Source organism: Talpa occidentalis, unplaced genomic scaffold (genome assembly GCF_014898055.3).
Source record: "Talpa occidentalis isolate TD23 unplaced genomic scaffold, MPIMG_talOcc4v2.1 talOcc4.13, whole genome shotgun sequence".
Taxonomy (NCBI): Eukaryota; Metazoa; Chordata; class Mammalia; order Eulipotyphla; family Talpidae; genus Talpa; species Talpa occidentalis.
The window spans coordinates 58,993,075-59,114,970 of record NW_023601322.1 but is presented as its reverse complement, the minus strand read 5'-3'; the positions used below and the strand labels follow the sequence as shown (position 1 = coordinate 59,114,970).

Sequence of the window (121,896 nt, the reverse complement as noted above, 5' to 3'; positions counted from 1 at the left end):
ATTGCTGCAAAGCTGCTCTAACTTTATTTGTAAGCACTTTCAGTGTCAGGAAGCCCTGTGCTCCCAAAGGGCTGAAACATTGGTGAAGTTACATAAAGCAAACTATATTCAAATTGCTTATTATCTACATAGTTCTCATTGTTCAGGTGATTTATTTTCTCAATCTGGAAACTATTTGGATTCCTTCAATTGGAAGAGGACATAATTTTTCCTTCTCAGATGAAGGGGGATGTATCCATTTAGCAGCAGGGATTTCTGGCATGAATTGGTCCTTCTAGATGTAACTTGGGTGACTGATAGCTCAGTATCTGCTGCCCCTTTAGGAGATAGGCAATCCGGAGAGCAGGACTACATCCTTCCCTGCAGGGTGTCCTGCCTCATTAACCCATTAGCCAGGAATCCTGATGACTACACACAGCTCAGGAGGGAGCCCAGCCAGTCACAGGAATGGCCCCTTCCAAGTTGCCATCAGTGGTGTGAGAACTGGAGGCCTGCTTTGAGATCCATCTCTGTCACTTATGCCCCATGCAAACTTGACCAAGCCCCATCTGACCCCCAGTGTCCCTGACTGTGAAACAAGATCACTGGCTTAGATAAACTCAGAGGTCCTTTATGCTCTCAAAAAACTGGTATCAGAGGAAGATGGTGCTGGGGAAAAGGTTACACATGGGGAGTCTTGTGTCTGGCTTTTTGGCCCTGCTCCACCACTTACCAGCTGGGTGTCTGGGTAGGTTTCGTAATGTCTCTTAGTCTCCTCCTTGTGCCATCGGTGGGGCTAGAAGCAGGTTCTACTCATAGGATTGCTGTGAGGATGATAGCAGACGGTGCACAGTGCCCGGGACATTGTAGGCCCTAACATCATGCCTGCTGAGGGACACTCTGGCCATTAAGTGTTAATCAACATCAAGTGTAATCCTCACGCACGGCCTCACCTGGTGCCGCTGTAGCTCTGAGAAGATGGCAAGGACTGATGAGGGAGGCTGAGGATTAGCCAGAGTGGGACCTGCCCAGGGACTCAGAAATAGTGGCAGGAGCAGGCCCGGTTGCACCAATGCTGGCATGTTCCTGGGTGGGATTTTTTTTCTCCTTTTCTCTGCCACTTAACCACTGCACGTGATGTGCTTCCAGGCAGGCCTCTGCTTAAAAGCCTACCGTTCTGAGACTGCCTGTTTTAGGACGGACAGGGAGTCCTGGGAGTTCAGAAATGAGGGGCTCAGACACAGCCCCCTGCTGGTACCGTGATCTGCAGATATGAGCATGTGGGCCAGGAGCTGTGAGTGGTCCACGGTGGAAGGCAGGGCATGAGTGCCATGGGCACTGTGTTCTCCATGATCTTGGGCATCTGTTCCTGGAGGGAAGCCAAGGAACTGTCCCATGAACTTGGTGCAGGCTGTGCCCTTGCTGCTGTTCCTTCAGGGTCCTCATTTATATACAAAGGGAGCTTAGACTAAATCCATGGTTTACGAACTGTGGAGATGACGTAATCCTTCTCTTTGAAGCAGTTTTTTAATCATATATTGGCTTCTGCATAGCATTCCATTCAGGAAGAAGAGAAGTTCTAGCATGAACATCCACACATGGGAGAACAGGGGACAGAGGAACAAGTTCCAGACCCTCTAAGCAAATATATAAATCCAGTATGCAGGACGATGATCCTGCTTCCCCAAGGTCACGAGCAAAGATAAAGAGGGAGCACTGCTGTAGATTCAGGAGGCTTAAACACACAGCTAAAAGTGTGAAACTTGTTTGCATCTGATTCAGGCAAACCAACTATGAGACATGTTTGTCACATGTGACAATGATGTGGTTATTTCTTTAAAGATGTGAAATGGAAGAGCAAAATGATATGTCTGAATGTGCTTTTAAATGCTTCAGCTAAGAAAAAAGTGAAAAAATGTAAAAGGATGGATAAAGCAAATGAGGTAAGATCTTGATATTGTAATCTGGGCAGTGGGTAGTTGGGGATTCCTGATAGAATTTTCTACTTTTGAGAATGATGGAAAATTTTTTTATAATAAAACATTAAAACAACAAAAATGATTCTGAACAAGCCGATGAAGCTGGCATTGATTAAATGTTTATTTGATGTCTATGGAAGTTAGAATGTTGATTTTAGCTCAATAAAAAGTTCTTGAGGCTACAAGTTCGAAGCCACTAGGTAAGAGGCAAGCTCCCTTCTCCTGTAGCTTTTCATTCTATAACTCATTTGCTTCTGAAGAAGTGTGTGGTTCTCCACTGGCTTAGGTATCTCTTCCCATGAAGGCTGGTGCTATTCTGCTCAGTGAGCTCCATCCAGGCTACTGGATGCAGCAGGACTTGGATGCAGGAGCGCCCCCTACTGGACCAGGGCTCCCACCAGACTGGTTCCCGGAGGTTACTGCAGTGGAACAGGAACGAACACGCTAAGTAAGAGGTGTCTGTCCAACCGGCAGTGGACCAAGAATTGCAAACTCAGGGGCTTTCAGAGGCCAACAGATAACCAAACGTGTAGAAGGCAAGTCAAGTGAAGGAGAATGAAAAAGTAAGAAGATTTCTTTACACTAAGAAAAATAGCACAATCAGATGATAAACAGCAACCAACAGTTGACACCAATGTCTGAGAGACAACAGAGAGTGGTAGAGACTGTGGCAAACTGGAGAGGGCCTTAATTCTTCTAAAGGGAGAAGTTGCCACTCAACTCCAACTATTTGTAATGCACATTTGCAGGCTGGTGTGGTGGGACCTTGATTTTTTTTAAAAAGAAATGCTGGAAATATAGATTTTTTTAAATCTGAAATATTGCGATATTGTGCATTTAAAAAGAAAAAAACAAAACAGGCCTCCCTGGTGGTGCAGGGGGTTGAACACAGCACTGTGGGGCGGTTCGCAGCCTCCGCAGCACGGGTTCAATACCCTGGCCGGCCGGGGTGAGGCCCACATGGTGCAGCAGACCTCTCCTGACTCGCTCGCTGCTCCCCTCAGTAGTGTTGTTTTGGTCAGTCTGCCTGTTCTCCTGTTCTGTTCCCTGCTCTGTCTCTGGTGAATCCTCTCACATATCTCTCCCCCCGACCCCACATCTCTGGCCTGTGCCCCAGCTCTTGTATGCAAAAATAAATAAATCTTGGGCCTCCCTGGTGGCGCACGAGGTTAAGGCGAAACCTGTGAAGCAGTCCACAGCCTCTGCAGCATGGATTTGATCCCTGGCCAGCCGAGGGGCAGCCCACATGGCACAGCAGACCTCTCCTAACTCACCCGCTGCTCCCCTCAGCAGTGTATTTCAGTCAGTCTGCCTGTTCTGTTCCCCGCTCTGTCTCTGGTGAATCCTCTCACCCCCACACCTCTGGCCTGTCCCCCAGCTCTTGTATGCATAAATAAATAAATATTTAAAAATAAATAAATAAATCTTGCCCATTTAAAAAAAAAGAGAGAACAAATGAAATTTAGCTGTAGGCCTTAAATTTACAGAGACCTGCCACTAGCCCCAATGACAGTTTGAGTAAATTAGAAAAAGATGCTTCTTCCTCGGGACATTTTCCAGAAAATTGTAACAATGAGTGACACAATCTACGATGACTATAATATATGGGGTACCTCCTAGAATTGCACAAAGCACAACTTGCAAAACCATAAATGGTGGCCCCACATCTGCAGCTGCCAGCTGAGAATCACCCCCTGTGCTGCAAGAGCAGAGCGGAATTGGAGGCCTGGCTGTGTGTGTGTTAAGAACCATGTGGAGGGGGCTGGTGTGCAGAGGACAGTTAGGGTGGAGCAGGGACTGTGAAGGAACCAGAGCCGCACAAGCAGCAAAAAAAAATTGTTTGGGAGAGACGGTGCATGCTGTCAATGGAGAAGAAGATGAAACAAACCAAAAAATCCTACTGATTCCTGAAGGCGGGACTATGGTCACTTGGTGGAGGTTTAACAAGGAAAACTATTCAGTTCAAACAAAGACTTTCCAATATAATGGGACTGTTAGGGGGAAAGGATGTCCTGAGCTGATTCCATACAGGCTTTGTGGACTCCACCCCCACCCCAGGCCAAAGCCATCAAGACACTGGAAATGACAAATCCCATCATCACCAAAGGGAGGGTTGCTGGGACCTGAGGGCGGAGTTAAGCTGCCAGGTTTTGGTATAAAACCAGACACATGGACCTTAGGGGGCTCTTGGCTTCACGGCTCTTGGCTCTCCGCCAGCTCTCAGCCTGCCATTGGGATTCCAGGTCGGCGGAACGGGTAGGACGCATGTAAGACTTTATCTCCCTCTTTTCTCCCTAAGTTGTACATTTCCTCATTTCCCCTTCCCTTGTAAATAAACCTTTTATTAACCTTTCGTGTGTGCCTGCAGTGGAGTATTCATAAGTCCCTTTTAAGCGCGCGGGTGAGGACCCACAGCCAGGAACCCGTTTTCTATCAGGGCTGCCCCGTAACAGGCTGAGCGCGGCTGTCATGTAAGGAAGTGAGCCTGTTATAGGACAGGGAGAGGGGCAGCCCAAGCCCCGCAAACGCCCTCTGTTACTGGTGGTATGAGAGCAAACTCACGTGCTCATATAATACGGAGACTCATTGTGGTATAGGTAGGATGCAAACATCAGACACAAGTCTGGAATTTTGGCCTCTATTAATTCCTTCCAAGCAGTAAGGACTTGGCCATGACATGTCACTTCTGTGAGCCCCAGCACCCCCATAAGTAGAACTGGAGTGATAACTGAGTGATAACGGGTGATCATGGGGAAGACTGAATGAGACCACCTGTGCAGCCCTGAGGCCAAGCCAGGCACTCAGCAGGGGCGGATAGGGGCTTCCCCACTCCCCTTCTGTAGACCTTGCTTGGCTGCCTGCTGTTTCTGCTTTTCCTCCTCCAGCGTCTTCATCCTCTCGTCATACTCGTCTGCCAGCGCCTTCCACTCCTTGCGGTTGTTGGTGATCCCGTCCAGCATGGGAGTGATCTCCTCATGGAAGCGGGAGAATTCCTGGAAGAGAGAATGCTGGAGCCAGGGCCAAGGCCCAGGGTCTGGGCTCAAGGGGAGGTCGGGTGGGAATGAGCTGCCTTGGGCACACGCAGGCTCAGCTTCCGGTCCCGCAGAGCTGGCTGATGCTGTCAAGCCTGTCAGCAAGGGCCCATCCCCCTCCTGCTTAAAATCCTGCTGTGGCTCCCTTTCAAGATGAAATGCAAACTCCTTCATTTGGCTTTCAAATCGCTCCTGAGCCCTCCTCCTTCACCCTTTGAACCCTGGACTTGCAGTTCCTGGAGGGTGTCTTCCCTCTATGGGAAGAATACACACTCTTTCTTCCCTTTGTTGGAAACGTCTAGCTTCCCCTCTTTGCCCTGCAGCCTCCACGAAAATGTCACTTCCTCGGTAAGTCAAGTTCCCTATCAGAAGCTCTGAAGCCAGAAGCCCCTAGCCCACGTGTCTCTCCACAGTAAAGACTCCCCAGTGCCTGCCTCCCCCAGGGGCTGTGAACTTGGAGAGGCAGGGGCCTATCTTCTTGGTCGCTGGGTGGCCTGGACTAGCAAGGGTCTGGGCCCAGGGAGGCTGAGTGAAATGAAGATATTATGGAGAGGATTTTTAAGGTCTCTTAACTTGGGGGGAAAAAAACAATGCCTTTGTTTTATATTCATGAAACTATCTCCTTTGATCTGCAGAAATTCCTACGAGGTAAGAAAACAAGATTCATTACTCTGAGATTTTTAGGTGAAGAAACCGAGATGCAGGGCCTCCCTGGTGGCATAAGGGGTTAAGACACAACCTAGGAAGCTATTTGCACTACCCACATGGGGCAGCAGACCTCTCCTGCCTCACCTGCTGCTCCCCTCAGCAGTGTATTTCAGTCAATCCACCTGTTCTGTTCCCCACTCTGTCTCTGGTGAATCCTCTCACCCCACCCCCACACCTCTGGCCTGTACCCCAGTACTTGTATTCATAAATAAGTAAATCTTAAAAAAAAACCAACAAAACACCGAGATGCAAATAATGGAATGGATTTGCCTGAGGTAAGAAGGACCTGGCTTCCCACCCAGGCCCTGCTGCTGGCTGTGTGACCTTGGGCAGGCCCCCCCAGAGTTGGTGTCAGCCTAGCAGTGAGGGCATATGACCCTGCCACACTGGGTTGTTGTGAGCCAAGTTGGGTGCTTAGCCACAGTCTTGTTCAGTATAACTTCTTATGATAGTGGGGACCAGTGGCCCCTGCCCTGTGGCTCCAGGGACCCCCGCTAGTCCGTATCTTACTGAGACACACTTGTCCCTCTGGGAGCCTTGCTCTCCTTCCCAGCAGGAGGCTTCAGCTGGCACTGCAGAGAGAGCGCCAGGCCAGGGCTCAGAAGCCACACTCAATCCTGTCTCATGACCGATGCCAGGTACCCTGGCCCTGTCTTTTCTCATCCCTCATCTCTGCTCACATGTATCATGGCCAAAATCAAAAGAACAAATCCATGGATGGATTGGGGAGTGGTGGGGTTCTAACTTTAAGCAAGAGCTTGAAGAGAAATTTCAGATTCTCTTTTGAGTGGGGTTGGGATACTAGAGCATGTTTGTACCCATCACGGAAGCTAGGAGGCAAAAGTCTTCATACTTTCTTCCCTGTTGAAACCACGCTTTGCTGTTTGTCCGCAGCTGTTTACTGAGCAATGTGGGGGTGAGACCCTCCAGGCCCTGCCCTGCGTGTGCAATCACCCCAGACACTGTATGGCCGTCTGGGCAGCAGTAGCCATTGGTGACGAGAAGAGCTTTGTAAAGTTGAAGTGACCCACAGGTCACTTCCAGGGGTCTCATTCCTGATGTCATCGAAGTCAGCTTGTTGGGCCTGAGGAAGCAAAGGGCCTACCTTGTACACGAAGGTGCAGACGAAGTCTATGAAACCGACCTGAAGCTTGGGGAGCTCATCTGCCTTGTTTCTGTCCATCATGGGCTGCATGGGGGAAGAGGAAGTTCACTGCTCTGGGCTCTCTCCACGCCCCCCCTCCCACCCCCGGTGTGTGTGACAAAGGGAGACCCACTGTACCTGGGAAACACTGTCACTTTAAAAAAAAAAAAAAAAAGATAACCTGAAACTCATCACAGGTCCAAACCTGACTAGCAGCTTGCAGGAAATACTGGCAGAGAAGGAGATGTTAAATGACACCACCTCGAGGGGCAATTAACCAAATCCACAACAAAATACCTACCACCTTCAACAAATAAGTGGCATGGGGATTAAAAAGAGAGGAGGAGGAGGAGACTGCCACAGATTGACAGAGCTACAGTAACTGTAATAGACCTTGTGGCTCCTGGTTTTCTGAAGGTGGGGGGCCCTCAGCTGAGCAGCAGCAGCAGCAGCAGCAGCAGCGGGGACTGCGCCATGGTAACCGACTTTAGCAGCCGAGCCTGGCATAGCCCTGCTTGGGTTTAGGAAAAAAGAAAAAAGAAACCCGTGACAGTTTTGGAAACACACGGATCAGGTTTGAACCTGGCCAGCCATCCAGATACAGCAAGGTTCACCTGCCCGTCTCCAGTGTGAGAAGGCGCGGGGCAGGTTGGACGCACTACTGGCATTTAGGTTTTGAATCCTGAGCTGGTTTTGAAAATGGATCAAAAAGAACAAAAGAAAAGGAAAAAGAAATGGATCAAACAGATCTGAGCTCCCACTGATTGGAGAGGAGTTGCTCGGGAAGGCTTGGAGCCAGCTTGAGAAGAGAGCCTGGCTCCTTTTGGGAAGGCTTCCGTCGAGAAGGTTTGACTCAGTTTAGAAGAAGCTTCAGAAGGAGACTTGACTTCCGCTTCAGGAGGAGACAGACTTAAGCTGTAGGGACACTGCGGGGGGGCGACCTCAGTACACCTGTGACTGTCCCACTGCTTACCCATGCGCCCCAGCTCCAGGTTCTTATCTGAGGCCATCTTGCCTGAGCAGCTTTGGGTTTGAACTACTGGACAATGGGAACACTATCAGGGGTAGGACAGTGGCCATGGATGGCCTTAAGAACATTTTCCTTTCCTCCAATCTCCCTTTGTATAAAAACCCTGTTGTTGAACCTTGAGATTGAGCCAGATCTGGCAATTGTGAGCACATGGATGAAGAACCCCCAAACTGTATACCCCACCTTTACACACTTTCATAACCAAAGGAACCTGGGTCCTTGATTGGATCCTGATTTGAACAAATCAACTGACTTATTTTTATTACTCAATCAGGGAAAATAAACTGAGATTGGGAATTAGAGGTAAAGAATTATTGGTAATTTTGTGAGTGTGACAATGGCATTGTGGTTGTGTATGTTTTGAGTTACTAGCTCTTAGACATACTAGTGTATTTATGGGAGAAATGATGTTGGGGACTTTCTAATACTTCAGCTACCAACACTGAAAAATGCATGGCTGAGGGAGAAGGGGTTAATAAAACAAGGGTGCAAGACTATATATTTTGAACCTGGCTGTGTGGCACATGGCGTACATTAAGTATTATCTATGGTGGAAGCTTAGAGTAGAAAATTTAGGATGGAAGTTTCACAAGGCCAGAAACTAGAGGCGGGCATAGAAATAATTAACGAGTTATTAACCTGGCTAGGAAAGACCTGTGGGCACAGAGTGGAGCTGGGGACATGAAGAATTGTTGGCTGTTAAAAAGAAACACCAGTCCTTACAGATTAACCCAACCAGACCTTAGAAGTGATAGATTCCACAACAGATGAAATTCCACAAAGGAATGAACTCTCCAAAAGGACACTATTTACAAACAACTCCAGCCCTGGCCAAATGCAGACTGTGTCCCAACACTGCCCACCTGAGTCTCTGCAGCTGGCACTTTTTCCTTTGTCTTTTTCCTAATAAACCTGCAGGCTTTGCCTTTTTGTGTTTATGCAAGTGCCTTTGCTGTAGTAAACTCACCTCGTGTTGCTGAATGGGAAACTGCAGAAACTTTTCTCAGAGGAAACCCAAGGACCCCACTCATATACTGGACCCTAGCATCTGAACCCCATCATCTACACTTAAAAGTGTCAAAAAAAGAAAAAAGATACAAATCTGCAGGCCCTTGCTGTTCAAGTTAGACTTGCTTGCCCTTCACAGTCCTCCACTCTTCCTTGGCCCCTGCCTACACCCCATCTTTGCAAACTCAAGTTTAACCCATCCATATATCCATGATTCTGCTCCAGAAAGTTCTCTCCCTTTTACGCCTCTGGCCTAGCCCCACCTTGGCTTGGGGAATTGGTGACCTCTCTTAAGTAGTGTCATGTGGGGAACTGGCTGAGTGTTGAATGTCAACATCAATAGGTTTTCCACTTGCGCACTCTGTGCTCTAGGAACAAGGCCAGGAGAGATGGCCTTCTAGGCTATGGAAACTAAAGGGAAATCAATGCCATTTTTCAATCCACTTAGCTAAGTGAGCTAAGGACACGTATATGAAAGCAGGGCCTCAAACTTTAGGAGGACTTATATTCAGGAAAGGCACATGTTGCTGGGTTTCTGCTTAGGTATGTTTAGGTTGGGGCCTGTGAATTTGTTCTCATATGTTCTCAAGTAATAAGGCTGAGAGTGGTCCAGAGACCACACTTTGAGAACCACAGGAAAAGGTCAGCTCTGTGTCAGGTCACACATATCTGTTGGGGGCACAGCTCTCCATCAGGCTGAGATAGCACATGCCCACATCAGGCCCATGTCTTCTCACTACTCACAATGGGGTTCTGTTGTAGCACCGTGCGCTCCAGGTCACCTTGCTCCCAGAATTCAGCAGCAACCAGCTGAGCCACCTGCAACAGGCAACCCCCATCCCCCCAGAGTCAAGTCCTAGTCCACAATCTTCCTACCCACCTTGGGTTCCAGCTCAGCAAAAACTTAACCTCCCTCTACCCCATTTGTTGTCATGGTGTGGGAGGCCCTAAAGAGGGGTCCCTGTCTTGGCAGAGGATGGAGCAAAGGCGAGCTGACTCTGAACTGGGAGAACCCCAGTCATGTCAGCATCTGTCACCAAGATCAGGACCCCCTCCAGTGTCACCAGGGGCGTTCGCTTACCTTGCTCTGCACCTCCCAGGGCTTGGTGATGGCTGAGAGATCACAGGCAGTCATCATCATGGCCCTGTGGACAAGGACACTGTCATGGTGCAGAGTCACTGACTGTGGCTTAACTCCACCTCTCTCCCTTCTCAGCACCCTGTGGCACGGAGGGTTCACTTCCCACTGCATCTGGAGGTCAGGCTTTGAAGTGAGACAGAGACTGAAATCCTTCCAGGAGGTTGATATTGGACAATTGAAACTGAAGTGTCGGTTTCCTTGTTTGTGTAATAACAGGTCTTCCCTCACAGTGTGGGTGCAAATTAAATGAGATAGTGGTGTAAATATCTTCGCATGGCCCGAGAAGATGCACAAGAAATATTGGTGATTATTATGAACATGTTCTGGATTTTTATTATGTGCCACATACTGCTCTAGACATTTGATTATAATTTATAAACATTAATTTCACTTCAGTCTCATCATGTCTGCAGAGTTCTTTTCTTCTGTCTAGAGTAGAATAATGTTTGTCAACCTTCCCATCCTCTCACTCCACTACCAAAAAGCCTTTTAGGCAACTTTCTATAGTCAGCCCACCAGGAAATTCTATACCACAGACATGCTGCTGATCTGTTTGGAAGGTCACAGGCCATTGTAATATCCAAGATGTCTCACTTCCCCCCCAAGAATGGCTTGTTGCCCCATTGGGGGTAACATCACTTCCATAACATCAAAATGCTTGGTGTAGGGAGAAGTATGTATTTCCCACACCATCCCCACCCACAAGGTCCCCCATTTCCCTCGGTCACTATAAGGAAGCCTGGATTAAGAAGTAGAGGATCTGGGGCCTCCCTGGTGGTGCAAGGGGTTAAGATACAACCTATGAAGCTGTCTGCAGCCGCTATAGCATGAGTTCGATCCCCGGCCAGGGAGGTGACCCACATGGCGCAGCAGACCTCTCCTGTCTGGCCTGCTGCTCCCCTCAGCAGTGTATTTTGGTCGATTTGCCTGTTCTGCTCCCCACTCTGTCTCTGGTGAATCCTCTCACCCCCTGCACCTCTGGCCCATACCCCAGTCCTTGTATGCATAAATAAATAAATAAATAAATCTTTAAAAACAAAAAAAAAAAAAGAAGGAGAGGAAATGGGGGACCTTGTGGGTGGGGATGGTGTGGGAAATACATCTGTAGAGGTTTGCGCCTATAACTCCAAAAATAAATACAATGATGTAAACCAACTTTCCATCAATAAATAAACAAACAAGTAAATAAAAAGAAGTAGAGCAACTATAGGGGAAAGAAAGGATTAAGAGATAAACTCTTCAAGGAGCTTTATAGTAATTGAGAAGTAAGTCAGGTGTGATTACATAAGTAGGTGCAATGAAAGACAGAAAGGAACATGGACCAAGAATTGGCACAAGAAAGGGAATTTGAGGTTTTAAGAGACAGGGCGCCATGGCTTGAATGTCTGGGATGGAAGTCCAGGGCCACTTGGGGTAGACATTAAATTCCATGCTGGGGCACATAGACTGGATCAAATAGGCAGCTGAGAGAGAGTGCATGTAGGTTAGGGCCCGGTCCTGACCTCTTCGGGGCTGTGCTGCAGGAAGGTGGGATGAGCAGGCAGGGGAGGGAGGAAGGAAGGAGGAGACCACAGAGGGCCTGACCGGAGGGCCTGACCATGGCTGCTGGGAGCGCCCAGGGCTAGCAAGACTTGGCAAGACCCAAGGCAGAGGACAGTGGGTAAGGCCGGGTCTCTGAGGCTGCCTTGCTCCTTGCATGATTTTACAATTTAGCAAGCTGTATCAGACATTGGTTCCATAAGCTGGTCTGGAGGCCTTTAAGAGTTACTCATAAAATATAGGCATGTTTAAAAATTAAGTAAACAGGGGGTGGCGCAAGGGGTTAAGCAATTCACTATGAGTCAGTCTGTAGCCTCTGCAGCACAAGTTTGATACCCGGCCCACCAGGGAGCAACCCACATGGCGCAACAAACCTCTCCTATCTCGACCGCTGCTCCCCTCAGCAGTGTATTTCAGTCAATTTGCCTGTTCTGCTCCCTACTCTGTCTCTGGTGAATCCTTTCACCCTCTGCACCTCTGGCCTGTACCCCAGCTCTTGTATGCATAAATGAATAAATCTTTAAAAAAAAAATTAAGTAAACACACAACAATTCACATGATCCTTTAGTAAATAAGTTTCAAAACTGCATGTGTTTCTTAGTAACATCTTTATGCTTTATCATAACTTCAGAGTAAGTGCAGGATGCTTGTTACATCTTGTATGCTCACTGTCAAATGGATTAAGCAAATGAAAGCTCAGCTGTTCATTCAGAGCCAAGGGCTCCTGTTCCCTGCCAGTGTCCACACCATAAGTGTGCGGGTGTGACTTCAGGAGAGCACTGGTGTTTACTCTCCTCTGTTTTATAGACAGAGATAGTGTGAGTGCACTGAATGGGGTGGAGGACAGGGCCTTGGAAAATCCACAGCCGCATGCCCAGAAGCCGGGCACTCCACTGCCTTCATGCCGCACTGGGCGGAGGTACCAGGCAGGCTTTGGGGATCCAGAGAGGCCTGCAGCAAAAAAAAACCCCCAAAAAACAGAAAACAGTCCCTTTCATCACAATCAGCTACGGGGCAGAAAGGAGCGAGGGCACACCTCATTTTATTGTAAGCCATTTTTCACAAATGAAAGGGGTGTGGCAACCCCGCTACAAGCAATTGCACCCTTTCCCCAACATCATGTCCTTCCCGTCCCTTATCACATTTTGGTAACTCTCATAATATTACACACTTTTTCATTATTATTTTATTTGTTATGGTGACCTGTGATCAGTGATCTTTGATTTACTGTTACAATTGTTTTGGGGTGCCACAAACTGCGCCCATACAACATGGCAAACAATTGATAAATTGGCGGTGTGTTCTGACCTATCCATCCACCAGTGGTTCCCTGCTTCTCTCCCTCTCCTGAGACCTAGGGAGGTGGTCTGGAGGCCTTTAAGAGTTGTTCATAAAATATACGCAGGTTTAAATATTAAGTAAACAGGGTCTCCCTGGTGGCACCAGGGGTTAAGCAGCACACTATGAGGCAGTCCGCAGCCTCTGCAGCACGAGTTTGATCCCAGGCCCACCAGGGAGCAACCAGACAGTGGTTCCCTGTCTCTCTCCCCCTCCCTGAGACAAAACAGTATTAAAATTAGGCCCCTCGTAGCCCTGCAGTGGCCTCTCAGTGTTCAAGTGAAAGTAAGAGTCACATGTTTCTCCCTTTAGATCAGAAGCTAGAAATGATTAAGCTTAGTGAGGAAGCAGGTCCAAAGCTGTGATCGGCTGGAAGCTAGGTCCATTGTGCCAAGTCAGCCAAGTTGAGAATGCAAAGGAAAAGTTCTTGAAGGAAATGAAAAGCGCTTCTCTGGTGAACACATGAAAAACAAGAAAGGAAAACCACCTTGTTGTTAATGTGGAAAAAGTTGTAGTACTTTGGATAGAAAATTAGAACAGCCGTAGTCGAAAAGCCTAATCCAGAGCAAAGACCTAACTCTTCAGTGCTAGGAGTGGCTGGGAAGCTGTGGAGAAAATGTATACTGCTAGCAGTGATTTGTTCATGAGGTTTAACGAAATTGATTCCACAACGTGAGAGCGCAAGGTGAAGCTAAGGTAACTGATGAAGGTGGTCACACTTAGCTACAGATTTTCATGGTAGATGAAACAACCGTCATTAGAAGAAGATGTCATCGAGGATTATCATAGCTGTGAAGTCAATGCATGGCTTCAAAGCTTCAAAAGACAGGTTTTGACGGGGGCTAATGTGGCTGGCGACTTGAAGTTGAGGCCAATGCTCATTTAACACCTGAAAATCCTAAGGTCCATAAGAAGGATGCTAAATCTACTCTGTTCTTTTGTAAAATGAGATGATCATATGAGGTTGGTTCATATAAAGTTCTGATTTTGTGTTGAAAGCAGTTGAAAGTCAGCAATTTCAGAAAGCTCAGTGTAATACACCCATCCTAAGAGCTATTGTGACCATTGCATAAGATGATTTTTTTAAGTGTGTCCATTGTCCTCATCTTCACCGCATCAGCCACTTGTTCAGCCACCTGCTTGTATAGAGAGCAGCTCAGCTGACCTGGGCAAGCTGAGCTCCTGTCCCCTGACCCTTCCTCAAGACAAATCTCTCTTCTGCTGGCTGGGAGGCTCAATGGCAGTCCTTCCTGACTCTTTCCTGGCTATCTCTTAAAAGTATCCCAGCCAGGGGCCTCCTTGGTGGCGCAAGAGGTTAAGACACAACCTATGAAGCTATCTTCAGCCACTGCAGCACAAGTTTGATCCCTGGCTAGGGAGGTGACTCACATGGCACAGCAGACCTCTCCTGACTCGCCTGCTGCTACCCTCAGCAGTGTGTTTCAGTCAATCTTCCTGTTCTGTTTCCCACTCTGGTCTGGTGAACCCTCTTATCCCCCTCCCCACACCTCTGGCCTGCACCCCAGTTCTTGTATGTATAAATAAATGAATCCCCCCCCCAAAAAAAAAGTATCCCAGCCAACCTGGGAAAACATTTTGACACTCTCTGGAGGGTATGGCCTGGGGTATGGCCTGGGATTGGGGGGAAGGGGTTAAAGACAGTGCTATCAAGCTATCACCAGCCACTGCAGCACAAGTTTGATCCCCAGATCTCTGACTGGCCAGGGAGCAACCCACATGGCATAGCAGACCTCTCCAGTCTCGCCTGCTGCTCCCCTCAGCAGTGTCTTTCAGTCACTCTGCCTGTTCTGCTCCCCACTCTGTCTCTGGTGAATCCTCTTACCACTCCCTCCTACACCTCTGGCTTACACCCCAGTTCTTGTATGCATAAATAAATAAATATAAAAACAATATAAAAATAATCTTTAAAAATAAATTTGAGAAAGCTATGGATGTGCATAAGAAGGGTGGGGATGTTGACGGTCCCCTAATGCCTGTATAAATCACATTGTCTCTCTGTACCTAACTCCCCTTACTTGAAAAATACTAGCCCAGCAGTTGGCAATTTTTTCCGTGAAAGGCCAGTTAGTAAATATTCAAGGTTTTGCGGACCTTGAATATGTATTATAACTACTCTAGTACCCCATTATGGGGTGAAAGCAGCCGCAGTTACATCAAGGCAGGGTCACTATCCTTTGCCTGAGTGCCTATGGCCTAAGGACACATTTAGGGGCTGGTGAAAATGTTTTCATTTTAATTTCTTTTAAAAATCAGAAGGAAAAAATATATAAAATAATAGCAATTATATCATAATAAATTCAGCGTGGATTGCATTTGTCTTTCTACCAGCCCAGTCATAAGATATGATTTTAATTATTTATTTTAATGGAGGCAGGGGCCAGGACACAAAGGCATCTAGGGTCCTTGAAAGTCACAGTGTGGCCCTCCAGAAAATGATACAATTTTATTTATGGGAACTGAAATTTGACTGATCATATTTGTTTGTCAGAACATATTAGTCTTCTTTTGATATTCCTGCAAGCATTTAAACATGTATCAGCCATTCTTAGTTGTGAGCTATACAAAAACAGGTGTCAGACTCGCCCTCCAGCACAGAGTGGAGTTGTGAAGGGTTTGATGAGGAGTGGGAAAAATCACACTCACTCTAGAGTTATATTAACATCTTGGCCCTAGAACGAACACACTATGTAGGACATGAGAAACGGCCAATTGGTTTAGAATGGGCATGGCGGGGGTGGGAGGTGGGGGCGCTTAGTGTGGACTGACCTTACAGGAAGCTCTATTCAAATCAAATTGAATGTAGAGGACAGAATCACAGCTAGGCAAAGCTCAGTTCAGTGTTAGTTTTTTTTCCTCACTACAACCAATGCAGACACTGCTGGGTGTGCTCCAATTCAATTCTGACTGTAACTAGTATCAGACTCCAAACACTTTGGGATTCGGTTCAATGTACTGGCCTCACATCAGAGATCAGTGGCTGGTATGAAGCGCCTAGGTAGCCCACACTTCTGTCAGGGACCCCCACAATCACTATTGCCCTTTCTGGTTAAAAAATTTGCCAGGACCAGGGCCTCCCTAGTGGCGCAAGGGGTAAGACGCAGCACTATGAAGCTTTCCGCAACCACTGCAGCGCGAGTTCAATCCGTGGCGAGGGAGGTGACCCACATGGTGCAGCAGACCTCTCCTGTCTCCCTGCTGCTCCCCTCAGCAGTGTATTTTAGTCAATCTGCCTGTTTTGCTCCGCACTTTGTCTCTGGTGAATCTTCTCACCCCCACACATCTGGCCTGTCCCCCAGCTCTTGTATGTATAAATAAATAAATCTTTTAAAAAAATGTTTTTCCAGGACAGCTCACAAACCTAGGAAACACTTTACTCACATTTACCAGTTTACTATAAAGGACACAACTCAGGAGTAGGCTGAGGGAAAGATGCACAGAAGGTAAGGGGGTGCTATAGAACTTGCACCCCCTCTTTGCATGCACCACCCTCCCAATCTCAATGATGAACCTCAATGTGTTCATCACCCCAGTAGGTTTCCCAACTCTGCTTAGTGTTTTTATCACTTAATTTTTATCAGCATTATTAATTTTAATATAACTTCCAGTGTTAGAATTTTAATAAAATGCTTTTACTTCATAATAATTTTTAACTATGTTTTTTATCACGATTAATTAAATCCCTGGCCTCTGGTGATGAGCTCCGTCTCTAGCCCTTCTGCCCTCCCCAGAAGTTCTGGCTGGAGCTTCTCATCTAGGCTGGGTGTTTTACACCATCAGTGCCCAACCAAGAAGCTCTTAGGACCTTGCCCAATCGTCACCTCATTAGAATGAAAGACTTTTAACTCATAAAATTCCAGGGGTGTTAGAACTCTGTGTTGGGAGCTAGGGACAAAGACCAGATATACCTTATTCTACAACCGAGAGCCCCTAACCATTACCTTCTGCCAGTGATGCTGCTCAACTCTCTATGCCCCAGCTCAGCCCTCTGATAACCTGCAGGAAGCCACTACTATTGTCAGGGTAAAGTAATCACTTTCAAGAATGTGTGTGTGTGTGTGATGTGTGTGCATGTATTTCATAAATATATGAAAAGTCTTTCACTGGCCACCCTCTCATACTCATGTGCAATCAAATATATCCACCAACTGAAATTATATAACTAAAGACTTTTTCTTTCCTTGACCATAGGCCTCCAAGTGTTGACATTTTTTCTTTGGGATTAAGTTATTATTATTATACATTTAACCAATACAACAAAATAGATTACCAGAAGAAATAATTTTTAAACAATCAAAGTAAAATTTTCTGGATATTTGTCTCAATGAGATGGGATGGCATCATTTTTTAAATTTTTTAAAAAATTTATTTATGCATACAAGAACTGGGGTACAGGCCAGAGGTGCGGGGGGGTGGGGGTGAGAGTATTCACCAGAGACGAAGTGGAGAACAGAACAGGCAGACTGGCTGAAATACACTGCTGAGGGGAGCAGTGGGCAAGACAGGAGGGGTCTGCTGTGCCATGTGAGTAGCTCCCTGGCCAGGGATCAAACTCGTGCTGCAGTGGCTGAGGATTGCTTTATAGGTTGCATTTTAACCCCTTTGCACCATCAAGGAGGCCCAGGGTCATTTTTTAAAACTCAGTTCATGAATGAATATTTCTTACTGCTAGACTGAGACAGGATTTTGTATCTGTTTTGGGCCAATTTTTATAGATATAAGTAGAGAGAAACCTTGGGAGTGCAAGGAATTTTTTTACAAGGATGTCACTTAATTCTTTGAATTCTTCCAAATTAACTTAAAAAGCATACTGCCATCATTATTCTGAACGATCTATCTGCTGTCAATTCAATTAGATTCTCATTCAATTTTGTTTAAAGCAAACATTAAAATCATTCACTTCCTTAATTTCTGGGAAACATGCCATAAACGTTTGAGCAAGACTTATCATACAATTAATTATACCCTGACACTTTCTCTATGGTATTTGGGTTCACCCAAGATACTCAGAATGGGTTAGGTAGATTAAAGCATTATTAATTTTAATATAACTTCCAGTGTTAGAATTTTAATAAAATACTTTTACTTTATAATAATTTTTAGCTATGTTTTTATCAAAACTTGGAAGCTACAGATTTGACTCATTTAATTTGTGGAAATGCCAGCTTTTACCGTCACTTAAAGTAAGGAAATTGGACTTGTTTCTGTCAGAAAGAATCTGACTTCTTTTTTTTTTTTTTTAAGATTTATTTATTTATGCATATAAAAGCTGGGTACAGGTCAGAGATGTGGGGGGTGAGAGGACTCACCAGAGACAGAGTGGGGAACAGAACAGTCAGACTGAATGAAATACACTGCTGAGGGGAGCAGCGGGCGAGATAGGAGAGGTCTTACTGTGCTGTGTGTTGTTCCCTGGCCGGCTGGGGATAGAACTCATGCTGCAGAGGTTGTGGATTGCTTCATAGTGTGGTGCTTAACTCCTTGTGCCACCAGGGAGGCCCTGACTTCATTTTTCAATTCAAATATGCATGTTAGTTGCAATTCAAATATGCAATTCAAATATGCATTTTTCAATTCAAATATGCATCCCAAATGACATCCATCTTAGTTTTTTAATTTTTGATTCTATTAAAGGTAAAGATAGGTAGACAGATGGGCATATAGGTAGATAGATAGACAGAGGCAAGGATGAAATCAGGAGCAGCTACCTTCAGGAATTCTTACTGATACTCTTTTGCCCTGATATCAGGAAGCAGTACCTCTAAGGCTGGTCAATGGAAAATACCTTAGCTCCTGCTGTGTTGCTGTACAATTCAAGACAACATTCTCCTTTTTCAAGGACAGGGAAGTCCAGAAACTTCTTCTTGGGCTTATAATACTGAGATTGAAAGAGGCTTTGAAGACAATGGTATCAAATAATCCCAGTGTTTGAGGACCTCAGAGGTCTTTGCACCAGGGTTAGTACGTTATAGGAAAATTCCAGAACGAGCGAGTTTGCTTATATTTTGTAAAGTGGGAGCAGAGTGAGGGAACTGATAGTGCCACACCTACTGTGCTTTCTCAGCAAGGTAATATCAAGAAAGAGTGTGCTGATTCCTTAGAGACCATCTATGACCATAAAAATCTTGGAAGGCTTTGAGTTCCCTGGAAGGTATGTGTGCCTCAGTCTTAAGACTTCCTTGGCTTTTACAGTGATTAAAGTACTGTTCTTGGCAATTTTAAAAATTAAACATCATATCTTAGAGATCCTTCCTATCATTTCTTTGTAAAGTCTGTGAGATATTCATTGTATGAAAGTACTGTAATAGTGTTAGGGGGAAAGGATGTCCTGAGTTAATCCCATACAGGCTTTGTGGACTCCACCCCCACTCCAGACTAAAGCCATCAGGACATTGGGAAAGACAAATCCCATCACCACCAAAGGGAGGGTGGCTGGTACCTGAGGGTGGAGTTGGGCAGCCAGGTTGGATATAAAAACCAAACACGTGGGTCTTGGGGTGGCTGGCTCGCTATCGCTCGCCTCCTGGCTTCACGGCTCCTGGCTTGTGGCCAGCTCTCAGAGCGCCATTTTGGGATTCCTGATCAGTGGATCGGGTAGGACTCATTTAAAACTTTGTCTCCCGCTTTTCTCCCTGAGCTGTACATTTCCTCATTTCCCCTTCCCTTGTAAATAAACCTTTATTAACCTTTCGCGTGTGCTGCAGTAGAGCATTGATAAGTCCTTTTAAGCGCGCGGGTGAGGACCCACACAGTCAGGCACCCCGTTTTGTATCGGGGTTGCTTTACAACAATGGGATTAATCCAGTCCTCCTGTAACCCAGGTGAAATGGTTAAATTGTTCTCAGACCTTAAAGAACACAAATGAAAAAAGAAATACACCTCGCTTTCTCTTAGAGACTTGTATTTACAGACGAATAACTGAACAACCTTGAGCTGAGCTCTAAGGCAGATGGAAACTGAAAATGCAGAGAGAGAAGGGGCTCCACAGAGGCGCACCGTGAAAACACTGCATCCTGGCCCTGGGCTCCTGTTCTAGGCAAAGCCTTTTCTAGTTGGCTCTGTCCCTGTGGCCAAGTGGCTTGCGCTATAGAGACACATGAAATAAATTGTGGAGATCTGAATATAAAAAAGGTTTAACTCTGAGAGGCAGCCATGGAGCAACAGAGTTCAGGGGCAAGGGATACAGTGGGAGGAGGGGTGTTCAGGCCCCCCAGGGAGCTAGTCCTGAAATCACTGTCAGTTACTTCTCTTGGTCTTGGGCCTTTGTCTCCTGAATTACTAGTGCCCTTTATCTCCAAAGAGCTGGAGACATTAAAATTTCCAAATAATTATCATTCAAGTGTATAAACCATTGGGATTACCACCTGTGACAACCAGTCATATCTCAAATTAGCAAAATTCTACTCCTCTAAGTGCCCAAAGGCTCCTCTGAGCCTTTGCCAGCAGGAACTAGTTCCAGAAGGCGGACCTTCCCCCATCACCTCTAAAGAATGAGGACCCGGATATAGGTAGAGGGGAAATTGTCACCTGTGTGGTGACCATAGGTTCCTGGTCCTTGTCCTGCTTGTCCTTGCTTTGTTCCTGTTTATCTTGTAAACAAATCAGAGCGCCAGCTAAAACCAAATGGAGGTAGAAGTAAGATACCACGTCTACCAGCGGCATAACAGATCCAGCCAAGACCAAATTTGAAAGAAAAAGGGACATGAGTTCAGTTTCTGGAAAATAGGTGGGGTGCCTAGTTTTCTGAACCACTGCTGATGCAGACCTGTTAGCCTTGCCCCTTCCTCAGTACTGGGCCATGGAAGTCCCTCTCCTCAATTTGGGGACACAGCCTTGGTGACGGCAGTGAGTCATAGGGCAAGTTAGGATAACCAGGTAACTTTAGGGACATTGCAGGTGGGGACTTCAGGAGAGTTAAGGAAGTCTCCAGGGTTAAGGGCAACAAATTCCAAAGGGGACAAATCAAACACCCCAGGACTAAGGTCGACAGGACATTCCAAATCAAGGACAATGAAGAACAAAGATAAGGGCCGGGACAGAGACTTAGTTCTGGGCACAGAGACATTTAGGTAGTGGATGAGACCACCGAGAACTAACCAATCAAAAAGAGACGGGTGGAGCTTTAGAATAATTAGGAAAGAAGGTCTATATTCCCTGAGACACGACTCCACTTGGGCTTCCTTGCCCCTCCCTGGCCAGGTTCCACCAGCCTGGGGGTCCCACTTTATTTCCATTCCTTTTCTTCTCAATAAATTTTTCTTTCTCTAAACAAATCTGCCTCTTCTCGCTTGCTTGCCTGAGCATCTGTGAAGTTCCTGCTGCAGCTTTGTGAGACACCAACACGTTGTGGGCTAGTGGCTGGAACTCAGTGGCTGGGACTCCCAGCTGCCACCACAGTTGGGATCTGTTCCTGGCTGGGAGAGTAGGCCTGGAAATCTGTAATTCCAGTATCATTTTGGGTGCTCATTGCCTGTGAGCTCATAAGATTTAAGGTAAGTGAGCCAAGAGGCACAAATTTTCTCTATATTCATCTTGTCCTATATTCCTCTTGCTAAACATTTTATTTTTGTCAGAGCCACCAAAGAGGCCACAAAAAAGGCACAGGATGGTCAATAAATGCTAAAGGGTGACCACCTTAAAGACTCCTGTGCAAGGATAAACTGGTGACCAGACCAGATAAGTAGGAAAAATAGAAGTCTGGTCATCCTGTTAGGATGTCCTGAGCAAATTCCTTACAGGTTTTGTGGATTCTGTCCCCACTCCAGACCGGAGCCATCAAGACACTGGGAACTACAAATTCCATGATCACCAAAGGGAGTGTTGCGAGGACCTGAGGGTGGAGTTAAGCAACAATGTTTTTTGTTTGGGTATATAACCAGCCATGTGAGCTGGGGTCGCTCTCTTGGCCTCATGGTGCTTGGCTTTTTGCCAGCTCTCAGCAGGTCATTGGGATTCCAGGTCATCAGAAAGGGTAGGACACATTTACAAATTTATCTCCCTCTTTATCTCCCTGAGTTATTCATTTCTTCATTTCCCCTTCTCTTGTAAATAAACCTTTTATTAACCTTTTGTGTGTGCCTACAGTTTAGCATTAATAAGTTCCTTTAAACATGTGGGTGAGGACCCACAGTCACACAACCCATTTCATATCAGGTTGCTCTGTAACAGTCTTTGTATGAGGAGCACGGTCTCCAAAGAGCTAGGCCCAAATATCATCTAGAGGCCATCTGGGAGCTGCACATAAGGGACTGACCTCCCAGCAGCTTGGGCCATCCTCCCCTGCCCTCAGCAGAGGAAGAGTTTTCAAGATCCAGTAGAGGATGAATGGTCCCAATGTGACAGTTGGGAAAGTCATTCCTCACTAAGCACCACACAGGATCCGACACAGAACCCACCTTGGCTGGCCTCAGATCCCTGTTAGGATTATTTAAATGGTTCCCCTTATCTTTCCTTGCTCCCTTTCTCTCTTCTTCCCATTCTTCCCTCTCTTGCAGTGCAACTGATTTACTTCTCTGTTACCCATGAAGCTTCAGACAGGCTATAGTACATTTCACAAACTCTCTGTTCTTTATTTGACTAAAAAAATTAATGGGCGCCTGTCCGCTTGGTAAAAGCAACTAGCATGAGGCCGCCATTCTTAAAGTCTCGGGTGACAGTTTTCTCAGTTGGCAAGACTTCCTGATCCCCCATTTGCTGAGTGGGAATGTCAGGATTCCCTTGTCACTGATTCCTTGCTTTTCTCTATCATCCATGGACTCCGAGGGTGCTCAGGATGACTGAGTTGTAGCCCTTAGAACTCTGGATATCCAGGAGATCCAGGCTGGCACCTAGGCAAGAGTCATGAAGGCCTGACTATCTAAAAAAGGATTTTTACCTTCCTGGTCCCTCCCCTATAGGACAGACTTCTTTCAGCTTCTGTCAAGGCAACTTACAAGTCATGAGGTACAAAATGGTCTTATAAAAATCTTGGGACACCCCTGGGAACCTTCCCCTGGTGTCTGCTTTGATCCTGCCAGTTGGCACAGGCAGAAGAGGTTGAGTTTCATATTATGACAAGAATGTATGCACAGGTTTGCCTCAATCTTAGGTCCAGCTAATTGATTACACTCTTGTTATAGTAAATTTGTCTCATGACAGTTTTCCAAAGGGAGTTTAAGACAAGTAAATATCAGGCCCTGGGCTACTGCTGGTTCAAGGACTATTACATTAAAAATCAAATTTTTGTTATCTGGTAAATGGGTATCATTGGAAATGAGGTCCCAAGACCTGGTCTGTGGCTGGTGTTCACTCTCTACCTCCCAGGTTTGTTCAGGATCTCTTTCATTAGATGAGGAGAGTGGTTTACTATAAGCTCTCTAGATGCTTAAAATGGGTGCCCTTTGCAAAAAGACTGGTAGGGGTCACCGGGAGAGTCCCACAAAAGACTAGCACCCCTCGCCTTCTGTTTGGTGGGAGACAGATAGGCTTATGATTGGGTCACTCTGGTAAGGGAGTGATTAATTCCAGTAGACTCTATGCGAGGAGACTGTGAATCACTCACAGTTAGAGCTCCAAGGTTAAATGGGGGGACACCTCCGGTAAGAAGAAGCTGGTGTTGGACACCTGCCTTCTTGTTGTGGATGGGAGCTTCCTCGTCAGCCTTGCAAAGGGGCACGCCTCTCTCCTGCATCCTAGAGTTGAGACCAGTTTTCAGGAGCAATCTTCTCCTATCTCACCTGTTGCTTCTCTTAGTAAGTCACTTAGACCCAAATCTCAACACAGCCAGTCAAGAGGCCATGGTGCATGTCCTGGTCAGACGGGAGGGCCTCTAACTTAACTGCAGGGATGCCCCTGCTTCGTCTCTGTGCCATTGTTGTGGGTACTTTTCTTTTATTTATTTTTTTTATTTTTTTTTTTTTTAATAATAAATTTTATTGTTATATTCCCCATACAATTGCAGCCCCCCCATTCTGACCCCAATCCCTCCCCTCCCGCCCCCACCCCTAAAAGTGTCTCTGGTTCATAGTTTTTTGTTGATTTTGATTTTCACTTTCTTATAGTTATTCAATTTCCTGGTCCCTTATTTAAGTTTTCTAGATTCCTGCTATGAGTGAGACCATCCGGTATTTTTCTTTTTCTTTTTGGCTTATTTCGCTGAGCATGATCCCTTCCAGCGCCATCCATGTTGCTGCAAATTGCATGTGTTTATCTTTTTTGAATGCTGAGTAATATTCCATGGTATATATGGACCACATCTTCTCGATCCAGTCATCTATTTTTGGGCATTTGGGTTGTTTCCAAAGCTTAGCTATTGTAAACAGTGCTGCTATAAACATAGGGGTGCAGGTGTTCTTTGGAATTGATGTTTCTGTGTCCTTTGGGTAAATACCTAGGAGTGGAATTGCTGGATCATATGGAAGCTCTATGTTTAGTAGGTCCAGAAATCTCCACACAGCTTTCCACAGTGGTTGGACCAGTTTGCACTCCCACCAACAGTGTAGAAGAGTTCCTTTTTCTCCACACCCTCGCCAGCATTTGTTGTTGCTAGTTTTTTTAATATGTGCCATTCTCACTGGTGTAAGATGGTATCTCATGGTAGTTTTGATTTGCATTTCCCTGATGGCAAGTGATGTTGAACATTTTTTCATATGCCTGTTGGCCATTTGCATTTCCTCTTCAGAGAAGTTTCTTTTTAGCTCTTCTGCCCATTTTTTGACTGGATTATTTTCTTTGTTGTTGTTGAGTCTCATCAGCTCTTTGCAGATTTTTGTGATCAGTCCTTTATCATTAGTGTTGGGTGCAAAAATGTTCTCCCAGTTGGTGGGGTTTCTCTTTGTTTTTGTTATTGTCTCTTTTGCTGTGCAGAAGCTCTTTAATTTGATGTAGTCCCAGCTGTTTATCTTTGCCTTCACTATCACTGCTTTGGGTGATGTGTTTGTAAAGATGTCTTTGATGTGCAAATCACGTAGTGTTTCGCCTATATTTCCTTCTATATATTTTATGGTTTCAGGTCTTATGTCTAGTTCTTTAATCCATTTTGAGTTGATTTTTGTGTATGGTGTGAGGTAGTGGTCAAGCTTCATTCTTTTGCATGTAGCGACCCAGTTTTCCCAGCACCATTTATTGAACAAACTTTCTTTGCTCCAATGCATAGTCTTTGCTCCTTTGTCAAAGATTAGTTGACCATAAATCTGTGGGTTTATTTCTGGATTTTCTATTCGATTCCATTGGTCTGTATGTCTGTTCTTGTTCCAATACCATGCAGTTTTGATGATTATGGCTTTGTAGTATAGTTTGAAGTCTGGGAGTGTAATGCCTCCATTCCCTTCTTTTTTTTTCAGGAGAGCTTTGGCTATTCGGGGTTTTTTGTGATTCCATATGAATTTCATCAATAATTGTTCTATTTCTTTGAAGAATGACATTGAAATTTTGATTGGAATAGCATTGAATCTGTATATTGCTTTTGGAAGGATGGCCATTTTAATAATGTTTATTCTTCCAATCCACGAGCAGGGGATGTCTCTCCATTTCTTTGTGTCTTCTTCTATTTCTTTTAACAGTGTTTTATAGTTTTCTTTGTATAGGTCCTTTACCTCTTTGGTTAGATTTATTCCCAAATATTTGATTTTTTTTGTTTCGATAATAAAAGGGATGTTTTTTTTTTGATTTCTTCTTCTTCAGATTTATTGTTTGTGTATAGGAAGGCTACTGACTTTTGCGTGTTGATTTTGTATCCTGCCACTTTACTGAACTGATTGATGAGTTGAATTAGTTTTTCTGTGGAGTTTTTGGGGTTCTCTATGTATATTATCATATCATCTGCAAATAGTGATAGTTTGACTTCTTCTTTTCCTATTTGGATTCCTTGGATGTCTTTCTCTTGTCTTATTGCTCTGGCTAGGACTTCCAGTATTATATTGAAAAGCAGTGGTGAGAGTGGACATCCTTGTCTGGCTGTTTCTGATCCTTTTCTGTGGGTTCCCACTGGAAGATGCTTTAGACTTGTGGCAGGCTTTGGGGCCTTGCTCTGGGCCAATCCTGCTTGGGTGGACTTTTACCCATGAGGGGACGGGTAACTTTGGGTGCTTGATTTAGAAACTATATTCTTTGCCTTTCCTGTATTGTTTCCTAATCATATTTAAGTTCCTTCCCATTAAAATCTCATATGTTTTGTGTTGATGGCAGAACCAATTTAGAGCAGGCAGGTTTGCGGGGTTGGGGGTGCCCCTCTCCCTGCCCTGTAACACTGGGACTTCAGGAGAGTTAAGGAAGGCTCCAGAGACAAGGGCCACAAATTCCAAAGGGGACTAATCAAACACCCCAGGACTTATGACATTAGGAACTTACCTTATGACCATAGGGTCAACAAGACATTCCAAATAGAGGGCAATGAAGAAAAAAAGATAAGGGCTGGGACACAGAGACTTAGTTCTGGGTGAAAGGTTTGAAAGGTCGATGCAGGGGCCAGGAATGAGGAAGCCCACATAGAAAAAGACAAGATGGCCCTGACACCAGGACCACTGATACCACCAAGCCTAAACTGAAGCCATAAACAGGAGAAAACAACTCGGCTCCACCCAAAACAACTTAGTTCCGCCTAAACCTGTTTCCCCCTGCCAACCCAGTTTTCCTGCCTGACCTCTCCTCACCCTATAAAAAGGACAAATTTATTGCGCCCCGGGCGGAAATCACAGACCCAAGGTGGGGGTCGGTGAAGTGGCGCACATTGCCTGGGGGAGGCAGCCTTTTACAGGGCGAGGAGAGGTCAGGTGGAAGAATGGGTTTGCAGGGGGGTGGGGGGGGAAGTTTGTAGGGCTTGTAAAGATTTGTAGGGCTGGAGAGGTTCATTGTCTGATTTTTCTAGGCTTCTAGGCAGGCTTCCGCATTCCTGCCCCAGGTGGGCTTCCGCATTATGGCCTCCTGCATCGACATTTCACTGGGCACAGAGACATTTAGGCAGTGAGTGAGAACTAACCACCAAGAACTAACCAATCATAAAGAGGCTGGTGGAGCTTTAGAATAATTAGGGAAAGAAGGTCTATATTCCCTGAGACACAACACCACTTCGGCTTCCTTGCCCCTTCATGGCTTGAGAGTCCCACTTTACTTCTGTTCCTTTTCTCCTCAATGAACTTTTTCTTTCTCAAAACAAACCTGCCTCTTCCCACATGCTTGCCTGAGCGTCTGTGAAGTTTCTGCTATGGTGGAATAAAAACTAAAAGGGAGGATTGTAACAGGGTGGTCCCCAGGAAAGGGGGAGGTTCCAGGTTCCCTGCCCCACCCAAGGGAGGGTGGAGCTGGGCAGGAAGAAAAGCGGCAGAAGAGACTGAGGAAGGAAGGAGCAGGATGGAGCCAGAAGGAGACCTGGAGGAGGCGCGTGGAGCCTAGAGACATGTGAAGAAACTGCGCTTGTCTTTTGGTCGTGGACTGGGTGACACAGATGTGGGTGAGACCCGTGGGAAGGTGACCATGGCAGCTTTTATCTTGATGTTGATTTTGCTCTTTTCCTTCCGGGCTTGTCTGGTTGTTTCTGGCCCTTTTCTGTGGGTCCCCACTGGAAGATGCTTTAGACTTGTGGCAGGCTTTGGGGCCTTGCTCTGGGCCAATCCCATTTGGATGGACTTTTACCCACGAGGGGACGGGTAACTTTGGGTGCTTCATTTAAAAACTAGACTCTTTGCCTTACCTGTATTGTTTCCTAATTGTATTAAAGTTCCTTCCCATTAAAGTCTCATGTTTTGTGTTAATGCGGCGGATGGCAGAACCCATTTAGAATAGGCAGGTTTGCGGGGTTTGGGCTGCCCCTCTCCCTGTCCTATAACAGATTCGTGAGACACCAACCCTTGGTGGTCTAGTGGCTGGGGCTCAGCGCTGCCCCTGCAGCCTGGGATCGTTCCTGGCTGGAGACTAGGCCTGAAAACCTACAATGCCGGTATCACAATCAATAGAAGTTTGCCAACACAAGCATAAATCGATTCGGTACTCAAAGTCTCTGCATGTTACATAAAGGGAGCTGACTCTCACGTTCACCAAAATGTAATACAGAACATACGGGCATGTGGAACTTGGCATGTGAACAGCTTGTTTCTTCTTGCCTTTGCCTTTCACTGCTGACAGAGTTCATGAGTGTATTGAACGTTTGAAATGGCACATCTCTTTCCTCTACCTAGACCACTAGCATGCTTTCACGTTTAATGTTTTTTTTTTAAATATAAATTGATTGTGTTCAAGGTTTGATTTCCCAGCCCCTTCCAGAATTGGTAAAGAAAACTGTTTACAAAGTACATGTATTATTTTATTAATGCACTTTCAACCCCAACCAGTTAATGTTTAACATGGTGTCTCTAGCTGGAACCCTAGTGATGATTACACTTCCACCTGCCTCTGAAACACAGATTTGACTCTGCTTCATCCTCACCAACAACAGGTTTGCTTACAGTCTGTGAGAGCTGAGGACACAAAGAAAACAGCTCTACATGCAAGCAAACAAAATCCTTGTGGTTTGTGCTTTTGATCCACTAAGCAAATCAACCAGGGAGGAAGAGTAGACAAACCCTGTGTGCCCAAGGTGTGATGTAGGAGATGGAGGACAAGAATAAAAAACTGAAAAGGAAGTGCCATAAGACCAGAAACCTGGCTCACACAATGCCAAGAGCTGGAGGTGGGGGTAGAAGGGATTAGCATAGCCATTGACCCAGCTATAGAAAACAAGATCCTTAGGCACCAGTGCCTAGATTACAAAGCAGAAAATATAAAGCAGGTATCAGACTGCTGTAGGGAGTGTCCAGAGAACAGGCCCAAAGGTAAAGATACAGAGATTGAGCCCATTGTAGAATCTCCTGTCCCTTTCAGATTCTGTGTAGTTATCCAAAATCAGCAACTAACTAAAGGCTCACTAGGAGTGAGCCCCTACCAGAGAGAAAAGGACTAACAAACTGTGCTTGCCTTTGGTCGTGAACTGGTTGAAACAGATGTGGGTGAGAGCATGGTCTCTGCACAGGCTTGGGGCAGCAATCCCTCTGCCCACCTATGCCTATGCAGGTGCTACTTTTCACCAACTCTATCCCACTGCAGGGCAGCAGGCTCCTGCCTGCCCATGACCTGTCCCATGCTGGGACTTCTCACTGACCTCCCACAGCAGAGGCAGCTCTTCTAAAGGCCGCCCGCCTGTGACCATGCAGCCTTCTCTTAGCAAACCTGTCCCTTTTGGGGCAGCTCTTCCTGCCTGCTTGTGTCTATGCAAGTGTCTTTTGCTCTTCTGTCTCTTTCCCTAATAAACCTCCTCTTTAAATATAGATAACTGTTACAGGGCAGCCCCAATATAAAACGGGTTGTCTGACTGTGGGTCCTCACCCGCGCGCTTAAAAGGGACTTATGAATACTCCACTGCAGGCACACCCGAAAGGTTAATAAAAGGTTTATTTACAAGGGAAGGGGAAATGAGGAAATGTACAACTTAGGGAGAAAAGAGGGAGATAAAATCTTACATGCGTCCTACCCGTTCCGCCGACCTGGAATCCCAATGGCAGGCTGAGAGCTGGCAGAGAGCCGAGAGCCTTGAAGCCAAGAGGCGAGAGACCCCAAGGCCCACGTGTGTGGTTTTGTAACAGGGTGGTCCCCAGGAAAGGGGGAGGTTCCCTGCCCCACCCAAGGGAGGGTGGAGCTGAGCAGGAAGAGGAGAAGCTGAAGAAGAGACTGAGGTAGGAAGCAGGATGGAGCCAGGAGACCTGGAGGAGGCACATGGAGCCTAGAGACACGTGAAGAAACTGCGCTTGTCTTTTGGTGGTGGACTGGGTGACACAGATGTGGGTGAGACCCGTGGGGAGGTGACCATGGCAGCTTTTATCTTGATGTTGATTTTGCTCTTTTCCTTCCGGGCTTGTCTGGTTGTTTGTGACCCTTTTCTGTGTGTCCCCACTGGAAGATGCTTTAGACTTGTGGCAGGCTTTGGGGCCTTGTTCTGGGCCAATCCCATATGGATGGACTTTTACCCATGAGGGGACGGGTAACTTTGGGTGCTTGATTTAGAAACTAGACTCTTTGCCTTACCTGTATTGTTTCCTAGTTTTATTAAAGTTCCTTTTCATTAAAGTCTCCTATGTTTTGTGTTGATGTGTCGGATGGCAGAACCCATTTAGAATAGGCAGGTTTGCGGGGTTTTGGGCTGCCCCTCTCCCTGCCCTATAACAGTTTTATACCAAACCTGGCTGCTTAACTTCACCCTCAGGTCCCAGCAACCTTCCCTTTGCTGGTGATGGGATTTGTCTTTCCCAATATTTTGATGGCTTTGTTCTGGAGTGGGGGTGGAGTCCACAAAGCCTGTATGGAATTAGCTCAGGACATCCTTTCACCCTAACATAATGACTCTGTCTCGTGGACAAACTTGCCGGGGGAACTCTCCACGAGTCGCTGGAAGGGGAGCGCTGATGAAGCATTTCCCAGAGTGAACCCAAGGACCCTGCACTTGAAATCCATTAACTCCAAAAATGACATCATAGGTAGCAGAGGACAAGAATAAAAAACTGAAAAGGAGGTGCACACAAGACCAGAAACCTGGCTCACAAAATGCCAAGAGCTGGAGATGGGGGTAGGAGGGATTAGATAGCCATTGACCAAGGTCCTCAGGCACCAATGCCCAGATTACAAAGCATAAGATCCAAGCAGGTAACAGACTGCTGTAGGGAGCATCTAGAGCACAGGCCCAAGGGTAAAGATATGGAGATTGAGCCCATTGTGGAATCTCCTGTCCCTTTCAGATTCTACATAGTTATCCAAAATCAGCAACTAACTGAAGGCTCACAAGGAGTGAGCCTCTCCCAAAAAGAAGACTATCAGTGCAGTCTCTGCACTGGCTTGGGGCAACTGTCCCATTGTAACAGGGTGGTCCCCAGGAATAGTGGGAGTCCCCAGTTCCCTGCCCCACCCAAAGGAGGGTGGAGCTAAGCAGGGAGGAAAAGAAGCTGAAGAAAAGAGGGAGAAAGAGGGAAGCAGGATGGAGAGCCAGAAGGAGACCTGGAGGAGGCACATGAAGCAGAGAGACATGTGAAGAAACTGCCTTGCCTTTGGTCGTGAACTGGTTGAAACAGATGTGGGTGAGACCCATGAGGAGGTTAACAATGGCAGCTTTTCCTTGATTTGATTTTGCTCTTTCCTCCCAGACTTGTCTGGTTGTTTCTTATCCTTTTCTGTGGATCCTCACTGAAAGGTGCTTTAGAATTGTGGCAGGCTTTCGGACCTTGCTCTGGGCCAATCCCAGTTGGGTGGACTTTTACCCACGAGGAGATGTGTAACTTTGGGTGCTTGATTTAGAAACTATATTCTTTGTTTTTCCTGTATTATTTACTAATTTTATTAAAGTTCCTTTCCATTAAAGTCTTACATGTTTTGTGTTGATGTGGCGTAACTATTTAGATCAGGTAGGTTTGCGGGGGCGGGGTGCCCCTCTCCCTGCCCTGTAACACCTTTGCCCACCTGTGACTGTTCAGGTGCTTCTTTTCACCAACTCTCTCCCTCCACAGGGCAGCAGCTTCCTGTCTGCCCATGACCTGTCCCATGCCAGGGCTTCTCTTCACTGACCTCCCCTCAGGGGAGGCAGCTCAGCTCTCCTCAAGGCCGCCCACCTACAACCATACAGGCCTCTCTTAGCAAACCTGCCCCTTTCGGGGCAGCTCTTCCTGCCCGCTTGTGTCTAGGCAAGTGTCTTTTACTCTTTTGTCCCTTTCCCTAACAAACCTGTTCTTTAAATATAACTAACATCTCTGTCTCGTGGAGAAACTCACCTGGGAAACTCGCTGTGTGCTGCTGAAATGGGAGCTCTGGTGAAACCTTTCCCAGAGTGAACCCAAGGACCCCACACTCTAAGCCCACTGACTCCAAAAACCCCATCATATGGTGCCCAATGTGGGGTTTTTCACATCATCTGGCACCCAACATATGGCGCCCAACATGTGGTTTTTCACGGCATCGGTAAGATTTCTCCAGTTTCGCTATCTTCGTACTCTCATGAGCTCTTTTTCTCTGAGAGGAGTTGGTGTTCGGCCACTGTTTGTCCTACGTGGACTGAGGGGCCCAGGCCAAGGCCACTCTTTGGCAGGCCCTAAAACTTGGGGGAATGGCTTTCCAGTTGCCCGGGGCCCGGCCAGATGAACCCTTCTTGCCTTTCTCTTTGCCTCACTGCCTTGCTAATCTATCTCAGTTGAGCCGCCATTCCCTCTCTACCTGGGAAAAGAGCTGGCTTCTGAGTTCTGTTTTCAAACCAGGTCTTGCTCTCGTCGCAAAAAAACAATGGGCACGGGTCAGCAATGTAAGAGGCCACTAGGGCCGGCTGCCACTTTCTAAAAGACTCCCATGAAAGTGTTATAGGACAGGGAGAGGGGCAGCCCAAACCCCGCAGACCTGCTTATTCGAAATGGGTTCTGCCATCCACCGCATCAACACAAAACATAGGAGACTTTAATGGGAAGGAACTTTAATAAAACTAGGAAACAATACAGGTAAGGCAAAGAGTCTAATTTCTAAATCAAGAACCCAAAGTTACCCATCCCCTCGTGGGTAAAACTCCATCCAAATGGGACTGGCCCAGAGAAAGGCCCCAAAGCCTGCCACAAGTCTAAAGCATCTTCCAGTGGGGACACACAGAAAAGGGTCACAAACAACCAGACAAGCCCGGAAGGAAAAGAGCAAAATCAACATCAAGATAAAAGCTGCCATGGTCACCTCCCCACGGGTCTCACCCACATCTGTGTCACCCAGTCCACGACCAAAAGACAAGCGCAGTTTCTTCACATGTCTCTAGGCTCCATGCGCCTCCTCCAGGTCTCCTGGCTCCATCCTGCCTCCTTCCTCAGTCTCTTCTGCAGCTTCTTCTCTTCCTGCTCAGCTCCACCCTCCCTTGGGTGGGGCAGGGAACCTCCCCCTTTCCTGGGGACCACCCTGTTACAAAAGGATAAGTTGGTGTGCACACCAGGTTAGCTCTAGTCCCGCCAACCACAAGACAAAGGGTGCAGCAACATAGGAACTGTTAATAAGCATTCCACATGTCCCACCCTGTGGCTCTCCACCTCTTAGGATTGTAAAAATGAGACCTGGACCTGATTTTTACAACATCTTATCTACTGTTCTTCCCTAACCAGGACCACAACCTTTCACTGCTTTTTTTTTTCTTTTTTTTCATCACAATTAACTACAAGTCAACAAACTGTAAGTAGCCAGTAACCCATTCAGCATTTTCCTTGCTCAGGTAGAGGTCCCCTCTCTCTGAGCTCCCTATCGGAATCCCTGTGTGCCTTCCTATATCATCAGTACTTTGATAGTCTCCTTCCTTTGTTATAGAGACCAGATTTTCTCTCTTTGGTTAAATCTGTTATATCTACCTTAACTTTAAGATTCATGAGGGACTAAGACAACTCCAGTCAGCTATTTTAGATCCTACAGTCTCAGAGCTAGGCCTCTAATCCTACATTGTAAATCATTTTAAATGCCATAGGGTTTCCTTGTTAACTGGGATTAAGATCAGCCATATGTGGGCCAAATACAAGCTATCTTTCTTAAAACATTTCTAAATAGGAAAAAGAGTCCGAGACAGCCTTCCTTTCCACCCATAAAAGAGAGAATGGCAGGGACAGATAGAAAGTCAAGGCCTGGGGAGTTATTCCTCAATGTGGGGAGGCCCACAAAAATAGAACTACTCCCCTGAGATGCACACCTGTGGCTGCTCCCGACCCCGTGGGGGTATGCCTGTGGCTGCCCCCACTGTAATCTGTCTGGGACAGATTCAACTCTTTCAGGCACTCATCAGTCATGGGGTCTGCTCCCTCCATTCCCGTGGACTCTCCTCTGGGTTCTAAAAGACCCTAATTCAGGGTCTTCCTGGTGGCGCAGCGGTTGAGCGCTGGGCTGTGAAGCTGCCTGCAGCCTCTGCAGCACCAGTTCAATCCCCAGCCGCTGGCGAGGATCCCACATGGCGTGCAGACCTCTTCTACTGCGCCTGCTGCTCCCCTCAGCAGTGTATTTCATCAGTCTGCCTGTTCTGTTCTCCGCTCTGGCTCTGGTGAATTCTCTCACCCTTCCACGCTTCTGACTGTACCCAGTGCTTGTATAAATAAATAAATTTTTAAAAAAAAAAAAAAAGACCTTAATTCAGACTGACATCTTTGCATGCTAAAAAAATAGAGTGGGGAACACCACCCTTGCTGACATGTGTGGGACACCCCATTGTTCTCAGCTAGCAGGTGCCTGGACATTTGCTCTGGTGCTGAGATCATTGGTATGTCTATCACCACCCAGCCTTAGGGGATTGACTGGGTTTCTTCTTTTCACCTTTATTTTTTTTAAAAGATTTATTTATTCATGCATACAAGAACTGGGGTACAGGCCAGAGGTGCGTGGGGGGGTGGGTGAGAGGATTCACTAGAGGCAGAGTGGGGAACAGAATAGGCGAATTGACTGAAATACACTGCTGAAGGGAACAGCAGGGGAGTCAGGAGAGGTCTGCTGCGCCATGTGTGTAGCTCTAGCTTCAAAGTGCTGCGTCTTAACCCCGTGCGCCAAGTGGGAGGCCCTCCAGCTTGATATAGTCTTCTGGTCTAGGTAGAAATTTCTGCCAAGCCCTCCAGTTTAAGATAAAAAAACTCAAATTACTTTTGTCTTACTAACAGGCTATGTAGGGTACTTTATTGCTTAAACGACAACATAAAAGCTCTTAATCTATCACCTCTCTTGTCCTCAAGGTTCCCTGCCTGGTTTGGACAAAAACAAAAACTTGAAAAACAATCCTAGCTTTTTTTCTGCTTATCTTTAAAATTGTTGTGATCTTCGCTTCTAGGTCTTATGTAATGGTTAAAATTGGATACTAATCCCACATGTAACGATTGTAACTTTTATCTCATTAGAAAACTTGAGGTTTATCAAAAAGTGTATCAAAGACATAGCTAAACGGGTGTATCAAACTGAAACTGAAGTTATTTCAAAATCAGATTGTTTAAGGTGTTCTAAGCCTTTCTTAAGATTTAAAAGGAAATTTTTTTCTGACTTTAGAAAACTAATGTAAATTCTCTTTACAGCTTCTGTAAAGCCAAAGAGGGACTCTTAAAAATGCAAATTTAAGGCGTGTGTCATCTAAAGAAGTTGCCAAAAAACTAAGATTAAGTCAATAACAGGTTTCTCAGTGTCTTCACAAATATTTGAAAAATAACTATCCCTCTTAAAATGGTACACATGGCCAAGATTTTAAAGATTTATTTATTTACGCACACAAGAACTGGGGTAACAGGCCAGAGGTGCGGGGGTGGGGGTGGCGGTGAGAGGATTCACCAGAGACAGAGTGGGGAGCAGAACAGGCAGGTCCGACTGAAATACACTGCTGAGGGGAGCAGCAGGTGTCAGGAGAGGTCTGCTGTGCCATGTGGGTCAGCTCCCTGGCCGGAGACCTAACTCCTACTGCAGTGGCTGCGGATAGCTTCATAGGCTGTCTCTTAACCCCTTGCGCCACCAGGGAGGCCCCATGGCCAAGATTTTAAATACAAATCATGAGATCTCTTGTTTTACCTCTGGAGGATTAATTATAAACTGGTACCTGCATAAATTCTGACAAAAACAAATTTTGAGATTGTGATCTAAGATTTTTGGTAAACAAAAACTAGTTCAAAATCTTATGATTCAAAACATGCCTTAAAGTTATAATATTGTGTATTAACACTGTTTAAATGTTTTCTGCTATACAAAGCTCATGGTATTAAGCTAAAGAGCATTAAACCTGGTTTGCTTTTCAATGTCTATACCTAGACATTTCATAACCAAGTTCTCTTCCAGGAACACAAATCAGCTTATCTCTTTAGAAGGAACTTGTTTTTCCTCAGAAAAAAAGTCTCAACTTTCTTCTGCTTGGTCTTAGCCAAAATCCAGATGACATCGAAAGCCAAGTGGACAAACCACTCAGTTGTACTGAGTCACATGAAGCCTCTGATTTTTTCTTGCTTTTATCATCCTGTCTAATGCATGTTTGATTATTTGCCAGCCTGGAAAAACTTGATGTGTGTAATTCAATTAACAACCCTACAATTTGGAATTCCAGCCCTAAAAAACAAAACCAAAAAAAACCCCTAAAAGCTACAATTGGTTATCTATCTTAAATTTAAATTTATCTATCTTAAATTGGTTATCTATCTTAAATTTGTTCATTTCATCATTATTTAGATGGTGGCCAAATTCCTTATAAAACTAAGGTTTTGCTAAGTTTAATAATAAAAATTTGTTAATCACTTACTGAACTTTCAGGTTTATATTTTGCTCCTTATTGAAGGATGTGTTTGTGTAAGATGTCTAGTCTAAAGAGACAATAGTGTAACAGCTATTAAAATGTCTTACAATGTAGGTTCAAAACTAGGATGTAATAACTCTAAATGCAAGTGAGGTGGTGTGTGTGTTTGAAAAAATATATTGAAGGTGGATATTCTAAAGGTTCTTTAGATAATTTAAAGCAGGATGGGTATCTTTGAAATGAAATGGTATTAAAAAGAAAGAAAGCAAATGAAAGTGTTGAAGTTCTGAGAGAGATTTTGGTGGGAAATTTTGTGTACTCAGGACTTACAAGGGAATGTTTTGGATAACTTTGGGCATCAGTAGTACACCCATGTAACACCAAGCTTTAGCCCTTTTTTTTAATAACAAATTAAAGACTGTTCAGGTAATTTAAAAATCTTGGTGCTCTTTTACCCTCAGGTAACCTAGAAAAATAACTTTATCACATCAGCATTGCTGAGCCTAGTAAAAGAAATAGATGTACTCTTAAAAATCCTTGTCACTCTGAGTAATTGTTTGGTAAAGATCTATAAGTTTGTTCTATGACAATTTCATTCTAAAATAGTAAAGTTTTTGTCTTAAGAGAAATCTTAAGACACCTGATAGGGGCCTCCCTGGTTGCGCAAGTGTTTAAGAGGCAGCACTATGAAGCTATCTGCAGCCTCTGAAGCAACAGTTCAGCACCCGCCCAGAGAGCTGACCCACATCGTGCAGCAGACCTCTCCTGTCTTGCCCGCTGCTCTCCTCAGCAGTGTATTTCAGTAGATCTGCCTGTTCTGCTCCCTACTCTGTCTCCAGTGAATCCTCTTACCCACCACATCTCTGGCTTGCACCTCAGCTCTTGTATGCATAAATAAACAATTCTTAAAAAAAAAAAAAGACACCTGATAAAATTGTTTTTCAATGTGAAAAACAAACTGAGTCAATTGGGGTATATTGATACCTCATAGAAAGAATTCTCGAGACTTCCCAGTGGCACAAGGGGTTAAGACGCAACCTATGAAGCTGTCCACAGCCTCTGCAGCATGAGTTTGATCCCCAGGCCGGCCATGTGGGAGCAACCCACATGGCTCAGCAGACCTCTCCTGCCTCGCCCGCTGCTCCCCTTAGCAGTATATTTCAGTCATTCTGCCTGTTCTGTTCCCCAGTGTCTCTGGTGAATCCTCTCACCCCCCACACCTCTGACTTACATGCCTGTTCTTGTATGCATAAATAAATAAATATTAAAAAAAAACCAAAGTGGGTGTCCTTGGTGGCGCAGCGGTTGAGCGCTGGGTTGCAAAGCTGCCTGCAGCCTCTGCAGCGCCAGTTTGATCCCCGGCAGCCGGGCAAAGGTCCCACATGGAGCGCAGACCTCTCCTGCCGCCCGCTGCTCCCCTCAGTAGTGTACTTCGTCAGTCTGCCTGTTCTATTCTCCTCTGACTCTGGTGAAGTCTCACACCCTCCCGCGCTTCTGACTGTACCCTGTGCTTGTATAAATAAATAAATAAATCTTTTTAAAAAAAAAGAAAGAAAATATTCTCATAGGATTGTTAAACCTTTTCAACATAAATATAAAGTAATGAAATTGTTCTAAAATACATGAGACTTCTTAAAACCTAATAAGCCAGTCAATTATAAAAAGGCTGAGAAAAGTTACTCAAAAGCCCAAATCCCACATCATTTCAGGCTAAATTTGCTGAGGCTATAAAAAGTATACTAATCTGGACTCAGAAAAGGACAAGTATTTTAGTGGTCTCCTTCATTAGCCCGTCTTATTCTGACATCAGGTACAGGCTCCAGAGACTACAAGAGAGGATGAGGTGATTATGGGGACTCATTTTATTAGTCAGTCTGCACCAGATATTCACAGAAAACTCCAAAAACTAGCTAGGGGACTCCAAACTCAGCCACACCAGCTTTTTTTTTTTTAAGATTTATTTATGCATACAAGAACTGGGGTACAGGCCAGAGGTGCGGGAGAGTGAGAGGATTCACCAGAGCCAGAGTGGGGAACAGAACAGGCAGATCTACTGAAATACACTGCTGAGGGGAGCAGCGGGCAAGACAGGAGAGGTCTGCTGCGCCGTATGGGTTGCTCCGTGACTGGCTGGAGATAGAATTCGTGTTGCAGAGCACATCAGCTTTTAGAAGTGGCTTTTAAAATCTTTAATAATAGGAACCAAAGCAAAGAGTTAGAGAAGGAAAGACGGCTGGGGCGAGTGAGTAAAGGCAGGCTCCATACTAGGTGCCACAAACCCAGGCTTACCCAGGCTCAGAGAAACAGAAGACTGATCTGCCTGGAAGAAAGAAAGGAGGCGCTTCAACGGCCCCATGCTACAGGTGCAACAAGTCTGGGCACTGAAGCACAAATTGCACACAACCCAGAAATCCACCTGGGTCATGCCCCAGGTGCAAGGAGGAAGGCGCCTGAAAAAGGGATTTTCCCCTTCTCCGAGGGGAGGAGGGACCAGTCCCTCAGCTGCCGGCCCTTGCCTCCTGGAGGACAAATGACAGGGCCCAAGGACATAGCCAGTTCCCCAGCTGACCATCTCCACGGTTGAGCCTAGGGTAATCCTGGATGTTGCAGGTAAAAATTTTTTCTGATATGGGAGCGACTTACTCTACTCACCCAGCATTCTGAACCCACCTTCCCTTCCTCACAGTAGGAATGGCCTTAACAAAATCAAAGGGCACTAAATCTGCTCACCACTGCCCAAGGAAAAACATGTGTCTATTCACAGGACAAAATATATATTTCAGTAACTTAATTTCTGGTCCTCTTCAACCTACAGATAGGACGAGCACTTTTTATATCTCTGTTTGCTTCTAGCAGATGACAGTCTCGCGCAGACTCCCGTTTACATGACTGGTGCTCCTGAACACTTGGAATTGTCCTCATCCTGGGGCCCGAAAAGGGTCTGACACCGTCTTTCTAATAACTGCTCTACCTCAAAATTGAAGGACATAAAACCTTGGAGTCATCATACTCGTGATGCAGTTACGAATGACTGGTCTCTCAGATAAGCATTAACAAGTTTGTCTTTCCCATATTTCTTGCAATTGTCCCCTGGTTTGACAGCTTTTCTTCTTGCATTCCAAGGAATACAGCAGTTAAAAAAGCAAGCTGGTGCCCACCCTTCTCCTTGCCCACTCCTTCCCCTCCCCTTTGCAGACCCTTGACCATCTCCCCCTTTTTTCCCTTTGTATAAATACCCCTGCCCTCTGCCAAAGAGCAGGACAGTTTTCTTTCAGACACGAGGCTGCGGCCTTCCTCATTTGTTGACAAATAGAACCACTTTCCTTTTCCTCAAACTGTTTCCTTTTATTGGCCGAGGGAAACTGAGGCTGGCTTTCGGTATCACTCAGGTAAAGTCTTAACATTAAAAAAGTGGACTGCAGGGGTCTTCCCGGTGGCGCAGCAGATTAAGCACAGCACTGTGAAGCTGTCCGCAGCCTCTGCAGTGCAGGTTCGATTCCTGGCTGGCCAGGAGATACCCACATGGCGCAGCAGACCTCTCCTGTTTCGCCCGCTGCTCCCCTCAGCAGTTTTTTCAGTCCATCTGCCTGTTTTGCTCCCTGCCCTATCTCTGGTGAATTCTCTCACCCTCCTGCGCCTCTGGCCTATACCCCAGTTCTAGTATAAATAAGTGAATCTTTAAAAAAATTTAAAAAGTGGACTGCAACCCCTCATTCTAACTTAACTTTAAAGCTCACCCACTCAACTTTCCTGAGATTCTGACTAGCCTCACAGTGATCATGCTCATGACACTGTCCCTAACAAAACTAAAAACTAGTAGTTTTCACGGGCTTGTTGCTCTGCACACACAGTAAGCCAGCCCTCCTGCTGAGTCTGTGGCTATATGCCTTACTCCAGCACCTAAGGGCTCCCCGGGTGGGTGTTGCCCATTAACAAGGGACACATGGAATTTAAAACAGCTCCTCTGCTAGGAGCAAATATCCCATCGACATTCTCTTTAGTCTAACGACACTCTAAAAATGGGTTGTTCACCTAGTAAAATTTATTCCCATGTCACAACCCCAAAACCTGCTAGCTATTTTACTGCTGCTTATCTTGTTGGCAAACCTGACACTCAATGGCTGGCCCCAAATGGCATGTTACTGAGGGCCCTTAGCCCTTAATACTTCTCACTGTCCTCTTTAAACCTTAACATACACAATCTCCTTATTAAATTTGTTTCTTCTAACCTAGGGGGGGCTCTTCAAGTTTAAACAACTCCAAGCAAAAAAACCAGCTGACCCATACAAGAGGAACAGCCTGTCCAGATGCCCTTGGACTCTAGATGCCCCACCCTTTGCCTCCTTCTGAAACCAGCAACAATAGGTGGTGGCTCAGTGTTAGGGAGACCATATCCCAGGCCCTTTTAGGTAGGCCCAGCTCTACGTCCCATTCCAGCAGGAAGCTGCAACAGAAAATGGACCTCCTCCCTTCAACTCCCCAGAAGATTTTGGGCTGGATATGATGGAGGTGGGGGGCTGGCGGGGAAGAGGAATGATGGAGGACAAGAATAGAAAAACTGAAAAGGAGGCACCCATAAAACCGGAAACCTGCCTCACAAAATACCAAGGGCTGGAGGTGGGGCTAGAAGGGATTAGCATAGCCACTGACCCAGCTGTAGAAGCCAAGGTCCTTTGGCACCAAAGCCCAGATTACAAAGCATAAGATCAAGCAGGTATCAGACTGCTGTAAGGAGCATCTAGGGCACAGGCCCAAAAGTAAAGAGCTAGAGATTGAGCCCATTGTGGAATTGCCGGTCCCTTTCAGTTTCTACATAGTTAGCCAAAATCAGCAACTAACTGAAGGCTCACAAGGAGTGAGCCCCTCCCAAACAGAAGACTATCAGTGCAGTCTCTGCCCAGGCACGGGGCTGCAGTCTCTTTGCCCACCTGTGACTCTGCAGGTGCTTTTCACCAACTCTCTCCCTCCGCAGGGCAGCAGCTTCCTGCCTGCCAGTGAGGTGTACCCTGCCAGTGCTTCTCTTTGCTGACCTCACTCAGGGGAGGCAGCTCTCAAACCATGCAGGCCTCTCTCAGCAAACCTGTCCCTTCTGGGGCAGCTCATCCTGCCTGCTTGTGTCTATGCAAGTGTCTTTTACTCTTTTGTTCTTTTCCCTATAAACCCGCTCTTTAAATACAACTAATGATTCTGTCTCATGGAGAAACTCGCCACGTGCCGCTAAAAGGGGAGCTCTGGTGAAACCTTTCCCAGAGTGAACCCAAGTGCCCTGCACTCAACCCACTGGCTCCAAAAACCCCATCAGGTAGCATGTCCCCAAGAGAAGGAACACAGGCACAATTCAAGTGCTGTGCACACATTCAAACACTCACTCATACACTAACCCATACACATTCAATCACATAGCTACACACACACACACACTCAACCACATACAAAGGCACAAAAATACAAAATGTTCAACCACCCACACACTCATACACTCAATGACACACTCAACCGCATACACACACTTCCAACCTGATTCCTAAAGTCAAGATTCCGATTTGTTAAAGAATTCTTTTAACAAAAGGAATCATGCTAAGTTATTAGTAAAAGTATCTGATTTTCTTTTCTGGCCAATGCTATACAAGAAAACATTTTGTATTTCAATTTGATAATGTACCGTGTAGGTTTGTTCTATTCTGGGAAATGCAGGGAGGTGATATCTTTTTTCCAAAAACATATTGGTGATCACTTTTTCTTAAAATATATTTCAATTAGTGCAGAGGAAATAGAATTTAAAATCAAAGTAAAAAGCAGATCTGAAAAAACAGCACCAAATATATTACTTAAAAAATTAAATATTATTTATGGGAGTATATTTCATAAGCTACTGTTTCTTTTCTATATTTCCACTGAAAACATTTTTATAGAAGAGATACCTTTTTTTTTTTTTTAAAGATTTATTCATTTATTCATACAAGAACTGGGGTGTAGGCCCCAGAGGTGCAGGGCATGGATGAGAGGATTCACCAGAGAGTGGGGAGCAGAATAGGAGGATCTACTGAAATATACTGCTGAGGGGAGCAGAGGCAGAAGAAGGAGAGGTCTGCTGTGCCATGTGGGTCAGCTCCCTGGCTGACTGGGGTTCTAACTCATGCTGCAGTGACTGATGACAGCTTGACAGCACTGCCTTTAACCCCTGCGCCACCAGGGAGGCCCAAAAGAGACCTCTTTGCACACACTGACCACTGGAAAAGATTTACGGTCCCTTCTCTGTAACCTTGCTGCCATGGGCATCAGGGCACATAGGCCCAGCTGACGATCTGTGGGCATCAGCTTGACTGTACTGGACTCCAGCAGCAGCCTGAGACTGACTTCCCTGGGGGCAGCCGGGCCGCGTGGCCGAGGGGGCACAGGAGATGTGGAGCTAGGGAGGCTGCTGGTTGGTCTTCAGTTGAAGATGAAGGCAGCTAATGGCTGAGGTGTAGAACTGAATCATGGGCCCCTAACTTATTAAACTCAGCCCTGCTGAAGGGAATTGGGGGCAATTCCCTCTGGCCCCACCAAGGCTGGTTCTGACTGGTTCTTTGCTGTCCTCTAACCCAGGAGCCTACCCTGACCTCAATGCTGGTCAAGTCTGGCCAAGGACCAGGCCTTCCCTTCTATATTAGGCTCCAGGGCATTGAAAATGGGCTTGAGAGTGGACCAATTTGATTGGTGCTTGACCAGCATCAGTGAATCAGCTGGGACTAGAGCGCCCCCACCCTTGGTTCCTAGTGTTCAGTTATGAAGTCCAACTGGCGTAGTTCCCTCCCACACTTCTGGCAGTTATGCAAACATAGGATCTCAAACCTTCCAATTTGATTGGCACTCCCACAGATACCAATCTACTAAAGGACCAATCAATTTTGGAAGGCAGGCACCCTGCTGCACCTCCCCCTGCAGTGACCTTTAGGGTTAACCGTCCCTAGGTCCAGCTGGGCAACCAGCGCGCAGGGGGAGAACAGCATAACACCCTGAAGCAGAGGAAGCACAGCGGATGTTCCCTGAAAAGACAGAAGCTTATCAAAAGATAACGACCACCAGGAACCACTACAAGAATGCTAAAAATCTTATCCCGTCTTTCTAGAACTACAAACTTTAATCCCTTATTTGTCTTTCTAAACTTCCTTCTTTCTTCTATAAAAGTCATTGCTTGTTATGTAGATCACCTCCCTGATGGTGATAGACTGAGCCCATGAGCAAGCTAATTTCTTTGATATTCATTCCTGTGCTTTTGGAAAACATATATATATTGGTCACAAACTCAAAGAAAATTACACTCAGATTTTCACTCTTGAAGTGTGTCTGTTTGTCATTTCTTTCACCGACGCCCTGACCACCCTGCACGCTTCTCTCAACCCTGAGGTGGCCTCATCCTCTACTGCTGTGCTGGTCCACGGCAGCACCCTGGGTAGTATTTAAGCCAGGCTCCAACCAACTTGTGGTGTTCGGAGCTTGGAAGAGGACTTTAAGAGGCAGCCAAATTTTCCCAGAAGATCTTGGTTGAGTTGAACACTAAACCTTGTTCTCTGGCACCACGCCTTCGCAAACCTGACCTCTGACATCGCCTGCTGAATGACACCATTGGCCCTGTGCTAGCTGTCCCTAAAAGAGCTGGCTGCTATGGGCTTCATGCCCAGCATTGCTGAGAGCCCCTGACCTGTCCAGCATCACCCCTTGGTGCTGTTGCCTTTGGTGCAGTTGGTCCAGTGTCCAGAGCCTTTGAATTGCTGCAGCTGACCATTGTGGTGCAAGCTCTGCTGAAACTTCGAGACCTTGATGACCTTTGAACCATTGCTACTGATCTGGTTCTGCCTCTAACTCTTTTTCCAAATTTCTCTCTCTCTCACCTTTGTAAATAAACCCTGTTGTTGTTGAACCTTGAACCTGAGTCATGTCCTGCCACAGCAGCTGTAGGCACACTGGTGAGAACTCACTGGATGTAAAATTTTGGCTCCCCAGTGCCCTTGCACGGTTACAGAACTCCATATTTTTCTCCTTCCTCACTTTGCCCTTACTCCTTCCCTATTCCTTGTACCCCGCCTAAACTTTGCCATCAAACTCCAATTCCCTGCACCTGTAGGGGCAATTGGGATGAGGTCTCTGATATGTTCAGTAATTTGGTGAGGAGATTAAAGAAGGAACTGACTGGAGGAAGCTGAGAGTTGATGCACCAGTTGTGGTCGCTCCACTACTGATAGACATCTGACAAGCCAAAAGTGCAGTGAAAGCTGTGAGGAGCAGTCTTGGTTTCACTGACACAAAAGGAAAACCTAACAAGTTGCTTTCTTTTTTCCTTGTAGTTATGAAAAAACGACATTTTATTCAGATCTCTTACACAAGTATGGCACTATGCACCCAATGGATGCTCAGTGGATAGTAACTGAAAAAAAAAAAAAACAACGAAACAGAACTAGTGTCTAATTTAACCCCGCTCTGATCCATGCTACATCGGAGGCCCCACCCCCAAGGAGTAACAGGCGCACGATGGGTCTCCTCTGCTGCTTGAAGATTCTAGAGCATTAATGTCTGGTTTCTATGTTGCCACTTTCTATTTTGAATTTTGAAGACAAAACACCTACTCATGTCTAGCACCCTTTTTTCTTAATCAAAATCAATATCAATAGCCAAGACATCCTCTGAACAAAGGGAAGCTAATTAAAATCCATAAAAGAAGGCCATTACCATCAGGGGTGATAGAGAGAGGAGATCTAGAAATTTCCTTAAAATTCCTTAGGAATTTTAAGGTTGAAAAAGGTTTTTTTTTTTTTTTTTTTTTTAATTGAAATATTGGGACTGGGAGTCAGAGGAACTATTTCTCTTAGAGCAAAATTGAAATCCTTTTTCTGAACCTTAGTCTGCTTTTGGGGAATGTGACAAGATCAACTTAATCTCCCAGGGCTACTAAAGCACCAAGAGATGTGGACAAGAAGACTTTGGGAATACCATTGTACTTCTAAGAATTCTTTTTGTCTTAGAGGCAAACTCTGCTAGCCCTGAATACACTGTGCTCTCTGGTGCAACTCTCTGACCCCCACCAGGGTCAGGGCCGTCTATCTCATGTCCTGCACGCTGCAGTCAGCACAGACGCAGAAAGGCATTTCCAGCACTTGCTCCCTCTAGACATTTGGTTCAGTTCTAAAAATGTGTTGAACTGGCTGCTTTAATCTTGCCTCATTAATTTTACAGATCTTTATTTTTTTGGTGACTTTTAAGGTGAATTTTCCCATAGGATCAACCCACTTGGATAATGAGGTGCTGAGAATTACCTAACATGTTTTCAGTCTAAGCAAAAAAATCCACTGAGTTAAATGAGTTTCTGTCATGCCCCATGCAATGGCTGAATCACTGTGGAAAAGATGCACAAGGCTGTTTAAATGGAACAAACACCACTCTCTCTCAGGAGCCTTCCAGGGATTGCTTCTCCACTTCCTAATATAACAAAGCTTGGATGGAAAGGTTGGCTGCAGGGGGTAACACTGGAATTTGTTTTTTTTTTTTTAAAGATTTATTTATTTATTTATTTATACAAGCACTGGGTATAGTCAGAAGCGTGGGAGGGTGAGAGAATTCACCAGAGCCGGAGCGGGGAACAGAACAGGCAGACTGACGAAATACACTGCTGAGGGGAGCAGCGGGCGAGACAGGAGAGGTCTGTCGCGCCATGTGGAATCCTCGCCAGTGGCCAGGGATCGAACCAGCGCTGCAGAGGCTGCGGGCAGCTTCACAGCCCAGGGCTCAACCAGGGGAGGCCTCAACATTGTTTTTTGTAACTTGAAGTTTGATATCAAGCCTGAGTCCTCCCCACTGCTGGGGCCACATTGAGACTTCTGTCCCCACAAAATACTCAAGTCCAAAGAGAACTCTACCTGCCAGGTCATCACTGAGCTCAGTCACTGAGGCTTTGTTTTCCTTAATCACCATGATTACAGAGAAAACACCCACAATCTTATGGCCAAAGAATTACTGACCTCCATGAAGACACTGCATAGTAGAGAGGAAAGATGCAACTGACTGGCACTGATTCAAGTCAAAGTGGGTCTCCTTCCCCTTCCCTCCCCCCTCTTTGCCACCATGCTCTTTTCTTCTTGAGTCAGAAAATAAAGTCAGAATTGCTAACTGGTTCTATTTTTTTTCCTGGTCAGGCCCACTATCTAAGTCACTTCTGTGATGCTCCGCCTGCAGGCCCCCTTTTTTCCCTGTTCTGCTAGTTGGGATGTTTGGGTCCTAGGCCCACTGCAAATGGCAATCCCCTCTCCTCTCCCCACCGTGGCTGAAGAGGCTAAGAATACTCAGCACTGTAAGACTCTGAAGCTTCAGAGTCATCAAAACCCATTTGGGCCCTTCCCAAGTCACCCACTGCTGCCAGGAGCCTCACCAACACAGCCCAGGAAAGCCAGGTCCTGCCCTGCCAGCTAGAATCAGGGTCACTTCTTGTGCTCATTTGCCAGCCTGGCACATTTGGTGTCAGGAACAGAAACTTCTGATCCGGGAGCATGCAGTCATGAAGGTTTTTTTTTTTTTTTTTTCCTTTATCCTTTTAAACAAGTCTTTTTTCTTGTCCTTTTAGGAAAGATTAATTCGACCTTAAGATACCTGGTCTCCAGGAGCCTCACAGCTTTGTTCCTCAAGAGGAAGAGGGAAGAACAACCTCCAGTCAGTGGGTGGTGCTCACAGACAACTTGATGGTAGAGGTGGAGCTTTCTAGACTCCACCCGCTAACGTCAACTCAATGGTAGAAGGTGCAACTTTACAAACCCCACCACCTGAGCAGGGGCTGATGGGAAAAAGGGGGGCACTGAAGCTTTGGGGAAGTTAAGCTTCTGAAACTCTTGACCAGATAAATTACTGGGCTTTTGATAGTTCAAACCACTGAACTCTGGGTCAGGTAAGCTGCTGGTGAGAGGGTTATCTGTGGAGAAGCCACCAGCTTGCCTCCTATGGCTTTGGCCTGGACCTCCGTCTCTGCTCAGCGGATGCCCCTGGGGTAGGACAGACGCATCTGGCCATCTGCCAGTCTATAAATTCTCTTTCTTCCCCCTCCCCTTTTTCTCACTCCTTGTGTATGTCATGCTAATGTTTCACACCATCCTGCAGTCCGAAGCACATGAGTGAAGACCCAGAAACTGGCTCGGGCCCTTCCATCCCCTCCCGGATTTGCCTGGTTTCATTCCTCACTCTACGCTCCTGTCCCCTGCCCACCCCAGGATGCTTAAGGTTCTCCCTTTGGCTTGTTCCTCACCCTCACTGGGCAGGGTGCCACTGCTCACCTGCCAAGAGGCGGCTCTTGCACATGCCCTGGGGCCCTACCAAAGGCCACCAGCCACCATGCAGTCAGGAATCTGCTCTTTCTGTTTTGTTTTCAGTCAACAGTAGGGCAGATTCAGAAGCCAGCATCATTTCACAAACAGATGCAAAGCAGAGAGACAGAGGTAGAAATTATAGACTGAGGGCCTCCCTGATGATGCAAGGGCTAAGACGCAGCACTATGAAGCTATCTGTAGCCTCTGCAGCACAAGTTTGATCCCTGGGCAGGGGGCTGACCCACATGGCACAGCAGACCTTTCCTGTCTCTCCCGCTGCTCCCCTCAGCAGTGTATTTCAGTCAGTCTGCCTGTTCTGTTCCCCACTCTGTCTCTGGTGAATCCTCTCAGCCCCTGCACCTCTGGCCTGTGCCCCAGTTCTTGTATGCATGAATAAATAAATCTTTTTTTTTAAAAAAAAGAAATTTAGAGGCCAGTCACAAGAAAAAGGGCACCAGGGTAGGAGAATGCCCCAGATGGCAAGGCGCCTAAAAGGAGGGAACCAAGTATTCAATGCTCTCTTATGCTGGAGTAGAACGTTGGCAGTTGGTGTGGACATGAGGTGGATGGGTGCCGCCCAATCAGCCCCAGCCATGGTCCTTGAGCATGTGGGCTAGCTCAGTAATGAATTTGCTTTCTTTTATTATTTCTGGCGGCTTCCAATAGCATGTTCACAGTTCAAGTCCAGAATGGTTTTGCAGTTTTCTGTGTGACGTCTTATTAGAAACACTGGCTCTTCTGCAGGCTGGCAGCTCACATTAACCATAGGTTCATCCTTGACTTTCTTGCAGGGACTTGGGAATGTCCATCGTGATTGGCCATAATGAATGCAGCTGTAGCTCCAGCGGCAGGAGAGCAGGTATGCCCGGAAACTCTTGGATCTTTTCATCTTCACCATGGGCTGTGTGGACTGTGGTGTGAATTTTGGGGGTACCCACAAAGCCCCCGCACAGGATAGGTCGCATGGGAAACACTGCGACACACAGGGAAAGGCTGAGGCTTGGCGGGGGTGGGTGTGGGGCAGGCTCCACGCTCGGGTGATGTGTTCAGGGGCAGGGCCCTGGGTCTCGGCTTGGAGCAGAGCGCTAGAGCTGCTTCTCGGCAGCCCGGCAGCAGGCTGCTCGGGCCAGCCAGTGCTGACTTGGCTCCTTGGGGCACAGCAGCAAAGGACCAGTAGGCTGAATCTTCTTGCCCATTTTTCTATTGCATTAGTCTTTTTCTTGAATTATACTGACACTTTACTTATCTAAGATAATTAGCCCTTTTTCTGTCAGGGGTGTTGCAGACATTTCCCCTCAGTTTATCATTTGCTTTCTGACTTCGGCTATGCATTTTCAGCATGTCAGGCAGAAATCCCTAATTTTCATGTGGTCAAACCTATCCATCTCTTTGGGACTTCTGCATTTTAGGTCACGTTTAGAAAATATATTCTGAAATTTTTCTTTTTAATTCTTTTGTGCCTTTTTTTCCTCTTTCTTTTTCTGGGAGTTTGTTTTCTCATTAAAGTCCTTGATTATCTATAATTTCTCTTGCTATCAGAATGAGATAGGGCTCTAGCTTTGCACAGGATAATCAGAGATATATTTATTTGGTCTTTGTACCAGGTTCCTGGCACTGAGCCCTTAAATAACCGTTGGAACTTCCTGTGTTATAGGAATGTCGTTTGGGCTTCTCAGAATGAGAAGGCTTGGGGTGGAGGCCCTAGATAGGCTCGGGGCAGGGCTGGTCACCAGAAAGACCAAATGAGTACAGGACTGGAACTTTCAGATCACCTGCCCACATGTGTGAAGTCCATAGCTTAGGTACCATTACAAATTCTTGAACAATGAAATATGAGTTCTGGGTTGGTGAAGGCATCCAATCCTTGGGAGAGGGAAGAGGAGGATGGTGTCCACAGGTTTCCTGGGGACAGAAGCTCCTGCAATTGGGACCCTCACAGACCTCGCCCTACGTGTCTCTTCACGTGCCCGTTCTTCTGTGTCCTTTATAATATCCTTCATAAATGCATGTAAACATTTCTCCAACTTGGGTGAACTGCTCTAGCAAATTGAGCCCAGAGAGTAATGGGGGGTCATGGGACCCTCCAAATTTATCACCAGAGCATCAGGTGATATGACCTGGCTTGTGACTGGTGTCTGGAATAAACTCAGTCTGTGGGACGGAGCCTTTAATGTATAAGGTCTGACTCCATCTCCACTTAGATGGTATCAGAGTTGAATTAAATGTCTAGGACATCAATCCTGAGACTTGGAGAATTATCTGGTGATGCTGAAGAAAAAAACATTGCACCAACTCATGGTCCCAGCACTACTGATGAAGCTACAGCTTTCTCCACTAGGAGAAAATCCACTTTTAGTTCAGGTACAGTATCTCACATCTACCCCATTATGCCCTCCAACTTATGCCAAGCTGGGCTGTCTAGTTTTGCCAATCCCTGCTGTTTTCCTTCATAACTTTCTAGCTATTCTTGCATACTTATTTCTCATAAAAATTTTTGAATCAAAAACAAAAAAATAAAAAACAATAAAAATTTTCGAATCAGCCTCCTAATTCTACTCAAAAACAAAGTAGATATTTTCCCTGGAGTCACCTTAATTGAATACTTACAGGGAGAATGGACAACTTTCTAATGCCAGATCCCCTATCCCAGAGCAGGGAGTTCTTCCCGATCGTTCATCCTTCTGATGTACCATTTTGAAACGTCCAGTGGAGCAGCTCCCTGTCTTCCTGGGAGCAGCCACAGCAGGACGGCACCCTCTTGTCCACTGGGAACAGGCCGCACTACTCCCTAGGACCAGGGGATCTTGGCGTCCAACTCCATGAGCATGGGCTGAGGGAAGGACAACTTGCCACTTGTCCCTCTTCCCTGAGCCTGTCACAACAGTCGCCCTTTCTCTGCCACAGGGACTTATAGCACTTGTGACCTAATCAAGTCTCCACTCCACAGAAGCATCTGTGGATGAACAAGCAACTTGGATATCCTCAGGAACTGGGGCAGGCCTTTTCTCCCCTGACCTCGAACACACAGGGCCCATTGGAGCCACGGGGTGGGCCAGTTGGCTCAGGCCACAAATGCACAAAAGGACTCAGATATAAATTTCTCACCCATCATTAATTGAGGTGAATCACTGAAGCACATGGAGAGAAGTGAAAGAAGACAGTTACCAGAAAACCTAAATCTGAGTTCCTTTAGCAGGTCTTGGCCAGCAAGACGCTGCACATTTCATATAAAGCATGTAGCTGTTTGCAAATAGCACAGCCATCTTGCAGGATATAGCCAGATATAAGAGAACATTAGAAAAATAAGCCTGAATCTCTTGAGAGACACATAGTTATTACTCAAATCATAACTGGCATAACACTCTAAGATATACCAAAAACTGTTAAGTTACATCACTTTACCATTGACATTCTGAATTTCAGGATAGAAATACTTCAACAACTATGCTTCTTGTGTCCAGAGAAATAAAACAAGACTATACTGTATTTTTTTTTAAAGATTTATCTATTTATGCATACAAGAGCTGGGGTACAGGCCAGAGATGCAGGGGGTTGAGAGGATTCAACAGAGACAAGAGTGGGGAACAGAACAGGCAGACTGACTGAAACACACTGCTGAGGGGAGCAGCGGACAAGACAGGAGAGGTCTCTGCCTCGCCATGTGGGTTGCTCCCTGGCCGCCCGGGGATCGAACTGGTGCTACAGAGGCTGCAGATTGCTTCATAGTGCAGTGCTTAACCCCCTGTGCCACCAGGGAGGCCCTATACTGTATTTTAGTGCTAAAATAAATAATTAAACATCATAATTGCTGCAATTCTGTTTGGGCTTAACATCATGATTTCCTATGCTGGAGGCCTCTGAAATGGTGTCCCAAGTTTCCCCTGAAGGAAGTGAGCATCTTGATCTATGACCCTGGGCTGAGAGGATCAGGGTTTCATCCATGTTTTAACTCACATAACAATTTCCTTGCGGGTCTGCTCCAGCATCATGTACTGCGTCCACTCCTGTTCGGTTTCGTATGTCTTAGACTGATCCACGATCTTTTGGAACATTGTCCTCTTCCTGCAAAACACACCAGTTGGTTATCTTATTCTAAGATAACCAATCTTACCAGCACATTTTTGAAAAAGGCCATCTCTGGGTTTCTAACCTTGGCAACTTCACAGAAACTTATTAAATCAATCAGAACTAAGATGTTTGTTATTATCACAGAGATTGTTATTCTTAAAATAAGATGAAATACCAACTTGAAATATAAGGCGAGATCTGTAGCGATGATGGCAATGTCCATCATATGGATGGCATGCTCGTGCTGCCTGCGATTGAGGTTTTGAAAGATATTCAGGCCCTAAAAAAAAAAAAAAAAAACAACCAAAAAAAAAAAAAAAACACCACAGGACAGATCTGAGAAGTGATGCTGGCAATGAAGTCACTCAATGGCCAACGATTGCCCCAGGTGAGGGGAGAAGAAGCCCAGGCCAATGGCCAGAACACTAGGACTTCTTGGGAGGTGGGGCCCCTGCGCAGGCCCCAAGGCCATGCACAGGGCTCTGATCTACCTCATCTCTCAGCAATGTTTTTCCAAACTCCAAGTGGTGTCTTTCCAAGATGGATGATCCATGCAGCTTAGCCAGCGGGTTCTGGGATCTGAATGAGAGTGAGAGAGAATGAATCAGAGGGTTGGAGACATATCCATTTCCACTGCCTCTTGAGGCAGAGAAACCGAAATTGGGGATGAGAAGTGAGACTTTAGGAACCAGGACTAGAACCTCAGGTCTCCTGATGCTCAAGCCTGTTTCCTCCACAACTGATCTGAGTCTTTTAGGGATCATGGGCGGCACCTTAGGGAGTCTATCGAACAATGGATGCTTATCCCCAGAAAAAGGCACAAGCTCACATGATGCAACTTGCACATTTAGAGACATATAGGTCCTCTGTGGCCATCTACGGACACTGGCAGTATGAAGTCCAAGTCATAGGGGAAGCCATTGAATTCCCACAAGCAGTGTGTTTATTCAAGTCTTAATTCAGTAAACATTTGTTGAGTAAATACTATGTGCCAAGCTCTGAGCTCAGTATTTAGGGTGCTGAGGTAAAATGTAAACACAATCTCTAGCCCCAAGGCAACGTGCAAGAACTGAGGACTCAGAAGAATGTGTTCTAGTGCTGGCTAATGACATACAGGCCCCAGGTACTGGGCAAAACTTCCATTTCCTCATCTATGATGTGGCTATAGTTCTTGTCTCTGCCCAGCCCACAGGTGGTCCCGAGGCCCACCTGGACCGTGGTTCTAGGACTGTGCTTCAGAGACCACCTGGGACAGGAGTTCTGTGAGACAGGGTCTATGCTCACTTTCCTCACCATGACACCTCCTTTGCCCAACATAAGGTCCACCACAGTCATAGTAGGAGTTTTATAAATACAAGGTGAATGAATGAACCATGATCAGTTACTAACATTGTGGCTCAAATTGTTCAGCAGGTAGGAAGGGAAGAAAGTTTTATATATTAGTTTCCTATTGCTGCTATAATATATTGCCTGAAATTTAATGGCTTAAAATATAAAAAATTATTATCTTACAGATCTAGAGTTTGGAGGTCTGCAGTTGTCCGCGTGGCTGTGTTCCTTCTGGAGGCTCCAGGGGAGGGTCTTTTCCTAGCCTTCTCTAGCTGTCACTTACATTCTTGGCTCGTGGCCTGCCCTCCACCTTCAACGTTCACAGAGAGGAATCTTCTCTCTAACCTCTCCCTCCCTCATTGAAGGACCCTTCTGGCTATGTGGGACCCTTGGATAATCCAAGATAATCCCTATATTTTAAAATTAATTTGATCACATTGGCAATATTCCTTTTGAATGAAAGACAACATATTCCCAGGCTGCGAGCATTGGGGCGTGGACATATTCTATTGCAGGGTTTATCCAGAACGAACGAGCAGGAGGAAGCAGTAAACCACAAACTTGTGGGACTTCCCTGCTGCCAGTGAGTCTGTGTGGGAGTCAGTCAGCCTTGGGTGATGCATCCTGGGGACAAGAGGTGGGGAGAGGGCCAGTCAGGGTGGACTCACTTCATCTGGTAGAGGTTGTTGGTGCCCCTGTGGTCAATGTCATGGCAGAAGGCAGCGGTGACCATGGCCAAGGCCTCCAGGTCTGTGAAGTATCGCTTCAGCTTTCCTGTCTGGAAGGGCAATCAGAGGGCCACTATCTTCTTTCTTGTGGGGGCCAGAGGTAGGGCTGAGGGGTCAGGTGTGAAGGGGAGGGACTGGAGCTTGAAGACACTGGTCTGATCTTGGCCCTCCCGTCTCCACAGGGTGGGATGAAGGGCTTGCCCAGACTGGGACAGGCCCTAGCAGAGGCAGACGGTGGGTCACCTGTGCTGCCCTTTGAGGTCCCATCTCCCTCGGGTCTCAGTATCCCAGTCTGCACACGGGATTGTTGAAAAACTTCCTGTTTTCAGCTTTTAGACTTTGGGACATTATAAAAAAATGGCCAGACTGGTAAAGTAACCCTTCCAAACCTGATCTACTGGTTTGGGCACAGTCCAGAAGGATCTTTTTCCAAGTGTCTTTTAAATATTCAAATCTTTGCTCATGCTGGGTGTTAGAGCAAAGGGAGGGGAAGAGCTCTGGGGAGATGAGCTGTCTTTGACACTATAAAAAATAAGTCAAGTGTGAGGCGTGATTGTCACTTTCTATGGCTACTTGGCCACAGTTCCTTCCTCCAGGCCTGAGTGCCTTGACTGGGAAAGGAATGAGGATGAGGAGTCTGGGCAAGGGCAGGGATTTGCATCGTAACTGGGATGGAAAAAACAGTTTTAAAAGAAGTATAAAGGGCTCCAAACCCTCTGGGCCAGAAATGCTGATACAAATGCACACAGGCAGGCCCTTCACTGATAGTGCCAGTGTCCAACAGCAGGGGCTGGCTAGAGAAATCATGGTCTACCTAAACAATACAGAATGCTGTGCGGCCACAGTCCCATCGTGGAGAAGCCTTGAAAAGATGGTAAATGAAATAAGCCAGAACACATAGAAGGACAGACACTATAGGAGTCCCCCCATGCGAGTGGTCAAATGTATAGACTCAGAAAGTCAGTGGTGGTCGTGGGGACTGGGGAGGAAGGGTGGCGAGTTGTGTACTGTACCAGAGTTTCTGTCTGGGGCAGTGGGAAAGTTCTAGAGCCGGATGGGGTGGTGCTTGCACAATAGGGCCAATGTGCTTAATGCCACTTGCACACCCAAAAGTGGGCAGGATGGTACATGTTATGTTATGTATATTTTACCACCACATGTGTGCATATAGTGCATATATGTGTAATATAAAACTATTCCATTAGCTAATAATCTCTGTGTGTGTGTTTATGCACAAATATGTCTCTGCGGTCTCAGAAGAAAGTTCAGAAAGAGTTAGTTGTACTATGGTTAGCTCCAAATAACTGGGCTAAGATTGAGTGTGTGTGTGTTGGGGAGGGGTGCAGCTTTTTTCCCTCACTTATTATTTATCTATATTTTTCTATTCACCACTCTCTACCCCTTATCGAGGTGACTTGGGTTTACACCTGGTCACATGCATGCCCCCAGCCACCCCACGAGCTGCGTTCCTTCTCCACAGACCCCTGGGTGCCCTTCCCACCCCAGTTCTCTCTCCCACCCCTCCGCCCCCCCCCCCGGCCCACCTCCAGCTTCTCTCTTCGTGGACTTCATTTATGCCAAGCATGTGCCCTTCTGCATTGTTATTTCAAAGCAATAAATAGAGCAGAACCATGCAGCCGCTCTGGGGGAGCTGCACGGGGCGCCCCCACCCCCTTGGCCGCCCGCCGTACCACCAGAAGGGAGAACATGGTCTGCCCCACGTTGAAGCCGTGCCGCCAGTTGTGGTAGGTGATCCTGCGGTAGCCCTTGCTCAGGGAGTACATGAAGCGCACCAGGGCCTGCGAACACACGTGGCGCCCGTGTGAGCCATGCCCGCCTCTGCCCCGCGCCCGCCCAGGGCCTCCCGCCACCCCCGCTGGCCCCGCGGCCCCAGGAGAAGCCGCAGCCTGAGAAGGCACTGCCGCTGCATGCTCTGAGCACGGTCGTTGCTACACCACGAGGAGGATTCACCGCACTTAATCCACCGATAAGCTTCATCATCGGTGACTTGCAAAGAGCTGCCGTCCTGGAGAAGCAAATGGGAGCTTTGGTGTGCGTGAGGGGGGAGTGGGGTGGGGTGAGATCAAAAGTGTCTGCAAATCAGGGGTTTTTAAACCCGAGCGCCCACCAGAAGCACCTGAAGGCTTGTGAAAACAGAGCTTCTGAGTCATCAGAACTGTGTGTGTGTGGACATAAAAAAAGCTCTGAAAACTGAGAAGCTCTCCTTTGTAAGAGACATCTGCTTATATAAGAGGACTCCTTGGTGGGGCCTCTCCCTCCCTGTTCCAGGAAGAGGGAGGTGTCGGTGATGATATACAAACGTGGCATTTGCGGGGTTGGGGGGCGTCTAGCCAAGTCTGTTAAAATTCCTTTCTGTGTCCCACTGTTTCTGCAGGGTCCAAGACATATTTTTTTTTTTATCGAACCTTTGTTCGTCCATCTTCCTGTAAATTGTGTCCCTTCCCTTTTAAGTCCTAACCCCATCCCTCAACATTCTCCTCTTCTTTAGCTGAGGATGGTATCTAGCACCTGAGCCATTTCACAGTTACTTGGTTTCGCTGGGTCACTTCCATGTGGACAGGAGGCATTTTTTTCTTTGTTTTTTTTTTCTGCTCATTGGTTTATTTCTTTTTCTTTTTCTTTTCCTTTTTAAGACGGGCTATCTGAGATGAGAACTTGGAACAGTGAAAAATATTTTTTCCTCCCCTCCCTGAGTAAGAGAGAATTTGCGTTTCTGATACTTTGTCAGGTGCCTCTGATGTGGTTTGGGACAAAATTCTGAGATACACTGCTTTCATCCTGTCATCCTGCAAGTCTGGGAAATGGTGAACACAGAACCCCTACCCCCCCTTCTCTTGCCATCACCCAGACCTTTGCATCACAGTACAGCTCAGTAAGAAATCCTGCAGAAAGGGCCCTATGTAAGTGGATTTGACTACATTTCCCACCCTTGGTGGGCTGTAGGCCGGTGCCCTGCATCTCAGCTCGTTACAGCCTTCAGAACTCAGTGCCTCTGGACCGCGAGAAGCCGGTGTGCCTGAAACGCCTTAGTGCAGAGGAACTGAGTGTCTCTTTACTGATCAGGGCCTTATCTGGGCAGCACAGCTAGTGCTTGCAATCCTAAAAGTCAAGGGTACACAGTTGTTAAGGCAGTTTACAGACAGACATTTTCAAAAGCAAGATAGAAAGAAAAAGAGAAAGAGACATCAAAGAGGTTTGTTTTGAACTTACCTCCTGAGGAATGTGAAATTTATCCACCACTTTGAGCTCATAATACATCTGTATCCCACACTTCACCAGCTCCAGTTCTGTCAGGGGCAAGTCGCTGAAGTGGAATTTATTAATTTCATATTTCTCTGCATCAGGTAGCTCTGCTTGCTGCGTAAAGACCAGGAGCGAGTGATCAGGACACTTGGGATGTCCCTGGGCCTCACCCCTTCTCCCATCAACACTGCCCCATCCCAAGTGGCTGGGAGGTGCTGCGCAGAGGAAAGGAACCTGCTCTGCAGAGGCCCAGCTGGTGCTGCTGTGCCCTCACCAGGATCTCAGCCAGCTCCTCTTCCTCACACTCCCACGGCTCCTTTCCATACACCTCTCTGGTTTTCTGCCAGACCCCAAGAAAACAGAGAGTAAAAACAGTAGGTTACTACATTGATGGTCTAAACGTGCCTCCACTTTTCCATTTCTATGTTTTTTTCTTCCTCTAAAGTCCTTGCAACAGAACCACCAACTCTATAAAATGGAGACAATCAAAATACTGAACTGGTGAATTGAAATCAGATTACAGAAAGTCATTTTTTAAAAGCATGCATATCACTAAATGAAATACTGCATGTAAATCTGGCACAGTGCTTGGCATGTAGTTAGCACTAAATTAAATAGTACTGTAGCTGTATTGTTATTATTACTGACTGGGAGTCAGGAAGCGATGCTCCTGAACCTGCTCATTCTCTCACTGTGTGACTTGAGGCAAGTTCCTCCTGTTCTGGCCTATTTCTCATCCAAGCTGGATGTTTTATCCTTTGAATTGATCGGTTAGTGGAATATGACGAAAATGACGAAACTTGATGTGCTATCTTTCCAGTTTAAGAAGATATCTGAAAACATTGGTCTGACTTGTTTCAACTTGTGAGGGCCATAAGCCAAGGTCTTGGGAGCTCAGTTTGGCGTCATAGCCAATGCCATTTGGTTAATTCAGTTTACCTCTAAAATCTTGAATTCTTTAAGACCAAAATCCCAGGAATGATGAATCACTGATTCCCACATATCTTTGAAAGCATCTGGTCCAATCTCCCACTCCAGGTAGAATTCTCAACAGCATCCCCGATCTATGATCATCGAGACCCTTGTTGGATACCTCTTATGACGAGGTGCTCACTACCTCCTGAGGCATTCCGTTCATAAGAATAGTAGAGAATTTTCCCATTATCCTGATAAGGTTAACTGAGACCTATTTAATAATCTGAGTAATTCGAGGACAAGTTATTTCCTCCTTTTGGCTTCAATTTCTTCATCTCTAAAACGGGGATAGAAATTCTGACCTTTTCCCCTTTATGGGGCTGTTGTAAGCATTAAACAAGATTGTAAGTGTGAAATTGTCTTATAAACTAGGGAGTGATAAAACTCTGTGAGGGACATCTAACTTCCTCACTCTTACTTCTTTGCTCACCAAGGTCCTCTGTAATCTGATTGGGTCTTCTAAGTTAGCTGACCCCATTGAAGGAGGGTCTGAGAAGAACGCTGTCCATTGTCTGTCAGATAGAGATAACACTTAGAGTAAGAACAGTGGTTTGAGGACTCCATCTCCAGTACCAAGTCAGCCTGACTGTAGTGAAAAATGGAGTGTCTAGAGCTGCTAAACCAAGACTGAGGTGACCCTGTAAGGGACATGTGTCCCCACGCCTTACAGAGCAGCCATTATGTACTAGTCTCTGGCACTCATCCATCTATCCATCCACCCACCCATCCATCCGTTCCATTCATCCATCCATCCATCCACCCACTCACTTCATCCATCCGTCCATCCATTCATCCATCCATCCATCCATCCATCCATCCATCCATCGATCCGTCAATCCACCCACTCCACTCATCCATCCATCCACTCACCCACTCCATCCATCCATTCATCTGTCCATCCACCCACTCCATTCATCCATCCATCTACCCACCCACTCCATCCATCCATCCATCCATCCATCCATTCCCCCACCTACCTACAACATCCCCTGTGCTAGGCAGGAGTGAGATGAGAAAGCCCACCCTAATCTATGCTCTTGTGGAGCTTGAAGTCTTTGCTTTACATCATCATGTCTCCAAAGCACAGTCTCTGCTAGAGTAGAAACAAGGAAAGAACTTTACCCACCAAGATTTTCTGAATCTCTTCATTGTCACACTTCACATGGTATTTTACCATGTCCTGGAAAATATCCTTCCTGTTTTCAAGTTTGTTCATTGATTCATAGGTGTCAGGATTTAAGACAGACCAGCCCAGGAATTGAGTCAAGGACTGAAAGGGAAGAAAGGAAGAATCAGAGGCAGAATGTCAGGTTCTACCTTAACTGTAACTTGAGGCGAGGGTCTCTATGCCACCATTTTCTCAACTATAAAATGGGTTTGATGAGCTGGGTACTGCCCCCCTCAAAGAGATGTGAGGATAAAAATGAATGGGAATGCCCTTTAAATAAGGTACTAGCACACGTCAAGTGTCATTCTTGTGTCATAAATTCACAAAAAGGGAGTGTGCTGTGTGACTGTGGGGATAGGGCATGCGGGAATCTACTTTCTGCTCAGTCTTGCTCTGAATCTAAAGCTGCTCTAAAATGTAAAGCTAATTAATGTCTTTCTTTTTTTTCTTTTTTTTAAAAAGATTTATTTATTTATTTATTTATTTATTTATTTATTTATTTATTTATTTATTTATTTATACAAGCACTAGGTACAGTCAGAAGCACGGGAGGGTGAGAGGGAGGGTGAGAGAATTCACCAGAGCCAGAGCAGAGAGCAGAGCGGGCAGAGTGATGAAGTACACTGCTGAGGGGAGCAGCGGGCGGCAGGAGAGGTCTGCGCGCCATGTGGAACCCTCAACCGGTGGCCGGGGATCGAACCGGCGTTGCAGAGGCTGCAGGCAGCTTTGCAACCCAGCGCTCAACCACTGCGCCACCAGGGGAGGCTCTAATTAATGTCTTTAAATGGCATGTGTGGATTTCTCTGCCAACGTGTGGCAGTGCAGAAGGGAGAGTGAGAAAGTGGAGTCTGAGGCCGAGTCAGGGTCACACTTACAAGGCGAGGTCCCGTCTCCCACAGCAGTAGCAGTACCATGGGCCCCACCATGTGGTTCTGGAAACCCAGCTCAGTGACAGGCTGATGCCAAATCTCTAAATCCCAACAGCAGAAACCTCCTGCAAACCATACCTCCATGAGGGTCTCATCCATTTCATCAAAGGGTTTCCCGTCCTTGCGATTATAAAAGGTAGCCACTCCAACAATTTCTTCCTTCTTGTTCACAATTGGCATAGAGAGGACATTTTTAATCATCCACCCAGACTCATCCAGAGGCTCTTTCTACAAGAGAAGAGAGAGCATGTTTCCCTGGGCAGTGGGCTGCGGAAGCAGCTGTGGTGGATGACACATTGCATCCTGACCCTGGCTGGCTAAGAGGGTGGCAAGAAGTCAGAACTGACTGGATTTTGCATGTGTCCTTCACCACACAAATGCCAGGAGCAGGTCACCCTTCTGTTGGAGCTTCTTAACCCAGAGTTACTTTGATTTCCTCTCTAAGATGTCAGGGCCATTGCACGCCAGGCAGAGCGCTATGTGCCAGGACAAAAGAAAATGCACAAGCAGTCCAGGGAGACGATGCTTCTCTCTCAGACAGGGGCTACCTGCGGGGGGGCTGGCTTTAAAGAGGCCACGTTGGCGATCCTGGCAACTCGGAATGAGATAACTAGTTAGACCCCGCTCTGCTTGTCTCCTGTCCTGGGTTACTTCTAGTGCATTATTTAGCCTCTCTGGGCTTCCAGTTCCTCATCTCTAGATGGAGAAGATAATAAGAACATGTGCCTCATGGACCAAGTGAGAAAACAGGTGAAATTTTTTTTTTTTAATTTTTTTTTTTTTTAGTAGAGGCATGTTTTATTTATTTATTTTATTTGTTTGTTTGTTTTGTTTTTACATGCACTGGGTACAGTCAGAAGCACGGGAGGGTGAGAGAATTCACCAGAGCCAGAGCGGGGAGCAGAACAGGCAGAAGGACTGAAGTACACTGCTGAGGGGAGCAGCGGGCGGCAGGAGAGGTCTGCACGCCATGTGGGACCCTCCTCCGGTGGCCGGGGAGCAGCCGGGGATCGAACCGGCGCCGCAGAGGCCGCGGGCAGCTTCGCAACCCAGCGCTCAACCGCTGCGCCACCGGGGAGGCCCAACAGGTGAAATTCTTGGCCAATCCTAAGATGACCTTTGTACATCACTTCCCATTTGTGAGAGCTGCACGTGCATCGTGTGTACAATGGGGCTAACTGGACTAGATCTTCCCAGTCCGGTCAGAATCTGCTGACTCACCAAGCATTTTACAGAGAGCAAAAAACTGAGGTGGCAGCCAGGGAAACCAAGGCAGATGAGGCACAGGCATTGCCCTCGGGTCACTCACAATCTGGAGGGTCACCAGGCAGTTATGCAGGACATGGGAAGTTCTCTAGGGGGCCGGGGGAGCCCCCTGAAGAGTCTTCCAGTTCCAAATTTCTAAGATTCTTAAAGTGGAGAGACGATCACTGTTATGATGAGGTAACTCTGGGACTCAGCATCTGTGCGGACGGATGCAGAAAGCAGCCTGAGGAGCACGGGGCTATTGGTCAGGTGACGGGTTCAAGGTCTGCCTTTCCCCCCACTCTCTACCTAACCCTTCAGGGGATCCCTTCTCTCTGAAGATAGTGTTAAGTTGACAGGGGTTATTGACAGTGAAATGGGAAAGAGGGATCTTATAGCACACAACCCATGTTTTAAAACAACCACTCAGGCTACTTTGGGGAGGATGACTTGGAGGGGAAAGAGTCAAATCTGGAAACAAGATCAGATTTGATTTGCTAATGTGGGTCCAGTGCAATAACTGGACGACCTGGGGAAACAAGTCTTGTTGTGGTTATAATCACCTTGGCAACTGGAAGCAATGACTTGGGCTTGTCACTCTGAAATGGTAGAAGTCACAGCAAAAGGTGTATATTATTTCAACTTCAGAAGTATGTAGTTTTCCTAAGAGTCATTTTTATGTCCTTCTTAATTATGCCTGATTGCTATAGATTTGTCTTTCCTCATACCTAGCAAATATTAACAGGGTCAAGAAGATATCAAGGAAGATAAGACCCAACTCCTGACCGAGTAAGCTAATTCTTTGCTGAGGGGGATTAGTGTTCTTTCTCTCCGCCTTTCTCCTGACCAGCACTCCCATTTGCAACCATGAGTTCCATGGAGACAAAGAACATGTTGTCTCGCCCACCATGGTAGCGTCATGCCAGTGCTTGGCACAGAGGACGCCTTCAGTAACTTGTGTAAAAAGAACAAACAGAATCAAATGGAATACCAAATATTCCATGAAAGTCTCCAGGAGACAGAGATACTACCCAGCCAGGGGAGAAAAATAAAACCTCATGGAGGTTTCATGGCATTCCATGTTCTAAAAAGGCAGAGGGGACTTGGGCTGGGCATGACAGTTGGAGAGAGAACAGAATAAGCAAAACCCAGAAAACAAAGGATGTGAACACTAAAACTGAACAGGACCTAGAAAAATACCGAGGGAACTTTCTCCTTCTCCACTTCCGTGGCCACATGACTTTGTGGTAAAAGTGTGTGCGCTTGTTGAGACCGCTTTCCAATAAAGACTTGGATTAGAATGTATTCTGATACTCTATGGGGAGAAACGAATCCTATGACTAAGAGCAAAGAAAAACTGACTCACCTGGAATGCAAAGAAGTCCTCTGCGGGAGCATTCATGACATTGCAAATCTGGAAGGTGTAAGGGGATAATGCAGCTGAATTAGACTCGAGAGGGTGCCAGTGCAACCTTGCGTGCTGTTTTCCAAACACCACAGCCCTGCCTGAGGCTTTCAAATTCTTTTCATCAAGTGGACATGCTTGAGATGGTTTTGAATGATTAACTGTGTCCATGGACAGAAAAATAACTATCTTATAAACATCTTTGGTCACCATTTGCTCCCCTTCTGAGTCATTTCCAGGTTTTGAAAAACTTGAGACTATAACTTGTCACTAATAGTTAGATAGCATCTCATTTTGTTATTTACTTTTGTTAAGTACATTTTCTGTATTCAGTTATTTTTTTTAAAAGATTTATTTATTTATATAAGAACCAGGGTACAAGCTAGATGTGCAGGAGGGTGAGAGGATTCACCAGAGACAGAGCAGGGAACAGAACAGGCAGGCTGATGAAATACACTGCTTAGGGGAGCAGCGGGCGAGAGAGGAGAGGTCTGCCGCACCATGTGAGATTCTCTCAGGTCGGCCGGGATCGAACCCGCGCTGCAGAGGCTGTGGGCAGCTTCACGGTGCGGCGCTCAACCGCCTGTGCCACCAGGGAGGCCCGTATATCCAGTTATTTTTTTAAATTAATATAACAAATGTCTTTGAATCAATTGCATTGGGGTTTGATTTTGTTTGTTTTTTAAGGGAGGAGTTTATCCCTGGGGTACAAATTCCAGAGTAGAATGAGAAATGAAAGGTGTTGTAACTTTGGTTATGTATCGCCAGATGCTTCTTCTGGAAATTGGACCAGCTTTCCCTACCAGGCAGATGGCATGTGCGTCTCCCTCTGGAGCCCTGCCCGTGGTGCTCCTGGGTACAGCTGTGTCCAGCTGTGTCATGTGAGTCTTACACAGGGCATCTGGCTGTGGAGAGGAAGGGAGCTGAAATCCAGCCTGGCTTGCAGACTCATGGCCCTAGCCCTTCCCTTGCTACCCATTAAGAAGGGATACCTTCTTCTAATTCTCTAAAAGTCACTCTGGGCTTGCAGCAACCAGTCCCCTCCCATTGGACATGACCTTTCCATGGTGACAGAGGGTAAGTCGTCCCTTCTCTTGTTCAAGGACTGCCCACATTGCACCATCCCTCTGGCCTCTCCTTGGATCCGCTCCATCAGTGGCCTTTCTTTCCCCATCTCCAACCTCTCTGCAGGCTCCTTCCCCTCAGCCGTGAGTGGGCACGAATCTCTTCCAACCCTGAAGATGAAATCTGCTCTTGACCTGACACTGTCCCCATAGCAACCACCCAGCTTTTCTCCTTTCTCTTGCGTTCCCTCCCTCCTCATTACCTATCCAGCAGCGCACACACTGGTTTCTGCCTCCACCTACTGCCAAACCTACTCTCTGGCCACCAGTAACCTCCTGATTGCCAAACCTGATGGGGGTTTCCAATGTGCCAAGATCCCATTTGCTGTATTCAGTTGTCTCTCTCTTTCAACTGTTATTGAAACAGTTCACTGCCTTGGTTTCCATGACAGTAGTTGCTGCCGGATCTCCAGACACCTCTGAATTCTCCTTCTGTTTCTCCTTCACCCAATCTTTAAATGTTGGTCTCCAACATTCCATCCTGAGTTCCCCTCACACTCCCTGGTAACTTCACCCCCACTCGTTTTATGTACCATCTTGTCCTGATAACTCCCAAACCTCCCTGTCCATCCCACCTCCCTCTCTACAGCAGAGTCATCTCTTCAGTTACCTGCTGGCCATTTGCTCCTGAAAAATGCCTCAGTCTCACTTTGAGACTGACCATCTTGCAGCCGAGCTGTAAGCACACTGTCCCGCCAGTCTGGAAGCCTGAAATTGACATTGACGCCTTTCTGCTCCTGATCAACCACAGAGTCCTACCAGTTTTACCTTCTCCATTTTATACCTGACCCCCGAGCTCTCTCCATCTCAACTCCGTTGTTGAGCAAATTTATTTACTGCCTTGCTCATCATAAGCACTCAGGTTGATAGGCCATATTTTTTACTGGCCATTGTTGAGATTTCATCTTCTCTTGCTTATATGATATATTGGTCGCTCTGCAGTTTTGCTCCCTGCAGACCTGTTTTCCATAGATTTTTCTAAAGTGAAAATTGACTATGCTGATCTCTTGCTTAACAATCCATTGCCTATAGACAAAACTTCCACCCCTTCGACCTGGCATCCAAGTTACTGTCACCTGACTCTTCCTTCCTTCTCCAGTCTCATCTCTTGCCATCTTTCTGTCTTGGACCTCAGACTCAGCCACGCTATCTGCACTCGTGCTGTGGCTTCCTGGCCCATGTTGCTTGCCCATGTTATTGCCTCCACCTCTGGAATTCTCTTTCCTGCCCCTATCTGCCAAAACTTATTTTGAAACTCGGCTCAGATCAAAACATCTTGGGGGCCTCCCTGGTGGCGCAAGGAGTTAAGCACCACACTATGAAGCAGATTGCTTCTAAGCTCCAGCATAGAAACTGTCTCTGATTCATCTATTTTTGTAGCTTCAGAGCCAATCACAGCACCTGCACATAGAAAACGTTCAATAGGCACCCTGCTACATGAGCAGAATTGTGTAGTGTGTGCCTGGGGAAGGACACAGGGGTGACTAGGCTTAAATATGGGGGTGATGTACAGCTAACAGATATGACTCTTCTCTCAGGGATACAGTCACTCTACCCTGAACCTGCAGTGGGTGGGGCATGGCGGAGACAGCATTTGAGCTCTGCAATACATAGCATGACTGGAAATGTGGCAGGATGGGAGTTTGGGAGTGGCGACTGGGTCTGTGGTATGAGAGGCTGGGCCTAAGTCTATGATCAGCCTGGTAGGCTAGTCAGCCATGACCTTGTCCTTGATACACGCATATGTGTCTTTTGTTGTCAGTGAGACAACTAAGGAATATTTCTCTGTGTATTTTGTATTGTCTCAAATGGAATTCTCTGTTCATCTCCTTGGACCAACTGCCAAGAAAACTGAGAAACAATAGAATACAAATTTTAGTAAGAAACACTTCCCATCATTTCTGCCATTTTCTTTACCTAGAGTCCTTTTGTAACAAGATGGTCCCAGGAAAGGGGAAGTTCCAGGTTCCCTGCCCCACCCAAGGGAGGGTGGAGCTGAGCAGGGAGAGAAGAAGCTTCAGAGGAGACTGAGGAAGGAAGGAAGCAGGATGGGGAGCCAGAAGGAGACCTGGAGGGGGTGCATGGAGCAGAGAGACATGTGAAGAAACTGCACTTGCCTTTTGGTTGTGGTCTGGGTGACACAGATGTGGGTGAGAGACCCTTGGGGAGGTGACAATGGCGGTTTTTGTCTTGATTTTGATTTTGCTCTTTTCCCTCCAGACTTGTCTTGTGGTTTCTGATCCTTTTCTGTGGGACCCCACTGAAAGATGCTTTGGACTTGTGGCAGGCTTTGGGGCCTTGCTCTGGGCCAATCCTGCTTGGATGGACTTTTACCCACGAGGGGACGGGTAACTTTGGGTGCTTGATTTAGAAACTATACTCTTTGCCTTTCCTGTATTGTTTCCTAATCGTGTTAAAGTCTCATATGTTATGTGTTGATGCGGCGGATGGCAGAACCTATTTAGACCAGGCAGGTTTGCGGGGTCGGGGGTACGCCCCCCACTCCCTGCCCTGTAACACTTTCACTTGTCCACCTGATTCAAAACTCTCCCCCTTTGAAGATACGTTACTTACCAGGCCATTCTGGGCAACATATGTGGGCAGACCGCTTACTAAAGCCCAGTGGTCAGGGGGTGGATTCCTAGAAAGACCAGAGGCAAATGGTCACGGAGGCTGTAGAGACAGTAGGACAGAAAACTTGAGCCAGGGTCTTCGCCCTCCCTCTCTACTCTCTGTCTATGACTTCTCTATCTTTGATGAGACCCAAACTTGATCAAGCCTCTTAATGTCCAAATTTAGACACCAAGGAAAGACTGATAAGTAACATTTTATAGATTGCACATTAATTTTGCCCAACAAAAGAGATAACATTTAATCAACAGGCTGTTACGGGCTGCAGAGCAAGAACAGGTTCCACCATTTCTTGCCATTAATCGTCCATAGAGTTAGCTCAATACTCTAGAATTCCCACCGTTAATACTTATATAGAGTTAGCTCAATACTCATAGCTGAGTGGAAAATTCCTCTATGGTGAGCTTCTACCACATACCAAGCACTGAACTAGGTGGTTTACATACTTATTTATCCCTTGCAAGGATATTAAAGTTTTGGTGTTATGACCTTTTACTCGCTTATTGTAAGGAAAAATACACCAAAAAATGCACTCAAAAGTCACCAGTCGTTCAAAAGTCAACATCTGTGAAGCCACACCCACACCCAGAGCAATGTGCACACCAGGAGGCCCTTGTGCTGCCTTCCAAGGGCACCTTCACCTGGACCCTAAAGTCAACCAGTGTCTAGACACTGAGAGAGCCACAGTCTCGCTTTTTTGCGGAGTTTCACAACTTAAGGATGCTTTCCTCTACCTTCTAGTTTGACTTTTGCCTGGTTTTCGACTTCATTCTTTTTTGCGTTGCAGTAACTTGTTCATTTTATTGACCTAGTTTTCCCTTGTGAGACTATAACACAATTGGTCCATTCAGCTATTAGTGGACATTCTCCCCAGTCTGAGCTAATATAAACAGCGATGCCACAGCCTCTCTGGTGTCTGTGTGCTTTTGATTCTAAGTGGCCTACAGCATCTGCACATATGGTATATCTCTTTAAAAGATTGAGAAATTTCTCCTCTATGGAGATAATTATGCATGTTTCCTTTATGTCACAAATGATATTAACCAATTTTCTAAAGTTAAACCAATCCTGTATTCCTGGAATAAATCTGGAATAAACCCTACTTAGTCATGAGGTATAATTTTTTTCAGTTATTATTTGCTATACTTTTACTTGGATATTTGCATCTATGCTCACAAGTGAACTTTGTCTGGATTTTTCTTTTCATAGTCCCCTTGTTGGGTTTTGGTATCAAGTTCATTCCATTCATTCATTTTTCTATTCTTTGGAATAATTTGGATGCATTTTGCCTTATATCTTCCTTGAATATTTCAAAGGCATCTGGGCCTGTGGGAAGGTCTTTTTGGTGTTCTATTTCTTCCTGTCTTGTGCTTAGTAAGTTTTATTTTCTAGGATTTTGCTTATTTCGTTTGATTTAAAATTTTTGGCATAATATACTCTGACTATCATTTTAACATCTGTGTATTTAATATATCATTCCTTTTTAGTGTCTGTGTACTTCACATATCATTCCTGATACACCTTATTTGATTTTCTTTCTACTTTTCTTGTTCTGTTTTACCAAGGATTTCTCAATTTTATTAATCAATTCCAAGTACCATTTTTGGTATTTATCATCGTTTTTCTTTTCTTTTTTTAAGGTCATGTTATTAAACGTATACAGATTTAGAATTATAATATCATCCTGTAACAGCAAGAGAATGGCCTCTTTACACTAAGTGACTATCTTTATCTCTACTAATGCTCTTTGACATATCTATTCTTATCTGATTTTAGTACAGTTCTGCCAGTTTTCTTTTGCATTTTTCTTTGCATTTCCTTTAGGATCTGCATGGCACATATTTTTTCATCTTTTTACTTTCAACCTCTATATTATTACCTTTTAGATAGGTCTCTTGTAAACAGGATATATTGTTTTTTGATATCTAAGAAGTCATCCGTTCTTATATGCAAGTAAGAAAGATAAAATTCTCACAACTCATGTGCTGCTTTGCTTTTTGAACTTGCAATCATTACTTCATTAATATCTACAGAGTTCTCTAAGCATTTAGATATAGATTTTTATCATATTTTTTTACCCCTCCTTTTATATTTTGTGCCAATCAAAGCAACTTTTTGTTTCAGTGAAGAGTCCTACTATAATCTCTTTTAAGTCATTTTCTATAGCAGTGAAATTCAATGTGGATAGAACCCACAATGCATATACTTAACTGAAGTAACAGTAATACAAGTGATTGTGACCAAGTTCACGCAGAGCCAGGCAATGACAACCACATCATTGCTGCCTTCTGGCTGACAGTAATCACATGCTGTCATTGATTCTATTTCAGAAATGTCCCAAAGTAGAAAATTGTGTCTCTTAGAATCCATGCAGTGTGACAGCTTTCCTTCTTATCCAGCCTGACAACCTGAACTGGAATATTAATTTATACTTAAAGATACATAAATATATATATATATAAATTTATAGATGTTATATTTATTTATTATTATATTTAAAGTTACATATTTAAAATTAATGTGTTTGAATTTAAAGATCATCTTAATGTGCACTTTTTATTTTTCCCACCTGCTCTATGTCCTTTCTAAATTCGCATTTTGTCTTCTCTTGGTTAGAGGAAGTTTTTCTTTACTATCCAGCTTTCCCTTTTTAGTTTGGCTGGCCTGGACTGGGGCAGCCACTCAAGTTATTTACAAAAATCCGGAGCCCACGTGTTCTGGAAGTTAGATGTGGCTCTGTGAGCAGGGGCATGACTGCCGCTCTGGAAGGAAGGTCAACAGCAAGTTTGTCCTGTTCTCACTTGCCTTGGGTCGGGTTCGTCTACCTTGCAAGATTTAAAACAGTGGCTATAGCTTACACATTATATTCCAGCCATCTTCATCACCAGCAATCGACATAGAGAGAGATGGTAAATAAATCTTTACTTATACCACTAAGGTCTTGAAGTTTTGTTGCCACAGCATGGCCTAGCCTGTGCGGGTTGGTACAAACATTGGTCTAGAGACAGGACTGCCATAACAAAGGACCCAAAGTCTGTGACATAGATGGAGGTGGGTGGAAGGCAGCAGGGGAGTGTTTGGAGGCCTGAAGGGTATGATGCTGACAAGTGATGAGATGGGGGAAACTCTGACTGTGATGCCTTAGGAGGCAGAGGATGATAAACCTGCCCCCTGGGGAAAGGGGTTAGAATAGCATGGTTGAGAGTATGAATCTGCCAAGGTAGCTGGGGAAGAGACCTAGATGAGCTTAGAAAACAAGGAACAGAGAGAACCCAGAAACTCAGGACCTGAAGCACTTTCCCTGAGAACTGCATTATCTGGCTGACAGAATCATTACAATTTGGGCTGCTGAGAAGCATGAAGGTGGGTGGCCTCTCATACCTGTTACACGGGGATTAAGGAGAACAGTAACTCCCTTCCGTTGGAGCAGAGAGCTGGGAGAGACCAAAGGTGGGGCTTTGCGGGCTCAAGGAGTCTGGCTTGGACTGGAGAGAGCAAGGGTCTCGGCTGTGGGTGTGGCTCCTGGCATGGGGACATAATTCAAATAGATCAAAGGGTGAACGATTTTTGGGGCGTGCTCTGCTGACCCCAAATCACTCAAGCCTGTCATTGAAAAGGACCTTGACTGAATCTTGATATGGCCTTGGTGTCCCCACACCAAGAGGCAGGTTCAAGTTCAAGGTATTGTCCTCTCGTTCTTTCCTTTTCATCCTCCTTGGTCACATAAGAACACCTTGGAGATTTGCTTGCCTTAGGGGCTGGGTCCCTTGGGGGCTGGGTGGCTTTCTTTGCCAACTTCCTGCTTTGACATTTGAATTGTCCCAATCAGATTTCATAGCCTTATTTTATAGATAAGAAACTGAGTCCCAGATGGGTCCACTTTGGGACCTGGTGCTGGAACTCACAGCACTTGAGTCGGGATTCTGTACAGTGGGGCTTTAATCAAATCTTTCTGCAATTGGGGCTTTCCCATGCCTCCACACTGCCTCCTTCCTGCTCTCCCTGCGGCTAACCGCGTGTGTGGCCCTCTTGGGCTTGGCTAGTGTTGATCTTGGCATGAATGGCTCATGGACATTGATGACATGCTGCAATCTATACATTTTGATTAGAAACTTACGGTATTACTTTAATATCTTCTTTGCCATGCAAGATGTAGTCAATGACCTTGTAAAAGTTGATTTCCTAGGCAAAAGAGAAGGAGAAATAGACCTTATAGTCCAAGACAGAACTGCAGCTGAAGAGTATCCATGAGAAAGGTTTTGTTTTGACAGAATGCCTTGTGGTTTTCTGGAAGCACCAGCTTGACCAGAACTTCTTCTAAGGAGTGGCCTCAGCTGCCTCTGGGCCTCACTGTCCTCAGCTGCATCTCAGAGTTCAGTGCCCTCCTCCTCGAAACCAGCTCACAGAGGCCAGTCAGGGATTGGTATCTGGGGCTGGAAAGAGGGAAGGGAAGTGCCCCCAAGGGACTCTGGAGGGTAGGCTACAAGGAGAAAGCCATAAAGATGGCTGCTGGAGTTAGTGGTGGGGATCAGGGGTACATAGAAACACTGCCAACTGGCCATCCTCTAGGTAGGGCTCGGCAACACGGTCACAGCCCCTTTTCATTAACTCGTGTACTCAGCTCTTCTGGCCGACCTTCCCGGCTATGCCTCCTGCCTCTCAGCTGTCACCCCTCTTCCATCTCTTCCACCTTGTGGTACCATGAAGACGCCCATTCTATTAAGTGGGTCTGTTCAGTTACGTTATTCCTAACAGGAAGGTGGTTCCTCTCCTTCACTCTCCAGGGAAAATCCCACCACCTTATTAGAGTCCCTGAACACCCATGTGTGATGGGCAGGTTAACAAAATCAGGACCCTGAGAGATGGGACTTATTTGCAATAAGACAGTGAGCCAGGGGCAGGGCCAAGACCTTGTGCTATGTTCCTGAAGGTTGAGAATTTATGATAGCATTACTCTCTAGATTCTAGGTATCATCTAGAACAGAACCACTCACAATGTGGTCCCTGCACTGGTTCCAGCCTGCATACTATTTGTTACCTTTCCATGATGAAACAGACAGGCATTCAGAATTGGTGTTTAGAAAGTTCTATAGTACTGAATTAGGTTAGGTCTGTTGAAAAGAATTATTTTAAAAAGGACTTACTTTTTTTTTAATTAGTTTAAAATTGTTTCAATTTTATATTTCTAATATTTTATCATATTTTATCATATTTAAAAAAGTATCAGCCCCAAATAGATTGGAAATAAAAAAACAAAACAAAACTGTTGCTTTACTCCACAGGTATTTTGACAAGTACTGCCTCCGAGACTTAAATATAGAGCCCTCCCCCTCCCCCAGGGCTTCTTACTCAGGACCTGCATAAATAGAAATTCTTGACCCAGTCAAGGATATTAGAAAGCCTGTTTGATCGACAGGTCTCCCACTTCCAGGAGACACACTCTGGCTAAACAAAAGGCAGGAGCTCAAGCTGATCCAATGATGCCAACAACCCCATATTTGCTCCCAAGAGCGGGAAGCATCCAAGTATTAGAGCAGCATCTCCGTGAAAAGGAGAGGGACATTGCAGAGCATTGTATGGGCACCATTTTCCCCATGCCCACTTACATGCAGCCTCCTTGGGTTACAAGTCCCAGTATACCATGAACCAGACTTCCTGAGCAGGGGAGCTACTGGGATTTAGGTGTAGAGCTGAGCAGACTATATAGCACAGAAGACAGGCTGGTGCACTCTCCCACTTCTGCAGCCTGACTTGCACCCTAGTACTGGTGGGAAGGACACTTGGAGGAGACAGTGGAGGAGAGACATGTAGAGACACTGGGAAGAGGCACGTGGGTGAGAGACACAGGGGAGGATGATCCAAGTCCTTGGGAGTGAAAATGGCAGGCTGTCCTGACTTCATGGTGGATTCTGTGGTACATTTTGAATTCAGAATCTCTCCTTTGGTCCCAGCTCTTTGGTAGCTACTTAACCCCTCTCCTGTGGCTCCCTGCAAGAAGAAATCTTAGATTTGTGGCAAGCTTTCTGTCCAACTCTGTTTGACTGGCCATTTGCCTGTAAGGAGATGGAGAATTTTGGGAAGGCACTGAAAACATGTTAGGAATATCCTTTCTTTTCTTCTCTCTTTACGCACAATTCTGGTAAGATATTTTGCACTAAGAGTCTACCTCCTTTGCCTTTGCAAATGAAAATGGCTGGATCTCTTTCAGAGTTTGCACCCATTCAACAGTTTGGGGCCCCTGGTTACTCCTAGGTCACAAGCTAATACAAGGGGAGACCAGATGAACCCTGAAGTATAATGAATGGGATGAAGAAAACATCTAGAGTGAAAAGACTCAATTTCCAAACTTGAAGTGCATTCTCTGAATCTCAGTTCAGAAGTTCAGAGTAATATTAGGTCAGTGGGGTTTGTTGTTGCTGTCAAGTTGCAGAACTCTTTACCCAAACAGCAGGGAGTCTAATCAGATAAAGCAGGTAAAAGGGAAGCTGCCCGGATGGAAGCAGAGTTGGGCACATAGTGACCCCATGTTTCCCTTTGTTCTCTCTTACTCCCTTTTCTGTCCCCCGCTCCACCCCCTCCATTAACCCCTGTCCAAGGTAGTCACTGTATAAGTCTAGAGTTCTAAAGACAACTTGGGGAGTTGTAAAACCCAGACAAGATAATCCCTAAAGTCATTTTCAGCTATGATTCTAAGGTTGTGTTTGGATAGGTAGCAATATCTCTCATAGATTAAAACCAACCTGTTCTTTTGCCCAACAATTCCATATGTGGTAATAAGCCCGATAGATGCCCTACCAAAATGTGGTTAAAAACACTGTGCCCCAGTCAGGGTTCCCTCCAGACTACTTTAAAAACACTGGAGAAAATATCTTGTCCATCATTAGGAGCATGATTACACAAGTGGAATGTCTGCATAGAGGATTTTTAGCATGTCTCTGGAAGGAGAGAGCTGATCTGGACTGATAGGGAAAGACATAGTTAAGTAAAAGTAAGGCACATATAGAATCAACACATTTGTCAAAGATGATGGTGGCAAAATGCAGAAAGTCTGGATATTCATAGACATTCCTGAAAAGATGTCTGCTAACAGCCTCGGGAGGCGGCCAGGTGAAGGGGAGGCAGGACTTTTCCAATAAACATAAACACATTGTGCTAAGAACATTTTTCTATAGTGAACATTGTCTTGTAGACAGTTCTAGAAAGAAAAGGTAGATGCATTGTCTGCCAGGACTTTGCTAGAGTTCAGTTTCTACCAGGGAGGGGGAGTACTTCTATAACCTTCCTCACCTTATGGAGTCTCTGTCTGTCCTAGAACTTGTTATCTCAGCACTTAGACAAGCTGCTGGCTCCCTGGGCCTGGCAGGCTGCCCTACTTGGAGGTGTCCACGAGACTCCTTCAGAAAGGTTAGAAGTAGATGTCCTTTGAAACCCACAGGAGAGTCAATTTGCTTTTACAGAAAGCAGCACAAAAGACCAGTGTGCCATAGGTAAATAGGATTTTTTTCCCCACACACTGTAGCTCAAGTTGCCTTCAAGGCCATATTCATGTAGGAATTTACCAGTTTTGGAAAGTCAAAACTGAACCATCAGTGAGCACCTTTTTTCACCTTCCACTGGAGCAGCTAACACTATTAACAGAGGGTCTTTGAAAGAGCCATAAATACAGCATAGCCAAATCATGGTACGTGGAAATACACTAGTTTTAAAATGAGTGCAGTTTTTGTTTTTTCCATGAAACCTAAAGCTCAAGTAACTTTTAGTGATTCTCTCACACACACGACCCCCCCCCTCAACATTATGTTTTTTCCTTTGAAAGTGTATGTAAAAGTGTGTGATTTTATCTGTATGGATTTTTAATTTTTTTATTTTTTTAAAGATTTATTTATTTATGCATACAAAAACTGGGTGCAGGGGGTGGGGGTGAGAGACAGAGTGGGGAACAGAACAGGCAGACTGAGTGAAATACACTGCTGAGGGGAGCAGCGGGCAAGACAGGAGAGGTTTGCTGTGCCATGTGGGTCACCTCCCTGGCCGGCCGGGGATGAAACTCGTGCTGCAGAGACTGCGGATAACTTCACAGTGCTGTGCATAACCCCTTGTGCCACCAAGGAGGTCCTGCATGCATTTTTAAAGCGGGTTAGTGTATGTTGCTTTCCTTAACTTTGCAAAGGGATATATGTCCTAAAGAGAGAAAATGAGGAGTTGCTGCTCTAGGCAAAATTGAGAATCATGGCCTCCATTCTTTCCCAGATGTTCCTCATCATCCCGGTGTCCCTGGCCCTTTTTCCTCCCCCTCCTTTTTTAACCTCAGAACCCTCAGGATGTTGACTGATGTCCACTGGCTTTTGAAAGTGTCTGCTATGTGAATGTCCAATATCTGTTTTTATCCTTGTGACTTACTTTTGGTGACTCAACTCCTATGGCCAGGGAATTTAAAACAAAAATAAACAATTTGTATTATCTCAAGTTAATAAGCATCTATAAAGAAAATACAAGATGATTAAGTACACACTACTGAATGAAAGTAAATATTTACACAATATGTCACTGGTAAGGGATTAATATCCAAGTTATATAAAAAACTCATACAGTTCATCAATTTAAAAAATCACCCAATTAACAAATGGGCAGCAGATTTGAACAGAAAATTCACCAAAGAAGATATCCAGAAGTCTAAAAACAAATGAAAAAATGTTCATCATCACTCCTAATAAGAGAGATGCATATTAAAACTGCATTGAGATAACACTTCACACCCGTGAGAATGGCCTATATTAAAAAGACCCCCAACAACAAATGCTGGAGAGAATGCAGGGAAAAAGGAACCCTTTTTCACTGTTGGTGGAAACATGAACTGGTGAAATAATTATGGAAAGCAAACTGGATTTATCTTAAAAACTTGAAAATAGAAAACCTGTACAGCCTGGCAATCCCACTCTTAGACATATATCCACAAAATATATGAAACCATCAACAAAAAAATGCATTATATTTCAAAATGTTCATGGCAGTATTATTTACAATAGCTAGGGCAATGAAGCAGCTTAAATCTCCTTTGATGGATCAAGATGTGGTACATACACACCATGGACTATTATATAATCATAAGAAAGGATGCAATGCAGCCATTTCCCACAAAATGGAGACAATCTGGGAGAATTTTGAGAGAACTATGAGAATTATGAGAGCGTTATGAGCAATAAGGGATATTAATCCCTTATCAGTGACATATTGTGTAATAGATGCTTTATAGATGCTTATTAACTTGAGATGATACCAATTGTTTATTTTTGTTTTTAATTCCCTAGCCATAGAAGTTGAGTCACCAAAATTTTTTTTTTAAATTTTTTTTTAAAGATTTATTTATTTATGCATACAAGAACTAGAGTGAAGGCCAGAGGTGTGGGTGGTGAGAGGATTCACCAGAGACAGAGTGGGGAACAGGACAGGCAGATTGACTGAAATACACTGCTGAGGGGAGCAGAGGGCGAGACAGGAGAGGTCTGCTGCGCCATGTGGGTAGCTCCCTGGCCAGCCAGGATCCAACTCCTGCTGCAGAGGTTTTGGATGGCTTCACAGTGCTGTGCTTAACACTTGTGCCATAGGGAGACCCACCAAACATATTTTTATTGTTGATATCATGGAAGGTATTGTCAGTATTTTCTTCTATGTGTTTTATTGTTTCAGGTTTTATATCTAAATCTTTAATCCATTTGGAATTTGTTTTTGGGTGTGGTGTTAGCAAGTATTCCAATGCAAGCCAGATAATATGACACCTCCATTTCTCTCCTTTTTTCCATTAAGTGTTGCTTTTGCAATTTGAAGCCTTTTGTGGTCCTGTATAAATTTAATCATTTTTGTTCCATTTCTATGAAAAATACTGCTGAAATTTTGATGGGATTGCATTAAATTTGTATACCATTTTAGGCAATTTGGTCATTTTGACTATATTGGTTCTTCCCTTCCATGAGCAAGGGATGTCCTTCTATTTCCTATTTCGTTATCTAAGTCTTTTAATAACATCTTGTATCTCTCCTTCTACAGGTCTTCCGACTCCTTTGTTAGCTTGATTCCAAGGTAGTTAATTATTTGTGAAGCAATTATAAATGGAACTATTTTCTTAATTTCTTTTGCATCTTGTTCATTTTTTTTATAAGAAAAAGCTATGGATTTTTATACATTGATTTTGTATAAACGTGTAAAAATACTGTCACTTGGCTGTATTTTTTAATGATTTCTAATAACTTTTTGATGGAATTTTTACAACCCTCTATATATAACGTCATTATCTGCAAATAGTGATAATTTTGCTTCTTTTTCTACTTTATTCCCTTCATTTCCTATTTATCTGATAGCTCTGGTCAAACCCTCTGGTACTAAGTTAAACAGAAGTGATGACATTGGCCATCCTTGTCTTGTGTCAGATCTAATAAGAAAAGCTTTCAGATTTTACCACTGAGTATTATGTTGGCTGTTGGCTTATGATATGTGGTTTTTATTATATTGAGGTTCGTTCCTTCTGTTCTTATCTTGGTTAGAGTTTTTATCATAAGTGGGTGCTGAAACTTATCAAATGCTTTCTCTGCACCTATTGATATTATCATATCTTGATTTTTTATCTTCACTTTTGTTGATATGATATATTACATTGATTTACATATAGTAAATCATCCTTGTATCCCTGGAGTAAATCCCACTTGGCCATGGTATATAATCTTAGTGACATAGTATTGAATTTGATCTGCTAGTATTTGGTTGAAAAATTTTGCATCGATGCCGTCAGTGATACTGAATTCTAATTTTCTTTTATTGTGCTCTCATTGTCTGGTTTAATTACCATTATGGTAATGTTTGCATCATAAAATGTGCTAGGGAGCATTCCTTCTTATATATTTTTTTATGATTTATTTATTTATGCATACAAGAACTGGGGTACAGACCAGAGGTGCGGGGTGGGGGTGTAAGAGGATTCACCAGAGACAGAGTAGGGAGCAAAACAGGCGGATCTACTGAAATGCACTGCTGAGGGGAGCAGCAGGCAAGACATGAGAGGTCTGCTGTGCCATGTGGGTTGCTCCTGCTGCCAGGGGATCAAACTCGTGCTACAGTGGCTGACAATAGCTTGATAGCACTGTCTTTAACCCCTGCACCACCAGGGAGGCCCACCTTCTTATATTTTTAAAAACAATTTGAGCAATGTGGGCCATAGTTCTTTAAAAGTTTGATAGAATTCATTTGTCAAGTTGTCTAATGCTGGGTTTTTGTTTTTCTGAAGGCATTTTAGTACTGTTTGAATTTCCATGTTGGTGATCATTTTGTTCAGTTCATCTTGGTTGATTATGTTGATCTAGAAATGTAGACATCTCTTCAAGATCATTGAATTTATTGGCATATATTTGTTCATACTAATCTCTTATGAACTTTTGCATTTCTCTGCTATATGTTGTGTTTTCTCATCTTTCATTTGTGATTCTGTTTTATTAATGTTCTCTCTCTCTCTCTCTCTCTCTGTTAGGTTTATCTATTTTGTTTATCTTTTCAAAGAACCAGCTCTTAGTTTCACTGATCTTTGTTATAGTCTTTTTGATCTCTATTTCATTTATTACGATATTTATTTTTATTTCTTAACTCCTACCAACTTTAGGTCTTACTTCTTTCCTCTTTATCAAATTTCTTTAGAAGTGATTTGGGTTGCTTATTTGGGATTTTTTTTTTTTTGCTTTTTAATATGGGCCTATATTGCAATTATCTTCCATCTTAAGTCTCATGGTATTTTTTAATTTTTGCTTTGATTTCCACTTTTATCCAATTTATATTAAGCAATTTAATCTCCATGTATTCATGGTTTCCCTAGTTTTTTTTTCTTTCTAATAGTTGATTTCTAATTTTGAGGCATTGTGTTCAGAGAAGTTGTTCATTATAATTTTGATCTTGGTGGGTTTGTTGACAATTGACTTGTGTACCGAGATATGATCTACTTTTGAATATGTTCCATGCGCACTTGAAAAAAATTTGTATGCAACAATTTTTGGTTGAAGTGTTCTGTAGATATGTGTTAGAACTATTTGATCTAGCTCCTCATTTAAAATTGTTGGTTCCTTTTTATACTTTGTCTTGTTGACCTGCCCATTATTATAAGTAGGATATTAAAGTGTTTGTATTATTGTGTTGTTATCAATATTTCTCTTGTTGTGTTGCTAATTATCTTATATATCTCCGTGCTCCACCGTTCAGTGCACATATATTTATGAGTGCCATTTCTTGTTATTGTATTAGACCCTTAACCATAATACAGTGCCCTTCTTTATGACTTATTACTTTTCTTAAAAGTCTATTTTATCAGGTATAAGAATAGCTGTTCCAGCCCTCCCTGGTGGTGCTGGCGGTTGAGCGCCTCACTGTGAAGCTGTGTAGGTTCACAACTTCCGTGCAGGTTCGATCCCGGCCAGCCGCCGAGAATCCCACATGGCGAAGCAGACCTCTCCTGTCTCGCCTGCTGCTCTCCTTAGCAGTGTATTTCAGTCAGTCTGGCTGTTCTGTTCCCCCCTTTGTCTCTGGTGAATCCTCTCACCGTCCTGTGCATCTGGCCTGTACCCTGGTTCTTGTATAAATAAATAAATCTTAAAAAAAAAAAGAATAGCTGTTTCTTTTTTGTTGTTGTTGTTGTTGCCACTTGATAGTGTAACTGTTCTCCAATCTTTAACTCTAAGTTTATGTTGTCTTTGTTGGTTAGGTGAGTTTTTTTTTTGTAACAGCAGAAGGTTGAACTTTATTTTGAAATCCATTCTTTTTTTTTTTTTAAAGATTTATTTATTTATACAAGAACCGGGGTACAGGTCAAATGTGCAGGATGGTGAAGGATTCACCAGAGACAAAGTGGGGAACAGAACAGGCAGACTGACTGAAATACACTGCTGAGGGGAGCAGCGGGTGAGACAGGAGAGGTCTGCCTTGCCATGTGGGTTTCTACGTGGCCAGCGGGGGTCCAACTGGCACTGCAGAGGCTGCAGACAGCTTCACAGCGCTGCTATCAACTGCCTGTGCCACCAGCTGAAATCCAGTCAGCCACTGTACATCTTTTGACAGATGAATTCACCCCAGTTACATTTGAGGTGATTTTTGAGATGTAAGTGCTAATTGCCATTTTGCTATCATTTATCTTGTCTTTTTTAGTTTCTATGGGCTTCCTATATATATATGTTTAAGTTCCATTTCCATTGTCTTATGAGTTATTTGTATTGTTTTTTGTTTGGTGGTTCTACTGAGCTTAGTATATAATGAGCTATTTGTGTGACCCATCTGGTCTCTGCTGGGTCTAGTGGACCATATTGTTACTCTCCGCCTGCTCCTCCATGTTAAGTAATTTAAGTGTCTGTTGTTTCAATATTCATTTTTCTGTTGCCTTACAATAATCCCTGTAGGATTTCTTTCATATGTAGCTTTGTGTTGATAAATTCTTTTACCTTTTACTTTTCAGTGAAGTTCTTTACTCTTCCCTTTTTCTTGATTGTCAATATTGCTAGGTAAAGGATTCTGAGCTGCAGGTTTTTTCTTTAAATAATTTAAATATCACTTTTCAGGCCCTCATGCTTGTAATGTTTCTGCTGAAAAGTCTTCTGACAGTTTAATTGATGTTCCCTTACAGGTTACCCTTTTTCTCTTAATAGTTCTAATACTCTGTGCTTATTAGGTTTCAACAGCTTTATTATTATGTGTCTGGTTAGCTGGTGTTATTTTGGTGAATGGTTAGCTGGTGTTATTTTGTTTGGACGTTTTTGGGTCTCTTTGATCACAAATTCTAATTCATTTTTCCAGACTAAGTTTGTGTTCAGTGATTATTTCTTTAAATAAGTTTTGTATGCCTTTACCTTTTTCTTCTTCTGGGATCCCTATAAACAGATGTTATTTCTTTTGAAGCTATCCTAGAGTGCTCTTATACTTTTTTCATTTTTTAAATTCTTTGTTTCTCTTCCTTGTTCTATTCTTATGTTCTCCAACATTGTGTTTTGGAGCTCATTAATCCTCTCCGTTGCTTGTGTATGTCTATTACTGAGGAACTCAATTGAATTTTTAAAGTCAGCTATAGTGTTTCTTAGTCTATTATTTCTAAGTGAAACTGCTTCGTATTTTCATTATCTTTATTCTTTTGTTGTTTTATAGCCTCTGTATTTTTAGATTCCATCAGCATTTCCAGGACTGTTGCCCTGAATTACCCTTCTGTCCTGCTCTGCAACCTCTCTGACAAGGCTCCTTTCCATTTTCACGGTTGTTGTTGTGGCATTTGTACTATGTTCTTCGATCTCCTCATTTGCTATTTTGTATGGGTCTTAGTAGGGATTGATTTTTAACTGTGTTTTTGTATCTGCATAGTTGGGGACTGGTACAGTGAGGGATAGCAGATGATGAAAGAGGATTGGAGCAATAGGCATCAAAACATTCTCTCCAGTAGACACAGGAACTTGAACTTCCTGTTGTGAAGTAGTTCTTTGTGGGGAGTGGCAGGTGTTTTGAATATCTCAGCCTGGACATCAGTGGTATTTGCCTCATTAGGGAAGCTCAGGTGCTCTGATCCAATTCAGACCACAATTGTTGTATATTATGAGCATCAGCTGAAGATAATAGTTCTTGTTCTGTTGCCCTCACCCCTGCCACTGCTTAGCAATACACCCTCCATCCTGGCTGCCTGCTCTTGCATCCCCTTACCCAGTGCAGTTCTGCATCTCAGTATTGGTGTGTGCCCAAGTAAATAGTCGTAGAGGCGCTGTACCATGGCCACTCCTCCCTCTTGTAGGCAGCACTCCCCCATTATCATCTAAACTTTGTTTTTTTCTAATTCTTTCTCCCTTTCTGTCAGGGCTGATGGTCTTTTTGTGTGTAGTGTTAGCCAGTTGCTCCTTCAGGGTTTTTTGGTTTTTTTTGTTTTGGCTTTGTTTTATACCAGTTTTGTTGTATTTGTTTAGAGGAGGTGAAGAGTAAGGAAAAATGTCAGGCTTTTCTGCCCTCCCGCCATCAGGATAGATGATGGATCCTTGCAGTCCTGAATGCATGCCTGATGGCGGACACCTGGAATAGGGTGTGGGCATAGGTAGATGGGATTCACCTGGGCTGAGACTGGGCTTTTAAGGGCAGCATCACGGGGACGCCAGCAGAAGCCGAAAGAGAAGCCGAGAAAGAAGTAGCAGAAGCCGAGAGAGAAGCAGAGAATGCCGGAGAGCCCAGATAGAGTGAAGACTTGCTGGGGGCTGGGAGGCCTGCCAGCTTCCCGGCCCCCCGTACCCCTGCCTGCTGTGTACCTGGTAAACCCCAATAAAAGCCTGCCAAAAGCCACTGAGGGCTCTGACTCCTCCTTTACCTGGTCTGCTGGATCAGAAAACCTGCACTGTGGTATTCCTGACCCTACAGGAGGTGAGCCCAGTATCTTTACTACCATCTTGACAGACGCCCACGTATTATTTTTTAAATATGAAGTGTGATGTGATTGCTTTTGGGGAGTGTAGGGTAAGTGAAAATTGTCAGGATTTTCCGCCCTCCCACCATTAGTATTAATGATAGGCACCTGTGGGCTTGCATGTGTGCCTGATGGTGGACACCTGGAATAGGGTGTGGGCATGTATAGGTGGGCACAGCTGGGCTGAGAGATTGGGCATATAAGGGCGTGGACACCAGTAGAATTGTTGCAATGGCAGCAGAAGCAGCAGGAGAGAAGCAGAGGTAGCAGAGAACAGAGTCCGCAAGAGAATGAAAGAAAGCCCAGAAAGAGTGAAGACTCGCCGGTGCCTGGGAGGCTTGCCAGCCTTCCAGATCCCCAGCCTCCTTGCCTGTCATGCATGTGGTTGCCACACTACAAACGATGGAAAAAGCTCAATAAAAGCCCGATAAAACCACTGAGGGCCCCAGGACTCTCCTTTACCTGTCTGCCTGGATCATAGAGAAACTGTTCTGTGCCATGCTAGCAGTACAGGGAGCTTTGGATCCAAGAGATGGGAAAGTTAATTGGTCAAATTCAAACAAAAGCTTCATTCCTAATGTAAATGTGGCACATAATGTGTTGGTGAGGTTAGAAGGCCAAAGGCAATGTTAGAAGGCACCATACGTTGAGAAAAGCACACTGGGTTTGAATTTATGCAAGGATTTGATCCCTCTGGACCTCAATTTCAACTGAAAAATGAGCATTATAAGGCTGTTTTCTTCATAAACTCACTGAGAAGACTAAATGACATAACATAGGGCAAGGGCCTGTCTGGTCATGCGGTTCAGCCTGGTTAGCTGTGATTATTGGAGAGCCTGCTGTGTGTCAGCTTGTGAGCCACTTTCATGACCACAGCTGAACTAGGTCAACTTAATTACATAGGCAATACTGATGGAGATAGTAAAACTTGGAGAGGTGCTTGAGCCCATACAACTAGCTGGAAGAGAAATGATCTACATACAGTCTTTGCCCCTCCATACCCATACCCTATTCAGAAGATCCACATTTGCCAACAGTACCTGCTGTCTCTGGTCCTCACATGGGTTTTCCTCACTAGCTCTGTCCTAGACGTGGAACTGGGTTTGGAGATGAATTCAGTGATAGCACCCCAGGTGTAGGAAAATCAAGGACCAAAGGGTTATTTAATCATGCTCACTTTATAGGTTTGCAACCAATCCAAACCCAATCCTTTGTCTTCTGACTTTTTTTCTGTTACAACTGAATACCTATTGTAGGGTAAGGAAAAATGTCAGGCTTTCCTGCCCTCCCGCCATCAGGATAGATGAAGGATCCTTGCGGTCCTGAATGCATGCCTGATGGCGGGCACCTGGAATTAGGGTGTGGGCATAGGTAGATGGGATTCACCTGGGCTGAGAGTGGGCTTTTTTAAGGGCGGCATCACGGGGACACCAGCAGAAGCCGAAAGAGAAACTGAGAAAGAAGTAGCAGAAGCCGAAGCCGAGAGAGAAGCAGAGAACGCCAGAGAGCCCAGATAGAGTGCGGATTTGCTGGGGGCTGGGAGGCCTACCTAGCACCCCTGCCTACTGTGTACTGGGTAAATTCCAATAAAAGACCTGCAAAAACCACTGAGGACTCTGACTCCTCCTTTACCCAGTCTGCTGGATCATAGAAAACCTGCTCAGTGTCCTTCCTGACCCTACAAGCACACAATACAATCCTTGTAGACTTAGTATTCTATAAAGAAATCATGAAATTGTGTGGCTAAAAGAGCAGTTTGAAACTGTATAACAGTAGGTTATAAAGGTTGTTTCAAATAGGGCCTCCCCTGGTGGCGCATCGGTTGAGCGCTGCGTTGCGAAGCTGCCGGCAGCCTCTGCAGCGCCGGTTCGATCCCCAACTGCCGGCGAGGATCCTACATGGCACACAGACCTCTCCTGCCATGCCCGCCGCTCTCCTCAGCAGTGTACCTTGCCAGTCTGCCTGCTCTGACTCTGGTGAATTCTCTCACCCTCCCGCACTTCTGATTGTACCCAGTGTTTGTATAAATAAATCTTTTTTTAAAAAAAAGGTTGTTTCAAATATATGGTAGACAATGTAGATTCCAAGGCTGGATTTTTTCCGGTGTATATATGAAGCTAATTAACTTTAAATTCCCATAGCTTAAATTAAAACTAAGTAAGTTCTGTCACACACACACACACACACACACACACACACACACACTTTATTTTGGGTATGGTTAGTGATGGTTGGGTGGATTCAGGCCTCCTAGCAGAAACTGATAGACCATTTCAGACAGCTTAAAAGGTCTATGGGAAGGGCACTGGAGTAAAACTCAATTTAAGGACATGACGCTGCCTTTTGCTTATCCTATGTGGCCTTGGCTAAGGTCATTCACAGGTTCTGTAGGCCTTCTGAGTGATGGGTATGTTTACCCAGTATCATCTTCATATCCCTATATCTTTTCAGATTCTTTAAAGCATTTGTGCCTAATGTTTAAATGAAGCAGTTTTTTAAGTCAGAGGTCATAGACCGAAATACCGAGGGAGGTGTGAATGAAAAGTAAATGAGGAGAAAAGAGCAGGTGTATATAAGAGGGCATGGTGTGGACTGTGGCAAATTAGAGAACCCGGGGTCTCACCTTCCAAGGAGGCAACTGCTTCTCTGCTCCAATCAAATTTACCCTGCAGGACTGTGGGTTCAGTTTTGACTGATCTGCTCTTTCAAAGAAACTGAAAATCTTGGTATGTAAGGGAAATGTCTTGTTTTTGAGTGTTAAGACACCAATTCAAAATTTTTAAAAAACAGAAAGAAAATTTAAAAGACCTATGCAGTCAAACAAATGTATTTATGAGCTGAAACTGAACTCTGGCTACCAATTTGTATTTTCTAGATTAGATATTCAGGTTATTTCCAGCTCTAATTATCTCTAAATTCTAAACTCCTGCTAGGTGAATCATTGAACAAGCTATCTGACCTTTCTGGAACTCTTTCCTCATTTCCTATTGATTCATTCTTGGGCAATCCTACAGAGTTATTGTGAAATGCCAGCAAGATATTAAAAACACCTTTCATCAAAATGATGCGGTATATATACACAAGGGAATACTACTCAACAATTAGAAAGATAAACTCATGCCATTTGTAGCAACATGGATGGAGTTGAAAGGGATTTTGGATTTTGCTAAGCAAAATAAGTGAGAAGATGGTTTCACTTACCATGTGGAGTATAAGGAAAACAAAGACAAACTTTAACTATAAAATCAACCCTTGACTGTAGATGTGAGGCATACAAGGGGTGGGGGGAGACAGAGAGGTAGGGGTAGAGCACAGCAGGCTATGGTGGAAGACTATGGGTGCTTTGGTGGTGGGGGATCTACAATCACCACACCTTAGGGGAAAAATCCTATATTGTCAAAATATTAAGAAAGATGTAAAACAATGGTAGCTCACTAATAAAAAATAAATCAATTAAAAAACATATAGGGCTTGGCAATTGTGATGCATTATCACAACTTCAAAGGAAACAACCCAACCAGAAGAAGATAAATACCTAAGTGATAAAGAAACACCTTTCAGCAGTCTCTACTTTGCATCTCATTTTGCATTTGATCATATTGAATAGATCAGACAGGTCCTTACCCTTCCATCTGGAGTCCTAGGACCCGAGTAGGGTGGAACTTCCCCCATTAGGACTGGCCACACATCAAAAAATTCCTGGGAATGAAAAAAACAGTAATTATATGTCCAGAAACAAATTTAGAAGCGTTGTCTACATGAGTCATTTGTCACTGAAATGTGGAAGGTAGGAAGCGCTCTCTGAAACCTTGGAATGACTGCAAAAACTGGAGAATGTCAGTCATGTCTGTGCTTTAAGATACTGCTAATGGGTCTAATCATTAACTGAAAAATGAGATCTGGTTGGAGCATTCTCTGGGCTCCCTGTGTTGTGGACAAGAAAGGGAAAATAGGGTCTCTGTGGTCAAGACAATGACCTTAAATTAAGGACATGCCAAGCATGAGACTAAAGTTTTAGGTGAAGCAATGTCCTTTGCACAATCATTTATAGTAGTAAATAATTAGAAACAACCTATGTGTACAACAAAAGGGAATTTATTAAATCATGATGGGAATGATGTTAAATTAAGGACATGCATGAGACAATGTCCTTTGCACAATCATTTATAGTAGTAAATAATTAGAAACAACCTATGTGTACAACAAAAGGGGATTTATTAAATCAATGATGGTACATCTAATAAGAATGATGTTACAGATGTGTATGGATTGATTAAAAGGGTCCACAATACTGATGATTGAGAAATGTGAGGTGACAAAAATATAGATTGTAAGACCTAAGATTTAGCTTTACATAGAAAATGCTCTGAAAAAATTCACAACAAAGTTTTTACAAACTGGTTTTGTCTGGGTGAGTGGAATAAGACTAAAATTTATTTAACAATTTTGAATTGTATTTGTAGTCAGGAGAAAAGAATTTCACAACAAGAAAAAGAAGACAAAGGTGCCAAATATGAACAGAGAGACCATATCTGGTATCCGGCAAGAAAGGGTGATACCTGTGAGACAACTTACAATGACATGAACTGAGGGGAGGGAAAACAAGGCTGGCAATGACTCTGCACCACCAGGCAGCCTCAGGAGAAGAAACCAGTGGGAATTCACATCAGTTCTTCCTCCTGTCTGCCCCTGGTTTTCCTAGGGAGCCCAAATAGTACGTGTTGGGCTGAGCCTAGGCCTGGCAAAGGAGGCCTCTGCTTTCCTGTGCCCTCCATTCATCAGTTATTATTAGGGACAGTGATTTGTTAGCACTGGGTATTGTGGTAGGAGGCCATACCCCTGCCTCTTGCCTCACTTGTTTGGACACTTTTTTTGCAGTGGTGTGCCTATTATCTCCAGAGCACAAGCAGAAGAGAGCACATGTGAAATTCAGATTCCATGTCTTTACCCTTCTGTCCAGTCAGGTTTTTTTTTTTTTTGGTTTTTTGGTTTTTTGGTTTTTTTGACTGCTGACAACAGACAGAAATTCAATTTAGGGTGAAAATGTGAACTGGGGTCCAACTGAGCTCCGTAATATGCTGGCTGCTAGATACACAATGTAAGTAAGGAGCCATTGTGCCCTGGAGGAATGCCTCCTCCTGTGGAGGAGACAATGCGTGTGACTTCTGTAAGGAAGACAGAGCAGGAGCCAAAACAGCCATCATGAGAGGACACAAAGGTTAGAGGCACCCAGAAAAAAGACAGGCTGTGAGGCTGACACCATCTGTGACCAGCACTGAATGAGCATCTCCAAAGACTCTGCCAAGAAGCCAGTGTTGTCAACAAGGGTCTGGGTGGCCTCTTTCTCTAAACCTTCTCCTTCTCCTTTATTTCAAAATGGTTTTATTGAGATATAATTCACATACCATATAATTTGCCCAATAAAAGGGTGCAATTCAGTGGCTGTTATTCTTTCATTAAGTCAACAACTCAGGTAATAGTTTGGCCCCCTGGGCATCACATAGGCAGGGCAACCATCTGCTAGACTGTGCCATCTTTTGGATCAATGGGATTGACTAAGTCAAAACATTCTTGTTTAAGCATGACTTTCCCTTTGGAGAGGGAATTCAAAAGAGCAGAGAGGCAGGGCACTCCGGTCAAGGGCAGCCTGTGCCTGAAATCAAGTCTTTTAAGTGCAAACTGGGCACCTTAAATGGTAATCTTTTGAATCCAACACTCAGAAATTCTTTTGTTTCAAAAAGAACCATTCATTTGTATGAATTCAATTCTTTGCTACTTCCTAAAGAAGGATCAAAGGATTTATTGTTAAGCAATACTTGGCAAAATATTTTGTTCAAGAGTATGCAAAAATAAAAACACAAATGGATGGCTGCATAGAATTAGAGGTTCCCTAAAATTAGAATGTGGTCCAGCTGCACCAGGATTACCTCGGGCATTATTTTAAAAGCACTGAGTGTATGGAAACCTGGCATATGATGAAATGGCATATCAACATGGTGGCATTCCAAAACAGTGGAGAAAGGGTATATATTCCTTCAAATTAGTGTTTTTGTGTTCTTTGGGTAGATACATAGGGGTAGAATTGTGGAATACTTTGGTAGATCCATTCTTAATATTTTAAGCAACCTCCATATTGTTTTCCACAGGGCCTGGGTCAGTCTCCAGTCCCACCAACAGAGTGTGTAAGACATAGACAAACAATTCAGTTTTAAATATGGGCAAATTAGATCTCTTGGTGAAATGTGGGAGAAGAAAAATTAAGTCACAAACATACAGAAATATTTACCCTCACTAATAATTAGTGAAAAAAACAATCAGTTAAAAAAGATAACACTTTTGGGCCTTTCAGATAGGACAAGAAAAAGATGTATGATAGCCAGAATTGGCTGGGTTTGGGTAAGTGAAAGTTTCTGCAGTGTGAATGAGAATGTAAAATGACATAACTTTTGGGCCTCCCCGGTGGCGCAGCGGTTGAGCGCTGGGTTGCGAAGCTGCCCGCGGCCTCTGCGGCGCCAGTTCGATCCCCGGCTGCTTCCCGGCCACCGGAGGAGGGTCCCATATGGCGCGCAGACCTCTCCTGCCGCCCGCTGCTCCCCTCAGCAGTGTACTTCGGTCCTTCTGCCTGTTCTGCTCCCCACTCTGGCTCTGGTGGATTCTCTCACCCTCCCGCGCTTCTGACTGTACCCAGTGCTTGTATAAACAAAACAAACAAATAAATAAATAAAAAAAAAAGACTGACACTTTAAAAAAAAAAAAAAAAAAGCAACTCTCTAAAATGACATAACTTTTAGAGGGAAATTTTGGGGAAAGCAAAATAAAATTTTGCTTAGTAATTCCACTTCTACAATTCTCTTCTGTAGATATTCTGTGCACGGATTTAACTTCAGTGTTGTTCATTGTGGCATTGTCTTCAATTGCTGGAACTGCTTGCCAGAATTAAAACAAACCCCTTTGGCAGAAGATAACATTGCCCCGAATTTCAAATAATCTCTATAATTTTTCATACATGTCTCTGATGCTTCAACAAAAATAACCAGTCATGTATAAGACAAGAACTAACTGAAAATTCAAGAAGAAAAACAAGATCATAGAAAGAGAGTCATTGCAGTTATCTATAGACAACTTAGCTCTCAGAGCAAGATGCTAAAATAATTGATTATGTCTATGAAATCAAATACAGAAGGCAAAATTATAGCACAAAACTGGAAACTTCAAAAAAGAATGAATAGGAATTCTAAAGTTGAAAAATACCCATCAATAGATAGTTTTAACAGCCAATTAGGTGCACCTGAAGGATTAGTGATTGATGGAAGATAGATCAGAATATTGAAAGTGAAAAACAAAAATACATAAAGGAGTATAAGAGACATAAAACATGGTGGAAAAAGTCTAACATGTCACAACAACAAAACTAGAGGTTTTGTCACTACTGGATATCAAAATGTTTTGTAAAGATAGTGACACTGCAGACAACTATATAAGTATACCAATGGAACAAAATGGAGAGCCCAGAAACACACCCAATATATGTGGATAACTGACAGATGAGAGAGGTAGGGTATGTAAAGATGGTTGTAGGGTAAGTGATTATCAGGCTCTTCTGTCCTCCCACCATTAGTATTAATGATGGATCCCTGCAGTCCTGAATGCATGCCTGATGGCGGGCACCTGGAGTGTAGTGTGGACATACATAGGTGGGTACACCTGGGCTGAGACTGGGCCTTAAAGGGTGGCGTCACGTGCAACCGGTAGAAGAAGAGAACCACCAGAGGAAAGAAAGAGTAGCAGTGGTGGAAACAGCAGAGACAGTGGGGACACCACGAGAGAACATCAGAGAGCCCAGAAAGAGTGAAGACTCGCTGAGGGCTGGGAGGCCTGCCAGCCTCCCGCCCCCCTGCACACCTGCCTGCTGTGTACCTGATTAACTCAATAAAAGCCTGAAAAAGCCACTGAGGGCTCCAGGACTCTCCTTTACCCAGCTGCTCAGATCATAGAGATCATGCTCTGTGCCTTGCTGGTACTGCACTGGTCTTGTCAATAGAACAGTAGGGAAAGAATTGTCCTTTCAACAACGATAATGGATATCCATAGTTTCACATGGAAAAAAATTAATATTGACCCTAATTCATGCTATATATTTAAAACATTTCAGGTAGAATGTAGAGCTATATGTGAACATTAAAACAATAAGCTTTTAGATGTTAACATGAAAAAAAAGTTGGCATAGTTGAATATCTTTATTATCTTGGATGTAGGAGAGATTTGTTAGGTAGAGCATAAAATCCAAAACCACAAAAGACTGATAAACTAGACTACATTATAATTCAAATTTACATTCATCAAAATATGTATTTACCACTAAAAGAATGAGAGCACAGAGAGGGGAAGATATTTGCAGTGTTTCTGTTCAACAGAAGAGCCGGATCCAGAATTTGTAAAGAACGATAAATCAGTAAGACAAAGAAGACAATAGAATTTTTTTCAAAATGGAAAAAGCTTGAACAGGCACTTCATAAAAGAAGATATCTAAATGGCCATAAACATGAAAAACACTCCAACCTCCTCAGTCATTGGGGCAATGCATATCCTGAGAAATAGATAACATTATTTGCTTATATTGGTGAGGAAACGCATGTAGTGCTGGTGAGAGTGTAAAATATTACAATCAGTTTGAAAATGAAATGGATAATATCTATTAAAACTACTACTCAGAAGTTCTACTCTTATGTAATACTAACAGAAATAAGCCAGTTTATTTACAACTGTGCACAAAGACCTATAGTAGGGCCTCCCTGGTGGCACAAGGGGTTAAAATGCAACCTATGAAGCTACCTGCAGCCACTGCAGCATGAGTTTGATCCCCGGCCAGGGAGCTACCCACATGGTGCAGCAGACCTCTCCTGTCTCGCCCGCTGCTCCCCTCAGCAGTGCATTTCAGTCATTCTGCCTGTTCCTGCTTTCCACTCTGTCTTTGGTGATTCCCCTTACCCCCTGCACCTGTGGCCTGTACCCCAGTTCTTGTATGCATAAATAAATAAATCTTTAAAAAAAAAACCTGTAGTGGTATGTTCATAATAGCTATATTCATAATAACCCTGTAGGGTAAGTGATAATCAGGCTTTTCTGCCAACCCCCCCCCCCCCGCCATTAGGATTAATGATGGATCCTTGCGGTCCTAAATGTAAGCCTGATGGTGGGCACCTGGAGTAGGGTGTGGGTACACTGGGGCTGAGTCTGGTTAATAAGGGTGGTGTTATGAGAACGCCAGCAGAGTGGAACCAGAATGAAAGCCAAGCAGAAGAGAGAGAACAAGACCATGAGAGGATGCCAGAGAGCCCAGAAAGAGTGAATATTCCCAGGGGCTGTGAAGCCTGCCAGCCTCGTGGCCCCCAGGCATGCCTGCCCTGCCTGCCTTGTACCTGGTAAAAGCTCAATAAAAGCCTGAAAAAGCCACCAAGGGCTCCAGGACTCTACCTGTCTGCTTGGATCAGAGAACCAGCTAGGTGCTATTCCTGCCCCTATAAACCCAAATCTAAAACCTCAGATGTTCATAAAGAACAGAATGAATAAATACATTGTATCTGAAGTACGTTCTGATAAAGGGACATTCCACAAGAATAAATAATGAATTAATACTATGTGGAAAAATAAGAATGAAACTTCTCATCAAAATGATGAGCAAAAGAAGCCAGACACAAAAGAATGTGTATTTGCACAATTCCATTTATGTGAACTTCAAGAGTAGGCAAAACGAATGTTGCTAAAGATCACATAGTGGTTCTTTTCAGGGAAAAGTCTCTGAGAGTTACAGGAAAGAGCAGAAAAGGAGTTTTTCAGGTGTGGGTAATGTTCTCTCTCTTTTTTAAAAGACTTATTTATTTATGCATACAAGAACTGGGGTACAGACCAGAAGTGTGGGGGGTGAGAGGATTCACCAGAGACAGAGTGGGGAACAGAACAGGCAGACTGACTGAAATACACTGCTGAGGGGAGCAGCGGGCAAGTCAGGAGAGGTCTGCTGTGCCATGTGGGTAGCTCCCTGGCTAGGGATCGAACTCATGCCGCAGTGGCTACGGATAGCTTCACAGGTTGCATCTTAACCCCTTGCACCACCAGAGAGGCCCCCAATGTTCTCTTTCTTAATCTTGGTGATGGCTACATGACGGCGTCCATACTGTGATGATTCTTTATTCCTGAATGACCATTCTCTGGACATATGGTTATGCTTCCACATAAATGTTTATTAAGAAGAATAGCCATGTATTGACATGGAAAGATGTCCACAAAATAGTAAGTAAAAAAGGCAGTCTCTCGGGAAATGTGGTCCTGCAATTTTCCACACTTTCTCAGAGATTCTGTTTCACTGTCACCTCTGGGATCCTTAGGAGTTCTAATCCTAAGGTCCTTTCCAATCCAGTTTCTACAGTTCATTGTTTTCACCCAACCAAATATTTGGTTGGTCTCCACGGGTGTTTGTACCGCCTTGGGCCTGGCAAGGCACATGAAATGAACCTGAGAGCAGCTTGTACTGTGGGTCTTCAGGACAGGAAATCATAAATGTAGATAACTCTGGAACTTTATTCTAAGGCAGAAAATGATTAGCCACAGAAGGGGGCTTGGGCAAGTTTGATTTAGCTGAAGAACATTTCTGGAGCCATATTGGGCTCCACCTCCCTAACCCATGGTCTGCTGCAAATCTGCTCCTGAGCATTCTAAGGAATCAGGCCTAAGCACCCACACCCTCCTCAGTTGCCTGGGTGAGCCCTGGACTGGTGAAGCTTACTTCCACCTTTGAGTGCATTTTCTGAGAATTCCTAAGTTGGTAACTTTCTTTCGGATAACTTTTCTTTTGGACCACACATAGAAATTTCTTTATCCATCACCTTCTACTTCACACACTTCACTTCACAAGCTTTTCCCTCACATTCACCTCCCTTCCCAATCCACTAGAGGAGGCACAGGTTATTTTTACATATGTGTGCTAGATTGGCTTTTCCCCTCTAAAGGTGGGGAGTCCTCTCTTCAATACAAAGACCCATGAGAAATTTTTGCCAATTACCCACATTCTCCCAGCCTGTTTTCCATGCAGCTGAAGGCCTGACACTGTCTGGGCTCCCTTCTGCGTACATTTCACTTGCTCTCAGAAACGTTTGTCCCAAGGCTTCCTCACCTTCTGCTTGGTCATGTCCAAGAGCCCCACAGAGTATCTGTCACAGTTGAGAAAGGCTCGAACCGTGTACAGGGCTTTGTGAAACTGTCTCTCAATATCAGTAAGCTCTTCAAAGACTTTGCTCCCCGACCAGAGCAGTATCTGAAGAAGTACAAAACCACAGTCAAACATTTGGAAGCACAAAGTCTCAGCTCCCTTAGCTAGAGAGGTATACAACCTTATACAACCTGCTGGAGTTGATTTCAGTTAACGAAATAATGAGGGAGAGAGAGAGAAACAGTTTCAGAGAGGTAGCTTAACTGACCAGTTGACATTGGGCCCAACCTTTGCAGGTATTTGATCTATTACACAGAATAATAGCAACAAACAATGACTTAGCACAAGTGTTATACATACATTATCTCACTACTGATAAAAGCTTTTGGAGGGTGTGACCATAATTATCCTCATTTTTCAAATGGGAAGGCTGGAGGTTGGAGAGGGTAAAGAGTGACTTACCCTCAGCTCTCCGAGTTAGTAAATGGCTTAACAAAGATTAAGACCCAAGCAGTTGGACTTGAAAGCATGCACATATAATTGCTCTGGGGTTCAGTTTTACAAACAGCAACTACATCCTAAGACTAGGACTCTGGGCAGAGATTGTATTCTTCCCAGCTACTTTCATCACCACCCACTCCACCACACCCGTGCCTCAGTGAAAGAACAGGTCTAGTTTGGTCTCTGGAGACACATGCCTTACCTGGCCACGCCGAGTCTCACAATTGTGCAGGTAACTCAGATGATACACCTTCATGATCAGATTTGCAAAATTTAGGTACTTGAGAAGAATCTGAAAATCAAAGAGCAGGAGGGGAAATACATAAGAAGGAGAAACGCCATCAGGAAACGTCTGACTATTTTAAAAGCATCGTCAGAGCCTACCCTGACAAGATGGAGCCTTCCACAATGGGCATCCTGCCCATGAGTGGCTCCCCAGCAGCCTCAATGTTCTATGGTAGAGAACTGCCACACCCCAAACCTGACTGGCTGAAAGTGAAACTGACCTTGAGCACCTCTGCCTGTTGGTGCACTTGTGTCATCTACAAATGTAATGAAGATGTTTCACAGCACATGGAAATGGATTAGAATGAACCGTGGGTACTAATTTGATAAGGTCCATACAGTGATCTCTGAGTTCTATAGTTCCTCTGGATTCACCAATCTGTTGACTTGTATGTGTGAGAGAAAAAGTTACACGGGCATATATGTCAGCAGCTTTTTTTATTTTATTTTATTTTTATATTCCCCATACAATTGCAATCCCCTTATTTTGACCCCAATCCCTCCCCTCCCCAGCCCCCACCTCCCATAGAGTGTCTCTGGTTCATAGTTGTTTGTTGATTTTGATATTTTCTTTCTTATAGTTATTCTTTTTCCTGGTCCTTTATTTAGGTTTTCTAGATTCCTGCTATGAGTGAGACCATCCGGTATTTTTCTTTTTCTTTCTGGCTTATTTCGCTGAGCATGATCCCTTCCAGCGCCATCCATGTTGCTGCAAATTGCATGTGTTTATCTTTTTTGAATGCTGAGTAATATTCCATGGTGTATATGTACCACATCTTCTTGATCCAGTCATCTATTTTTGGGCATTTGGGTTGTTTCCAAAGCTTTTCTATTGTAAATAGTGCTGCTATAAACATAGGGGTGTGTCAGCAGCTTTTGTATCATCAACTGAAAAAAATAAAGCTACTTCTGTAAGTATTAAAAAAAAAATAAGAACTTCATCAGAAGCAACTTAGGCAGAAGGATCAGGGAATGCTGACTGGAAAAGGTTGCATTCTGAGAGGGTAAAACTCACAAAACATGGAATATTGTTGTTGGCAGGAACATGGATGGGATAGCTCCTCTTACTGACTTTGCAGTCCCTGTGATAAGTCATTATGTGTGTTGTCTGACCCTATCTTTAGAAGGACTCCATGATGTGGATACTGTAAATTCATCCCATTTGACAAATAAGAAAATTGAGGTCAGAGAAATTAAGTAACTCATTCAACATCTAGATATTGGTAGAGCCAGACAATCAACCATATATTCCTGGCTCCAATGCCCAACAACTTAACTACTGTCCCACCCAACCTCTCTCAAAGGGCATCAGACCAACCCCTTGTCTTACAGACAAGGAAACTGAGGTAAAGCAAAAGAGCAAGTTTTGGGGGACTCTAAGAGCTGAAAGGACATGTTAGCATGACCAACCCAAGTAGTTTCCAGAGCATTCTTACCTCCTCATCTCTTTCGGTGAAGTGGGGTCCCTCCACTTTATTCACAGCCATGATTATAGCCACCACATCCTTCCCATTCATTATGGGGGAAGCCAAGATGTTCTTGGTCTGGTACTCAGTGAGGTTGTCCACGAAGTCACAGAAATGCTCATCCTGAAGGAATCCAAGACACATGAGGGTGTGAAGAACAAGAGCAAGACAAGGTAACGCCCAGAGCCCCAGGGGCCCATGGTAAGGGCTAGGATTGGGACTTGCTGTTCTCTTGTTGACGAGAGACTGAAGACAGTTCCGTTGACTGCCCTTCAATGGTGGTAAAGCAGTCAGAGATGTTTTCTGCTCCAGAAACCTCCAAAATTCAGTAAAAGAAAGTCTGACATACAGCCTGCTAAGGACGGTGGAGGAGACACATACAAAGCACTATGGGGGGAGAGCCTCCCTGATGGCGCAAGGGGTTAAGACACAACCTATGAAGCTATCCGCAGCCACCACTGCATGAGTTCTATCCCCTGCCGACCAGGGAGCCACCCACATGGTGCAAGAGACCTCTCCTGTCTCACCTGCTGCTCCCCTCAGCAGTGTATTTCAGTCAGTCTGCCTGTTCTGTTTTCTACTCTGTCTCTGGTGAATCCTCTCAACCCCCACACCTATGGCCCGTACCCCAGTTCTTGTATGCATAAATAAATAAATCTTAAAAAAAAAGCACTGTGGGGGCCCAGGTACAAAAGAATGTGGGGGTGAACTTTGCCTGGGAGGGAGGTTTGGAGAAAGCTCTCTGGAGATGATGACAAAGAAGCCCCCAAAAGAAATCTGTGTGAGAAAAAGACCTTTGTAAGTATATAATGAGCACAATTGCTCATGGGTATTCTGCCTGGTAGTTTTTTTTTTTTTTGCATTTATTTAGAACTTTTTTGTAATATATTTTTTCTTGTTGTTGATCATTATTTTTAAATTATTTTATTTATTTATTTTTAATTATTTTATATATTTTTACATCATTTTTCATTTTTGTACAATGTATGCATTTTCATCTTGGTTATTGTCCTGGCACTTTAGTGTAGTGACATACACTAATCTTCTCAAGAAGCTGTGAGGTGGTTCCCATATTACACAAGGAGAAACTGATACTTGAGAAGTAACTCATAGTATTTGATAGGGGTGTGTGTGTATGTGAACCTGCCCTCAGCAGCCATTTGGGACAGCTTGGGTAATGTTAGAACTGGGTCCATGTCATTGAACAAAAGGCTTTGTTACTTCCAGATTTTTCTTAGGAATTCAGCTCAGGCACACAGTCCAACAGATGTCCTCAATCCACAAATCTTAATGGAACCACCATTACATGTCTGGCCTTACACTGAGAATGAGGGGTGCAGAGGGGTGACATTCAGACTGGCTCACAGATGAATTAGTAACAGAACATAGAGCTTGGCTTAAAGTTGTGGGAGAGCAGAGGAGCACACCCTTCCATGGCACCCCTACATCAGTCTGAGAGGCCAGTATAGAGTAGTGTGGTCCATATGTCCAGAAAGAGGAGACAGCCTCAATTGTTTTCTTAAATGCGGAAGAATCCACTGCTCTGTTTCCTGCTGGTGCTGAGAGGTGACCCAGTCATCAGCCTGTACTCAGGACACAAGCCAACTTGGACACGAACCATTCAGGTTACTCTGCGAATAGAATATTTCATAGAACTTTTCTAGGACAGAGTGTGCAGAACCTTTCCCCACAATTCAGAAATTTCCCATTGAAGCAGGATTAAACAAACAGGCCCAGTGTTGTCCATGATGCTGTCAGTGAAGGGTAAAGGATTTAAGGAAAGCCTGTCATGGGCCACTTAAATTAGCACTAGCGGATCAAGCAAAGTCTCTAAAGAGGCATTAGCCATGAAGGGTTTTCCACGTCATTCTCTAAGGACACTCATGTGTCCCTGAACATGGTTTGGGTGGGGCAGGCTCATGTTCATTTTATGAATTTAATAAACCTCACCATAGTCACCTCTGCCAGGGAAACCCATACTTGGGCCTTACCTCTCTCAGAGGCAGATGTTACTAAATGCGCCAGAACGTGAACCTTCTTCCCACTGAATTCTCAATCCTAGAACTCCGCCCTCCCCCTCCAAAAAAAAAATTACAGCTACTGGCATTTGCACTGTCATTGTCATCCATATTTTCAGCAAATAAGTATCCTAACCAACTGTGTCATAGTATCAGATTATGAGAGGCAGGAGGGGCCTTAGAAGCTCTTTAACACAAACTGCTTATTTTAAAGTCTGGGAATCAGACACACGCCCAGGGAAAGACAGCAATAACAAGTCCCAAGTTTTCCCCTGTGCTTCTGACTGTAGTTTCCAAAACCTACTCCTTGGGTTCAAGAATTTGCTAGAACAGCCTCAGAACTCAGGGAAGCACTAATGTTTACCTATGTATTAAATAATAAAAGATAAGCTGAAGAACAGATGGATACACAGGGCAAGGTTTGGATGGATCCCAAGTACAGAAATTTCTGTTCCCCAAGAGTTGGGGTGCACCACCCTCCCAGCACATGGGTATGCTCCACAACCCAGAATCTCTCTAAACCCTCTAATTTGGGGATTTTTATAGAGGCTACATTATGTAGGCATGATTGTCAACTTCATTTAATCTCCTCTCCCCTTTCTGGAAAATGGGGAGTGGGGAAATAAAGTTTCAAGCATCTGCTCATGGCTTGGTCTTTCTGGTGATAAGCCCCCACCCTGAGCCCACCAAAAGTTGCTTTATCAGAAAAAATGACCAGCTATCACCAGGTCTTTCCAAGGTGCCAGGATCTCCATGTCAGGAACCAGTTCAATGACCAAATAAATATTTCTTATTTTAAAACACAAGCCCCAGTTGAGTGGAGGAGACCATCATTTATTTATTCACTCAATAAATTGTAATGACTATGCACACTGACCCAGGCAGAGGACTAGGAATGAGGATTTTCCTAATAGGGGAAAAGTTTAAGAATGAAGAAGTTTTTTAAGATTTAGCAAATAAACACAGGAGGCCTAGTTCAATTTGAAATTCGAGTCAAATAATTTCTTTATATATGTCTACCCTATATATCACATAAGGCACACTATTGCCAAAATATTATTGTTCATCTAAAATTCATTTTTAACTTGGGTATCCACTGTTTTGTCACACAAATCTTAAGGACAGTCCCTGAGGCAATCCTAAGGATGAGCAGAAATTTTCAAAGAGTTGAAATATACATGACCACTCTCGAAACATTTCTTTCATGTTTTCTCATTTTAAAAATTCAGTGCTTGTAGCCATTTTCCAGGCTTTCCAAGGGCACTGAAAAGTACTACTCTTTGGTGGTTCAGGAACAACTTTAACCTCAGTCTACACATCTTCCTCCTCCTTCTCCACCCAAGCCCCAGTCACTATCAGAGCCTTAAGAGTAAGATTTCCAAGGAGGAATGACAGGAGAAACAGACACATGGAAACAGCAAGTGCACAGATTTACAGACCTGTACTGGTTACAGCCCCCGGGCCCCGGCCAGCGTCACCAGCAGACCAGCAGGAATGCTGGGCTCAAAAGCTTCTGGAGACATACAGGCAGGGCCTCCAGAGTGGACTCTGGGGTTAAATAGGAAACAACAGTCTTCTTAGCACAGGGATGAGTAGGAGTTGGCCAGGAAAGAGGATGATGGGAGAAATGACTGAGCGATTTGCCCAAGATAGTGAAAGACGTCATGTCAAGAGCCACCAATAGAACCCTGGACTCTTTGGAGAAAGACACAAATGCTTAACTGAGTGATTGGTGTTCAATTTATATTCCATATCCCCTGATATAATGCATCATGAAGACTACAACAGACACACCTAAATGGACATTTCTGCAAAATATTTAGCCTGTCCAGACTAACAAACTGTCAGATTCAAGGAGAATAAAGAAACATTAACAGGCATACTTGAGACAATTGGCAAACTCACTACACAATAGCCCTGTTTCAATGTTATATTTCCTGAAGGTGATCATTGTGCTGTGGCTATCTAAGAAATGTCCTAGTTCTGGAGATACCCAGCAAGCAGCTCGGGTGAAAAGAGTGTGGTGCCTAAAGCTAACACCCAGATGGGTCAGAAAAAAACAGAGAGAAAAAGCAAACATGACAAGATGTTAACAACTGGTGGATTTGGATCAAAGATACTTGGTACTTTGTACTATTTTTCGACTCCTCTGTGACATTTGAGGGTTTTTCGAAAAAAAAAGTTATCTATAAATATGTGACAAAATAAAGAGAAACGCCAAGTTATCACCAGCCCAGTCCTGGTGGCCAGCAGCTCCCCACCCCACTGCCACCCCAGAACCCCATGGAACAATGCCTCCCTGCCCTCCCTCAAGGGTGAAGGGGTACCTCTGCGGTGTTGGAGACATTGACCATCTTTTTCGAGTGTGCGACATGACCCACCACACCCATGTCCAGAGGGAAGACGATCTCCGAGTCGGGCATCACCAGGCAGTCCTCGAGGCCCGCATCCTTGTGCACGTTGAAGAGCCGTGTGGCCAGCTCCCCGATGCCATTCCGGGCCCTGTGCATGAAGAGGCTCATGCGATCCGCCTGCAGGAGGAAACACAGCTTCTTCATGACGTTGAAAATGCATTTCTCGGTCTGTATATTTTCCTGAAAGTCCCGCAGGAGGTCGAATATGATTTCGCTCTCCTCCACACTGCTCAGGGGGTGGTAGTGGCTGAGTTCCACAGCAGCCTCCCCGGGTCTGAGGAGGTCGGCCACGACCTTTGCCTGGTAGCGCAGTTGGTAGTAGCGTTTGGCAAAACCAATATTGGAGTCCAGGAACTTTTCCACCTCCTCTGCTGTCACCTCTGCCATGGCAGGGAGTCACAAAGGCTGGGTCTGCGGAGGGCGGAGGCCGGCCTTGCCAGGGGTTGTGTGTCTGTGGCAGAACTGAGTCAGGATGTGTTCGGCTGTTGCCTGACTTCTGTGGGTCTTGCCTGGAAAGCTCACTGGCCTGGCTGCCCAGGAGAGGGAGTGTGCGGGGGAGATTAAATCATTAATATTTTACAAGAACAAGGATTATGGGGATCAGAATGTTCCAGATGCTGCTGGGCCCGAGATGGAGAAGGTGAGCCATCTCTTTACACTGTGGTTTATCAGCACCTGAGAAGAGACTTCTGTGCAGGGCAGGGGTGGATGCCACTGGAGAAAGAATTGAGAGGAGGCTGCAAACAGGCCTCATAGAGAGCATCTGCCACCACAGATCTGTTTTCTAAGCCCAACAGGGTATTTTTCTCCCATGTGACCCAGAAGCCTACCTTTACAGCTTCAGAGAGGTGTTTGGCTTCTCTGGGAGAATCAGAAGATCTACAGATTCATTTTCTTCCATGGCAAGAATGGTGAGAGCTGAGGGGGACATCTCCCTTCCCTTCAACTGCCCTCCCCTGCCCCACCCTCCTGTGCCCTCTTCCCCAGAGTCTCCCCCATAAGGGGCTTCACTTCACACCCTCACCATTCCTGCTCCCCTCTGGACACCACAGGGCCCCCATTTCACAATCTTTGCATCCAAGTCCTACCCAGTTAAAGACTTCAAGGGTTTTCTGTTAGAATTTGAAAGGTCCTCCTAAAACAATACCTTTCATTGTTTTCCTTTAATTACAAAAGCAAAACATGTTTACTGGAGGAAATACATGAGGAAGACTGTTAGTCGCCCAAGATACTGCTAGAGGTACCCCCTAGTTACCATCTTAGTTTCTGGCTTTTCTCACAGAGGCTTAACTTTCACATCTGTTTCCCTTCAATCTCCTTGATCTTTTCTTGACATTAATGTGCTTTTTCTGGCTACACCTGCTGGTCCCTTCTGAGGTTGTCAATCTGAAATGCACACAGTAGTCTGGAAGCTATCAGCTCCATCTCCAAACACCAGAATGCTCTTTGAAGAGCCCCTCCAACACACAGAAGAGGTGAGGCAGAAGGCTTTTCTCTCTGGATGAGAAGATTCTAGGAAACACACTCGAAAGCTGGGCATCTCTGCATTGTAAATACTGTGAAATGCAGGCTTATACAGGCCAACTGCTGCTGGCCCTTTGAACTTTGTAAATGAACTTTAAAGGAAAGTCGATTTGTAGAATGTAATAAATTCTTGGGGTATGACACCCATCCAAGCTCTGCATGCACAAGTGATCCCTGGTCTGGCAGCCATGCTGCACTCTAAACTCCTCTAACCCCCCACACCATAGTTACCACAAGCTCTCTGTCTGGAATGTTCTTCCCCACCCCTCTGTACACAGTCTCCTTTTCAACCTCAAGATCTCAGCTCACCTAGTTGTCTTATTCCAAATAATCCCCAGCCACCCCTTCTCCAATTCCTGCCTGTAATGTCACCCTATATAATTTCTTAATTACTATTATGTACTATTAAATAATGACCTCATTTGTTTTCTGTCTCCTGTATATTGTTTGTCTTCCTTCTGCGCTGAAAGCTCCTGGAAAGAAGGTGCCTCTCAGGGCTAATTCCCTTGTCCTTGCAAGGCAGCCTGGAATATCTTTGGTGCTCAAAATATTTTTTAAAAATTATAAGTCTGTGATGGTTGATTTTATGTGCCTGGGCTATGGAATGCCCAGATAGTGGGTAAACATTGTTTCTGGGTGTGCCTATGAGGGTGTTTCCAGAAGAGATTAACCTTTAATCAGCATCCTGAATAGAGACCGCCCTCATCAGTGCACGTGGGCAGCGTCATCCCTGTGAGGGTCTGAATGGAACAGGAAGGGGGAGCAAGGGCGAAGTTGGATTTCTCTGGATTTCCAGCCGAGACCAGGACTGACGCCACTGTTCCCCTACCCTGGTGCTCAGGCCTTGAGACAAACTGAATTATCTCATTGGCTTTCCTGGCTCCCAGCCGCAGACAGCTGCATGAGACCTCTTAGCCTTCATTTGTGTGAGTCAGTTCTCTGGAAACCGACTAATATCCGGTCCTAAAGAGCAATCAAAATCTAGAAAATACTGGAGAACACAAAGGGAAAAATTGAAACCAGATATTACCATTGTTGATATTTTTGTATATTTTAAAATATTTTTCTGGAGATAGCAAGTGTGAGAGAGTAAGAGAGAGACTATTGGCAACCTTGGCACAGATGCCAAAGTGGACCCCTTAACTCTGCATTGTGGGGAGCTTCCTGTGTATTGTAAGGCATTTAGTGGCATCTCTGGCCTCTACCCACAGGATGCCAATAGTACCTCCCTCCAAGCTGTGACAATCAAAAATGTTTTGGGATGTTTTCTAATGTCTCCTGGGGACAGAATTACCCTGGTTGAGAATCTCTGCTGTACAGTTAGGACTTGAGATTGTTTCTAGTTTTCTATTATCATAAATAATACTATAATAAGCATCCTCATCTTTCCTATAACAAGACCTAGATGCAAAGCCCCAGGCCAAAAGAGCTTGCAGCTGTCTAAGTGGTTGGATAAACAATGCTGGTTCTGCTCTCCAAGGCTACTCCAGGGTGCACAAGACTGTGATGGCTGTCCCGCCTTCTCCTTCAAAAGTGAAGCACCTTTTCTTAATCCTGGCTTTAAAAGCTCTCCAGAACTTGACCTAAGACTTCTTTATACTTTGTTTTTCACAATCTCTCTCCACATTCTCCCAGCTGTACCTTAACTGTTTTTCATTCTTTCTGGCTCTACATCTCCATTCCTGCTATGTCCTTGGTTGCCCTTTACCGCCCAGTCCAATCGCTGTTCCCTCTGTGGACTCTTTGATGCCCCAACCAGACTCTTCCTACTTAAAATCCAAATGACTGGTTTCCTTCTATTCCGATGGGAGTTTCTGCGTTCCAGGTTGTATTGTTTCTGCATATCTGAACTCTCATCAAACTCTCAAGTTCCTGGAAGAGTGGTGAAATTTTACCTCTTAAAAAAAATCTCCACAAAGAGCCCAGCCCAGGTCCTGTCCTATTGTATGCCCACAGGGTTTAGAATGCCACCCACTGTTTGACAGGAGATCTACTTTTAACTCCTCTCTCAATTTGCCAGAATGAGACAGGTGAGCCCATTGAGAAGCCTCAGTCCTCACTGTGAGTGCAAGCACAGACAAGCTGGTGTTTGCAGAGGAGTACCTCCTGACATAACCGTCTGATTAAGGTGTCAGTGGAAGGAAGTCTGAAGCTTCTTTCATTGGGACCAGAGCTGTCAGTAGGGCCAGGAGAGATTGTTTTGTGTAACTCATCCAGAAAAGGGCATGTGTTAATGAAAATAAGGAAATAAGATGATAAGTCCAACAATTATATTGACTCATCTTGTGACCTTGGGATGTTCTGTTCTCTCCAGATTTTGATTTCCCTATCCCCCAGGAAGAGATGGGATCGTGTGTCCCTGACCCCAGAAGGGCTCAGCATGAGGAAGGATTGGCCAGAGATCACTGACCTCTCCCTGTCTGACCACAGTCTTGCAAAGACATTCTCCTAGAAGAATAGTTGGAGCCTTTATCTAGAATGTTCTCTATTCCAAGATCCACATTTCACAAGGAAAGGGAAAATCTTTGAAAAGTTTAGGTGACTCAAATCACCAGGAGATTCAAATTGTTTTTACTGAGATGTCATTGACAACATACAAACAGTTCACCATTTTAAAGCGTGCAACTCAGTGGTTTTCGTTGACCCTTGAACAACATGGGTTAGAGCTGCATGGACTAGTTATGCATGGATTTTCTTGAAAATAAACGACCTAAATTTAGAGGATCTATGAAAACAGAATGGTTCCATCAATATAATTTCTCTTCCTTATGATTTTCTTCATAATGCCTTCTTTCCTCTAGGTGGCTTTATCGCAAGAACACCAGACACATGTAACATACAATGTTTGTGGTAGTTGACTATATTATCAGTAAGCCTTCAAGTCAATAGCAAGCTATTAGCAGTTAAGTTTTAGGGGAGTCAAAAGTTATATGTGAATTTTTGACTGCCTGTGGGTTGGTTCCCCTAAACCCCTGTCTCCTTGAAGGTCAACTCAATTCAATATTTTGTGCAACTATTAATCTTTTTGCTTGTTCCCTGGCAACCACTAATTGACTTCCTCTCTCTAGGCCTCTTCTGGACATTTCATTTCAATAGAATTATACATCAGTACCTTTTTGGGTCTATTTTCACTCAGTATGTTTTCAAGTTCATCCACATCGCAACATGTATTTGTCTTCCTTCCTTTTAATGGTCAGATTTATTCCATTGTCCAGATATAGAACATTTTGTTTACACATGCATGAGTTGAGTGCTTTTGGGTTGCTTTCATCTTGGAGCCTCATGAATGTTCCTATACCAGTCTTTGCATGGGCCTGTTTTCGTTTTTCTTGCCTCTGTCCCCTGGAGTGGAATTCCTGGTCCACAGGTGATTTTTCAGACTCTGAATTTGGACTACAGGAGGTAGGGGGATAAAGGAAAGAAATAGGATCAAGCAGGGCAACCCACTGGGTCAAAGAGAGGTTTTTCATGGAAAAGTTCTCTGTGAAGTACCTGCTGGGGAGATCCGATGCTGAAATTCAGGACCTGCTTGATAGGAATGGGCTGCTCAGCATATCAGAGGCCTCCCAGTTTGGGGTAGAAGGTCCCCACAGGCTCTCTACTGCTCACTGCTCCAGTTAAAAGCAATGGAGAGGGAATTGGAGATGGCCAGCTGTAAGGACACTCTGGAAGGCTTTTGGGGGTGGAGAGTGCCAGTTTGTTGAGGGAGAGTCCAGAGAGCAGGACCAGCAGGACAAGATGTAGGTTCCTACAAGAAGGCAGAACTCAGAATGCTTAAGAGATTAAAGCTCGGTATTTAGACCTGGGACTAAATCTGAGCCTGTCACTTGCCATCTGTAAGTTATTTCATCTCTCCTGGACTGCACTTTGCCTCTCTGCAAGATGAGAGTTATTTTATGTGGTTGTTGTGGAGATTAAATAAGATCATATATTGTACAGTGCAAATGTATGCACCCAGTTCATTTTAAGTAAAACTGTATGAAACTCTCTACTTGGCTATTTTGGTCCTATAGCAATGTTCAATTTAACAGTAGTTACCTAATCATTATTAGTTATCATAACTATCAGAGGGGATCTGTGTCTCAAATACAAAGGTAGAACTTTGGAGACTCCTGAAAGATGAGCCAGAGTGCTTTAAAGATATTGCTATCATTGAAGGAACGTAAGCTGAGGACATGGCTAAAAGGACTCAAATATCAGCATTTGAATAGGAAAGTGAACCTGGAATAGAAGCCAGTAAGGAAAATGTTACCATCTTCCCAGAGGAATGAGGAACTGGCCTAGGATAGGGGCTGAGAGAATGGAAAGGGAATGAGTGTAGAAAATAGTTGACTGGCTGGGAGAGGGAGGGATGAGAAAAAGAAGCGGCCAGCCTGGGTCTCTGGTGCCCTTGGAGCCCTGCAGGAAATGGCGCAGAGTGTCCCCTCGTGGAATGTATTGCTGGTGCTAAATGTTGATTCAGCCCCCGTTTCCTGACTGAAGGCCTTTCCCAGCCTAGTTGACCAGACCCCACATGCTCTGTGAAGCCTCAGCCGCGAAGTCAGTTTCCCTGGCCCTATCAGCCAAGCCTCAGCTTGGCTTGGTCTCCACCCTCACTTTATACTTACCTTGGCTCTCTCCCACGTTTTACCCTTGACCTGGAGTGAATATCAGTTTCTAACTGTCAAGCCAACTGTTGACTTAGTGACTTTATTCAGCTACTTGGGTTTCCTGTCAGGTCTCACGTTGGCCCTGGCTGGTCTGCGAAGTTCTCATTTCTTGACCTTGAAGGTCTAACCTTGGAGGATGGATGAGTCATGTGAAAATTTGTTGTTAGGTACATTTTTCTCAGCCTTGTATTCTGAAGGTGATCTGTGCTACAAATACAAAGGTAGAACTTTGGGGAATCCTGAAAAGTCAGGCACAAACTCTCAGCACAGCACTGGGGCACTGGAGCAGCAGGAGTTAAGTGTGAATCCTCTTCTCACAACTCACAAACTTTGACACAAGAAAATTACTTATGCTCTGGTCTCAGTTTTTTTATTTATACGTTGTGGGTGCAATGATGCTTATTTTATGACAACGATATTGTTGTGAGAATTACAGGCAGTATATGTGTAACACGGTGGTCCCAGGAAAAGGGGAAGTTCCAAGTTCCCTGCCCCACCCAAAGAAGGGTGGAGCTGAGCAGGGAAAAGAAGCTGGAGAGGAGACTGGGGAAGGAAGGAAGCAGGAAGGAGCCAGAAGGAGACCTGGAGGAGGCACATGGAGCCGAGAGACGTGAAAAATTTATGCTTACCTTCTGGTCGTGAAGTGGTTGAAGGATGCAGGTGAGAGACCTGTGAGGAGGTGACAATGGCAGCTTTTATCTTGATATTGATTTTGCTCTTTTCCTCCCAGACTTGTCTGGTTGTTTCTGATCCTTTTCTGTGTATCCCCACCAGAGGTGCTTTAGACTTGTGGCAGGCTTTCGGGCCTTGCTCTGGGCCAATCCCATTTGGGTGGACATTTACCTATGAGGGGATGGGTAACTTTGGGTGCTTGATTTAGAAACTATATTCTTTGTCTTCTCTGTATTGTTCCCTAACTGTATTAAAGTTCCTTTCTATTAAAGGTCTTATGTGTTTTGTCTTGATGTGGCGGATGGCAGAACCTATTTAGAGCAGGCAGGTTTGAGGGCTCTGGGGTGCCCTTCTCCCTGCCCTGTAACATATGTACTGAACTTGGTTGGTGGCCAGTTCTCAATCAATGCAGCCATTAAATTATCATTCATCATAAATTATCAGTGATGATAACTTGATCATTGCTGAGGATCAAGAGGAGTATGAGGCAGTGATATTCAAGAGAAAACAGGGTAATGCAAATAATCTATTTTCTTATTATTTTTGAAACCAAAATTTTATTATTTCTTCTTTAGAAAGTAATACATTGGTGTTAGAGAAAATTGAGAAAATACAGAACTAAACAAAAAGAACAGTTACCACCCAGAGAGACTTTTTGATGTACATCTTTCTTTCCCAATCATATCACTTAATAAATGTTTAAAACCAAACTGTGGCTTGCAACATGTTTTTGTTTATTATTCACTGTATATGTAACTATCCTATGCTACTAAAAATTCTTTTACCCCAGGGTCAAGAAGATTAATCCATAGATAGGGTTTTTTATAAAAAACAAAATACAAAATTCTTTTATCACAAGATTTTTAATGTCCTGAGTGGGTTGCTGTACTATAACCCATTTAATGGATTTCTAACTCTTGGCTATTTAAACTGTTGCTATTCTTTCTTTCTTTCTTTTTTTTTTTTTTTTTTTTTGTATTCTTCATGAACATTTGTGAAGTTGAATCTTTTCTTATCTTGTTAATAACAATGATAATAAAAATGTCACCAGAGGAACAGAACAATTTCACTCCTAAGCCGGGTTGTGCAAAAGTATTAGAATTTAAGAAATTACGGGAAAGGCAATATTTTAATGCATAGATCATGCTCCCCTTTAAAGGACCTCTCTCACAGCACCTAATTCATATCCCACAAATCTGAGATCACCATGAAATGTCAAATAATACATTGCTTTCTCTACTGAAATGTTTGTAGCCAGAGTAACTTGTGCTCCTTCATCAGAGTGTAAAAGTCACATTTCTTTTCTTTGTCCAAATCAAATGCTCCAAGCCCCCTTCCCACATTGCTGGCAGAACATTCAATCCTGAGCATTATTGTGACTGCTGCCCCACCCCAGGGTCATGCGGAGGCCTTGGTCTCTCTCAGTCCACCCAGAGAAATGGCTTGAGTCCACACTGCTACCCAAGATGTGCCCTTCAGCCAGTGGGTCTGCTCTTTGCTGGGACTCAGAGGTCCTCACTATGGTGCCAACGTCCAGGTGCCACCCATACTTACCCACATGGGGGTCCTGCTCAACCTCCAGACAGGGAGAGGCTGAGGTCCTTTCACTCAAGGATCCTGCAAAGCCTTGCCCTCATCTCAATCTTGGGGAATCCCTTCTTGAGACTCAGAAGGGCTTTTTGCCCTGACACAGCAGCCTGAGAGGCAAGGGATCGAGGAAGCACAAGCCCCATCTGAACAGATACTTCTCCAAGGAATACCTACCCATGGCCAACCAGCACATGAAAAGACTTTCATCATCTCTTATTATTAGGAGAATGCAAATCAAAATAGCCGTGAGATATCACCTCACACCTGGGAGATGGCTATTATCCTAAAGACAAGAAACAACAAGTTTTGCAGAGGATTTGGGGAAGGGAACCCTTGTACACTGTTGGTGGGACTCTAAGTTGATGCCGCTATTGTGGAAAACAGTATGGAGTTTCCTCAAAAAAATTAAAACTAGAACTACTATGTGATCCAGTTGTCCAACTTTCTGGCATTTACCTAAAGAATACAAAAACACTAATTGGATGCGATATATGCACTGCAGAATTATTTACAATGCTAAGAGTTAGAAACAGCCTACGTGCTCACCAACAGATGACTGGATAAAGAGGATGTGGTATATGTGTACAAAATGGAATACTCTCAGCTATAAAAAAGAGGAACTCCTGTCATTTGCAAAAACATGGATGAACATCGAGGGCACTATGCTTAATGAAATAAGTTAGATGGAGAAAGACAAAGACTGTGTGATTTTATTCATTTGTGGTATGTAGAGAAACCAAATAAATCATTGAACTAAATCAAACAAAAACCAAAACTTAAGACTCTAAGACCAAATTAGTTGTTACCAGAAGGGAGAGGGGAAGGAGGTTGGATAAATCACTTGAAAGGAGACAACTGTCTGATGCAGGGTGGGATGACCTTTTAACGACCCCAACGATATTTTTCATCCCACATGTCCTTACCAGGTGACTTTAACACTCCCCCACGGAGACTGTGGGGAAGTATGTGACTTTTGAGGTTAGATAATAAAAAGCTGTACAGCATCCTCCCAGTACGTTGGAACTCTTGATGTCTTCCACTGTCACTTAAGCACAGACTGCCCTGTACCTCCATTGCATGGTGTGCAATGGTGCGAGAGTAGCCCACACAGAGAGACACATGGGAGGCCCTGAGATTCATGATGACAGCTTTCCAGGCCTTCGGCTGCCCAAACCCTGTCCTGACTCTAGCCACGATCTGATTATAGCCCCACGGAACGCCCTAAACAAGAACCACCTACTCAAGTTTTCACCAAATTTCTGTCCTACAAAGCTACTAGGTTGGCTAGTCAGCAATAGGAAAGCAGAAAGCACTCTTTATGCACTGCTATGGATAGTCTTCAAGGTATAACATTAATATTTCAAAGTGCAGAATAGTGTACATTTTGTTCCCCTTTTGTTTAAAAAGTAGTAGTTTTTTCATGCATACATCAGTGTTTTTTCAACAGTAGTTGCACCGGAGGAGGCTTTTAAAAGATATCAATGCCTGAGCTCACTGGATACCAATTCAGCCATCTGGGGATGAGACCCGAACATTGTTATCTTTTAAAATCTCCCCCAAGAGGGGGAGATAGATGTAGTATGGGCACGGGAGGTTTGGTGGAGGGTGAGTAGAACAAGTACACATATGGAAGAGCAAAAATATAACTCCCGAAATTAAAATAAAAACTATAAAAAAAATTTCCCTAAAGAGATTCACATGCGCAGGCAGAATTGAGAACTGCTGCGATGGACTCAACCCGGGAGGCAGCACAGGAAACTGGTGATATGTTTGACACTTTTAGAACAGGGCAAAGGATTAAGGAGAGAGCGGCAGGGAGATTTATGTCTCATTATACATTCTATGACCTTTTGAATTTCTTGTACAGGTTACCTATATCCAACAACAGTTAACTTCTTAAAAAAAAAAAAAGGTAAGTGTAGGGGCAGGAAGGACACAGTGCAGGATCTCTATGACCCTATGCAGATGGGTGGAGGAGAGAGACCTTGAGCCCTCAGTGGCTTTTGCAGGTCTTTTATTTAGATTTATCAGGTATATGGCAGGTAAGGGTGCTGGGGGCCCGGGAGGCTGGCAGTCCTCCCAGCCCCCAGCAAATCTTCACTCTATCTGGGCTCTCTGGCGTTCTCTCGGTTTCCGTTCATTCTTGGTTTCTGCTGGCGTCCCTGTGACGCCGCCCTTATAAACTCAGTCTCTCAGCCCAGGTGTACCCACTTCAGGTGCCCGCCATCAGGCATGCATTCAGGACCACAGGGTTCCCTCATCTATCCTAATGGCGGGAGGGCAGAAAAGCCTGATACTTTTTACCTTACCCTAAAGTAAGTCACCTAGAGTTGTGAAAATGAATCTTGAACAGCGCATCAGGAACAGCCATTAAATAATGGGAGCGCCCACAGCAGTGGGGTCTCAGAGGAGGCGTCTGTCCTTGCTTGGAGAGTGGATGATCGGGAAGTGTTGAGGCTGTGAATCCTGAAGCAATCTCTCACCTTAAATGACTTCTCTGCTGATCCACAGCACCCCCAGTCAATTCGTCATTAGTCACTCTTTGCAAAAGCAGTTTGGAACAGAATAATGGCTATAATCTGTAACCCTCTGGCTACTGCCTCTGTGAACCCTGAGACCAACAGGAAGGCAAGTGCTGAGGCTTAGGTGAGAGGCTTAAAGATGGGCTCTGGCTGTCATCAAGGAAGATCAGATTAGCAGAGATTTGGCTGTCTCTTTAACCCTGTAGATTCCTGCTGCCTCAGTGGAGCACCGGTGAAGGAAGGTAGGAGCAGGAAACTTAGTTCAGCTCCATGGTCCCCCTGGGGATGTGCATGTGGGGATGCCACAACATGATATAGCAACTGGGATGCAAAATTGGGAAGGACAGAGGAACCAATGACTGACCTGCAGCTTCTTCTCATTGCTTGCTACTGGGTTCTGCCACCCATCTCCAAATCTACTGCTTGTCATCTGTATGACCTTGTGTAGGGTAAAGAAAATGTCAGGCTTTTCTGCCCTTCCGCCATCAGGATAGATGATGGATCCTTGTCCTGAATGCATGCCTGATGGCGGGCACCTGGAATAGGGTGTGGGCATAGGTAGATGGGATTCAGCTGAGTTAAGACTGTACTTTTAAGGGTGGCGTCACGGGGGGACGCCAGCAGCCCCAGCCAGCAGCAGCAGAACCTGAAGGAGAAGCCGACGCAGAAGCAGAGAACGCCAGAGAGCCCAGATAGAGTAAAGACTTGCTGGGGGCTGGGAGGCCTGCCAGCTCCCCAGCCCCCCAGCCAGCACCCCTGCCTGCCATATGCCTGGTGAACCCCAATAAAAAACCTGCAAAACTACTGAGGACTCTGACTCCTCCTTTACCCGATCTGCATGGGATCAGAAAACCTGCCTTGTGCCCTGTCCTGCCCCTTACACCTTGTTTCCTAACAATAGTGTGAGCCTCAGTTTCCTCATCTGCTAGGTAGACTAAAACATGTGGATTAAGAAAAAGAATGATAGGCATTATTGATGTCCATTTCTGCAAGGAGGATTCATACATTTGGTGAACACAGCAAGTGTAGTAGTTGAGAGTGGGCTTTACTGTCAGCTGTGGCTGGATTAAAATCTTCCTATTGTCATTTATTCACTGTGGGACTTTGGGCAAGGCACTTAACATCTCTGAGTCTCATTTCCACATCTATGAAAGGAGAATCATAATAAAGCAACAGCTCAAAAACCTCAGGGAGGGTTAAATAAAATAAAGAATGTGAAGAGTTTTGTGCTTCCAGAAACAAACATCCAGAAATCCTGTTGCCATTCTTCTGGCTTTGCCATTCTTCTGGGAGCTGACGATATACTTCACACTCATGGTCCTGTTTGACCCTCTCCAAGGACTCTGGGTGCCAGCCATTAAGTACCCTCTGAAAGATGAAAACATGGATGCCCATTGAGGTCAAGTGATTAGTGTCCCTCAGGGGTAGGAGCCAGTTGTTAAGGTTCCTGATATGGCTGCGACTTTTGTGATCTCTGAATCTGGAAAGTAAAAGAAACTTGAGGATCATTTCTAGATGAGAAAGGGAGTTTGTAGGGTCAGGACTGGCCACAGTGCAGGTTTTCTGATCCCATGCAGACCGGGTAAAGGAGGAGTCAGAGTCCTCAGTGGTTTTTGCAGGTCTTTTATTTGGGGTTCACCAGGCATATGGCAGGCAGGGGTGCTGGCTAGGGGGCTGGGGGGCTGGGAAGCCTCCCAGCCCCCAGCAAGTCTTCACTCTATCTGGGCTCTCTAGCGTTCGTTCTGCTGCTTCTCGGCTTCTCTTTCGGCTTCGGCTTCAGCTTCCACTGCTGCTACTGGTGCTGCTGGCGTCCCCCCATGACGCCGCCCTTAAAAAGCACAGTCTTGCTCAGCTGAATCCCATCTACCTATGCCTGCACCCTATTCCAGGTGCCCGCCATCAGGCATGCATTCAGGACAAGGATCCATCATCTATCCTGATGGCGGAAGGGCAGAAAAGCCTGATATTTTCTTTACCCTACAGAGTTGCTTAGATGGCTTTGGAGAGGTTCTTCGATTTTGCTTCCTTCACAAGGTTCCCTTTCACTCTCATCGAGTGAGACCCCTGTAGACGGTAAACCAGGAGCAGCAAGAACACATTAACATATACTGGCATTAAAATATGTTGTCAAGATTAAATTACTGGAGATGGGGCGCTCAGGGATGGCTAGCTGAGGAGAGAGGGCTGTTAGGCTGAGACCCGAGAGACAAACCAGGTAGCCATAATCATTGCGCAGGTCCTGATAGAGGACAAACTTGGCGGGCAAGGGAGGAAGGTCAGATGGAGAGATTCGAAGTAGGGAGGAAGGAAGGCCTCCCCGGTGGTGCAGCGGCTGAGCGCTGGGCTGCGCAGCTACCCACAGCCTCTGCAGCACGGTTCAATCCCCGGCCACCGGTGAGGGTCTCACATGGCGCGCAGACCTCTCCCGCCGCCCGCTGCTCCCCTCAGCAGTGTATTTCGTCAATCTGCTTGTTCTGCTCCCCGCTCTGGCTCTGGTGAATTCTCTCACCCTCCTGTGCTTCTGACTCTACTCAGTGCGTGTATAAATAAATAAATAAATAAATCTTAAAAAAAAAAAAAAAAAAAAAAGCAGGGAGGAATGAGCCAGAGTCCAGGGCCATCAGGGTCACGAGGGCCTAAGCAAGGGTTTGATTTTTACTTACGAATGTCAAGGAAAGTCACGGATGGAATTACATTTCATTATTTACTTTTATGATTATATTTCTTAAATAAAATATTTTATTTAACTATCTTTAAAACTGCTTTCTGGCTTTTGGGACCTTCGGTGGAGAACAGGTTCCAGGGAGCAAGAGCCTCTATCTTTTCGGTGGCCCCTTCCTCATTCGGGGGAATTCCGAAAACCCTCCTCCTCACAGAGCGAGGGCGTGGCGGGGAGCAGCGGAGGGCGAGCGGCGGGAGGCTGGGGTGTGCGCCTCCTCTCGGGGGTCCAGCTGCATCCAGGGAGCACGGGGCCCCACGGCCTCAGCCATAAAGATCCTGCCCCGCCGCAGCGCCGAGCGCCAGGCAGAGACTCTTTCTTCGGGCGGAGACCTAAGGTCGTTGAACTCCGCACACGCTGGAGTCGAGAGCCCACCCGCCCTAGACACCCGGCCGCCGGGCCCTTCTGCCAGCCCGAGGGCGGCGCCCCGCCCCGCTCAGGCGCGTCATTCGCTGGCGGCCGCGTCGCTCAAGGGCGAAGCGCTGCGACCGCCGAGGCAGGCGAGCGGGACGAGTCCCTTCCGCCCTCTCGGCCCCGCCTCCTCCGGGGGCGGAGCTATGGGCGGGGCCGGGGCCCGCCGGTTAAAGGGAGGGCGGCCCCGGCCGGGGCGCCTGTGCCCGCGCCGCAGAGGAGGTGCCGCCGGGCCTCGTCGCGCGAGGTGCCCAGACCTGAGAGGTGAGCCAAGGGGCGCGCGCAGGGCCGAAGGGGAAGGGAGCCGTGTCGGCCTCCGCGCGGCCCGCTGGCTCCCCTTAGGGTCGTCCTGGCCTGGTGTCCCGGCGCGGGGTGGAAGCCCGGACGCATCATGACCGCGGGCGTCGTGACCGGCGGCGGGAAGTGGGCGAGTGTCGGGGTTTTTCATTAGTCGCTGGAGGCGGTGGACACGTGTCAGCTGCCCTTCCCACCGGGGGACGCCGACAGGCTCTGGCTGCTGAGGGCGGCATACCCTGCACTCCGCGCATCTCCTGGTGGATACTGGTGCGTGCGAGCTTGTGGAGCCATCTCGAAGCCAGATTTCTGCAAGCAGGACTGGAAGACAGGAGCCTCCACCCGCCTCCGGTCACCCCCAGCCCCCACCCTTTGAACACATTGGGAAACTGAGGCCTGGACAGGAGAGATGTTTTGATTATCTGAATTTAAAAACCATTCCCTGGTTAAGGCCGTCAGGCGCTGCCCTTGGAGACTCATAGACCAAGTTGAAATTCTGTCACTGAATAGGTGGAAGACACTAGAGAACAGCAGAGAGGGCCAGGGCCTTGCCTAAAATTATACAGCACATCACTTGCAGTTCTAAGACTGGTACCCAGCTCTCCCAGGCTCAGAATATCAGGCTGGACCTTTTCCCTGCACGGGTTGGGGACCACTTGCATCAGAAGCATTCAGGATCTAAACCGCTCTCTGATACCCATTCTAGTACCTTTTAATTTTTTACTCCTTGCCCCTACGACTCTTGAAATATGGAGCCAATGTGCTGTCCAATTGGTACTGTAATTTCAGGTTTTCAGGTATAGTCTCCCAGCCAGGATGGATCCCAGGCTACAGGGGCATTGCTGAGTCCCAGCCGCTAGACCACCACAGGTTGGTGTCTCACGAAGCCGCAGCGGTAACTTCACTGACACTCAGGCAAGAGGAAAGAGGCAAATTTGTTTAGGGAAAGAATAAGTTTATTAAAGAAAAAAGGAACAGAAATAAAGTAGGACTCCCAGGCCAGTGGGACCAGACCAGGGAGTGGCAAGGAAGCCGAATGGACCTGTGTCTAGGGCATATTTAGACCTTTTTTCTGTATTCCAAAATCTCCTCGTCCTCTGTGATTAGCTTTCTCCGTGGCTGTATTCCCTGGGCAGCTGTGTCCAGCTTTACAGCTCTTATCTTAGTCTTTCTTTCACTGCCCCTGTCCAAGGTCTCTTAAAATTTACTCTCCTTATTAGCCTTAAAATTTGTTGTCCTCATTCGCCTTCCTGAATTTCTCTGTCCTTATCTCGGAAGGTTTCTTTTAACTTTCCCAAAGTTCCTGCCTGCACTGACCCTGAAACTGCCTAATTAGCACTAGTTTGCACTAGGAAATACTGGTTTCTGCAAGTTCTTGCTTCTGAAAATTGAGTCCATGAGAACTGGAGAACCAACTGCGTTGGAAAGAAATGAGCCCACTTTTTCCTTGAGGAATCTAAGGAGAGAAGCTAGTAGTTATCATTTATTGAGCCAATGTTTTGTGCCAAGCACTGTGCTAAGTACTTGACTTGTGTTGGCTTTCCAACCACCCTGTGAGTTAAGTACTATTATCCCCATCTTGCAGGTGTGAAACATGCTGAATGGAATGAAGTTTTTCACTCAGTGCATTACAGTTATTACAACTGGGATCTAAATAGAGATCTCTTGGACTCCAGAACATAACCATTGGTTCTCCAAGTGTGGCCCTCAGCTCACTGCTTCAGAATCACCCAGAGTGGGTGTAGTCTTGGAACCTATCCCTGCGTTTGCTTGGGAATCTGCATTTTATTTTATTTTAAGATTTATTTGTACATATAAGAACTGGGGTACAAGCCAGAGTTGCAGGGGACGAGAGGATTCACGAGAGACAGAGCGGGGAACAGAACAGGCAGATCGACCCAAATTCACTGCTGAGGGGAGCAGTGGGCGAGACAGGAGAGGTCTGTGCTGCAGTGGCTGTGGCAAGCTTCCTAGGTTGCGTCTTAACCCCTTGCGCCACCAGGGAGGCCCTGCATTTTTTTTTAATATTTATTTATTTATGCATACAAGAACTGGGGTACAGGCCAGAGGTGTGGGGGTTTGGGGGTGAGAGGATTCACCAGAGACAGAGTGGGGAACAGAACAGGCAGACTGACTGAAATACATTGCTGAGGGCAGCAGCGGGTGAGCCAGGAGAGGTCTGCTGCGCCACATGACTTGCTCCCTGGCTGGCCAGGGATCGAACTCATGCTGCAGAGGCTGCGGATAACTTCACAGTGCTGTGCTTAACCCCTCGTGACACCAGGGAGACCCCGGGAATCTGCATTTTAACAGATCTCTGTAGTACTTGACTATCATTTTACTATGATGTACTGCCTCCTACAGGAAGATTTAGAGATAACATATTCAGGGCTTGGGGGAAATCTAAATTCCATTTACCAGGTTTGATTTTTGTGCTTTGACATTACTCTTAGTGATTAGAAGCCGTCTGGCAGTTGCTTGTCACCTCTAATTTCTTGACACAGATTTGTTTATGACGCTTGGGAGGGGGAAGGGTGATTCCTTTTTCTTTACCATACATTTGTTAAACTGTCTTTCAGCTTTTCAGTCAACAAATATTTGGTAAGCACTTGTTCAGGGGATACAGCAGCAGTCATTGCCCTAGTGGGAAATTAACAGAAAAATAAATATGAGATGGTGAGATAGGTTAGGGAGAAAAACAAAGCAAAATAAAGGGGATGGTAGCGTGAAGCAAGGATGGGCCTAGAGGTAAGGCATGGAGGCAGCAATGCTGCTATTTTATATGTTATGTCTAGGATGAAATTGATGAAGGCAGTATTTAGGCAAAAAGCTAAAAAAAGGCAAAAGAGAAAGCTGTGAACATAGTCAAGGAGTAGGATTCCAGTTGGAGGGGCAGGTAAAGGAGCAAGGCTGGCTTGTTTGACTTTTGTCTAAGACACTAGTCTAACCCAAGTGTTGTTCCCCGTGGAAGAAAAAGTTACCAAATGCATGTATGTAATATGAAAGATAAAAGTAATTTCATTCTTCATCCTTCCATCCTGCTTCAAGCTCTTGGTTACCTTGCATTACTAAAATTAATAGTGCGCTTAAAAATGACTTGAAAACTTGGCCACAGAATATTGCTTTGAACTAGTTCCTGAGACCTCTTAGCAGGAAACAAATTTGGGGGCCATGTGGTAGTGTGGAAAGAGAGCTAAGCTTGGAAACTCAAGGATGAAGTTTGAGAATCTTGCCCTACCAGTTGAGCCAGCAACTAAACTTTGGTTTTTCCCATTTCGGAGAATGGGAATTCATACTCTGTTCCCAGACTTGTTGAGCAGGCAAATAAGAGAAGTGATCTTTCTTATCACATAATAAGTTATGTGATCTTTCTGAAAGCAGGGAATTCCTGTGCAACAAAACCATGGTTTTCCATTGTTATTTTTTTCTCAAGTGTTGGATTATTTTATCTTATATCAGACTTTATACTAGAAACAGCACTGTGGTGTGCTTGTTTTTATTATTGTTAGGTCTTATGGTGGTTCTTTTTGTATCACATAAGTGAAAATTGTTCATCATTTCTGATAACAAAATTAGGGATTTTTTTTTTTTTTTTTAGCTTTCATTACATTTACTTGAAACTTCACCTGTTTGTTTATGTCAATAAACATAGACACAGAGCCATAATACCCAAGTGGGAGGCATTATAATTGGTTCTGGGTTACATAAAAATGAAGATGACTTGGTGTCTGCCCCTGAATGTATGATAAATGTTTTCTTTTTTAAAGATTTATTTATTTATGCATACAAGAGCTAGGGTACAGGTCAAGGTGTGGGGGGTGAGAGGATTCACCAGAGACAGAGCAGGGAACAGAACAGGAAGGCTGACTGAAACACACTGCTGAGGGGAGCAGCAGGCGAGTCAGGAGAGGTCTGCTGCGCCATGTGGGTAGCTCCCTGGCCAGGGATCGAACTCGTGCTGCAGTTGCTGTGGATAGCTTCCTAGGTTGCGTCTTAATCCCTTGCACCACCATGTCCTTGAATGTAAACTTTAGTTTGAGAAACATGTAAGCTTTTTTTTTTTTTAAAGATTTATTTATTTATACAAGAACTGGGACACTTAAGTGCTACGTAGTTACATGTGCCACACTGGGAAGCATAGCCTAAAAGATTCAGCCTCCTTATACTTTCACCTTAGAAAAAGACCAAGATAGATGGAGATTGAAGGAAAAGACATCCCAGACTTAAGGAACAACATGAGCAGGGCCTCCCCTGGTGGCGCAGGCATTTGAGCGCAGTGCTGTGAAGCTGTCCAGCTGTCTGCAGCCTCTACAGCGTCGGTTCTACCCTGGCCGGCCAGCAAGGGTCCCACATGGCGCCGCAGACCAATCCTGTAGTGCCCGCTGCTCCCCTCAGCAGTGTATTTCCTCAGTCTGCCTGTTCTGTTCCCCACTCTGTCTCTGGTGAATCCTCTTACCCTCCCGTGCATCTGGCCTATACCCCGGTTCTTGTATAAATAAATAAATCTTTAAAAAAAAAAACATGAGCAGAGATGCAGAGGCGCAAAGGATACTGGTATTTTCGTGGACTGGTGACTCAAACACCAGTACATAGGAGAGCAAAAGGAAGGCAGTTTTAGGCCACTTTCTAGACAGAAGGTTATATTCAGTAGGAGGTGGGGAGCTGTTGCAGTTTTTTGAAGAGTGTATCCAAACAGTGTGACCTCATGGTAATGAATGCTTCCTTTGAAGAAGGGGCAACACAGCACAGTGGTCGAAAAAATGTTGGTCCAGTTTAAGGCTGAAGTATGTCTGCAACTTTCGTATGGTTCAGAAGCAAAAGCAACAAAACCTAAACCCACTTGTGTGGATGGAGAGTGCAAAAATACAGATGGCACAAAATGGTAATAATTTGTGAATTGTTAAATAGGTGAATTGTGAATTTTCCAGTATTTTATATATCATCCTTTCAACTTTTCTGAAGATTTGAAAAGTTTCAAAATAAGCAGTCCACAAATGGAAAGAAAGTGGGTTTGAATCAAACAGACTTTGGTCTCAGTCATGGTTCTTCTGGTTACAGTGTGAGTACTGAAAAAATACTGCACATTCCACACCTATTCCCGTCTGGTTTAATAGCTTTTTCCACATAAGCAAGGAGACTTTTTTTTTTGGTCCGTGACTTATTTACTTTAATATTAGACTAATGTTAAGACTTAAAGTTTCCCACAAACTTTAGTGTTAGATTACTTTGTATGTAATCTTTTATAATCTTTATATGATCTCTATTTATTTTCCCTTCTGTGTCTTCTTTTGGATGATTTAGTATTTTCTATGATTCCTTTATCACCTTTGTTGGTTTATTAGTCATAATTGTTTGTTATTAATGGGATTGCTTTAGGATTTATAGTATGCAGCATTAACTTATCAGAGCTAACTTCAAGTGATATTATACCATTTCTTGCAAATATAAGAACTTTACAATAGTATGCTTTCTCCCTTCTTGGTTTTGTGAATGTGTATGTGTGAAAAATATACATAACTTAAAATTGGCCATTTTTTACTATTTTAAGTGTACAAATAAGTGGCATTAAGTTCATTCACAACGTTGCATTGCATCACCACTTTTTCCATGACTTGAAACAGAAACTGTAAATATTAAGCAATAACTCTTCATTCTCCCTAGACCCTGTTAACCACTGATTATTTTATGGCTTTTAAGTCTGCCTATTGTAGATATTTTATATAAGTAGAATCATACATATTTGCCTTTCTGTTTCTGACTTCTTTCTTTCTTTTTTTTTTTTTTTTTTTAATACAACCACTGGGTACAGTCAGAAGGGCGGGAGGGTGAGAGAATTCACCAGAGCCAGAGCGGGGAGCAGAGCAGGCAGAAGGACCGAAGTACACTGCTGAGGGGAGCAGCAGGAGGCAGGAGAGGTCTGCGTGCCTTGTGGGACCCTCGCCCAGAGGCTGGGGATCGAACTGGCGCTGCAGAGGCTGCGGGAAGCTTCGCAACCCAGCGCTCAACCACTGCGCCACCGGGGAGGCCCTGACTTCTTTCATTAGCATAAAACTTTCAGAGTTTATCCATGTTGTAGGTGAACAGTATCAGAAATTTATATCTTTTTAGTGGCTGAATAATATTCCATTGTACAGTTTATATTTTATTTTGTTTATCCATTCACTTGTTGATGGACACTTGGGTTGTTTCCACCTTTTGACTATTGTGAATGAAGCTATTACTAACATTGACATACAGGTATTTGCTTGAGTCAGTTTTCAGTTCCTTACAGGTATGTACCTAGGGATCAGAATTGCTATATAGTAATTCCGTAACACTTTTGAGAAACCACCAAGCTTTTTTCCACAGTGGTTGCACCTACCAACAAAAATCAGAGTTTAAAAATCAAAGTTAATTCTTACTTAATTTTTTAGTTAAAATACCTTTTAAAACTAAAAATGATCCATCAGAAAACACTAAGTGCCTCCTGTGTGCTAGGTGTTGAGAAGATAAAGCATATATTCAATAAAAACTTACTGAGCCTCTAAACCATGGGGATTTACAGCTGATCATTGAATCATCTGTGCCCAGCACTTCCATTTTTAATTGCTTACTAGACACTGTCATTTGAACAAGTCAGACTTTTAGTCACTTCCTCCAAAGTCCCATACCCCACATTTCCTTTTATGTGGGCCACCTCAGAATTCATCTTAAATTTGTTCCTATCCTTTAAGCATCACTGAAAAGTCCAACCTTCTCCATCCCTTCCCTGTATCTGAGTTCATGCCTTTGTCAACTATAGCTTACAGGGCTCATCCAGGCTTCTCAGGATTATATAAGGAACCAAGCCTTCACTCCAGTCTTGTCTCCTTTAACTTCATCCCAGGAATCTGGCATTCTCGTTGACTTTTCCCTACATCTCGAATTATCCTAGGACCTTTCACTTGCCTGAATATCCCTTTTTTTCTACTTTTCTTTACATTATCTTCACATTGGCTTGTAGCCTGTTCTCTACTCACTAAACCCTCCAAACTTCAGCAATGCATTAGGAATGTGAGAGTTTATCTATTATAACTCTGTCTTAACCCACTGTGGTAGGTAGAACTGGGTTTCTTAGTCATTTTGGCAAGAATATACTGATATTCTACTATGTGCTGAGCATTGTTCTGGTACTGGGGATATAGTCTGAATGAGAAAGACTGTAGATAATATTTGTAACGTGTATATATATATATATATATATATATATATATATATAAATATAATTTCAAAAGTCACAAGTCCTTTGAAGAAAATAAAGCCATTTAAGGGTTTAGAGAAGGATGAGGTAGAGGTATTAAGTTCTCTGGGATGGTCAGGTAAGGCCTGTTTGAGGAGGTGATACATATGCTGAGACCTGAAGGATGAAAAGAAACCTGGATCTGGAGGATGGTTCTGGGCAAAGAGAACCTGGGCATGTGCAAAGACCCTAGAAAGTAAGCCAACTTGGCATGTTCCAGAAATAACAAGAATGCCAGTAGGGAATGAGAGTGAAGAGATAGGCAGAATTCAGATAGTGTAGGCTATGGAATAATTCTGATAGATGGTTGAAAACATTCTACTTCTAGGTTTTGTGAGTGAATACCTAATTTTGACAGCAAGAGATGGAAAAAGACCGTGGCCTTGTGTATAGAGAATGGAGAATTGGGTATGAGATTGTGGGTATGAGTGCCAGGTTATTTTGTGTAGTCAGTAGGTAAACTGGAATGTGCAAGGTAGCTGAACTCTAAAGTGTTTAGAATTACCTGCTGTTAGAGAAAGCTAATTAGATAAGTGATTGGAATAGTATCATGCTCAAAAAGAGCTGTTCTTAG

The 121,896-nt window shown here is 44.7% G+C and overlaps 2 protein-coding genes across 3 annotated transcripts in view; one reads left to right on the top strand and one right to left on the bottom strand.

Annotated features, from left to right (window-relative positions):
* Positions 1-2,297: 2,297 nt before the first annotated feature.
* On the bottom strand, positions 2,298-100,070 carry PDE6A (phosphodiesterase 6A). Its single transcript, XM_037508962.2, has 22 exons — positions 99,597-100,070; positions 95,222-95,374; positions 93,703-93,792; positions 92,964-93,104; positions 85,418-85,492; positions 70,463-70,527; positions 66,289-66,355; positions 62,552-62,599; positions 60,019-60,168; positions 58,970-59,113; positions 57,143-57,208; positions 56,836-56,982; positions 55,296-55,403; positions 53,545-53,654; positions 52,039-52,126; positions 51,727-51,827; positions 51,434-51,541; positions 9,962-10,025; positions 9,625-9,699; positions 6,804-6,887; positions 4,804-4,951; positions 2,298-2,377 (listed from the first exon to the last, which is right to left on the bottom strand). Exons 1-22 carry the CDS (start codon positions 100,068-100,070, stop codon positions 2,298-2,300), a joined length of 2,586 nt encoding a protein of 861 aa, XP_037364859.1.
* Positions 100,071-113,975: 13,905 nt separating this feature from the next.
* Positions 113,976-121,896, top strand: part of SLC26A2 (solute carrier family 26 member 2) — a 20,620-nt gene continuing 12,699 nt past the window's right edge. For both annotated transcript variants that reach the window (XM_037508960.2, XM_037508961.2), the window contains exon 1: positions 113,976-114,034. The gene's annotated coding sequence lies outside the window, so the exon portion shown is untranslated. The remainder of the gene's footprint in view (positions 114,035-121,896) is intronic.

Coding starts and splice junctions, on each gene's coding strand:
- PDE6A (XM_037508962.2), bottom strand. CDS start 100,070: ATGGCAGAGGTGACAGCAGAGGAGGTGGAAAAGTTCCTGGACTCCAAT. Junction 53,655..55,295: donor CCATGTTCTCCCTTCTGGTG/GTACGGCGGGCG, acceptor TTGCCCTTCCAG/ACAGGAAAGCTGAAGCGATA. Junction 9,700..9,961: donor CCTGGGAGGTGCAGAGCAAG/GTAAGCGAACGC, acceptor TGCCTGTTGCAG/GTGGCTCAGCTGGTTGCTGC.